Genomic DNA, 115,451 nt, shown 5'->3' on the forward strand with positions numbered 1-115,451 from the left:
TCCAACGTTTCCACTCTGATCCTGCGAAGTTACATTGACCGTAGTGTTGTCGACAGCAAACAGAGTTCCTGATTCGGGAATAGACTGAGGCTCTGAGTAAAAGGCTGAGTTATCTACCACCACCGGGTCTGACCACGTCACGTTCAGAAAAGCAGAGTTCGGCATTTGTTGCACCGTAATGTCATCGGGACAGGTGATATTAGGAGATTCACGGTCTACAACAAGAGATGATTATTTCAGCATGATTTATAAAATAGATAATGGACGTAAAGCAGACTACACATCGATTTACTTCGAAGAGTTGAAGTTTTTATGCTCTTATATGTAATCATCAAGACCGCCGCGTTTTCCACAGCCAATGACCCTCCTCTTAGGGTTGAATTAAACATGGATTCTCTTTTTGATGTGGTCATCACATAAAGTTCTGAGCAGGCATGGCTTCCACCTAGATTGTTCAAGTGACTATTACGTCGCCGTCACCACTCTATCCACTCACCTAACACGTTGATTTCAAACTGGCAAGTAACAGCGTTGCCAGCCCAGTCTGTCGCAGTGTAGCTGACGTTGTATTCTCCAATGTCGAATCGAAAGCCATTCCCGCGTGGTCCGTTGAACACAAGAGACACGTAGCCAGATGAATCTGATGCACTTGGTTCAGTCCAGGAAACAATCGCGTAAGACAATCCAGGGAGTGTGGAGACCGACTGAGAATCTGGACATCCAGTGATGTTTGGAAGTGTCAAATCTGTGAAGAGATGTTATTGTCATGTCAGTCTACAAGTAAAACCCCAATTGTGTTAAAAATCCTGCTGCTCATGGATCTTACATCGAGAATTTGTTTTTCCAAACCCTAACAACAGCTGTTGGACACATTTACACAGTCGTCAAGATTTCATTACATGAGGTCGAGAGTTTTATTTCATTTTTTAAAGTCATAATTAAAAGTTCATTGAATGCACAACTATTCTCAAAGCAACGACAAATGGAACATCATCGCAGAAGACTGATAGGCCCTATAAAATGATCTGATGGAATAAAATGGATAAAGTATTAAGGCATGACGTACAAAATGATGAGATCACTGTTACGTGTCTCTATTTCTTGAAGAAATGGCTTTCATTATATTCACAGTAAATTATGCTCTCAACACCAAGTATTAATATGTTAATGGCTAAAGATATCGATCAGAGAAGACCGTTATGTGCAAATCTACATCTCGAAACAAAGTATTTGTCATATCCTAGTATACGTGGGAAGAAGCCGCCAACCGTGATCAAAAATATGCAAGACGAAATGAAATGTTACCATATTTAATTATGTCAGTATGTTACCAGTAATGGATTAAACGGTATACCAGTGAGCTCCGAGGCAAGTAGCAACTTTGAAATTCTCACCTTCACAACTTCTACCTGGGTAGGCAATATTCTGGTCATCAAAACCTTCATTGCACTCACAAGTAAAATTACCATAGGTGTTTATGCAGGTAGCGTTGGCGTGGCAATCAGAGAATGAAATACATTCGTCAATGTCTGTTAGCCAGAACAGATGGGAAAAGAATTATATTTCTATGTTTTCTATATGTGTGGGGTGTGAGTGTGAGTGTGTATGTGTGATTATCCGTAATGGGTTTTGGATAGATAAGAATCATTTTCTTTTTCTTTCATAATATTTTTTCAGTTAAAAATAGAGGTTTGACAAGTACATTGAAGTAAGGTGAAAAGAAATACAAGCAGGCCTACATGAAAGAAATGTGACAGCGAACAAAGAAGAAGGTCTGTCCTTTGCGTAAGAAGCGTAAAGGGAAACTGGTATTGACATAATGTACTGCTATCCACAAAAATATTACCCCTCATTAAATAGCACAAGCGCACATTTGCTGATATTTCGAGAGAGGATATTACCCTGTTCCCTTTAAACCCTTGACCTCTCTGAATTTGGCGCAGGTTGAAAAGAAAAAAAAAAAATCTCTTTCTCCAGAAGAATGAACCGGACTCATTAAAGTCATTCGACACTACGGAAGATCTCAGTCCGCTGCGCCATTGACCTCTTAAGTAGCTCAGAAATTTACTCAAAATGCTAAACATGCTAAATTACAAACGTTACAAGCGAGCTCTCCTTTGGTAACAATATGACAAGAGGTAAATATTTCGTACACACTTTGATGACTAACGGAATAATGATACAGTCGTCTTTATCTAGGGTTGAATCTTCAGTGTTGCCACTGCTCTACCTTTACCTGAAGGTTGAAAAGTGTGAGACATCAGAGACAGCAGAAACAGAATGGGCGGACAACCCGAAAATGCATTGCTTCTGGCAAGCTTTGGAGGTATAAGAGAGGGTTAGTGATCAGTTCTATGGAAATTCGAGGGGTCCCTACACGTCTTACCAAGTACCGTGATGATGAACTGACAGCTTCCAACGTTTCCACTAGGATCCTGCGAAGTTACATTCACGGTAGTGTTGCCAATACCAAACAGCGATCCTGACGCAGGAATAGACTGAGGCTCTGAGTATAAGCCCGAGTTATCTACCACCACCGGGTCTGACCACGTCACGTTCAGAAAAGCAGAGTACGGCATTTGTTGCATCGTAATGTCATCGGGACAGGTGATGTTAGGAGATTCACTGTCTACAACAAGAGATGATTAATTCAGCATGATTTATACAGTATATGGGCGTAAATCATACCATGCGTCGATTTACTTCATAACGTAGTCATTTTTATGTTTACCCACCGTTTCCCACCCTATCTTGATTCTCCTATAAGGAATGAATTCAACATTGAATCTGTTTTATGTGCATATCCTCTTCGTTCTTGTGAGATTTCGACTTAGGACATTTGTAGGAACTCCGGCTTTAAGCCACTATCACACCGCTGTCACCACTCTCTCAACTCACCCATCACGCTGATTACAAACTGGCAAGTGGCATCATTGCCAGCCCAGTCTGTCGCAGTATAGCTGACATTGTATTCTCCAATGTTGTAGGCATCGCCATTATTGCCCGGTCCGTTGAACATAAGAGACACATAACCAGATGAATCTGATGCTCTTGGTTCAATCCAGGAAACTATCGCGTAAGACAATCCCGGGAGTGTGGGCACTGACTGCGAAGCTGGACATCCAGTGATGTTTGGAAGTGTCACATCTGTGAAGAGACGTTATTGTCATGTCAGTCTACAAGTGAGACCCCAATTATATGGTTACAAATATCGCTGTCAGGAAACATTTCTACAAATGTGATGATTTGGTGACACGAGGTCTAGAGTTTAATTTCACTTTCTTTTTCAAAGTACCATTCAAATCTTTACTGAATATTAAACGATTCTCTGAGGACAAATAAGGCATTTTGTACATGACCCATATAGATTGTGTAATGAAATAAAGTGGGTTAAGTATCAAGGTATGACAAATTATCAGAACACTGCAAATGTGTCTTTCATTTTAAAGAAGGTTTTCATTACATTCACACTAAGCTTTATGGTTTCACGTTAAGTAGGAATTGTAACAGTTGGCAATACCAATCACAAAGAACAGGGACTTTTGGCATCTATTTGATTCCAAGACAAAGACGTTTTCTCTCTCTCTCTCTTCCTTCGATCTTTAAAATAACAACAACAACGTTTTCAAATGGGACAACGAAATCAATTGTAAGGACGTTGAGAGTTGTGATACCAAGGTAAAGGTATTGTTCATCACAGTCATTTGTCATTGATGCCATTATTTTGAAATCATTCAGGATTATCGATCTAAAAGTTTTCCGACAAGAAATGCGATGTATACCTTCAGTAATGCAATAACAGAGAGCAATAGATGGAAGACATTTGTACATCGAAATATGTAGATGTTAAAACGTATATTTCTTCTATGTGCTTATATGTCCATAGTATTTTATGAGTCAGATAGGATACCTTGTTTTGTATTAATTTGTACAAGAAGACACATAGAACAGACTGACACTATGGCAGACGAAAGGGAATGTCAGCATATTCATGTTATTTTTTGCAACAATTGTTTAAAAGTTCTATCCATAATATTTCGAAAAGCAGAAAATTAGAAATACTCACCTTCACAATTTCTACCTGGATAGGCGATATTCTGGTCATCAAAACCTTCATTGCACTCACAAGTAAAATTGCCGTCCGTGTTGATGCAGGTAGCGTTGGCATGGCAATAAATACATTCGTCAATATCTAGTTACCAGAACAGATAGGGAAAAAAGTGCATTTTTGTGATTTCTTTTTGCAGAACAAAAAAAAAAGTGCTAAAAACTACTTGTCCTATAGTGGCGAGTCAGTGGATTAAAATTGAATCAAAAGGGACCTGAGCTTTCGATCCTAGCATAATCTGCGTCAGAGGCAAAATGGCAAACATGGAGGATACACATACGGACTACACACGACATGCATAGTCTAGGAAGAACTAGGGACGTACACAACAGACAAAACCATAGAGGTAGGTTAGAGAGCAAATTCAATGAGCCAAACAGGTATGAAGGAGGGGAATTTAAGAGTAAAGGGGGGATACGTCAAACAAAAAGGGAGAGGAGTAGACAGGCAGCATTAAAGAAGATCAGGAACAATACAAGGGTAAAGAAATGGAAAACAGTGAAAAGAGGACATCGTGAGTGGCGTTAGTTGAAATGCACAGGATGAGAAATAACTGTGAATATAGTCATTTCCCTCCTGGATTCATGTTAAATTGATTCTATGGGGTTGGATTGTGCAAAGTTGTCTCATCCAGAGCTTCTCTCTGCTGGTTCGGACTGTGTCTGGAGGAGAACCCAAAGATTCGATGCCCTGTGGAATGATGTCTGTGATAGAGTGGTTCAGAGAGGTTAAATGGTGGCCAAATGGAGTGTCAAGCTTGACTGTGTTGACAGATGATCTGTGCCCATAGATGCGTTCTCCAGAGCGTGGTCTTACAAACTCTTCAAGTGATGAGATACACAACATTAGTGGTGATGCAAGGTAGATTACCCTTGGTAGGCGAGAGGAGCCGGTAGATTTACTGGCGAAAGTGTCACCCTCATGGATGTGTATATCACAAACACCTGTTGGCTGTGAATTTGAAGGTGCCATGCTCATGGGAGAAGAATTATCAGCAAGCATGGCGAGAGAGGGTGCTTCAGCATGAACGAAAAGACCTCTTGAGGTTACAGTACATCATTATAGGAGTATCATTCGATTCATTTTTATCTATTTATTTATCTATTTCCATAAAAAAGAAATACATAATACAAGGTGATACATTTATCATACATGTACTGTTAACAAATTTGAAAGGAAAAATCATTGAGTATAATACAAAATATGAATACGAATTGCAATGCAGAGAAAAAATGAACAATGTACTCATTGCAATGTTAACGAAACTGATTAATAATATGGCCATGAAACGGCCTGTAAAATGCAATCAGAAGTGTACAGAATATGGTAATTGTCATGAAGGATATGGATGCAGATTGAGATGGAAGATGGTCACAAGGGGTATTCTGTCGATAGCGTCTTGTTTGTTAGTTTTTGGTTTGAGAACTTCAGATCTGGGGAGAGAGTGATCTTTATCAATGGCTTGTTGAACTCTCCTGGTATCATAGCTCCTAGGCTCCTGGCTACGAAGCGTCTCTTCAAGTGGCTGGCATGGAAGGAAAAGTCAGAACTGAACTCCGGACAGACGTCATCTCCACTAGACCACCGAGCTTCCACACGATAGTTTTTGTCATTGTCGCTTTTGGATTTATACTTTTCGTAACATCTGAAATGAAATAATTCCATATCCCACCTGTTGTAGCTGTAGGCCTTCTTGTTTCAGGTGTCGTTTGCTCGGTTGTGTCGACTTGAAGTTACAACTGGAGTAGTGTCATGTAGGTCTTATTTTAGAATTGGATTTACAATACCAAATATTTACCGATACACCGTGAAACTTCGACTTCTGTTACTGAATGTTGAATCTTGTAGTCATTTAATTTAATCTTATCTAATCCATTCCATTTCTCTTACCCGTTGTCATTGAACTTGTCAAAGCTGTTGTCAATTCAGTTGGCGTGGACTGCGTTGTTGCAACTGCTGTAGAATCTTCCAATGCTATGATAGGAGTTACAAAGTACAAATAGATAACATTGCTATGCGAAATTTCGAATTCTCTTAGTGAATGCTCAGACATAGCTACCCACAGTTATAGTCTTCTTACCATTAATATTTGTCTTTGAATATAATCTATAGATCCTGACGTAATGGACAATCTTTTAAAGTAAAAAGTTTGTAAAAATAATTGAAAACAATTTTCGTTGGAAACATGAACATGCTGATAAACTGTTGCTACTATATAATTGAATTTTATTATCAACAAATTGTTGGCGGGAGGGAATGGCAAGAAAGATATTAGTAGAAATCCTGGAGGGAATCTTGAAGACCACTTTAGATTTCAAAAACTATGTGTAATGCTATTTATTCCCTGTACTTTTTTTGTAACATCTCATATAAAGGAGTGTACCAGTCCTACCTGTTATGATTGTACTTCTTTCAACTGTTGCTAACTCGGTTGTTGTCGACTGCGTTGTTGCATCTGGAGTAGTGCCATCTGATGTTGGAATAGTGTTGTAGTTACAATACCAAACAGTTGCTGTGCTAAGTACTACATATGCTTTTGCTGACTATTCCATCATAGTAACACACCTTTTTGTCTTCTTACAATCGATTTTCGACATTGTGATATATGGTATCACCATCATTTCATTTCATTTCATTTCATTCCATTAAAAAAAAAGTTTTCACTTTCATCCTTGACACTGTTGAATGTGAGAATTCTGGTTAAAATCGCACTTAGTTAATCAATTGTAAACTGTTGTCATTCGATTTCCTGCTTTGTCATAGTTTTCGAGAGCGTTTCAAAGTCGTCCGTTACGGAAGCTGAGCTAGACACTGCAAACTCAGCATTCATATTGTCAAAGGTTCACTTTGCTGTAATCAATGCCTTAATCGAATGAGTAGGGCCTAGTTTAACCATTCCCCAATGTTTTTTAACGTGTTTACCCTCACTTTTTCGAGGATGCTTTATCTGAATCTGGATGATGCCATCTTGAATCCTTCAGGGTTTTAAGATAATTGTTATTCAAGATGATGGCCAAAGCGATCGCTAAAATTGCATTATCATCTTATGAAAATGGAAACAAAAATGAAGTTAAATCCGAATCTGAATGATGCAACTTTTGCATTCGTCAGGATTGTGAGATGTTGAAGATGGTCGCCACAAATAGAAATTCCCATATATTTCTTTTGAAATGGTTAAAAGTTTTAAAATTTTGATGGTTTCAACCTATATCGAGCATGCTGAATCCAAATCTGGATGAAGGAATTCTTGCACCCCCGAAGTATTTGAGATGTCCAAAAATGGCCGCAAAAAAAGAAAAAAAATAAATCTTAATAAAAGTATTTCCTTATGAAAATGTGAATTAATTGGCAGCAAGTTGGTTGTTTTGTTCTATTTCGAGGTTTCTGAATCTGGTTGATGCAAGTCTTGTACCATTGAGATTTTGAAGATGGCGGCTAAAACGAATTTTAAAAATCTTGAATATCTCAAAACCTCAAGTATTTAGTACCCTCGAAATAGGGTAAAACCATCATTTTCCCATTGATTAATTCACCATTTATAAAGAATACTTAAATTGAAATTTCAATTTTTGGCTGCAATCTTGGATATGAAAATACAGAATCTTTATTTCTATAAGAGTCGGATCATCCAGATTGGGATTCAGCCTCCTCGAAATAGGGTAATATCATTAAAAAATGGACTGACCGGTAAACAAGGTTAGGCCCTGTATCCGGAATCAGGCATACAAACACACTTTCCTTTACGCATTTAGTTACACCTATCCACAAAGAAAATGTCTTCATACATGCCATATAGGCCTTTGAATGCATCGACACGGAATTATACAGTGCATGTATATGATGCAATCTGGTATTGTATAAATGCAACTCCCGAATTTGATGCCAGCATTCCTAACTCGCTAAGCTACAAAAACAGATTGTAGTGACATATTGACGCATTGGAATGCTTAATTTCTGAATCTGATTGCTAAAAACTAATATGAATGACATTTCAACAGAATTAAACCTAAAATTCAACGCATTTAGGTTCTCAAAGCGAAGTTGAACTGAAAATTGATGAAAGAAAATGAAGATGTGACGAAAATGGGCGGGAAAGCCTGTACTGCTTAAATAAGGAGAACACTTTTTGTCGAAAAGATGATTTATAATAGGACCTATAGGCATACCATTATCAACAGGGCTAATAGGAATTCACCCGACATTATTATTATTATTATTATTATTATTATATATATATATATATATATATATATATATACATATTAAGCAAAGCTTTATCATTATAGATTCTATAAATTCCATATTGAAATGATACATATCCAATTCACTCACAACTTTCTAATAATGTGACCTGGCAAAAAAAAGAGGAAAAAATAAGAAAGAGAAAGTATGCATCAATTGTTTCCAAACTCACATGTATGTGGAATGAAGAAGATAGTAGATAAACATCCGTAAAAGAGCACTTTCGAGACCACGAGACATCTCCAGTTCTTAGAATCCATTTTTCTGAGTGAATCATGTGATATCCGGTTGTCGGTTGCTCTTCTGTGATGGCGTCTCCTTGAAACAACGCAAATTACAAGGGCAATGATATGGTCGCATTTATGTTAGCCATTAATGTAAGTAAGCTTGTTGCACAGGAGTATGTTATGTACATGTTTGAACAGGTACCCCCATATTTTTTTTTTTTTTTTTTGTGAGTGTGGTGAGTGCACCTAGCAGCTGCCTCCCACAGCTCTCTCTACTTTTGCTCTGCTCATTAGTTTCAGCTGGAATTTCTTTATAAGGCTGTTGCCAGTCTGATTGCACTATTTTGCTGACACTGCTAGACAACTTTGGTGCCTGGATTTTGCATCTGAACGTGATATTTTGGAAATCAACTTTTCTGGCTTCAGGCTGTATTGGTCACAGCACTGCAGGGACCTGGAGCCATTACTTCTGTGCAGTAGGCCCTACATTGTTGTTCACTCAACTGTACACTCAAGACAGCAATGCCTTGCACCATTACCCTCCTTTCACTGGTTCTTTTGTGTTTGTCCATCAACCTGAATGTGGACTTTGCTTCTTCATCTATTCATGGCAGGACAGTGAATAGGAGCCATGACCATCACCGCCATCACTATGCAGGGAAAAGGATTCTATACTACGGCAACTCCACCAGCACATTTCGCACTGAGTTGACAAAAGCTGGTGATGTACATCCCAATCCGGGCCCTGGTGAAAACGCTAAGGATCATGGGCTTTCTTCAGCATTTTCTGCACAGGCCATTGTACCTAGGATACAGAGTCTGGATCGAAGAGTATCCTACAGCAGACACTTGGCAGATCTGAACTCTGGGTACTTGGGATACCATTAAAACACTAGGGATCTCAAGAAGGTCACAAAGGTCCCACCACCAGGCTACGGACGTTGTCAGATGGTTCTCTGGAATGCCAGATCTCTTAATAACAAGATGCATATGGTGTCAGACATGGTAATCTCGCAACATGTGGATATCTTGGCACTCACTGAGACATGGCTCACAGGAGACGCACGTGATGATCGAGCCCTGTCTGATTTTTCCACTGACCTCCCTTCCCATCAGTTTATTCACTCACCTCGAAAGGAGAGATCAGGTGGTGGTGTCGGTATATGCCTTCATCGAAGCTACACTATCCTCGGAAAGGATGTGGGTACACTTGAATCTTTCGAATACATCAATGTTTTGATCTCTGCCAAATGTCAAAAGCCTCTTCGTCTGGTTGTAGTTTACAGGCCACAGAGAACAAAGTACCGAAGATTAACTTCATCCATAGTTTTGGATGAATTTGCAGTATTTCGTGAACAACTGGCATCTGAATCCGACCATCTTGTAATCCGTGGCATTTTAATTTTCACGTCAATGATGATAAAGATCGAGAAGCTCTTCTGTTTCTGGACTTGATATCATCAGCCAATTTTACACAGCACGTTGACTTTCCTACCCATCAGAAGGGCCATACGTTGGACTTAATTCTTACCAGAGCCTCCGATGATGTCATTTCCCAAGTTCAATCATCGCAGTTTCTTCCATCTGACCACTCATCTGTCAGCTGTTATGTTAACATCAGAAGCCGGATCTATCGAAAATTGATATTAGTTTTCGAAAAATTGATATCCATGCTTTCCGGGCAGATATTCTTGAGTCCGAACTTTATGAGTCACCCGCCTCAGATCTTGAACAGCTTGTTCTCCAGTACAACAGGGTACTTCAAGATCTTCTAGAGAACTATGCCCCTCGATCACTAGACATATAACTGCAAGACCGCATTCCCCTTGGTTCAGTGATGATCTTCGCCATATTAAGCAGAGGGTAAGACAACTGGAGAGAGGATATCGTCACTCCCGAACTGAAATCAATCGCCAGATCCTTAAGAATGAATGTCATTTCTACAGCAAGCAACTTGCCAAGGCAAAGCGAAAGTTCTACTCCGAGCAGCTGGACGACTGTGACATTCATCAACTTTTCCAGAGAGTTGATCGTCTGACTTCAGCCGGTGCCAAGAAGGTCCTCCCATCTGATAACAACCCAAACGAATCTCTTGCCGATCGGATTTCTGATTTTTTCATCGACAAGATCGATGTCCTCGTCCAGTTATTTCAGAAATTACCCTCGGATAATCTATCTCACATCACTTTTCAAAGCACTTGGCACTGTTTTCATGCATTTTCTCCGATACTGCAGAGACAAGTTCAGAAAGTTATGAGAGAGTCTCGATCAACCTCCAGTCGACTTGATCCAATTCCTACTTGGCTGCTAAAGAACTGTGTCAATGAATCAACTCCGGTTATTACATCCATTGTCAACGCTTCCCTCAAGGATGGTCATTTCCCTGATTCTCTGAAGCATGCTCATTATAACTCCGATCCTGAAGTCATCTAAACTTAGTCCGGATGAAATTAAGAGCTATAGACCAGTCTCTAATCTTCAGTTCCTCGGAAAGATTATTGAGAGACTCGTGTTGTCTCAATTTCAAGATAAACTGTCTGAGCACAATCTTTACTCTGAGATGCAATCAGGCTACCGGCCACACCACAGTTGTGAAACTGCCCTGCTAAAAGTCACAAACGATATTCTTCTCTCTCTAGACAAAGGTGAAGAAGCAATTCTGCTGCTATTGGATTATTCGGCTGCCTTTGACACAGTGAGTCATGATGCCCTGCTTAGCCGTTTGCACGATAGATTTGGACTTAGTGACACTGCCCTAGAATGGTTCCGTTCCTACCTTACTAATAATAGAATACAGTCTGTCGTCGTTGGTGGTTCTGAGTCACAAGTCACCTCCTCTAGCTTCGGAGTTCCCCAAGGGTCTGTGATTGGCCCACTGGCCTTTAAACTCTTCTCATCTCCATTAGAGGATGTCATCAAGCACCACGACATGAGGTGTATGACCTATGCAGCCATACTCAAATTTACCTTGTCTTCAAGAAGCAGCATCCGTCTACTGCTATAGTATACAAAGACTTAGTGCATGTGTCTCGGATATCAAGAGCTGGTCAATACAGAACGGTTTGAAGCTGAATAAAAGCAAAACAGAATATATACATTTCACAAGCAGGCACAGGATTTCAAGACCGATTAGCACGATTTCTTTAGATGATACTACTATACAATGCTGCACAGATGCAAGAAACTTGGGTGTCATATTTGATCACAATCTGTCTTTGAAGACTCATGTGAACAATGTGTGCAGATCAGCCTCATTTGCCCTACACAAAATTGGCAGCATCCGCCAATTTCTAACGAAAAAGACAACCCAGAGACTCGCTCAGGCACTGGTATTGTCTGGCATTGACTTTTGCAACAGTCTCTTGTATGGTCTGCCTGATGCGCAAATCAACAAACTGCATGCAGAGAGTTCAAAATCCAGTTGCCAGGCTTATTGCTAAACGTCGTTCACGTGAGTCGGTTACCCCATTCACTACTGAGAGAACTGCATATGTTAAGAATCCGCGAACGATTCTTTTGTTAACTTTTAAATGTTTGCGAAATATTGCATCGGTTTATCTTCAACAGTTGATAACTGTATACCTACCCTTCCGGAACTTGCGGTCTAACAACAAATCACTTTTAATACCTCATCCTGTCAAGACACAATGTTATGGTTCTAGAGCTTTTCAGTCAGCGTCACCTCAACTCTTGAACAGTTTACCTGAATGCTTGAAACAAACATACTCAGTATATAGACAAATTTAAATCCATGTTAAAAACGTATTTGTTCATTGAGTAGTATTATGACTGTATCTCATGTCTTATACCGTTTCTGAAACTGTGCCTTCTTCTTCTTTCTCTCTTTTCTTTTCTCTTCTTCCCTTTCTATTGTTTTCTTTTCCCATAGCGCTTTATAATAGAGACATTTTATGTAATAACGCGCTATATAAATGTTGTGAACTATTATTATTATTATTATTATTATTATTATTATTATTATGCCAAATAGGATGACTTGACTTGATTTTTATTGTAATTCACCCAACCCCGCACCCCCCCCCCAAAAAAAAAAAGAACCAACCAAACAAACAAAGTCATTAGGAAGAAAGATTTGCGGTGACACCATGTGTATGTAGTCCTTAACCGGATCGTAGTTTGGAAGAAGAGCTTAGAAAGAGGAGAAACGAAGAGGGAAGCGACATAACTCTTCCCCCACCTCTTCACAACAGCGCCCACGACGTCAACCGCGCCTTCCACTCACGACCACACCTATCGCTGGTTCCAGAAGACGCCCTCACCGACACAATTCATTCACACCACCGGCGTCCACCCCATCTAACCCGGACTCCAATCTCCGGCCACGACCTACTAACAGCCAAGTTAGCTCTCACAGATGTACTCCGCTACTAACACACTCCAAGAACAATAGAACGCATCAACGACCACAACACTCCACCAACAGCCGACGCTCAGCCCGCCTGCGAGCCCGCCTCGACCGACCTCTTCCATCTAGGTCCGCATTCTCCATATATAGCCCGCCTCCCCTCAGATCACGCTTCACTTCTGACGAAGGACAGTCAACCTGCCCGAAACGTCAAGTTCCTCGGTTCTCCTAGTTATTCTTATAACTAGACTTCTTGTTCTACTTTCACTAGCTGTGTACCTTTACTCAGTGTTTCATTTCTCTTTCCTCTCTCTCTCTCTCTTACACTTTTGTCTGTTTCTACACTACTTATCTTTTCTTTTCTTTCTGTTCTGTTCTCTTCTTTCTTTTCTTTTTATTTCTTCCTTCCATACAACCCAACGGTCCTTTTCAGGACCACTAGTTTTAATTTACACATTTCCTTACAGGTTATTTCTCTTGTCTTCTCTCCTCAGGTCTACACTTTAACCTTATTTTAATTTCTCATTTTTGCATTTCTCCCACAGGAACCTTTTCAGGATTTAACTGTCATCAATTTCCTCTCCATTTATTTTTCTTTTCCGCAGCAGCATTTAATTCTAGGATCTACACTAGCTCCCTCTAATTTACGTCTTGAATTTCAATTTTGTTCTTTTCTTCTTCTTTTCATTGCCCCCCCCCCCTCTCTCTCTCTCTCTCCCTTCTCTCCGCATATTCTCACCTCTCCTCTACTTACCCCTCCTTATTTCTGTTAATCCTCCTTTCTCCATTCATTCGCATTCCATAGCCACACTGTTCTCCGACTTCGTTCTCCTTTTGGTTTCACGAATCTTCACTGCTCTCCCCTATCTCCATGATTCTCCAACATTCAACTCCTTCCTCTTCCTCTTCCCTTCTATTTCATCTTTCCCCTTCTAACGATGTCCGAACATCTTACTTGATTCTCACACTATTCTTCCTTACCACTCTCTGTGTTCCTTTCTCTACTGTGTCCACTAGTGCAACTTCAACTTCCAGCCCATTACTGTCTCCCACTCTTCACTTTTTGCCCTCCTCACAACCCCCATATGTCGCTTCCCTCTTCGTTTCTCCTCTTTCTAAGCTCTTCTTCCAAACTACGATCCGGTTAAGGACTACATACACATGGTGTCACCGCAAATCTTTCTTCCTAATTAACTTCACCATGCAAACCTTCAAACAACACAAAACAAAGTCATGTAAAGCAAAACAAAACACAGATTATGACACCCTGGATGCGATGCACTTGACACAATTATTTTGGGGCAAATACTCACCAGATGTGTTTGAAATATAAATCGACCATCTCTGCTTCAAATTTCTAAAGGGTTACCATGCAATCAATACGGATGAACATAATTTTTGAGACATACTTCTCACAAAGGTTAGTACAGGAGTGTATGAGAGTCAGACCACATATGAAAATTATTCAGTTTTCGCACACACACTAAAATACATAATAGGTCTGCTCTATCAATCTGATTGATAACTTTGTAAGTGTTCCTTGGACTTTGTTCATAGATGTAGATTTCATGATTTTTGTGGAGCAGGTAGAAAGGTACAACCACTATACCCACATATGAAGTGGGTTCTTTTTTTTTCAATCTAACGTTTGTAGGATTTGAACATATTCAACTTTCTGTTCCTCATTCATTAAGACTTAAATCCAAAGGTGCGCAGCGCAATGAAGACGGCTACGAGCCAAAAACTGTTGGACACACGCCGTTTTCATGTATAACGATCTGCAACACAACTGCATTGAAAGTCATTATGGGTCAGCTTTTTAGTAGGCGTGAAAATATGGGGTTTTTTGACAGTAATTTAGAAAGAAAATGAGCTAGTTGTCGTCAAAAAGGCACATAACCTGTGCTCGAGGTAACAAAATAATTCACGAATCTCTGAAAATAAAAGAACTGGCTCTCTTTAAAAACCTTTTCTTACAAAAGTTAAATCTTGTACAATGTAATAATGAGTTAGAAATTATCTCAAAGCTACGAATCACGTTTACTTCAATGTCCCATCTGATCTCAAACCTAAATTTTAGCGCGGCCAATTTTGTTGGTTTTGCAGTGAAAGGTCAGATGGTAGTTGCAATCGTATGTGGGTACTACTACTGTCTATATGAAGCCCCACTGGTGACCTGCATAGGGAGGGACACAATGTGACGAACATGTACAGATTACATTTACAAAATGATGAATTATGGTCCAGCCCCGGCTGACAAACACATTTTCATTCTTGGTGCAAACATTGCACTTAGCATAATTGGATGGAACTTTTTTTTTCTCTTTTCTTTTTTGTCAAAAATACTGCCAATCATAAGCTACCCGTTAATTGGAGACATGAATTCAGGAAGCACATCTAAGTAGATCTATCTCTAGATTCCTTTTGTATCACAAAGATGTATTTCTATACGGTCCGATGATGATGGACAATACCCTGGGTCCTCGCTTGCATTTGGGAGGATATTGTTTTCCCAGAGCTAACAATAAGATTAAAATGATAAAGGCACCTTTGTATAGAAGGGGAATCCACCTTTTTCGGAGAGTTGGCTGTAAACCACTTGCTTTAGCAATGAACGAAATGAGGCTACATATTTTCATTATAATTGTGACTGAATGAGGAGCCAGTGGGAACTATAGGCCTATAGTGGCATCGTTCCTTTTTTTTTTCTTTTCTGTCCTTTTTTCTTTTCCTTTTTTTTTTTTTGGCCTTCACTCGCCAAATCTTGCCCTTTTACTGGTCTCCTTGCATTGATACACAACAACAACGACAAAAACAACAACAACAACAACAACAACAACAACAACAGACCCGGGGGTCCGTTTCATGAAAGTCTTAAGAGAGACTTTCTCTCTCCTAAGTCACACTTAGGAGAGACTTTGCTAAAAACCGTTTCATGAAAAAGCTATCGCATAAAGCTATCACATAAACTCAGACTTAGGAGAGACTTTTTCTACAAACCATTTCATGAACGAAGCTAGCACATAAAGTCTCTCCTAACTTGGCAAAGCTATCACATAAATCTAGGAGTGGTCAGGAGCACTCCTAAGTTTATGTGATAGCTTTTTGAGAGTCATTGTATCAAACTTTTTTCTCATTTTTGGAGTAATTGACCCCAAATTTGGCATGTGTGACCACTGTCAAAGGTAGATGTGCAAGACATCTTTTTCGTTAATATCGCGTAATGCTTTGCCATGGCAACGACATATTTTCATAAAAATCATACAAATTATTGTGGATTACACTACTACACTCAGTTTTAAAGCAATGCAGTTGAAATTCAGCATAGAATCAGATCAATGTAATGTGTAGTTGTGCAAGACGCTTTTTTCCCTGTGTGGATGTGAAGAAATCTGTTGCCATGGCAACAACAGTTTTTTCTATACCAATCATACAAAGAAATATGTGGATTGATCTAACTTCGTATAGTTTTTTAGCATTTGACCTAAATTTTGGCACATGTGACCGCTACAGTATGTAGATGTGCAAAACTAATCTTTTGTTGATGTTGAACAATGCGTTGCCATGGTAACATCATTTTTTTTTCACTTAAAAGCATCTAAAATATTGTGAATTCAGATAAATTTGTCAGTCTTTGAGCAATGGCTTGAAATTTGGCACATGTGACCGGTATAGTACGTAGATGTGCAAACTTCATTTTTCGTCATTGTTGAACAATGCGTTGCCATGGTAACAACAGACTTTGAATAAAAAGCATACAAAACTATTGTGGATTCAGCCATCTCCCTCAGCTTTTGAGCATTTGGCTTGAAATTTGGCACATGTGACCACTATGATATGCAGTTGTGCAAACTTCAATCTTTCATATATAGATATGGAACATTGTGTTGCCATGGTAACAGCATTTTCAATGAATATAATACAAAAAATTTGTGGATTCAGTTTACTCCTTCAGTATTTGAGCATTTTACTTGAAATTTGGCACATAAGACTGCTAAAGTACATTGACTGATGTGCGAATTTCTTCTTTGATCGTTGTCAATGTGTTGCCATGGTAACAGAGTATTTTGAATGAAAATCATATAAAAATACTGTGGATTCAGCTAACTTCCTCAGCTTTTGAGCATTTGACTTGATATTTGACACATGTGACAGTCATAATATGTATTTGTGCAAACCTTTCTTTCAAATTTTCTTCCATTAATATTGGACAGTGTGTTGCCATGGTAACATCATTTTTTAATGAAAATCATAGGACTTACCAGTTTATTCATCCAACTCCCTCAGTTTTTGAGCACTTGATTTGCGATACGTAATTATGACACATAATTTAATGACGAACAGATTTTTTTAATAAACAAAACATGACTTTATTCTATGTTGAACAATGCGTTCCCATGGTAACAACTTTTTATAAAAAATAAAACCGTATAAAGTTAGTGCTGGTTGAACGAACTCCCTCAGTTGGAGGTGGGGGTAAAAATCACAATGAGTGATAGTTCAAGTTTCTGCAGGTATTCATGGTTTCATACTTGGATTTGATTTTACTCATCAATTGCCACAATTGAAACACATTTCATTTAAAGATGCATAATGATAAGCGCCGATAATGATTCAATTATTTAATTCATTCACCACTATCAATTTCATACTCATTAACCCTATTAAGCCCAAGCTATTTTGACCCTTCCCAGGCCCAAGGGGGGGGGGGGGCACATTGTGCCCCCCTATATAACTTTGTTATTGTTTGATGTCTCATCGTCATATCTAGCACATGGGTAGAGCAACTCATACTCTACATGACCGCATACTTGAGTTGTTTCAAGGTCACCCATAGAGGGCGCTATTTATCAAAATATAAAGAAATACATAGGAAATATGCTAAAAACATGATTTTTTTGGTATAATTTCTTTATCCCCAGTAAATATGTCTTATCATAGACCAATATTTTTCATATTTGCCACAAATGATGTGCAAGTCAAAGCTGATTATTTGTTATGGTTGAAATTTCTCAAGGTCACCACATGGGGGCGCTATTCATAACAAAATAAAGAAATACATTATGAGACCTATGATGTATTGTTTGGGATAGGTACATGCATAGTAATCATATTTCATATTCCCATAATATTGGAATTTTAAGTTTGCAGATTGATAATGTGATAAACAAATGATATTAGAGGTATAACTTGGGTGAAGGAATCAAAATGACACAAAATAGAACGTCAATCTTTGGAAAATACTGTTATTTTCAAGCATCTCTATTATATCTATTGTTTTATGCTGTTGGCACAGAAAAACAAAGGAAATAATAGGAAAAACATTTCAAGGCCATAATAACTTCACATTCTGCTTCTTCAGCAAATTTCAGCCAAGAAACGCCCATTTCATACATTATAATATTGTAAATTTGAATTGGAATAGAAAAATACGCAAAAATCTGACTGAGATGGTTGTCAGTTTATGGTTGCCATGGCAACCAGCAATATCAAATATAGCTAAATTATATATCAAAACGTTCGGAATAAGATTTTAGGAAAAGTCACCAAATTTGGTTAAAATTGGATAAAGGGCGAAGGAGTGGCGAATGAAAATCTGGTAGGGGGGGCACAATGTGCCCCCCCCCCCTTGGGCTTTATAGGGTTAATATTAGTTCTACACAATTTAACTACATGTTATGTGACAGATTATGTAACTGCAGAAACTATTGAAACAGTTGTTGCTGTCAAATTTTCATATTCTGGTTGCCTGATTCATTGGAAAATCTGATCTTGAAAACATGTATTTCATTATTCAATATCGTCATAATCACAGCACAATTATCATAACCACAATGATGATACTGGTAAGAGTCTTTGTGAAATTATTATCACTCACAGTATTTTCTGGTATTACACTCTACTTCATTTCTACATAATAAGTTATTCTTAATTATATCTTTCTGATCAAATTATAATTGCCCGCATAGATATAATTTTCTAACTTGGTTACATAAAGTTTGCCGTCACACGCCTGGAAACAATAACAAAAATAATGCACTGCAACGTTCACTGATGTATTTATGTTTGGATCACTTATACCTCAACACATCTTTCATAATCATTTGAAATATTTTCATGGTTTATTAATCAAATTGTGAAAGCAGCTGAACTTCAAGCAATTCTATCATTGCAAATATTTGGTAAGCATACAATGATATGTGTTGCAATCCACTGTTTTTGCACTCTGAGGTTCCCTACATCAGAATACTAATTATGATAATAGTACTAATAATAATGACCTTGTCTGCTACACAATAGCTTTTATTCATCAAAGCAATCAGAAATCAGACTGTTATGTGCTGACAGAGATTTGCATTTGTCCATTCTAAAATGGTTTCTTCCACTTTACTATAAATCTTCTTTTCGGTTTTTTTTTTTAATCTTTTTTTATTTATTTATTTATTTTTTTTAGTGTGCTTCGATTCACCCGTTTGCTTTTCACCGACTTTTTTGCATGCTTAGCTGTTCTGTTTTGTTTTGCAATGCATTTGTTTCTCTTTTCTTCTAAGGGGGATTTGTCTCATTTCTGGTTTTGGTTAATGCCTGGCAAAGCAATTATGCCATCACCAATGGACTCATCTATGACAAAACTCTGAGTGAAGTTCAGCAGTCAAACTGCAATAGTCTGATTGTAGCTTCATATCTAACACTGCAATTGTGACTCTGCATCACAAAACCCCCAAAAAGTCACAAAAAGTCACCAAACATGGATTTCTGGTTAAAGGGATGGTGTAGTTTTGGTTGAGACCTGGTTTCAGATTTTTTTTTGTGTGTGTGATATAATGAGAAACCTCTTCTGAAATATGAAAGGGCACATAATTCCAAGAAGAATTCAATGTTTACTTGATGAAATTGGTTTTGAAATGGCTGAAATATGCAAAATAAAGCGATTCCTAATAAAAGGTGGAACCAACCTTTCATTAGAATCGCTTTTACTTTGTTTTACTTTGTTTTCGGATGTCTCAGCCATTTAAAAATCGATTTTCATCAAATGAACTTTGAATTCCTCTGAGAATGGTATGCTCTGTAGCACTTCATTAGTGGTTTCTTAGTATCTTCCAAAAAGTTAAAAGCTCAATCCTCTTTCTGAAAGAGCAGACTCTAAGATTTAAAATGATGTACAACTCAATTCAGATGGACTCTCCTAACCTATTTGTATATTAGAAAAGCACAACCTCTGCAAAATCATAATCCTTTCCATGTTAGTTCCGACTTCCAGTTGTTTTGCTGGTTGTGAAACATTGATGTGTATACTACGTAAAAGATTACAGCCGAAATAATTAATGAAATCATCGTGATGTTCATATTATTTCACACTGTATTTTACAAATGAATAATTTCATTCTTTCAGAATGGTCCGTTATAATGAGGAAGAGATAGTCGTAAAAAGGATCACGAATTCAACCATGTCGTGTACCTTTCAAGGACACATGTACAAAATGCGAAGAGATTTTGGGGAGAAAAATACAAAATGCATTTTCAACCCCTGCTGGTGCAAACATCATGGAATACAGCCTAAATAATTAATAATGTAATCATCGCGATCCCGCTGGGCGCACACAGCGTAAAATAAGTTTAATAATGCATGTTACTCTGCTTGCACCCATGTTCAGAAAAAAAGTAACACATGTTTTTAATACAATGTGATTTTGTTTATTAAAATTTTATACTGTGTTTCACAAATGATATTTTCATTCTTTCAGAATGGTTCAATACACGAGGAAGAGATACGTGTAGAAAGGATTACGAATTCAACCCTGCCGTGCACTTTTCGAGAAGGCATGCACAACACACGCGAAGAGATTTTTCAGAAGAAAAACAAAGAACGCGTTTTCAACCCCTTCTTTTTTTTTTTATTCTTTTGGTATCAACTCACAAATGATTCCTTTTTATCCTTTCTCAATAATAATGATCCATTTACTTGTGTAATAACAACACAAAGACTGCTCATAAGTTTGATTGCTTGGTATATGTGACTCCATGCTTATGTTTTCTTTGTTTTTAGTGCGTACGGTTATAACGAGGAACCGGTTATAACGAGGCAATATTGGCGGTCCCACGGACCTCATTATAACGGGGTTTCACTGTATATACATTGATTTTGAAAGATTAAATTCATATATATATATATATATATATATTTACAGCCGTAAAAACTATCATATGTTGCATTCAACCTGTCTGCATCACCCTCGGCAAGCTCCATGCCTTGAGAATCTATATGAAAGAAAAAAGAAATGCAAATATGGAAAAACAAATATTGGTTACATACTGAAATTTTATGACACGCCATTCATCCCCTCTGCCTGACATTATACAGAGTGTTAAATATGTGGGCTTACAGCTGAATGAATACACACACGACTGGCACACATATCATTACACAGAACTACTTTTCAGCAATTTCTTATACAGTATATTAGAAACAGTTTAACAGCATCTACAAAAAAAAAAACTAAGAAAATCGTCTGGGATGTCATACACAAGAATTAGTGTAGCAGATTCTTCCTGATAACAAAAAAGGTGTGACACGGACTCAAAATGAGAATGTGATTGTGACTTTAAACACTCGTCTGACAGAACGTTATACATTCATGACTTTTTAAAAAGGATTGTAACTTATGTCAGGCAAGCTGGGGGTTCCAAAATAAACAGAAAGATGATTCAATGGGTTATGCAATAAATCAGCTGCATTGCTATGTCAGTGCGTTAATCAACTAATGTAAGCCGTACTGAATTCCCAATTGTGGCTGATATAGACATAAACATTAAATCAACTCCCAACTGGGGTGTATAAATGCACTAATTTCTTCATTTCTCGTATGGAACAGTTCACATATAGAGGTGACATTGTTTGTCCACCAAGTCTACAATAATTGCTAAAATAAGAAAGACCGAATTACCTGTAACTGATATGTCATCAACAGAGGTTGCCCTTTTTCAACTGTTATTCAAGTTGTTTATTTTGTAAAATCTTTATACTTTCAAGTTTAATTTGAGAAAAGCATACCTGTGTTCTGTCGTAGATAAGATGCTGCTATACAGTTTGTAGTCCAATTGTAGTCTGACTCTGACCTGGGTGAAGTTCAGCTGCAGTTGTCTGTCCCAAGGCTTGGTGAGGTTCAGCTCTCTTCAGGCCTTTGGGTGTGCAAATTTAAGAACAGTTAAATACCATACAAACAGAAACATCGGATGCACAAATGGGATAGTTGGAAAATATTTGAGATGAGTGTACATCTTTATTAAAACAAGCAATAATAACAAAATGTTCATTAATGATTATCAATTTTGTAAGATATATTATGTGAACAACAAGTTGTAATTGCCAGTTTTCAAAGTTTGAATCACTATGTAATGAGCCCCTGTTAGCAAATTGTAAGAGTATGAGGTAATTTTAGTAATGAATGAGAGGGTAAATTAATAACAAGCATTCACTTTATTCAGTTGGCAGCAGAATTATTCACCCCCCTTGCATTATGGACACTATAGCAAAATAAATAACATTACAATTACTAAATCATATACAAGTGGTGAACAGATAGTTTATGACAAATGCCTACCTGATCAATAGTCTTTGATTTGCATATAGTTAGAAACTTTGATCATTCATGCATGAAGAGATAAGGTCCAGTGAGCACATTATGGTCATTTCAGACCTTTCTGTGATCACTGAAGCATGACGTGTTATGGTCTGATGATAACGATTAATTTCTTTTGTTTTTATGGAATTTTAAATAGTATCTTGCCATTCTATGCACAACTCTTAGCATTTCATTGGGTTATATTCATTTTGACATGACTTAAACTTTGAATTATTAATATCACGGCTAAACCTCTGTACAAACTCTATGGTGGCAACTTTCACTAGAAATGAGTTCATTTAGATATTTTTGTACAACGAAAAATGCCAATTGAAATATTAAGAATCCTACATCAAATTCCATCATATTGTGTCACCTATCAAAACATTGAGTGAACAAACCATATTCAACGAAGCATTTCAGTGATCACTGAAAGGACTGAAAATGACCATAAATGTGCTCATTGGACCATATCTCTTTATACATGAATGATCAAAGTTTGTAACTATATGCAAATCAAAGGCTACTGATCTGTTATTTACTTGTAGCAAACTATCTGATCACCACTTGTATGATTTAGAAATGATCTCAGTTATAATGTAATTCATTATGCCAGAGTGTCCAACATGCAAGAGAGGGGCTGAATAATTTTGCTGCCAACTGTAGATGATCAAGATAACATGATTTCTCAACTTGCTTCAATAGCTAAAAATAATCATTTAACACACCAAATGAAGATGGTGGAATATCCATGACACTGTCACTTGACTTTTCCATTTGCATCTTGCCCCCAGTCCTTAACTCTGAAGTGGATGAAGTTCACATGTTGTCTGGTCCTTGGCTGTTTGGAGTTTATTCAATATACAAGAACAGTTAATATCTTACAAACAAAACAATAGTGCAGGACATGGGACATTAGAAAGTATGTTAGAGATGGTTGCTTTGCCTTTGCTATAACAAGCTATAGCAATCAAATTGAAAAGCCCTACCATTGATTTTGAAAGAATGAATTCACTAGTATCTACTGATCCATAAGCTATAAATAGGACTTTTCACAGTTTAAAATGATTAGCTATGTCAAATATTCTTGTTTCAAACATTGTAAGAGCATAAGGTGGTTTTGATACTAGAAAAGGGAGAGGGTAAATAAACAATCATAGTAGGGCCTACATTATTAAGATAACGTGACTGCTAAAGTTTGTTTCAGGAGCTTGATACATGTAGACATGCAGGTACCCCCCCCCCCCCTTCCATGAATTATCTCTTTTCAATTGGATCAGTATGTAATATTCTACAGATAGTGAAATAAAAAATGCAAAAAACAGTTGTTTCTAGAAGGGTCACTATTCACTGGATAACAATGTTTGTTTTCAATTACCAAGATGGACATTACAGCAAACATTGTTTTCAATATTTCCTGTCTAACACTATTCAACTAAAAATCCAGAGACAATTTGATGTCCAAATGTAAATAATGTTGCAATTGTAGTATTTGAAAATATACAGATATGATGTCTGCTAAAATAGTATTATAAGCTAAAATACTTGCATTCTGTTGAAGGTGACCATGCTGGTAGATACATCGTAAGTCTCGACGAAGTTCAGTAGCAGTCTAGCTGTGGAGAAGATGGAAGTTCAGCAGTTTGGTTCTGTGTTCAGTGAAGTTCAGCAACTGACTCTGGGCTTTATTAGATGAAGAAGTCTGATTGTAGCAGTCTGACTGATGTTCCATATCTAACATTATAATTAAAAATGTGAATACAAAATAGAAAATGTGTTTTCAAACTGTTGTTTGATTATACAAGATTTTACACACAATATCTAGAATCTGCATGAAATTTGAAATCAGTTCACATGTTTTTGCAGTTTAAATATATAAAGGATCTTATATTATTATTTTTTTTTGGGGGGGGGGATGATTAAAAGACATAATACTAGTATTTGAGTTGTCTCAATTCAACATGTGTAAGCCTATAGTTTAGGGTATTATGACTTCTTGAGGTTCTAGATCTTGTCGCTAGGCATCCATGTTGCAAGGTCTACATCTACCTAAGATCTGGTAGGACCAGCTGTACTGTGGCTTCACATTCGGGTTGATCACAGTTACAGCCTGAGATGCAGCCACAGTCTGACTCTGATCATCAACTGTTGTTATGTCATCATCATCAGTTAAATTGCTAAAAGAAGTTGTGTAAGCGGTATTAGCATCGGAGTATGGACCTATAGAATCTACTAACTGCCTAGATAGATAGCACTATTAAGAAGACCTATTAACTTCCTTACTGATGAGTGATAGGCCTACTTATGTTAATGATAATATGTTTAAGAATATCAAGGCAAAGGGTCTAGTCTGGTTATACTTTTGGTATACACTGGTTAAGTAGTATCTAGGTCAGTAGGTGCTACTCAGGATCACTATACCACTGGATTCTAGATCTATAGACATCTGGTAGTATAGCAGTAGAATTCTAGAGGTTCCATGCCAATGAATTTAGGTAAACATCATTCTCTATCTTATTGTGACACATGCATTGCGATTACAGTGCTGTATGCACTTAGAATTGTTGAAGATAGCTTTCAAGTCTGAACCAAGATCTGAACCATGGTTTCCAATTCATATTCTGTGTAGACCTGGATCTACGTACTACTACTAGGCCCTACTATTACTACCGTACTTGATCTAGTTAGTCTAACCACTGTCGGACTCTCCAGATAGTACTACCGGCCCTAACCCCAGGGCACTCCCTGTTAGTTGTACCAGTACACAGTGCTTCGCGTTCGGGCTGGTCGCAGTTATAACCCCTAACCCCTAGTATTTTACAAGTTTTTGTTGTAGACCTATATTAGTAACGTTAGATAGTAACATTAGGACTTGTAAACGTAACAATGACACAGGTAACGTACAGCTGGTTCTCTGTAGTGTAAATGCTAACGCTATAAGTTCACGTTAGGGCCTAAACTAAAAAACATTAGGCTTAGGCTAGGCCCATAATTCTGTTGGACAAAATAACCTGAGATTTTCTAGACTGAAAAAAAAAACCCAGATCTTTCCTGTCGATTTGACACAAAACAGAAAATTTGTATCACTTCTGAATACTATCCACACAGCTAGTGACAGTGTAATTATTCAATGTTAGACACGTCTTCAAAAATATAATATTAATAATATGAAAATGCAGACCAATTCTTTTCTTATGAAATTTCCGGTTTCTTCTTCGATCCCTTCACTATTCACGCCTTAAGTTACCTGCAATTCACCCATACATGAACAAATCGGGCAATTGCTCTCATGAAATATCTGCACGCTAAAAATCAACCCACAAACATTTCACTATTACTTGCAGAAGTTGTAGTAGCCCTAGACCCTACCATGCTAACATTAATGATTAACAAACTACCTAACTCAGCTGGCCATTTGGTCATTCAAACAAACGGCGATGTGCCTACGTGGGACTATTGTGATAACGCTACTACCGTTAAGATTAGATCTACATCTAGCTAGCCCTTGGAGAATTGTAGAAGATTCGAACAAAAATATATCCAAATAATATCACATTATGAATCCACATGCATTACTTTTTAATTGCAGACAGCTTTAAATATACTCACTAATAGAAATATGTACTGGTAGCGGTGTAGAATGCAACTTAGCCTTCAGGATCTTGCCTCCGTCGTAGATCTGTTACCTCAAGTCTCTCCTAGCTTAAGAGCGGCTTGGCCATTTTAAGATTTATGTGATAGCTTTTATGTGATTTTTATAGCTTCATGAAACGGACCCCCGGGCGTCTCGCGCGCTTTTGATATACAACAACAACAACAGCAGCAGCAGCAGCAGCAGTAGCAACAGCAGCAGCAACAACAACAACAACAAGACACCATAACAACAGACCCGGGCGTCTCGCGCTCACCTGAGTATCGGAAGTTCACCTTCCACGCATTCTTGAAGACTATTACCTTTCAAGCATAGCAAACTTGAGGGGGGCTGCTCTGACGACCTCTAGGGGGTATTGTGTACGTTGGTATGTCCTGTCACACTGGCATTTCTACCATGTCTACCTGCCAAGCATGTAGAAACTTTCACTATACATTTAATTTGTAAAAAGAAGATGAAAATGTTAAAACCTGATCCCCCATTCGGTTCTGGGCAGATGGGGTCACCCCGGATCATTCACAAGTAACTTTACAGGTACACTCCTTGATCTATTCACTCATTTCTGATTTTATAGAAGTATTTCTGATTCTATAGAAGGGTTTGTGAGTGTTGTTGTTCTCATTGTTGTTTGCTTTGCTTTGTTTTGCTTTGTTTTGTTTTGTTTTTGTTTTGCTTGTTTAAAATGCCTTTTAAATTTAGTAACAGATCTGACCATGTGTTGCCAAAAAAAAAAAAAAAAGATGACAATGTGAAAATAAATTAGACCTCTTGTTGGTGCCCCCACAACGCCCATCCCGGGATCTGCCATGGACACCCAATTTATTTGATCATAACACTAATTTGGTTCATTACTTCTGGTTCTAGAGAAGATTTGTCAAGTTTCCTTAATTTCATTTGTGCCCCCCCCCCCCACACACACACACACGTACACACTTTCGGGACTTTGTTGCCCCTGAGACTCCCTGAGTAGGGAGTGGTAAACATGATTTTTTGCAGAAATGCATATACTACGATCAAGCGATAAAACATACCTGCGAAAATGTGAAAACTGGGCCGCAATTTTATTCCCCCGTCCACTCCATGATCTGCCATCCACAAATTTTCTAATACCATCTGCTTCTAGCGAAGATTTCTTAAGATTCCTTAATTTGGGACTTTACTTGTCATCACCCCCACCCCCACCCCCACCCCCACCCCCGGGAAATTGTTCCCCTGGGGCTCCCAAGGAGAAGATAATGTCAACACTGATGTAAGAATTGTATTCATGTATTCAAGTACTCTAATAATGATAGGCCTAAATGACAAGTTTGATTGAATTTGACCATGCATCTTCAAGAAAATGATATTGTAAAATTTGGCCCCAATATGAACCCCATAGGATCCCAAGGGGGCACTCCCTTTAAAAAAGTTTACCACGACGCAAGACAGACTACGAACACGAAGGCGTTTAACAAGGTAACGTATATCTAACGTTTACCATTTTAGTACTGAAATTCTGCAAAGTATGCGCTCAAAAGGTACTCTCGAACTTTCGGGCAAAAGCTTGTTTTCAAACCTTCCCCAAACGGAATATGATCGCATGCTTACTTTAATACTAGCGTACAAAGTAACGAGGAAAGAATATGCGTATAACGTTCATCCAACGGATGCTGAGCGGATCAAACGAATGACCAGCGAATACCCATCGTATGCATAACATAATGACTTTATTTATAAGGGCATTCCTGTCTGTACGCTTCCTTGTTTACCAAAATATTCCACAATATCCTTACAACTCCATCCTCAAAGTCTCTTTCGTAGTGTTATTAAAAAGGAGAAGGCCCTTCAGCAGAGTTATTGAAAAGAATTATTTTCGATATATTTGGGTGTTTCCAAAACTATTTCATTGGCGTTTGTTTCCAAGAATTTTCGTAAAGTGCACACGAAAGCAAATAACCGAATTCATCACCTACCTGGCTTTAAATGAATGATATTTTCACAGATTCTTTTCCCTCATTAATAATGGGTATGTTTGAATACCGTCAAGGTATAGCTTCAGGGAACTATCAAGCACAATCTTCTATCAGTAAGAATAAAGTAGATCAAAGGTTTCTGAATTCAAGTATGTATTTGGTGCTGATCGAGCTGAAATTTTATACTCGAATTTTCAATGACAACACCATTACTACATTATGCATGATGCACTTGTTATTCTATCGGTAGACCAGCATCAGGCTCATCACATGAACTTCTTGAGAACGCTGAAGTAGTTTTGAATATGCTGTGTATTCGTTGCCCATTAGAAAGTGTAAAATTTATACTTCGTGCATTCGTTTCGGCAAATGTGGATATGGTCGCTACGAACAGCGGACGATTAAAAAACGAGCATCAAGCGGACAAAATGAATACATAGCGCATTGATTGATACGTTGTTACCTTCTCAGTATTAAACGTGTCCAATTTTTTTGAAAAAAAAAATCGGCTCCAGCTTATCTCTGCATGCGGAACCTTATGAACAGCTAATGAATGCAACGACCAAAATTTTACTAAAGCCATGGTTATAGCAGCGGATGCGCACGTATCTTCAAATTTTCGAATTCGTTGGTTTGATACGCTCTATAGTGTAACGCGGCCTTTACAAGGAAATTTGAATATAATCAAGGTGAAATGAAAACAGAAATATTACTTGACTTAACATTAAAAAATGACGTCATTTGCAATACGTTAACAATAGTAAAGCAAATGAATTATGAAGCAGGTCTCTATATCAAAACAAACTGAGTTAGGCCTGCCTTGATTTCTGGCGTTGGGAGGCGGTATAGTGTTTTGCATCTCTTGAGTGAATGGGCGTTTTGTGTGCAGACGGGGAAGGACTGTGGCGTGTGGAAGTGGGGGATAGTATAAGGTCAAACGTTGATGACGCGAAGGATCTGGTGGTGGTACAACAGCTCCATCGTCAAAAAAAAAAAAAAACCCTAAACAGCTAGTCTACAATAAGAAAGAAATGAAGTATCCTGAATATATACCCTTAGGGTACAAGCATACCTTGGAATACCTTTTCTATCAATCTAAAATTTTGTGAATCACATTCTCTTGATAAACAGGCTACTTCTTTTTGTTGTTGAATGAACGTCTTTCCAAGAGATTGGAGGGGGAAGCAGTTCAAGCATATCGATTGTGTGCACAGACCGGCCGGCCGGGGTATAGCCCTCTGTAACTGGCTGCCTAATATGGAACTCGTCGAGTTTCGTGCAGGAATTTCAGAATCGCGTAGAATAGGGGCTAACACAAGGGAAACAAAGCTGACACTGGCTTTTTTGCTAAAGAAAAAAAAAATGATCAACACGTTTAGGAAACATTAGCACAGGCTTGAAAAAGCCGCACATGTTGCGTATTTGCTGTTGATCAGTCTCCTGCCTGGTTTATTATGAGAGATCTTTCGTTGAATACAGACATGTTGAGAAGTCCTTACATTGTTACAGTTCTCCTCTTCTTCTCGTGTATGGTATGCACTATTTCAAACCTCTTATACAATTTAGAGGAAAAAGCGTGAGTTCAGCACATCAGTATGATTCACATCTGCCTACAATCAAACAAATAACAGAAAGGTTCGCCTGGGTTGCCCAATCATTGTAGTGGCCAGGATTACCAAACTTATTCTTTGACTTTGTCTGACTTTGCTGATTTTTAATAAACTAAATAAAAGAATTAATTTTGGCCAATCACAAGCTCATCTGGACCTTCTACTACTGAGATATGTATAATCTATTGTCTTATAAGCATTTGCTACTGACCACTATTAAGTCACTAATATAACAATTTGATCAGATAGCTCTCTGCTAGTCGACGCAGAATGGTAGCTACCTCCTTCACTGGGGAGCTGACATTAGATAAGCCAGGTTATCTTGTCATGTGGAGTTCAGATGGGGAATTGAGGCGGTGAGTTGGCTCAGTCGGTAGCGCGTCTGTCCCACGATCCTAAGGACCCGGGTTCGAACCCGAGTCTGGACTGAGCAATGTTGTGTGTAATCACACCGTCTCCTCTAGTAAGAGGCAAAACACTCTGTCCCTCGGACAGTGTCGGATAGCACATAAAATGGAGGTCCCGTACATGTGTGAGAGAGTCACAACTCATGCACGTAAAAGATCCCGTTTCATTCATTCATCGCAATAGCAGGATGTTTAACCCGGTGAAGTGGTTCTGCATTACATCACATGGAAGACCAGGTAGTATAATAGCTGAATATGGGATATCCAGCTATCTCCTCAGATGGAAATGAACAAACAAACAAACAAACAAACAAACCCGACTCTTAGGCTTTTGATGTAAATTGGCTCTTTCTTTAGCATTTTAAGTGAGTTGTGGGTATTATTATGTGATAATGAATGTGTCTTTTATGTTCATATTTCTTGTTCAGATCAGGGCCCTTAGATTAGAAAATAGTGAATAGAAAGAAAAAAAAGATGAAAAGCAACATGCTCTCATGATTAAACATTAATACAGTGATAACACTCTTTTTTTTCGATGAATGAATGCACTTATATTGTTTATGGTTGTCGGGTAAAATAAAAAAATTCAGATATCCGGGCCATGATAATTCACACCAGACTTCTTAATTTATCATTTTTTAAGCGATCAGAGGTATTTCTACCATCAACATGATGTCGCCAGTGCATCAATTGAAATGCACCAAATGCTTGACAGAAAGACATGAAAATGCTGAAGTGTTGGTGTATCTATTACACTATGCTACAGTGTCTCCTGAACGAATCACAGTCGATGGTGTCTCGCCTCCATTCACTAGTTACGCGAGATCATTATGGGTGAACCCTATTTCGCAGAGCGTGACTGTGAGTATAGGAGAACGACGTGCGCGGCTTGCTGCTAATACGAGAAGGCGGTGTGTGCAACTCCTCGTGACGCCTTGTTTGGGTTAAAAAATAAAACATAAAAAGCATGAAGGCGACTCGAACAAAGGCAATTCCAGAGAGACGATCTTTTTAGTTCACGTAAACCACAGAGAAACTTTGGCTATTTCCTTGTTTAAAGCTGCTATCAGTTCTATAATTAATACAATTTTTGCGTCGAGTTGTTTTTATTGCAAGTGACTGGCAAATTGCCTTAATTCGACCTAAAAAAGCACCGAATAGGTAGCGACAATGTCGATGTAGGGCAATTTGTCAATAAGCACAAATCAGTGTTTCAAAGTTCTCATGGGAGTTGAAAATATTAGAGTCATCAGCAAAAGTCTAAATTTGAAAGTTATGGAGGAATTGTTATATCATTAATATGTTCAAAGAACGACATATGCCCAAGATTGATCCCTGGGTAACGATACATACAATGTCAAATATCCTATTTTTAGAAGATTTAAATGAAATATATTGCTTTCTACTAGATAAATAATCAATCCTAATCCATCCGGTCTAATCCATGAAAGTGTTAACCCCAGAACATCATATCTTTTTGATTTGTATAAATCAAATAACGTGACGTACTGTGTGAAATGCTTTCAAAAGATTCCTTACTAATTATTCGAATTAGGGCCAACGAGTTTGATATAAGGTGAAAACGGCCCACGAGATCGACATTACATTACTGGGATTAGTGTGTCAGTCTCGTAGCTTTGTTTGTTTAGTGTTGAACTCGTGGGCCTTAAATTGCTTATTTCGTGTCGAACTCGTGGGCCTTCTTTGCTTCGTGTCAAACTCATGTGCCTTGTTTGCCGAGTGTCGGACTCATGGACCCTATATGCTTATCAGTGTTGAACTCATGGGCTGTATGAATCGTGGGCTGTGTGATTCGTGATTGTCGAACTCATGACGTGCATCCAAAACATTAGTGAACTTGAATACATCATTAAAGGGATAGTTTAGTATTGGTGGAGATGAGAATTTGACTTTTAATTTTTTTTGAGATACCAGGAAACCACTTATGAAATAGTACAGAGGATACCATTCTAGGAGGAATTCAAAGTTTATTTGATGAAAATCGGTTTTGATATGGCTGAGGCACCCAAAAACAAAGTAAAACAAACGATCGTAATAAAAGCTGGGTCCCACCTTCTATGAGGATCGCTCTTTTTTGGATATCTCAGCCATTTCAAAACCAATTTTCATCAAATAAACGCTGAATTCCTCTTAAAATTACATGCTCTTTCATATTTCATTAAAAGTTTTTTTTTTATTATCTTACCAAAACATGTTAGAAATCTGAAGTTAGGTCTCAACTGAAACTGTACAATCCCTTTAGTCTTTCTTGTAGATTAGCTTACGAGATTGACCCACACTTGAAAAACAAGAAAAAAGTAGAACACGCAGGTGTAAAGCCAGCATAATTATGATTAACCGTTATCTGATTTACTACACGTTGGGTAAAAAAAGCAACAACATTGATGGTGACAAGAACTATCACGAGTGCAAACTTGGGGAAATATATTGGGCTGTTTGTGTCTTTATTGCAAATATTATCCATGCTCCTTTCTATCATATTAAAAGATGTTAAGTTAGGAACCGATCTAATAAATTATCATAATACGACGTGATTGCATTAATATTGACTAATATATATATATATATATATATATATATATATATATATGTAATATATTTGTTTTCATGAGAAACAGAGGATCATATCCCATTTGAGTATGACATAAGAATCCTTAATCAACAAAAGTGGTATAGGCGAATGGATGGAATACAAATTCATATGCAATGAAATCACACCAAACATAATTCTTATAGGGAAATTTCAGTTAAACATTTTTTTTTCATAAAGTATCATTAATTTAAATCGATTTCAAATCAATGAAGTCGTGGGATTTCAGAAATTAAGTGTTAGTCAGTGGAAACGTTTGTGCATTGTAACACATTAGAGAAAGAATACACCGCTTTAAGGGGGGAAAATAATATGTATTAACAAAAGACGACACAAAGAATGTTTTGCTTTTCTTTTTGCGTCATCAATGCGACAGGGGCACTCTCGTGAAAGCGAAATTATTAATTCATACGTATAAGTATAAGATAAGAAATCTTCGATGAAAATCAATAGCATTAGTCTGAAATCAACAGCATTAGTCTGAAATGATAGACGGAACAAGAGATTTTAGAAATATTGATTAAAAAACTAGCATAGAATAAGCATGTGGTGGTGATGATTTGCCATTGCGTGAACTTATACCTATTTATATAAACCTTCAATTTCGTTTTCAACACACTTGATAAAAGTTTGGATGCACTAGTGACGGAAACACGACAATTTGTCTCTTTGTACCTCCTTCAATTTGTCCACACAATAGTTATTTCCTTCAATAAAAAGGAGAGTTTTCATTTCGCAAGATCACAGTAATTTTGATGATTCTTTTTAAAATACATATTAGATGAAATAAAAAGGAATTCGTAGGTTACAGTCTCCAGTTTTGTAGGTATAAGACATGCCTAGGTATAAAACATACAAACTCATGAAATCATGGAACCGACTGGTATACTGGAGGCCGATACATTCTTGTCTTATTATTGAGGAAATACTTTATGAATAGAATGTAACTATTCCCACAAAACAACGCAGTCCCCTCAGGTTCCCTCTTTTGTGGCTGTAATCGATGTCGTTCATTGTATAGAGATAATGAACTATCTTTGCGGTAATGTAATACCGTATCCCAGCCAAATTATGGGCAATATGAACTCTCAAACCTGAATTCTACATTATTCAGTGTGTACAGTTTTTACAACTCTTTGTCATCGTCATCTTCGCAGTTAGAAAACACAATACAATCGTATTCGCGGGTGACAATCTTACGGTACGTAGGCCTATAGGCCTTATACTTGTCCTGAGGAAGGTGCTCAAAGATAATCTCTTTCGACCTGCATTTCTATATAGGCCTAGACTTCATAATAATGATGTAGGTGTGATGACTGACTTACTTGACGGTTTCCGTCGTCGAGTGGCTTACTGACTACATGTATGTAGATCCAAACGCAATAAATAACGCAACACCAATGGACATTGACGGTGCGACAGTAGAAGTACAGCTGTAATCAGTTAATCACGCATGGGTGATAAAAAAGTGGTCCGATTAAACTTTTAATCGTAAAGCCAACTGACGTCATCACTTTGAAGTTTTCGAGAGTATATTATTTTAATTCAACAAGGTTTTATCATTACGTCCATTCTGAGTCTAATTCCTTTTGCGTATACTAAATATTCTTGGGTAAAATTTGCGTACCTTTTCTTGCTCCCGTAATATCCAAGAGAACGCCGTTCCCCTTCTCCGGGACTTTGACCTGCAGAAGATAACCTCGGTCTGTGTAGCAAAACCACAACTTCCAGATTTCTTTTCCAATTACGGTTGGGCAACTCTTTCTTTTCTGGTGTCCTCCCACTGGGCCTCCTATTTGATATTAATTTGAAATTGGTGTTTGGTGGACGTGCGTGCCCCTGCTGCAGGGAGGCACATGCGACTAGCGTCTGCCCTTTTTGTCTGCGGAGGATTTGGAGCTATAATAGGGATATCGCATGAGCTCATTGTTATATATTGCTCGTTAACATGATCGGTGAAGATCTATTCTTTTTCTTTTCATCCAAGCGTGGATGCTCCATTATTTGTGTGCCCTCTGCCTGCTATTGCCTTATGTCCTGTCAGTTTAGGGTCTTTTTCTCTTGAAAATGTACTCCAAGGTCGAAAAAAGTATATTAATCATTGGGGAACGCCTTCTCGCTTACCTTCTTCCTAGAAATAGTTCCAGGATGAATACAATTTCCATGCAAAGTGAATCATTTCTGGTTCCCTACAAATTAAAGTTAACTCCAAAATGGCAATTTTATTGACACAAATTACATGCTTGCATTCAAAAAACGGACGTATTAATGCGTTCTTAAACAAATGTCTGAGAACTTCATGGAGAATTAAATAGCGACCATAATATTGCACTATACCGCAGGACATCAGACAATAGACGGTTATTTACTTTTTCCCCTTTCATCATTTCCATCCCTAATCCGTGTATATTTTCATCTCACTACTGTAGGTCAGCGAAATTCAATATAATCATGTTTTGAATGCCGTTCCTTTCACAGTAAAGGTAATGTCAGAAGACTTGTTTTGATGTTTTGTTTGTTCATGAGATTATTTCCGTATTTTTCCATCTCTCTCTCCCTTTCCCGTCTTTCTCCCGTCTCTCTCTCCTCCTCCCCCCCCCCCCGCCTCTCTCTCTCTCTCTCTTTCTCATCTGTCTGTTTCTATCACAGCCCAAATGAATAAACACACAATTGGTTGTGTTTTTTTTTTATTGACATTACATAGCATTCTTTATAATGTAAACACGGGTTGATAGATAATTTCGGGTTTGTCTGTTTAGTTGTATTCTTTTCTTCGCAAAGAGGAAGTTAATGTATCAATAAGGTCAAATCGTGGTCATGTGTTGATTTGTGCGTATGTTGTGTGCGTATGTGGGAGTGAACGCCAGAATACCACATCTCTATCATACATCTTACGATAAAGCATATTTGTTTTGCATATTAGGCCCAGCAAGAATATGAAAAATTCTGCATTAAAGACATTGTCAAAACTGAATCTGAACGGTGTATTTTTTTAGACAGTACATGACACTCACTATGTTATCTCTCCTTCAAAGCCAGGGGCAGAATGCATACTTAATTTCCCCGAATACAAGAGAAAAGGGGACAGGAAAACTATGTGCAATCAATGATTTTGTCTCCGGTAATTCTTTCTATAAGAGTTCGACCCTTCCCCTGAAACATACATGCGTAATTTCAACAGGATAGACACCATAAGCGCTCAGTCAATTTTCACTCTTTTCACGCTTCCTTGCACCTCCTCTGTTCGCAGATCCCTCGAGTACAGCCAGTTATGTTTCATCTATTCAACATTTGATTTATGGACTTAAGTCATCTGTCGAATCGCCCATTGTTCAATCTTGCATACAGTGTACAACCATTCACTATTCATCCTCGTATATGTTCAGGGTAAACATACTTGATTTCTTCGTTAAGGAAATAGATATTCAAGCTCCGATAACCATCTTATGAGAATAATGTACTGTGACAGACTTCAGGAAACGAAAGGAAAATTCCATGTCATTTAACTCATTAAAAAACAATGGTAAAAAAGCAAACAAACTTGTTGACATTATGACAAAAAGAAAATCAGGAAGGAATGTGTAAACGTTATTACTAATTCAGAGATTTCAGTTGTCCTGATTAAACTTAAACAACACACCTGGTGGAATGGGACAGTGATAAGCGAATGGCTGATTGGATCATGACACTGCAGTGCACGATTATCTTTGGTTTACGACGGAATATCAATTCCTGTAAACGAGTACAATGTACACGTATGTTGTACAGGACATATCACTGCGCATACGACACTTTTACAACAGTGAAAAAATGCCAAGATTGTCATCTCTCTTTCTCATCTTTGAAACAGGAAGAAGCATCAAGGAATCATAGAGTAAACTTGTAAACTCCATGCTATAATCCAATACTCCAGATTTATTAAGACTATTTATAAAGGTTGTAAACACTTCAATACAGTAACGAATAATCATGATTATTCGAGCAATTGCACATATAAAATTTTCTAACAGCCCTGCTCAAGTTCTTTTTATGATTATTAGAGAGTGACTGCAATGTTGTTACATTTTAACCAACTGAGGTGAATAGCTACAGCAATGAACAATAAAAAAAGTGGGATTACAAGTCACTGTGTTTATTGTAATATAAGTTTCTACATAGAGAATAAAGTCTAACATGGTTCACATAACACATTACATTTAAAGGTTATAAGAGCATCACATATCTGTCAGATGCCTTAGAAATTCTAAGTTCAAAAACTATGTAGGCCTGCCGGAAAATGGTAGTGAACACTAGCAAAGAATCATTTGAAAATACTCTGAACGCTGATATAGTAATTATACCTGTAAAGTTGTAAAAGTTGTAACATTTCTTAAATGCTTTTCTATATGTCTCTGTTCGTCTCTACTAAAGCATACCAATTTTCTCTAAAATGGACTGTATAATTTTAAGATTAATGAAATCCCTCAGTGATTAGATTATGAAAGGTTTATAACTGTACTCGAGAAAATTTTGATTTTCAAAAGCATATACAATCGTAAATCATCATGTCTGGACAGAAATTCTGATTTTCAAAAACATATACAATCGTAAATCATCATGTCTGGACAGAAATACTATTACATGTACAAAAATGGATTCCCTCATCCTTTCAGTGGTTAACCCATTCACCAAGAAAACCTGATTAGATAGAAGTCCTACCATATCTTGACAACCACATTGCAATATCAGGTTTCTTCCTTTATCAGTGAATAAAACAGTGATAGAAAGATTTAGGACCTGCAGAACCACTTGCTTATAAGATGGTTTGTTATAATAGTTGACCTCTTTTTAATGAGGTTCCTCTGTACTTCCAACAAAAACTGAAGTGAATTCTTTATCCAGAACTAGCCCTACATAAAATAGGTCAATAGAGTTAGAGGGTATTCATATGTCTTACCCAGGAGTTGCTTTATACAGATGTATTCCATTTGAATGATAATCAGATATAAGAGGTGGCAAAAACTGAGACTGTCGTTAATATAAATTTAATGGCACTGACACTAGGGGGTACTTTTTATTTATTTATTCATTTATTTGTTTTTGTTTTTGTTTTTGTTGTTTTGGGGTTTGTTTGTTTGTTTGTTGTTTGTTTGTTTTTTGGGGGGGGGAGTTACTTCAGTTCCTCATCAAATACCATCAGCCTACTGGATTTACATGTTGGAGTGACGAAAGAGTAGAGGTCTATCTTTCTGCAGTCTCGCCCACAGAAACTCTGAAGCTGAAGACAAAAAAAAAAGAAGAAAAGACAATTGAGCTGCCATCAATGTCTTTTGCAGTTGAAGAGAAATCAAAATCGAATGCAGCAGATTTAATTAGACAATGTTAATTCACATTTACATTTCATTTGCCTTTTCTTTTCATATCACCTTTTTTATTTTTCCCAGTTTGTTGTGGATATTATCATTTCAATAACTTGGATACCTCTTCATTTGGTTGTGGTGGATAAGAAATAACAGCTAACATTTTCTTGGTTGGCTCGGAAATGGAAATAAGCAAACCATGAAAAAGAGAAAGACTACCTATGTATGCATCTAGGCATTAATCACATATTCCATCTCTGTTATTCTAAAGGTAACTGTCACTTGCATTCACTTTCCACAAAATCTCAACTTGCATTCATTTTCATTACAATTTAAATTTCATTTCAATCTCATCAAATGATTTACGGTTTTATCAACATCAAACTATATATTATACATATTTTTTGAAGATATTTCTTCTATAGTACAAAACAGTATGTAGTGAATGGAAAACACCATCAACTTCAGTGCAAATTCTCCAAAAGAGAACTTCACCTGTATTGGTTATATCGTTATAATGCCTTGGTAATAAGAATATACATGAGAACAAAGTCAAATGACTGATCTGTAAAGAGATCAAGTTACTGATATCACTCTAAGATGGCACATGTGTTGAATGATTTAATGAAAAACCAGGACAACTTACTTCGTAGATCCATTCCAGTGGCATAAATAAACAACAAATAAAGATAACAATAATAATAAAACAGAAAGAAAAAAAAAATTCCGGCCCCAAAATGCCTCATTACAACAAGAATTCAGTCAAACGTGTTAAATGATGAAAGATGTTCTACGGACAACTAAAACTGATAGGCAAGCTTTCTCTCCTCACCAGATAGGTATGTACGTGTGTTGCTAATGTGATATACAGTCAAGAAAATCAACCTGTGATTATCACACATAATGTGGACCATGCTAAATATTTCTTTTTGATATTTCTACTTGTCAGTCTAAACAGCATCAGTATAAATGTTTCTTGCAAGTAGAACTGTATCTGCATGTGGTGCTTTTATAGCAGTTGTACATTAAAGTTTCACATGCTTCGTAAACAGGGGTGGATTAGTGTCACTTGTGATGAAGCGGAATTCACCATCTACTGGTTGCATTAATGACACTCCATTACTGTGCTATTACCCTTTTGAGAGTTAATACGATGGTCAATTACAGCAGCCATATTCAATCAGGATCTCTCCTTCACTATTCTCCCACAGAAACCCCTGCCATAAATCATTACACCATCACTATTGAGGATCTCTCTATAAATCTCGGTCAAGGGGAACAGAGAGGGTAGAGCATCTTGTCAAATACAGGAGAACCTCGTTATAATGACCTAAAAACAGGACCCTGTTTTATGAAGAGTTAAAATTGATTATAAAGTTGATTTCAACTTTAAGTCTATGGCAGTCTGTGTGGTAAGGAAATTAAAAATCGATTTTCTCTTTTGATAAAATGCTAACATTCCCATATCCAGATTTTAATATTCTCTTATTCAGTCATGAACAGATTTTGACGTTTTCAGAGAGACTCCTGCAGAATCAGGTAGACTTGGCAGCTCTGTAAAAATCATGGCAATTACCTTGTTATGTCAAGCTACTCTCTATATCAGGGTAAGAAAAACAAGAACAAAGAAATAGAAAGAGATGGGACCTGCAAAATTATCCAGCCATAAGAGGGTTTTGTTATATCCAATCACTTTACAATGCAGTTCCACTTTAAAGTACACACCAGGCATGATTCAAAGCAATGTTTTAAAAGACTAAACGAACACACAAAAAAACAATCAAAAAGTCACAATCAAGGCTTATGGCACTATCACATAAGCCTTTAGGGCTTCAGAATAACATGGCGATAAATGACTCCTTCCGGGTTTTTTTTTTGTTCTGTCTGTTCCATTTGAGTGCTCCATCCTTGCACATCTAGTCTCGGTCCAAGACCCTTGGGTTCCTCAGATTGTTGGTTCTAACCACCTTCAGATTGGGGCACTGGGTTAAGGAGTTGGCACATGTTGCAGACACACAGGTGTAGTCAAGATTCAAGAGTTCCAGATACTTGAAGGACAGCAATGAGATGCCTTGGGAGGGGAAAGAGAGCGTATGAATAACAGAGCTGAATACAGGATTGGACATGTGTGAAAAGCATGCATCACTATGATGTTTTGTGTCTTGTTTGTTGCTGGTGTGTGTGTGTGTGTGTGTGTGTGTGTTTTGGGGTTTTTCTTTTTTTGTGGGGGGGGGGATAGCAGCAATTTGCATCACCTTGCACTCCTTGCTGATTTCAGCTACACCCTGGGGCACATACATTTTTCATCGCACAGAATTTAAACTGAGCAAAAAATTTATAGAGACCAAAGACTTACTGGAACTACATACAAACTCAGTAAAAGATACTTACAAAATTTTCACACACTGCAACCCCTGCCCCCAATAAGCATTTACATAAGAAAGTTTGCTAGCGGCTTGTGTTAAGCCAACTCTTGTCAACGGATTTCTGTGGTGAAAAATGAAGATTTCTCACACATACATGTAGTTTCCAGCTTTAATTTGAATGCACAAGGCATCCACTGAATGAAACCAAAAATGAGTTGTAGTCTGTGGAGAAAGTGCTAACACTGCACCTAAAATCAGCTTCTTGAGCTGCCATTTTTAGTAGTGATAATTACTCATTCCCTTTGGAGGTTATGATGATCACCAATAAAACTTATTCATTTAATTTGACAATAATGTAACTTAATGGTGAATGACTGTACATTACCAAATAGTGTCGGAAACACATTCTCTGTATTTTGACTAAAACAAAGCTTGGAGATGGAAAGGGCTTCCCAAACATCTGAAAAACAATAGCAACTGTGAAATCTAAGTAACCAGAATACAAATGGAGTGCACTTTGCACACTGTTTGTTTGTTTGTTTGTTTGTAAGTGAATGTTTTGAAAACTTGTCATATGGATGGTAAATCCAAGTTCCACTTAACAGGATAACTTACCTCTGTCTGTGAGGTCAGTTCTGCTGAGGTTTAATTTAGACAAGAGAGCACAACCATTGAGGGCGCCAGATAGTAAGAGCTTGTCAGTGATCCTACGATGAGAAAGCAAGTAACAACAATGACAAAGTGAGTGAAGGAGAGATGGGGGGGGGGAGGTGGTGGGGTTGGGGGAGACAGATAACTACAATATCATGCAGTTAATGAATTAGTCTGGTATCTCGAGCTGCGGGAAATTCATCAGTAGGCCTACTTCTACATGCATACACACATAATACTACCCTATGGGCACCTATGTCAGCAGCTGAAGACTGTGTCAGTTTGGAGCACGTATGTACCTACACAGATGCTGTATATTTTAATATATCAATGAACTTTAACTTCCTCGCATAATCCTCAGAGAGATCAAGAGCCAGCTTACCAAACATCACATATGAAATCGGCAAAGGTAGTATCTTGCTCATCAGAAGTCAACACATACACTCTTTTAAGTATTCTTTCACCATACAGTATCAAAAGATGAAACATTATAGAAAACTGTTTTGTATGCAGTTTGTTAATATTAGAACAATTCATACTGAATTTTGCATTGAGGGCATAGTTTACCTTACACTTTGACCCGAATTAACGAAGGTGGTACCAGGTACAAATGAAACTATGATTTAAACCATGGACAAAAACCATGGAGCGCCAAGTGTCGCATGGAATATTTCGCTACGAAATCAGTCATTTCATCGATAATGACTGATTTTTGTAACGAAATGACAACATTTTGTAACTAAATGAACATTTCGTCCACGAAATGATAATTTCGTTAACGAAACAGTCATTTTGTCGACGAAATAACCAATTTTGTAACAAAATATTCTGTGCGACACTTGGCGCTCCATGGTTTTTGTTCATGGTTTAAACCATGGCTTCATTTGTACCACCTTCGTGAATTCGGGCCATAGAGATGTCAGCATTTGTGGCATGGGGAGCAGAAAGGCTCTGTGTACACATTTCTATTAGAGATTTTGTTTTAACATATCTGTTCTATGAGCCTTGCTCCTAACATCATCTAAAGTAGAAAGCAGCATCCACACAACCGGCTGAATTCAACTTCACTATCGTCCTTGCGTACAGCAGAAACTTGAATACGGTAGTTTTTGAAGAGTCACAACCAAATCTTGGTGTTGAGGCAGTACCTTTAACTCAAATAATCTAATTACAGATGAGGCATCCACATTCATTTCTTCAAAGGCAAGTGTGTACTATTCTGCCCTAGTAATTCTCCCACCCACTTGAGTGTAATGTTTTGTTCCTCACCACATTATTGTCTGATACTCTCTCTTTTCAATTCAACCTACGTACCTCTCATTCTTATCTCTCTTTGGACGGATGCTCCTTCTTTTCTCATTCTCAATCCTTCTTCCTGTCTTTAGATGCACATGAATGACCTACACTTTGTGTTTGACATGGATATTCAGTACACATCCAGAGACTTCCTCTAGGCTAAAGCCAGAGATGCAAATGAAATTAAGTGAGCTGCTACTACCATCTTGTCATCCCTGTCATGCTTGTTGTTTGTTTATTTTTATTTCCAAAACAATAAAATCATATACAAAATATACAGTGTTGAACATGACATAATTGAAACATGAATCAAGGTTGAAGTATCAAAGCACATGCTTGCTGGAGATTTCTTTTCCCTGCATTAATTCCAAATTCCTTTTTCTTTTGTTTTTGTCTGTTTATTTGTTTGATGTGTTTTTTTTTTGTTTTGTTTTTTTTTTTTGGTGGTGGTGTGGGGGGTTGTTGTTACATGACATTGTTTAACCCGTTTAGGACGTGTCCCGAGTATACTCGGGCTGACGTTTTCCAGGCTGTGGACTGGTCCCGAGTATACTCGGGCTGAGAGAGTGAAATGAACACGCATTTTTAAACTTAGAATTTCACCAACAATACGATGCCTATGTTGAAAATGATTTATATTTTGTAGGACTACATACATCAAAGTTGCCATCTGTGAACATTTTGTGATGATTGGTCATATCTTATGTCTATAAACAAGCAAAATATTGACAAACATGAGACAGTGCAATTTTCACGACATTCAGACCTTCGCAACGGTCGGGAAACTGACCAATGACGAGCGACCAGCCGCACGCTCTGGCGATCTCATTTGCATCGGTATGCAAATTGTCACACTCAAGTGAAAAGCGTGCGTGCGGCGGTCAAGACCGTTGCGTGCACGCACCTACCTTATTAGCACACATTTACATGATAAAGTATTGTAGCATACTACTTCGTGTTATATCAGGAATCCAATGTCGTACTTATGGATCTTCTATGAAAGCCATCTCGGCATGACAACCTGCTTACCATTATAGACCTTATGCATTGACGTCATCACTCGCTTGACAACCTCTCGCGACGCCATCTTAGAGGGCAAGCGAAGTCCTTGACATCGCAGAGGCGTGCAGCTAGTTATGTGCTTTTCCTATGCGCGCTAGCGGCGATCGCCTCACTCGCCGCCAGTCCCCAGGCTAGTGGCAGGTTTTTTTTACCATCAAACAAGTTTGACATGACATGACACATTATGCAGCAATATTTGGGTAATTTTCTCACATTGTGCAATCGAAATACTCACAGTAACTACAGAATTCATAGGTTATATCGCAGAAATTTGTATCCATAGCGCAACATCGCCGTTCGCTGAATGTGTGTCGCCATTTTGAATTTCATTAGCCAATCACATGCGAGGTACGTGTTTTAGTAAAAAACACGTAGAAATCTACCTCGCATGTGATTGGCTAACGGATTCGTAGGTTGATGAGCTGTTACGACCGCTGGTAGTTGCATCTTTTTTCATGAAAATTGTGCCAAAATGTTGGATATATCATTAACCTGGTGAGTGCAATGCATACATCAAATGTCGATTTTGCTATACAAGCTTGAATTTCCCGATCTAGGGCTGTAGATTACATGCAATAGAAAAGACAGTAAAAGAAACACCGATGTTGTGTGTAAATGCCCATTGCCTCGCGTGTAAAAGCACGCTCTAGCAACGCATCGCTTGCCCTCTGAGGGAGGGCGCCCTTCAGTTAGTAAGACCGTGTGACGTCATATGCATAAGGTCTATTGGCATGAAATGTTGGCCTTCTTCTTCCGCTGCCGAGTCCACCAAAACTCGGCGAATTGAATAAATTCAAAAGTAAATCTTTTGCGTGTCCCTGCATGCATGTGATGTGTGTGAATGTTTTTGTGTCTGTTTGTTATCATGACAGCGATGTTACTTGTAGTTGTTTGAAGAGTTTTACCGTCATGAATAATATTCTGATTATGTTATAAAATCGTTTAAAAAAAAGAAACCACTTGGCCAAGAACAAACCGAGTAGGGGATGTACTGCATACAAACAACGCAGTCGATTGCGCTACTTCATCGAAGTCGTAAATTCATATAAATTGAATAGACCAGGTGGCCAGAGTATCAGGCTACACAATTTGTACCTCCTTGAATAGACAGGATGTTGATACAAAAACATTCCTAAGACGCACTCGTAGACGCCATCTGAAAAGTCGGGGATTATGAGCATAATAGAGAAGTTCAAAGGCCGATTACAGACAGTCTCTTTTTTCTGCACCGGTCCATAGAATGCATTATAGTGATGTGCTTCGTATGTATTACGTAACCGCTTTTACGGACCCCAATGATTTTATGGTTGTTGGGAAGCGAATGTGCAAGTTCTCATGTGGTTGTAACCAACATATATGTATAGAATTTAAACTTCGACAACGAAATACGCTGCAATAAAGCGAGTAAACAAGACATATGGCATTTTTTTTTTCTCTCATACGCTTAGCATTCGCCAAAAAATTGTAGATATAATTATGATGTTCGGTATTTGATGTTTGCAGCATTTCAAAGAAGCAGTCAAAATAAAATAATATCCCATATTTCGATGATACCGACGATGGTGATGTCGACTGTTTAGTCTTTTTTGTTCTAGTTCTGTATGAATTCCTCATAATATGCTAATATTCGGCTATAGTCGCTCTGTCAATTACTTACACATTTAGAAGTCTGAGGTGTTTTCAGTCCACTTCTTTCGTAAGTTCACGAGTCAATTTTTTTTCGATCATTGAGTTCAATCCATTTATAATCAGTCAAATATGACAACTTATACCGAAAAAAAAAAACGATTTTTCTTCTTTTTTCTTTGTAGAAAGCACTCCAAATTTGCGAAGTGGTTATTCAATTTTGCGAGAGACGGAGATGTGATAACCACATCGCTTCAATTGAACACTTTGTTTAGGAGCAATGTATTTCGGGCAATAAAAACATGAAATTAATGTTCTTGTCTTATCTCATGTTTATCGATGTAATCAATTTTTTTTTCATGTTGCTATTGAAGTAATTTATGCACTTATCGTGCCTGTGTATTTTTTTATGTCTACGTATATCTCTGCATTTAGGTATGCCTACATTCATTCATTCCATTAGACTTCGTGAAATCGCATTGAAGCATTTTCATATTCATAAACGATTGCAGTAAATGCTCGTTTCCTTTATACATTATGCTTATTGAATGAGATTGTTAGTACTTCAGTTTTGTTTTTGTCTTTTATCGGGGGATGACTGGTATACACAATAAAAAAAAAAATATTGATTTACACTCATGACATAAGAGAAGATCATTTCAGCAAAATTAGCCGTCTGTTATGAGATATCAAAGAATGCCGGGAGAAATGTCGTTTATTTCAACAAAACTTTCGTATTTTCCTTATTTTCTGAAGTGATGTAATAATTGTAGGTCTTCAAGCCTGTGTGGCTTGTGCTTGCCATACTTCCATGATCATGTCGGCTTCTTCTACAGCTGCCGGATGGCCAACCTTTTTTTGTTGCTAAATTGAATGAATTTCTCCGTCGAACTCGGGAATGCTCACCTGCGACCCTGTTTGAAAAGACGCTCTCTCATATTGAGACGAATTTGAATTCTCAATGGACATTCTAATTTAAATTGTGTTAAGGCTACGTAATTTGAAGTGATAGGATATAGTGAAAGGAAACTGAGATTGAATGTACATCTTCATTGCGCGATCTTTTTTTTAAGGCGATTTTGAATTACCTAACTGTGAAATTAGAAGACAAACGTACACACACACACACACACACAAATGACTGCAAAATCTTTGCATAATGTTGAACAATTTTGAACACTCGAATATGCCGTTTTGCTCTTCCTTTGTAATACATTTGCCTCGATTAGTGCTGCTTCGATTTATCTCATTGCATCTCATTACTTTCCTTTCCAGCTATCCACTTCTTCATTCCCATCATCTACAATTAATCGTTTAGATTGAATATCCCCATTGATGGTGGCGATCACCTTTCCAAGATACTTTGCCCGTATTATTATATATAATCTCATAAGATATCACCATAACACAGATTATAGGCAAACCTAGCCGTGTGTAATATTTCATTTCGTTTGCAAAAGTGTGTTCAGATTACCGTCCATGGAACTAAATTTAGAAGACCAGCCTATTTTTTTATCTCTTTATCTCTCCATCTTTCTTCTTATCGCATAGACTCCGATGTTTCGTTTGCAGACCGGAAGAGCTCATAAATGCTCCATCAACTGACTTGAATAGGTGTTATATAATATATAAAACAATAATCTATCCCGTTTGCTGATGATTATCATATCACTGTGTGACATTTAATTTCCAGTGATGTGCAGTGAACAATACCTTCCCGCCATTACGGTATAGAGTTGTAAGGGAATCATGATTGCACATAAAATTTGCAACATACAACCCGACAGTAAACTAACAAATGCGCTCGTTGATCTCCTTTATTCATCTCATGGAAACCTAAGTCATATAATCATTGTCGAAATCTGGAGGCAGTCATGATGGATAATTTCACAAAGCAAACGTCTTTATACAAAAATGCATGGAGTTCGCAGGTTTAGTCACCATTAGCTGTCAAAGATTGCAAGAAAGATGCAACGATTTATCTGATTATTGAACATCCCATCAGGCTCTTGTCAACATTATGAAAATTGTTGAAACAAAACCAAGAAACAAACTCAAATGGAAGATTGGTTTGAGAAACTCAATTTCGATGTTGCTTGAAGCTTTTTTTTTTCTCTCTCTCTCTCATACTTATGAATGACAGCGTGATTATGTTATAAGATCGTTCAAAAAATCTACTCGGCCAACGAACCAAATAGAGGATATACTGTATATAGTCATCATTTTCATACAATGCAAGAGCCGATATTGCCACTATGGGGTCTTACAATTATATTCATCATGGTGAAACACAGCGTAACATGTGCGCGTGTTATAGGCAAGAACACTTTGAATAGACCAGGTGGCCAGAGTATCAGGTTACATTGTACCTCCTTGAATAGACAGGATGTTGATACAAAAACATTCCTAAGACGCACTCGTAGACGCCATCCGAAAAGTCGGGGATTATGAGCATAATAGAGAAGTTCAAAGGCCGATTACAGACAGTCTCTTTATTCTGCACCGGTCCATAGAATGCATTATAGTGATGTGCTTTGTATGTATTACGTAACCGCTTTTACGGACCCCAATGATTTTATGGTTGTTGAAAATCCAATGTGCAAGTTCTCATGTACTTGTTACGAACATGTATTACAGAATTTAAACTTCGACAATGACATACGCTGCAATAAAGCGAAAAACAAGACATACGGCAGAAGTTGTCTTTTTTTTTTCTCTCTCTCTCTCTCTCATACGCTTAGAATTCACAAATAAAGATTATGATGTTCAGTATTTGATGTTTGCAGCATTTCAAAGAGGCAGTCAAAATAAAATTACATCCCATATTACGACGATACCGACAATGGTGATGTTGACTGTTTAGTCTTTTTTGGTTCTATTTTTGTATGAATTCTTCATAATATGCTAATTTTCGGCTATAGTCGCTCTGTCAATTATTCATACGTTTAGAAGTCTGGGTTTTTCAGTCCATCTCTTTCGGAAGTTCACAAGTCAAATGATTTCGCGATCATTGAGTTATAATGGTTTTAGCAACACACTACCGTTTTGTAGCTCAATCGATTTATAATCAGTAGAATATGGTAACTCATGCCCAAAAAAAATAAACTTTTTTATGTAAATTTGTAGAAAGCACTCCAAATTTGCGAAGTGATGATTCAGTTTTGCGAGAGACGGAGATGTGATAACCCGTCGCTTCAATTGAACACTCTACTTTGTTTAGGAGCAAGGAATTTCGAGCAATAAAAGCATGAAATGTTCTTGTCCATCTCATATATTGATGTGATCAAATGTTTTCATGCTGCTATTGAAGTGGTTTATGCACTTATCGTGGCTGCGTATTTTTTATAATAATTGCATTATACATGTGTGTATTTGCGTAGACCTACTTGTATTCATTCCTTTAGACTTCGTGAAATCGCATTGAAGCATTTTCATATTCATAAATGATTGCAGCAAATGCTCGTTTCCTTTATACATTATGCTTATTGAATGAGAATAGTACTTCATTTTCTGTCTTTTACCGGGCGATGACTGGTATACACAATAAAACAAAATAATATTGATTTACACTCATGACATAAGAGAAGATCATTTCAGCAAAATTAACCGTCTGTTATGAGAGATCGAAGAATGTCGGGAGAAATGTCGTTTATTTCAACAAACATATCATCTTTTCGTTATTTTCTGAAGTGATGTAATGATTTTAGACCTTCAAGCTTGTGTGACATGTGCTCGCCGTTCTCCCATGGTCATGTCGTCTTCTTCTATCAGCTGGCGGGTGGTCAACCTTTTGTTTCTAATATGAATGAACTTCTCCGACGAACTCGGAAATGCTCACCTGCGACCCTGTCTGAAAAGATACTCTCTCACATTGATGCGAATCTGAATTCTCGATGGGAATTCTAATCTGAATTGTGCTAATGCTACATTTTTTGAAGTGATAGGACATAGTGAAAGGCAAACGAGGTTGAATGAACATCTTCATGGCACTATCTTTTTTTCCTTTTTTTTTGTTGGCTATTTTGAATTACGTAACTACGAAATTGGAAGGCAAACGTACACAAAAAATGACTGCAAAATCTTTGCATAATGTTGTACCCTTTTGCCCTTTTTTGCCATTTTGCTCTTCCTTTGTAATACATTTGTCTCAATAAGTGTTCCTTCATTTTATCTCATTACATCTCATCACGTTCCTTTCCAGCAGCTATCCCCTTCTTCATTCCCATATACAAACGTGTAGATTGAATATTATCATTGATGGTGATGATCGCTTCTCCAAGATACTCTGCCCATAAAATTTATGTATGTATATATATATATATATATATATATATATATATATATATATTGTATAAAACGTAGAAAGATATTACCAAAACACAGGTTGTAGGCAAACCTCATCTTGTATGATTTTACATTACGTTTGAAAAATCTTTTCAGATTATCTACCGTCAATCAAACAAAATTTAGATGACCAGCCTATTTTTCTCTCCTTTTTCTCTTCTCATCGTATAGACTCCCCTGTTTCATCTAAAGAGCTCATACATGTTCTGTCAACTGGCTTAAACAGGACCGGTGTTTTATTCTTAGTTTTTTTTTTTCTATGTAAGAAATAATGATACTCATTTAGGTTGGTGATTACTTTTTATAATAATTAAATATATGTCTTGTATCACTGTGTGAAATCTCATTTCACTTGATACATAGTGAATAATCATTATCTTCTCGACATTACGTCGAAGTTGTAAAGGAATTGTAAGATCGCACAGAAAAATAGCAGCATCAAACCCCGATAATAAACTCACAAATCCACTCGGTGATATCTTGTATGCATCCCATGAAAACCTATTATAAGTCGCATGATCGAAATTTGTACGTAGTCACGATTGATAATTTCAGGAAGCAAACTTCTTTATACAGACTCCTTCAGGGGATGGCAGGTATCGCGCAAGCGTGGATTATGCATTTTCATTCGTCTCAAAGAAAGTTAGAAAGATGCAAAGATTTGTTTGAATATTGAACATATTCCAGGCTCTTGTCAATTTTATGGGAATTACTGAAACAGAACCAAGAAATAAACTCAAGTGGACGTTATTCTATTACGAAATTCGACTTTGATAAATCAGTATCACCAATTCTACTTGTAATATTACATCGTTGATGGTTTGCCTAGTGTTGAAATAAAGCCACGTGCTTCTGTTACAGACACGCGAGCTTTGTATTTGGATACAAGTAGCGGGGACAAACAAGGTGTAACAGATTTTCAAATGTTGTATACAATGAATAAACTTCCTTCTGTTTCCAAAATTCATTGACTAGCTATGGTAAGGAATTTTGTGAACAACAGGAAGTCAAGAGTGGGTTCGTGTGCCTTTGATATCGCCACAATACGAGATTTACTTGGCGTGTCTTACAGTCGTGTAAATGGAAATACGCAAGCCTGTACACAATCCTCCGATCGATCGCTTTTCATTCAAAGACTTTGAAGGCTTTTGATCAACGGATTACAGTTTCCATAAAAGATTGCCTCCATGAATCAGTAAATTCAAGACAATTATGTAGTAGAAATTTGCGACACCCTCGACATAGCCTGGTGCCCAATAATAAAAGACGCTATTCATTTGAGTTGACGAGGGAACGTAAATTGACGATCGTACAGTACGTGAAGTTCAAACCGCGCGCGCGAACCCAGATAGCGAAGGGAAGCGACATTATTATTCATGAGCGGTCGTTATTCATCCAATCAAAAAGCGGATTCTTACACTGCATACACGGCAATTTGATGATTGGGTAAAGCGGGACTGTAAGTCACACCCCCTTAGTAACCCTCGGTCCGGGCTCGATTTTGGAAAACCTGTCCGTCTGTGGGGGTGTTCGCTCGCCAAAGCAAACCGTCCTAAACGGGTTAATGATGGCTGCCTTGACAGAAAACTCACTTGGTTGCTGCCATACTAAGGACTAGAAGCATTTTCAGCTTTCCAATTTCTTTGGCTCCTTCGTCATCGACATCTGTCCTGTCCAAATGAAGCTCTCCTAACATTTTTAACCCTGTTATTGACCAAAATGGGGAAAATATAGTAATATTATTTATATTATATATACATGTAGATGTATTAAATGCATCTATGAACTAGAGAAAACATCATGGACAGATTCACAAGCATGGCGTAAAAAAAAGAAAGAAGTGAAGAATGAATGTGTTTGAGGGGAAAGCAAAAGAAACAGTGAGGGTTATTACACAAAATGTAAACAAAACAATGAAGTTTTTGTCACTTTCAGTGATCATACTTAACATTGTATACTGTCTGTCAGAGATTTCAGAAATATGTGACACAATGACTACTAATATAGTTTTACAGTAGAGAAGGCATACCTACGTTGCTATGTGTATTACTACGTACTGTACTACTATCAGGTCTAAACTACAGATTCGTTAAATTCTTTGCCAGGTCCTGGGCACAGTTTCATGAAAGTTGTCAGTCTCTGACGATCACCATCGTAACAGTCATTGACCAGAGCTTCTCGGCCAATCAAAGCTAAGGATTTTAATGAAATATTGCCAGAGACTGACAACTTGTCAGAGCTAACAACTTTTATGAAAAGGTACCAATGGGGGCATTTCACGGAGCGTTTTGTCAAATATTTTTTTCTGACAAGCTGTTGGTTATAAGAAAGATACTAACATCCTTGCATCTAATTGGCTGAGAGCAAATAGTTGTCCAACAAATTTGCCGAAAAAACAGCAAAACGGGTTCATGAGCGGCTTCATTAAATGCCCCCAGATCTCTCCATTACCCATTGGCTTGCTATTTCATTGTATAAAAGGTTTGCAAACTTTGTGAAAAATATGTCCCTTTTTGCCGATGTCTCGTCCATTAAAGTATGATGTATAAGATTCATGTGGACATGATATTGTCCCATAACAGCCCTGTTCTCTTTTATCCGAGTCCATATCATGCGTATTTGGAATTCAAACATCAAAATCACACACAAGTGCTAGATTCCAATGAATTCTAGGTCAAACTACAGATATTTGCTCTATTAAAAAAAAAAAATGAAACTTAATTTATCACAATGTGATGAATAAGGTCATTGCTCAAGAAGATTAAGGGCACCTTTCTTTCAGCAACAAGAAGATTTGTACAATACCCATCACTGATAGGCACCCTCCATCGAAATATATCACCTTTCATCTGACAACATTACCACATCCACATCACCAAACAGACATCATGACACACTGCAGGTTTTAAGCACTCCAAGGTCACTTCTTACCAGTCAAATGGGTCATGCCGGCACCAGTAACCTTGGTATTCGACAGATTCAGGATCTGCAACCTGGTGTAAAGATTGGCCCAATAATGCACAGTGTCAGTGATTTTCAATATCCTTTCTGTAATATCCTGCATGTTTCCATTTTAGTACAGAAAATAACAGGATTTCAGATTCTCCCTAAGAATTTCTTTTTCCTATAAGTTTTGCACAAATAATAATCTTTTATATATGATTATCTAATTTACTCGTAGTTCATTACATCACATCATGTACTCTAGTACCTGAACAACATGATAATGATTGATGTGAAAACAGTTCCAAACATGCCTGGCATGTTTTCTCTCAAAAGCAGTGAATGAATGTAGATACACCTGCACAATAATCTTAGATAGTAACTGTTCAATTATATAGCAGATTTTCCAGCATAAAAATGTAAATAATTCAAAACATCAGACGATGGCAAACATAAACATGACAGAACAATAATTAATGGCAATTGATTTTAAATCAAGTTTCAGGTTTTCTGCAATGTTCAAAATTTTATTTGTGCAGTGCTGTTGAAATAGTGCAAATGCTCCACTTCTTTGGAAGTAATGTCTTGGAAGGGACTTTAAAAAAAAAATCCCCCGTTTAACAAAATGAGTTTCTGTATGTTTTCTATGCCTAGTCGAGGCCAGAGAGTGCAACGCATGTCATGAGGGCCTATGATGTTCATATTCAAAGTTGTTGGAGTGACTGCAGATGCTGTTAAGTTTGCATGACAATTTGAAAGTACATGCATAAAAGTATTGTGACAAATCCATGCCGGGCCGGATCCACGAATTCCATAAAGGGGGGGCGCCTTTACAAAATTAAAGGGGGGTGCAAGCGCCCCCATTTTTTTCTTTTTATTTCTTTTGTATTAACAAAAAAAATAAAGAGGGGGTGCATGCCCGGTACGCCCCCCTCTGGATTCGCAACTGCCATGTAACATCACACATATCGTCTGTTGAGAATGAGAAGGGCGTTAAGTGATCTTGAACACTATGGGTTTTGTGGCAACTTAACGCCCTTATCATTCTCAACCGACGATATGATGACATTAAATGTCAGAAACATGGAGAATATTCCAATCTCAGGGATTAAAATGTTTTTTGTGGGATGTCCAGAGACAAGGGTAAGGGACATAAAGTCGCCTCCCTCAATAGCATACAATTGTATCAACCACACTGGATCCCCCCCATCCCGGTTAGGTGTTAACTGGACAGTCATTCTTACGTGGTCATGTCTGCCAGGTGATGTATCCCTTCATCTGTTACATGGATGAAGTCTGCCAAATCCAACTGGGTGAGCTGCATGCCTGCATTGAAATGTAATGAATCATGAGTAAAAAAAAAAAAAAAAAATGATATAAAATAATTAATAGTAATGTCTTCTTTATCCAGGGTAGCCTCTTCAGTGTTGCCAAGCTGCTCTATGTGTCCAGAGGGCCCTGCCATTATTATTACCCTAGCATTACCAGGTGCCCATTTATACACCTGGGTTGAGAGGGACCTAGTGGGTAAAAACATCTTGTCCAAGGATGTAAGCACTGGGTGAAATCGAACTTGGGTCCTCTAACTGGGAGTCAGGAGTCATATCCACTATGCCACAGCGCCCCACAATGGAACAAGACAACACAGTCTGACCATATGGCTAGGTTTTGGCAGGCCATCACATAGTCTCTCAGCCACAAATCAGTGGCTAAAAAAACAATTTTGCACCGGTTTCTTCTGGACTTGATTCAGTGTCACTGGATTCAATCCAACCTGAATCTGGATTTCTAGGACCTACAGAACAGCACATGAAACAAATCAACTGTCTTATTTCCACTGCCACTGATTTTATTTCATTGCAGAGTATATTTCATTTTCAATAGATGAGGTTTAGAATACAATCAATGCATATATGAAATATATATTCCCAAAGAGTTCACATGGAACAATGAAATGTTGAATGACTTGATTAATCAATTAATGTGGGTCCCTGTAGGAGATGTAGTATCACATTTCTCCACATCTTACCAGCAATGCTCTTCAGACCAACGTCTGTGACTGTGTGGCGGTCAGGAAGCGAGAGTCTAACCAACTGCAAACCTGAAATCAGGACCATCCAAAACAAAACTGATCACGTCAGGGTTTGCAAACAGCAATTTGATCTTTTCTTAACCCTTTGAGGACAGTTTGATTTTGCTACAAAACGCATTTCCCATAGACACCTGCCTAAGTATACTCGGGCCTCATCCTCAACGGGTTAAAAATAAACTAAACAAAATAAAAAAAAAAAAACACAGAACAAAATGCTTCTGCTACGATTTCTCTGTCAAAGGAAAGAAACAAAAAACAAAAACAAGAAGAAAAAAAAAAAAAAAAAACCAAGTCACACCAAAAGGTGACACCAGAGATACTGGTCTGATAAATGAGCAGCAGAGGTAACTTGTGGTGTCTGGAACCCTGAAATTCTAACAACCCATTGAAGATTTAATCTCTGTTCCATAAATTACCTGCATACTGTTGTATACATGAATAAATTGTATCAAAAGTTGTTACAAACATTGTGATCAGCCTTCCATGTCATACAATCTACTTGACCACACAGAGACAGTACTGATTATGCATGACTTGGTCCAGCCACACTTGCCTTCCTTCAAGAACAAATGCAAATAGCCACATTTAATGTATGAGCATAATACTTTGCGAATCAGGGCCGGTAGGACAATTTCCTATATGGGGGAATTTGCAGTGAAGAATAAAAGTGAGGGAATGAAAAGTCATAAACATCATCTCACTCAAGAAAATTTAGCAATTTTCTAACCTGAAATTCATACTGTATAACTTGCACTTTTTTGTATGGGAGACATTAAAAATGCACTGAGTTGTTCATTTTGCGATATTAAGTTGATTCACAAAATTCATGAAAATACAGAAACTGCAAACATATGACATGTACAGTGAGTGAAAAATTAAAAATAAGTCAAGCATTTGCTCCTATTTTCAAACACAAGAAACATCAGAAATAATTTTCATGCAATTTTTGTCCAACACACCTTGCTTCTGTCTTTTCACAGAGTCAGTGAAATTTTTAACAAGCGTCACTTTGACCAAAGTATGACACTACCATGATGGAACTTTTATAGAACATTAGCACCATCATATCTGCATACCTGCCAACATTTCAAGATGAAATATCTTACTCGTGGATTGCAAAAATCTTATTTTATATGCAAACTGAAGTTAAAAATTTTTACTTTCGGTCAAATCTTCAGAAAATACACATGAAAGGTACATGTATATCTAAATATTTTTTTAGAAATCTGATTTCTCTGACAGAAAATCTGATTTGGCTATTTTTCACGTAAAAAATCTTACTGAATCTGATAAAATCTTACTAGTTGGCAAGTATGTATCTGCTTTGCAGGCAAAGATGAAATGCATGAGTAACAAGAATCCAAAATATTCTTCCTCCTTTCCCTACCTGATGTGCCAAGGATATGCATTTGACTATACATACTGTACGTCTTATGACTATCATACACTAAACTTCCACCAAATGTACTGTCCTTGTTTTGGGACAGAGTTTTTCATTTCCAAACAAAGAAGCTGATATTTGTATGCTTACGCACGCACACACACACAAGAAAACAAGCAACAAACACATATTAAACAAGACATGGCCAAGGTTGCTAACATCCAAGCATCAGAGTCCATGGAGGTTTCACAGATCAATCATGAAATACATGCTAACTAGATGAATCTAGGTACAGCCAAAATGATTCTCAAAGTAGAGAGGCTTTGAAAATCTCTTGTCAGGACATGGCAAAAGAGTTTCAGGGAACATTCGTAGAATTAAAGGACACTCAAGAGTCACTCAGCTTGTCCCTATGGGGCCTCAAATCATATATCTCTCAATAAACGGGCAGACCTGCCACAGACTGAGCCAGAAGGCTGCTCTCCATCTGAAGCAATAACATACCTTGGAGGCAGGCGAGGGCTTCGTCCCCCATCGGACTCTCGATGCTGGCGATAGAGAGTGCCTTGAGGTTTGGCAGCCGGTGCAGGTTCAACAAGGCCTCCTTGGTCAAACGGTTCCTCGCCACGTTGAGGAACACGAGGTGAGTCAGGTTACCCACATGTTCCAGAGTCTTCACCTGGTTTGACCAAGGAATACAGTGACATTTACCTGGCACACAGTAAAGAGAAAACTGATAAATGAGAAGACTGCACTCTGTAAAGCCCTGTGGACTACAAGCAGTTAAGACTATGAATGAAGCTGAAAGTTTCACAACACCTTTTCATACAGCACCTTTCAACTATGTCATGGTACCCATAGAATTTTCAAGCATACGTACATCCAAACAACTAGAAGAAGGTCTTCAACAGTATTGCACACACTCTATTCTCTAGGGAGCATTCCAGCTATTTAGATTCTTTTGGTAATCAAAAACAAACCCCATATACCGTAATGTTGGACTTTCTTCTGGATTCTTGTAATCCACACAAATATGTAAAGTGTATTGATGACAAAAACAAAAACAAAAACACTAGCCTAGAAATCCTACAATCCACTACCTATTGTCTGAGAGCATAGCACATACTGCAAATGCAGATATTTTACATGGTACAATGTACATTGATTTTCATGTATTTCGCGCTACTTCTGGCTAGCGCGAATTCTGATACAGTATTTATCGCATAATCGGGCATCTGATAATCGGGAACATCGCTTAAATGACATACGCTTCCCAGAAACATTTCCAATGCATGTTATTTTCACTGGATAATCGGACGGGGACCTCTGATAAACGGGACAATTTTTCTTCAAGCGATCTTTGATTTTGTTGATATTTTACACAAAAAATCTACCAAAATACCACAACAATATTTCAAAGATTACCTATCAGTTGTCGTTTACATCGAACTTACAAAGCAAGCTTCGGACTGGTGTGTTTTGACCTCCGTCCATCCAGTACACGTACATGCATAGCCACGAAAGCGACGTGTATAAGTATCCATGCCATTGCGAAACACATATATGCTTTCGCGAACATTCTTCTCCCCTACATATATAAGCAAAGCCACGTGCAGGGAGAGCTAGAGGGTCACGCCGAGGGGTAGCGTGGTTGTGTATTCATGTACATGTACAGTACGTCAGTACGCATGTGTGTGTGTGTGTGTACACTACATGTACATGTCGTATGCCGTTAGTGTATGGTGAGTGCTCATCGCGAAATCGGGCACCCCGCTTAAAGGGGCCGTGTTTGCTACTTCCAACCTGTCCCGATTATGCGATGAATACTGTACCAACAAAAAAAAAAAATCCCCACAATTTTCTCTGCACACCTTTATTAGGTTGACAATTGTGCAACGCAAATTCAAGAACCTGCTAATGTCAGCGGTATATTTCATAACTGCTTGGCACGAAAAGTTAATCATGCAAAATTACAGAGTACATTTACAGTAATCCAATAGCCCACTACCTATCTATATTACTTCATGAATATGATGAAGAATTCATTGTTAGCACACAACCTCATAGGCAGCCCAACATTAATTTGGTGTAAAAGATATAAGTTTGTCTTATAGTTCTGACTGAATTTCAAACAAGTAGCCAAAGAAGGCTTGAAAGGCGATGACATCATCATCCTCATTGATTTGCATACTTTATGTGCTATATGTTTTGTGAAAACTATATTTTTGTGAATTTTGCCAGTAGAGTGCACACCACAAATTTAAAGGGATGGTACAGTACTGGTGGAGATGAGAATTGGGCTTTTAACTTTTTGCGAGATACCAAGAAAACACTCACGAAATAGTACAGAGCACACCATTCTAAGAGAAATTCAAAGTTTATTTGATGAAAATCGGGTTTGGTATGACCGAAACATCCAAAAACAAAGTGAAACAAAGCAATCGTAAAAAAGCGTGGGTTCCACACTTTCTAGAATCGCTCTGTTTTAGATATCTCAGCCATTTCAAAACCAATTTTCATCAAATAAACATTGAATTCCTAATGGAATTACATGCTCTTTCATATTTCATAAGAGGTTTCTCATTATCTCACCCAAAAATGTTAGAAACCTGATCCAACCAAAACTATATGATCCCTTTAAGAACACACAAAAATATTATTCAATCTGATCACAACATGAATGTGATAAGCATGCATACATGGGTTTGTACTCAGTACATTGTACATGGACATGGTTTGTGATAAAACTGTACTTGGCAATCTCAAATCAGACAACTTGGGAATTTGCCAGAGTCCCTTCAGTCAAACCTGCCTTAGCGGCCACCTGTCTATAGTGGTCACCTGCCGTATTTGGCCACTATCAAAGGCAATTCCCTCCGAGAGAAAAAGCATGTAATAGAGCCTGTCTATAGCGACCACCTGTCTGTAACAGCCATATTTTCATCTCCCATGTGTGGCCGCTATAGGCAGGTTTGACAGTATTGGCAAAAAAATAAACTTGCTAAATGTATGACATATACAGCAATTTATACGGGTGGGATTAACATCATTCATTCATGATATGATGCAAAATCTCGCAATCTTCTCATTCATCAAGTAACTAATATCGGTGACTCCTAGTATAACCAAGTCCTCCTGACTGGTAGTTTTCTTTTGTTATTCCGAAATGTCGTTATAGCCTAACAAATGAAATGTACAAAGATATCTAGATAATAACTTGGGGTTCTGAATTTTTACTTTGTCATAACGAAATTTTTTTTAACTGTGTTTACAATATAATTTTCATCGGAATGCACTGTACTGCCTTCGTTTGATTTTATCCTATTCCCATCAAACATAGAGTGTTTGCAATGGCAATTTTCAATCCTACTGAGTAATTGGCTTGATAAGTAGGGATTGTCTCTGTTGGAGAAGCTTTCAAATTTTACAATACTGCATGCTGTTCTCATGCAGAAATTGTCTGACTGAATAATAAAATGGCTCAAACTTTGACTGAAGAGACTGGATACCCTGTGGGCATTAATCATTTCAATAAATGCATCCTGTGTGGCACTAGCTTACATTAGCCAGTGATCTTACCTGAGTGTATTCTACTGTCAGATTCACAATGGGAAGTCCTGCATAGAATAAAAAAGTACAAGGAAGACTAAAAATGAGATGAAGTATGTTTACCCTGATTTGTAGTCACCAAACATTACATTACAACTTACAATTTATATAAAAATAACATGTAACATGCTGTTAACATCTTCAAGGGCAACCCCAAGATGTTGCACAACACACACACACACACACTTTATGTAGGAACAGATAGAAATTAGTACCTGTCATGTTAGCTTAGTGGCATTCTATTCTACCTCCTGATATACATTTTTGTTCCATTCCACACCAGAATCAGTCTCTTCATGGCCATTTTTTCCCCTCTCTCTTTTTGGCATACATACCACATCACGCAAAAGGCTTTAGGTCCCAGTCACAAATAAACAAGGATCCCCTAGGATCTACACGATGATCTGGGGAGGTCCGGGATAGTTTCGCCCAAGAGTTGATGACTGTGCACACGGTATCATCACGGCATCTACACGGAGCTTACACGGACCATGCCAGACCCACCAAGCAACTGCACGGTCCATGCCGAAAGAGCACAACGTTTACACCGACCAACACCGCAGCTACACGACAGCCACACAGACCGTCCCGGGTTGCCTGGCCTACATGGCAGGCCCCGGATGATGCCGGATGTTTTTGACCAGGGATGCCGAAGACGTCAACATGGATCTCTCCCCGGATCATCCCGGATCAGATCCGGGGTGATCCAGCATGTCTATGTGACTGGGGCTTTATTCAATGCAAGTATACAGTTGGAGGAAAATGTTGCACAATTCTGTGAGATATACCTATATTTTTGTGAATAGCCGCAGACATGTTGTAGGGCTAAAGAACTTACTGGCAAGATACAGCAAAGCAGTGTCTGTAATTTTGGTCTCGTTGAGGTTGAGAGAAGACAGCCCTGGAGGCGGGTCTGCCGTAAGAGTCTCAATGCCATCATCAGTCACTGACGTGCCCCCAAGCAGCAGCACATTCAGCATCGGGAACTCTGGAAGAATGAAATGTCCACAAGGATGAGCACAAACCACCCCAAACAAACTAATGTGGATAAAAAGTTTGATAATGGTTCCTAAAACATTGATCCTAATCCATGCTGACCCACTGAGACCTGAGAGACTTTGCTGCAGAAACTATAATCAAGTAATGACTAAATTGGCAGTTCTTAATTCTACTGCATATCTTACATGAGAGAAAGATTTGGTGGCTCTGGTTGAATTCACTAAGTATGCACAAAATCAGAAAGCCAGAGTTTTTTGGGGTTTTTTTGTTTTTGTTTTTTTACAAAAGTGTTGCCAATTTAAGTACCCTTTACAAATTTAGCGATTAAGAGGTGTTTGAATATTCAGTGGCAAAAAAACAAAACTATATGTGAATACCAAAGGACTCAGATGAGAGTGATTTATTACTGTACTCCACAATACAGTAGTAGTAAATAGTATACAAATATTGACTGCTTCAAGGGGCACGGTTACAACTATTTGCTCAGAAGTGATTTCCCAACATTGCTATGCCCCTCAGCTTATCTCAGGGCAGAGTACTGTTGAGAAATTATTGAGGGCAAATAGTTTTAGCAGGGACCTCAAAAGAAGCAGTTGATATTTGTTTTATATATCACATCCCACATAATTTCACATATTTATGAGAAAAAAAGGCATTGAAATGAAATTGTGCTCTCAGAGAAACTACATAAAGTATAATTTCAAAACGTGCAAATATAGATATGCGCGCAAGATTTGCTTATGTACAACTTGAAAAACTGCTAGCTGACTGCCGGGCAGTGCAATGAAAACTAGAGAATGCACATTTGACCACTCAGAATCAAGGATTCATCGCATGAGGTAGATGATAACAATTATAATAAAGAGAGACAGCACCAAACAATCAAGATATGGTTTCTTGGACTTGATGTGTTATAAGTTAGAACAAAGAGTTCAGTGATACAGCTTAGAGTATACGTGAATGATTAAGACTTGGTAGTGTAATACAATACAGAAACCACTCACTCTTTGGTATTACATGCACCACAGAGTCTGAAATACTCTAGCAGCATTTCATCATGGTACCATATAGGGCAGACTATTTGGTATTAAGTTGTCCCTTCTTAATGTTGGCTGCTCTTAGTTGTACTTCTATTTGGCCTTTACATGAAAAACAAAATCAACTTGATACATGTACATTTCAGTGTTCTCAAATCTGATTTATATATCATTAACAATTTTAGTGTCTATTTCAATGATATCCAAAAATTGCTGTTTTCCTCTGGTCAAAACTCCTGTCAAAGAATACCTTCACAAATTCACAGAATATCAGAAACTGATAGGGAACATAGTGTGTCCAGACATTAGTCATATAATATTTCATGATTTTGACTGTACTCAGAATATGCTCTTTCAAACTTTTGGTTTGATGATCAAAATCAACACATACCACATACCGGTATTCTTTTTCCCCCATTGTCAAGCTATATGTGGATGTCAAAAGAGACAAAGCATATAAGTGATACATGATCATAACTATCCCTTAGTATGACTAAATCCATCAATTTTATGAGTTATAATGCAATGCATAATGAGAGCTTGATTTCATTCAAACATTTGTAGTTGATATTCCATCATGTGAGGTGCACTTTCACAGGAGATCTGGTTTGACAGTAATGTGTACTCATTATTTTGGGACCAGCAGGACCAGTAGGAGAACAACAACAACAATCAATACCTTTTACCACATTGAAGATTTTGTCTGTGAGATTCTTGTTATTGCACAAGTTGAGCTGCTGAAGTTTTTTCAGACCTGTAAAAATAAAGATGACATGCACAAGTTCGGCATAGCAATCAGCAAAGTTTGATTAACAAAGAAAATTAATTTCTTATCTGATAAATTTCTTTTCAACAAAGAACTGAGAACAAAATGTATTTACCAGAACCATAAAGATTGAGAATTGATAATTGCAATTGAGGAAAGATCATTCCAGAAAAGGATTACAAAGACACGATGTACAGGCGTATGCACATTGTGGCCATATGGAGTAGATAAGACTTTACAGGAAATCATCACAAGTTGTCCTCAATATATAATCAGATTTATCACACATATTCCTTCCCATAGCAACAGTTATGGGAGATCTCCTTGAGACTTGCCTGACACTGCACCAAACAGCATGTACAATACTGTAAAAGTGGTTTCTTTCGCGGTGGTTTTATTTTCGCGCTTTTCGCACGTTGAGGATGAACTGCGAATTTAACATCACGCGAAAATGTTTTGAAAAGTCAAAATTAACCACGCAAGGAAATGTTTTGAACTCGCTGCTTGTTACAACGCTATTGCGCACATGCACACATGAAGATTCCGCGCATTGAGTGTATTGATGGTCAACACACACACACAGCGATACCGCGCAATGTAGGTACAAGCATGTTATAAAGTACTCGAGAGACAAGATTTCAGGTAGGCCTGCATTTAATTTTAATTTCTATTTGATAAATAAAAGAATAATTGGATTATAGTTTGGGTTTTCATGTCCGAAATAAAACAGTTTTTGCCGACTGTGAATTCACCAACTGTGCCGACCGCGAATTTAAACACACACGAAAAAGTCGGCACCGATGGAAACCGCGAAAGTATCTGTACACGAAAGAAACCACTTTTACAGTACATGCACTCTACATTCATTTTAACGACATGCAAAGACTCTCACGCTTCATGTGGTTTGCACACTACTTTGTGCTCAGGAGGGAAAAAAATAAACCTGAGAAAATAAGTACATATTAATAAAGACTGGCTCATTCACTTTACATACTGCTTCTTCCAATGCTGCAAATTTTGGGTGCAAACACACATATCAACACACAAATACACAGCTGTACTAACACCACATACAGTGTACAGAAAATACAGTGAACAAACACTGTAAGTGCACGCATACACTCGCACACTCTTCTGAAAGTAGATGTGTACAACAAACACTGTCGGTGCACACATACATTCGCACACTCTTCTGAAAGTATTTTTTACGAAATAATATACACTTCAAAAGCTTTGTAACATTCAAACTAACTTGTGATGTGCTGCAGCCCTTGGTCGGTGATGAATGTACAGGATGCCAAGCTAAGATGGGAAAGGTTGACGTGGGGGCGCACTGTCTGCATCAAATCATTGGTGGCATACTTATAGCAATCCAAGTTGAGACGTTGGAGGTGGCTGCACAGATGGAGAGGAGGAAAGATTCAGGAATTACATCATATTTAAATTGGGTCTAGGGCAATTACTCCCTGGGCAATTACCCCAGACCCTTCCCCTGATGCTAATCCTAATCCTGAACCTAATCCTAACCCTAATCCAAACTCTCATCGTAAACCTAACCCTAACCCTAATCTTCATTCTAACCTTATCACTAACCAGTATTTAGCGGGGGTTATTGTCCTCAGGGGGTAATTGCCCTGATATGATATAAATTCATATTAGATGGTCTACATAAATACTGGTCGGTGATTGGTCATAATGCAATCACATGACTAATGCAGTGAGGATCAAATTTGTTATACTGCCAGCAGTGGCATCATAGCAGGTATTAAATATAATTCAACAAATTTGACTGGCTGCTGATGAGTTACAATGAAATGATGTGTATTTACGTAGACCATTCAGTAGAACAAATATTGCCTTGCTTATTGTTGTAATAAAACACTTGACAGTCCCTTGGGAGTTATATTGTCCCTTTAAACAATATTTCCCTCACTGCTGTCTGCTTTGGGAAAATACAACTTCCAAAGGGATGTCAAATGTCATATTACACATCTAAAATGGCAACATCTGTCTTATAGATATTTTCAACTGCCAGCATTCAAGTCAACTTTGCATATTCTGTGCTTGTTCTGTGTGATGAAGAGTACCTTGTGAGAAATCATTTTGATGGATTTAACACCAATAAATGAACTACATTCGATTATTTTTGTATAGCTATGCAATACCTTGACACTAAGATGAAAACTTGCACTTGAAATCATTCTTATTTGACAGATATATCAGTTTTGACAAATATTTCACAATGTTAGGTCACATTTATTCTTCAATGCAGTATGTACAGCACAAAGCTAAGACAATCACATCAAAGTTGCATCACAATGAGTCTTTGTGTACAAATTATAAATTGACAGAAATTTCTTTAATACACTCATTATCTCCTAAAAGAGCAAAAGGCGATATCGTCGGGGGATTTTTGTTTTGTCTTGTTTTTGCTTTTCATTTGGGGGGTGGGGGAAGGAGGGGTTCAGTTATTGGTATCACATTGTAGAGCTTGATCTCCTCTACATTAAAGTGTTAATTTCAAACTATTTTTATATCAGTAAAATGTTAAATATCAAAACCACACAGTCACTATCTTACCTGATGTTTAGAACAATACTTTTGATTTAGTAAACTTTTTAATTCATGAACATTGATTGTTCCATTTTTATTTAAGCTCAAATCTTAGAATGCCATAGTGCCCTTCTGGTTCTCAGCTAACAATATAAATAAAGGTTTGTGACATGAAAGAACAAAAAATTCATAAAACACTGTTTAGAAATGTATGGTATGAGTATGAGTTAGTGTCCCAAATCTCCCCAGTGGGAAAACCTACCAAGGAGTAAACATCATCAGTGTCTTGGGTCTAAGGTGACCCGTTGTCTTGAGTTCTTTTAACAGCTTCTCTGCGAGGTTGGGCGGGACTGCCTCCAGCTTGGTGACTCCACTCTGGGGGTTCTCCAACCGTTTGCAGGAGCACTTGATGCACAGGTCAAGCAGACTTGGCACCGGCTTCTCTGTTAGGGGAGACGTTCGTGCAGCAACAGGGGTGGGGCCAGTATTGTCCAGTCGCTGCAAGGCTGCTGCAGCTGTATATGGGGGGGGGGGGGGGAGGCATTGATAGGTGAGTACGAGAGAAATAGACATATTAGACAATCAACAACAGACACAGGATGATGATATGGCTAATAAACTACAAAACTTAATAACATGCTATCCACTCCTCAGATAGACTTCCATGTACAGTCAAACTTGTCTTTGTGACCATCTGTCTATAGCGGTCATCTGCCTTGTAAGACCACAAAAAAAAAAAAAAAAAATTCCCCGAGAGACAAAGCATGTTAAAGAACCCGTGTATAAATGTAACCTGTCTATAATGGCCACTTTTTTTGTCTCCCTTGGGTGGCTACTATAGACAGGTTTGTCTGTACTACATTCTAGACATAGAAGTTTTGTGATCACTTTATCTGTGTAGATTTGATTTGATCTACAATGTGTTTCCTGCATTTTGATTGTCAAAATTGTGCTTTGACACTGTTCCAGTCTAACACATAATCTTGACAATATCTGCCCTCAACCGAAGGCTTGACAAAGCTAATGAATAAGCTTGCCATGTTTCATGAATGGCCTGGTCAATAACCTCAGTGTCATATTCCATGCAGAGCTTGTTTTGGTATCTCCACCATGGTCCCATCCATTCACTTTCTGGTCACACTTCCTTATGTTCCCACACTCCATCTGATACTGTATACACAACATATATTTCGCGAGTCTAAATTTTCGCGAATCGGGAATTCCTGACGATTTCGCGAGTGGTTAAATTCGCGATCGTAGAGTCCTGTACTGAACGGAGAAGTGTACACACGTACATCACATTCACATTGGGATCAGAGTCAACATTTTCGCGTGTCTTTAATTTCACGAATACCAGCTGACTCATAAAATTCGCAAAAATAAAAACCTCCTGAAATATTCGGTGTTTACAGTAATTTAACATCCACTCAATAGTCCTGCCTGTGTTTCTCCATCAAAACAATGCCTTACATAATTTTCTATGTATAGTCAAACCTGTCTATAGCGACCACCCAAGGGAGGAAAAAAAGAGTGACCTTTATAGACAGGTGGTCACTATGGCAGGTTTGACTGCATATCATTTACACTTATTACCACTACACTACTGGTAGACATAGCATCATAGATTTGACTGGGGAAAAAACCAGAACACTCTCCCACCAGAAAACAACAAACGAACTTGAGAAGCACTCTGAGAGTGCAGACCACTGCCAATCAATCAGCTACTTTTCACCAGTAATCTTGTTTTCCATAGAGATCAGTGATTTCCATCCATAAGTATGCATGTTGAAAGTCACCCGATTTCCCAATATAGAAGCCTTTTGGTATGTCATCAACCTCAAGCTGCTCCGTGCACCTCACCCCAGCAGAAACTAAAGCATGCACTTTAGTGCACATATGAAAACCTCAAAAACGCACAGCTTGAACTCCCAAGTTCATTGACCCTACCTGCCAAAATATCGAAAATCCTTCATAAACTCCACAAAAAATCCCGGATCACTTCCAAAACTTAATCATCTGTTTAATTATGTGCTGTTCTCAATCTTTCCTGTAAGTTTCATTCAAATCTGTTGACTACTTTTTCTGTTATTTTGCACACAGACAAACATCCAACAAATGCCAAAGAATACATAACCTCCTCCCTTGGTGGAGGAAACAAAGAAAACAAAGCAAACATGAAATTTGGGCTCACCTATCCGGGCGGGGCTTGGAGCCAATTCCACCTCCTCTTCATCCTCTCCCTCCTCATTCCCGTGCGGCCGTGCAAAGCCATAGTCAAACCTCCTACCCTCGCCATCGTTCAGACGTCTTCCCTCGCCCCACGCATGCTGACCACGGCCTGCAGGTGGACAGGTGTATTAAAGTGAGTGAATAAAGTCTTTACAGGAATATCACCAAATTGTTGACAAAAACTACATAAAGATACACAGGTAAAGATTAAAGGAGTAAACACATGGTGCAAATCTGTACACAACAGAAATAGATATAAAAATTAAATTCACTGTCTAATGAATGAGAATCAGTGAAATATATACAGAGCAAATCATCTTTATATTAGTGTTATAAAACATGCCAGCCTTTCTTTTTTAAAGGCATTATTTGCCATTTGCAGATTAAACAAACCCCCAACTTTACTGCTTAAAAATAGTTACAAAATGTGAGTTAGCGATAGAAACAACCAATGTTAAAATTTCAGTCAGTCTAATCATTGTTAAGTATTGTTAATAACATATAGAATATGAATGATAGTTATAATTTAAAAAAAAAAATTCTAGAAGAAACCATCTACAGTGTATGGTTTATTGAGAAAAATAGTGATATTCCCTTATATTTTAGGCCTTACTGCCAATTTTTATATGGTAGGATGATTTGTGATACAACTGAACTACGCATATATGCATCAAATGTGATAACTTTAACATTTTTTAAATTCACTGCTCCCAATGGTAAACAAAACCTTTAACACCTGGAGCATCCACTGACCATATCACTGACCACTCAGTGGCTCCATAGATGTGCATGTAGGTGTGAGGTGTGTGAAATGTTTGTGTTTCTTTGTCTACTTCAAGTCATCCCTGCAGTACATTCATCTGCAAATTACCCTCCATGAATATATGATCAATATGTCTTAAACCCATGTGAAACAATGTGAAATCCTCTGCTACCTTTAGCAAGTACCATTAAACACTATCAAAAATCTTTCAGAAGCTAAAGAGTCAGATTTGCAAAATGCATACCTCTTCCTCCTGGCCATTGTCCTCTTCCTGCACCCAACAGGTCTGCAAAATCATCCAGCTCAGGTGGTTCCTCATCAAACATGTCTGCCTCCTGTGGTATTTCTTCCTCCTCTTCCTCAACGAAAGCTCGCTCTCTTCTTCCAAGTCCGGCCTCATCAAATGCCATCCCCTCTGCCCCACCGCCACCACCACCGAAACCCTGATCCTCTTCTCTCATGGGTTCCTCAGGGGTCTCCAAGTTTGCTTCATCAACTGCCACTCTGTTGCTAGTCTCCCCTTCCCCTGACTCTGATCCCCCGCCTACTGCCTGACCCCGGCCCCACTGGTGGGGCAGTGGTATGGAAGCGGAGGCTGGGGGTGGGGGCATTAGCTCTACCCTACCCCCGGCCCTAAACTCTGGGAGAGGTACTGATGGAGGCTGACCGGTGTTCAGCTCTACAGGAAGGCTAGGTGCTTGGGCTGTTGTGTGAAGAGAAATACAAACTTCTGAGGCCCATTCCCCATGTGAAATTATTACATTTTGTACAAAAAGGCTAATATCAGCATACCAGTGTTAAATTACTAGTGTTTTAAATATCAGTATTAAAGGAACGTTAACTGCAGATGTTCACATCACAGTCATTATCATCTGAGCACTCCTGTGATCAAAAGATGCACTTAAGCAGTTGTTTAGGTGTAAACACAATAACTTTTTCTGTTCCAACTAAGAAAATAACTTTAAAAAGGTGCACAAAAATGCAATGACCAATATCAGAATTACTGCCAGCCTCTTTAATGTATCATAACAGTTTTAAGGATGAGATAAATGATTGGTGCAACAGGTACATTGGACAACAAAAATAAAAGACGCTTTTATGCCAATGGCTCACGCTTCAAATGAAATCTTTAAGACCCATCTCTACTGTACATATATAGCAAATATTAATTCTCAGCTCATATAGTATATTCCCATAGCAAAATATGCACAAGTCAAGTTTAATATTGAACAGTGATGTCAAAAAGTGATCACACCTCCCACAAGATGGGTAGAATCACACCAACAGCTGTAGGCATTTCCACCAGTATCTTTACATGTATCTGTTGCATACTACTCTTTTTGGGACATACACCAATATACTTCACCCTGTCTACACCTTCTCCTTGAAAGATGTAACAGCATAGACCACCCTTTATAACACAGGTATGCATTATATATTTTCTTGCAGTGTTGATATCCACTGTGCTTCACCAGTTACCTTGTGATGGGCTTCCTGAGCGAACCACTAGTGTTCCACTTGGTGTCAGGCCGAGCTGGTGCAAGCTTGAAGACAGTTCTTCAATGGAAAACACCTTACGGGGAAACGGCTGAGGGAACACAAAACACCATTTCATTGTATTCAGTAGCTCTCATAGCAGCAAACCATATCTGAACATCCCTTCGTCATGTTGATGTACCACACAGCAGCATCTAACAAGCAACTCATAAGTCTCAATTCAAAATATTGTGTTATCACAATTACTCCCTAATTTTGATTGTTAGGTCTGAAAGAAAATACTGTAAAATCAAAATGTTAAAATTTGTGTGCTTGAATCTTGTATTCACAGATATTTCTGGTTTCACAGCACATCTTATGGCTCCAGAAAGATTTGTAAATCAAGAGGGGTGTCTTGAGATTGTTGAGGAACAAAGGCTAGAAAACCCTTCTTTACAGATAGAGGTAAAGACTGACCAAAAACAACAACCGCTAATAATATTGATAGGGAGTGAAATGGTGTGATGCTTGGCTATTAAAGAAGGGTCACTTACCTGCAAGAGTTCTATGTTGTCTCCCAGACTAGGATGTTGTTCCCTGAGTCTTGTTATGACATCGTTTAGAGAAGAATTGCCAACAAATTGCTCTCTTGTATGCTGTCCTGATGGAAGACGAATCTTTGTAGGGAAAAGAAGACACATGGTAGACATTACGACCAAATCAATGATAAGACATACATACACCATGGGCATACACAATTAACCCATTCCTTCCGGGAACCTCGTATATTAGGTTCCCATAGCATCAACTGATATACGTAGACAAGAGTGCCTGCATTTGTGGCCTAAATTCATGTTTATTTGCGTTATAACTGCCCAGAAAAAATAGCTTTGATAAAAAGATTAGAGTTTCTCTTATCAGCATTTGTTCTCTTTCTCTAGGAAAACTGCATTTATCACAGTATTATATATCTTTATTTCCAATGTAGTCTGAGCTTGTTTTGTTATAAAACTCGTATGAAGATGTACATAGCAATCAAGGCTGAGTTCCATACATTTATGTGTTCGCTGACCCCATTCAGGAGAGCCTCATTTTGAATAACAAAAACGTCTGTGAGCCCATCAGCACATGCTCTATACCTTGGGCCCAAGCGATATTTTCATTGTTCGATGGCACATGCAGTTGACCATGGGAAGGGGATATATGAACCGCTTGACTGCTTTCGAACTTGTGGATTACCAACCTCTCCATTCTCTGTCCATGGGCAAAAAGAATCTCTTTTGGGGGCATTGGGGCCTCTCAGAGAATTGCTTGATGAACGGGTTAAGAGATACATAAATGATTCTATTGTTTGTAACTAAGATTACACAACCAGAAACAGTCTTGTGTGATTTTAAAAGTAAGAGTATAATTCCCCTGTGACGCCATGTCTAAAATGTATGTGGAACAAATTACACACTGTTGTATCTGACTGTTCTCTATAATGCAGCTTTCCTCTACCTTTCCCTTCCATTGCTGTTCCATAATTTGCACACAATTTTGTTACCATAACACCCACTCCCCAGAACATTACCTGCAGGGTGCACGGAGTGACAGATTTTGGCGTGTCCGATCCAGATTTGGTATCTCCTGCCTGTGCCTCCTGTGTGTCCATTCTATCTTCGGCACCCTCCTCCTTGAGTGACCCTGAAGATGCCGTACCAGCTGATGCTGATGAGGAAAGAGCAGGTGGAGATGCCACAGAGGGCGCTGTGCTGGTAGAAGGCACATCCTTCGGTGTTTTGAGTTGTTTGGCTTTACGATCCTCCTCTATCTCTCTGAGGACCTGTGTGTGAGCCTATTATTCCAAAAACCAAAAAGATTACGAACATTACTTGATTCAATGACCATTAGGCTTGTTGAATCATAAGTTCAGTCCATGTGGCCTCTTAACCCTATAAAGCCCAAGCTATTTTGACCCCTTCCAGGCCCAAGGGGGGGGCACATCCCCCCCCTTATATAACTTCTTTATTATATGATGTATGACCGTCATATTTGGCACATGGGTAGATCAACTCATACTCTACATGACCCAACATTTGAAATTTCTCAATGTCATCCACTGAGGGCGCTATTTACCAAAATATACAGAAATACATAGGAAATATGCTAAAATCATGTTTTTTCTTTTTATTTCTTTATCCCCAGTATATATGTTTTTATTTCATATCAATCATTTTCATATTTACCAAAAAGGAAAAGCAAGTCAACCTTCACTATTTGTTATGGTTGAAATTTCTCAAGGTCAACACGTGGGGGCGCTACTCGTTACAATATTTCTTCTCCTTCTTCTTCTTCTTCTTCTTCTATGCAAAATAATTTAAATCATCCTGCACAAGACATCAGAGTTGTGTGACTACATGGGGTACATATACAAGAGGCTATGTTACAAGAGTTGATGGCATTTAAAAAGCTTAATCTTCGTGTCATTTCATATGCAATAGTTTTCTTGATGTATAGTATACCTTTTATGTAAATTGCTTTTCCTTTAATAGGATGCCTTTCCTTATCACCTAAACTCTTGTTCAATAGAGAGCAAGAAGTTTTAAGAACTGACCTTCTTTTTCCTCATCCTCTCCTCCTTGTACTTGGCAGACAATTCCTGCCTTTGTTCTCTCTCCCACCGATTCTTGTCCTCTCGCTTTTTGTCATCTAGGCTGTACCTACTCACGACCTTGACATCTTCACTGCTTTTTCCAGAGGGAGGTTGTTGAGATGAAGAGTCCGTTGGTGACGCACCAGAAGAGGAGGTGCTTGGTATGCTGACTGGTGGCAAGCTAAAAGGGAGGTAGTCCTGGGGTTGGGAAGAGCCCTGAATTGGAATTCCAATGAATGAATCCTTCTTGGTCGTGATTTTCCAGATACATAATTAGGCCACACAGGAAGGTGGAAAGAGGTTTCCACCTCCCTGGGCCACACAATCATGCAGTGCTAAAGAAACTTTTACAGTAGGTCTGTCACATACAATGCATCCACAAACATCAATTTCATGGGGCATTGTATTGGCTTGAAAGGAAATTTCATTGTAAGAGCTCAAATGCACATGAAATTGGAAACACAACAAAGTTTCAGGATGAGTAAACACAACTATAAACTGTTGCAAGTGACAATGCTTCAATTCACTCTGTGTATTTGTAATTGATACCCAAATGATACACATCAATACTTGTTTCACACTTTGTACATTTGTTGAGCTAAAAATGGATTATATTCCATACCTGTGAGGGCCTCAGTGATAATGTTGGTGTGGATCTTGATGGAATTTCTTGCAGTTTATCTCCACCTTGCAAGAGCCTTGAATAAAAAAAAAAGAAAAGAAAAGAAAAAGAAAATACTGTCTGGAAAGATATCTTCACATTACAGTTCTACACTAGAGAGCTGAATAGTTCTATAAAAATAACATGGTGGAACAATGATCTACAGTACTGTAATGTGATACAAACGAAGAAGATCTGGGAAAAGTGAAAAATTAAATCCAAGAGTAACTATCACACAGCAAAAGAATACAAAATCATAAAAGAAGATATAGACATCATTTGGTAAACATGTAATTTGCCCTGTTTAAGCCCTGAATACATAGCATGCATTAAAAGATGCATGTAGGTTAGTCGTTGTCTAACGTGAGCAAACATATCCACGTGAGAAAAACTCTGGACAAATGACATCATACGAAGGGACTACACATTGTATGTAAGGGCATGACAACTCACACATACTATATACCTGACTTCATCAGTTGCTGCCCCAGATAGATGAAAAGCAACAGTCATCAGACAGTAGGTACTTTTTGCCATGTAGGAAAAATATTAGAACAAGGTTTGGTCATTACGTTGAAAATATAGTGTTTTACTTTGGAAGAAAATTTGTCATATTTGTAGTTTTACTCACCACTCAACTGCTTCATGAACACTAAGCTTGCCAGCTCGAATAGCAGCTTGTCCTCGGTCTAGATCAAAGCCCATGCTAGCCAGAGTGACAAGCAAGGTGTCAATGGTCTGAAGAAGAAGAAAAAAAAAATGTAATTATGCTACAGCTCGAGATCCAAATTCGTCTAGGCAAGGTTCCCTTACAACAGCCACCAAAAATGGAAAAAAAGTTCTCTATAATTATCAATACATTTGAATTGTGAATACTTAAGTTTGTGTATTTAATTTTGTTTTCGTTTTGTGTTTCTTATAACTAGGTCTATGGTTGATATTTTTTCCCCTTTTTTTTGTGTGTGAATACATTGTATTCCTTGCTTGGGTATGCAGTCTCCAAAGGAATTTAGGGTAAGGATATGGATTTGGGTTAATTGAATAAAGGTTAGGAAGATGATGGGTGGCTGTCTCTCATCTTAAAGACTACATATCTGGCTTGGGATGACTCTGATTGCAAATCAGAGGTGCCAAGTTCAAAAAAATTTTATGAGTGAGATTATCACGACTCGGCGCCCGTGCGCGCGAGTGAGGGAGTGAAGCGACCGAGCAGGGGGATGGTATGGGAAGGGGATGTCTTCCCTCCGATGGTAGGGAGCTATTTCAATTCTTAGCTCTTAATGGTGCGATCTGGTGCATACTTAGTGACTATTTTTTACTTATTTTGAAAGACAAAAGGGAAATATACCTTCAATTGCAACTATCACTTTAATCCTTTGAGCTATGCTCCTTATTATAGGCATCTGATCAGTGGTCCTGACACGTGAGAAAAATGGGTGCCATGCGTGAGATCAAGAGACGGACCCTACATGCGCGAGTCTCACGCAGAATGCGCGAGACTTGGTAGCTCTGGCAAATGAACGCAAGGATTGTGAATGGGGAAAGAGAAGAGCAAGAGCTAGAGATAAATCTGTTAGCCCGATCCCATTATGACTTGATAATTTCACTTTGAAATGAAGACGGATATTCATACTCTCACTGCACTCTATGAAGGTGAATGCAATCAAATGAACCCCCCCCCCCCCAAAAAAAAAAAAAAAGACATTAAAATTCTAGTGAGATCATAAAAAGCATAAAAAAGTAGACCCTAATCCCTTGGTCAAAATTTCAAACATACATCTCACAACTAGTAGTAGTCTAGAAAAGCACTTGGTGGAGAGCGCAGACCGCCACAATGCACCAAGCAGCTTTAAGTTTAATATTTCCATCCATATACACGCATGCTGACATCACCCAAAGGTTACACTTTTATTTCCCAATGATAAAGAAGTTTTCCTGTTGTATCTCGGGCAGAGTCTACCTCACCAACAGCTAACTGTACGCTGCGCCTTGAGTGTGCACTCAGTTCACTTATTAAGTATCATGCACATGCACACCTCAATTGCCTAATACAATGACAATAATGTAAACAGTTTGAACTCCCTCATTTATTTGTTGGCACTACTAGGGTATCTAGTACTTGCCAATGTCAATGATAATCCTTCCAAAAAGTTTTAAAAGATATCCTGAATCAACGCGGTTACCCGAATGCTACAAAAATTTAATCTGTTCTTTCAGATTATTAGTTTGAACAACTTCCTTTTCGTGTCATTAACTTTTCTTGTAAGTCTCATCCAAATGCATTCACAACTTGTTGAGTTAAATTAATCAAATTTATTTTGCAAACACTGAAACAGACAAACAAATAAACGCTGACAAAAACATTAACACTACCCCCTTGCCAATTTGGCCTTGCCTTGCCGTATGGCGGAGGTAAAAGTCATTACATTAGCTGCTTTAGATAGAGAACTAGACTAGTCCGCAGATCAAGCTAAACTGTCTATTAAACGTTAGTCGTTTCTCAGAAACTAGGACATGTACAGGTTCTCCTAGCTCCTGGCCTTCTACCACTAGGCCCTAGATCTATGGCCTAGTAGAAGTAGAACTAATCCACTGTAGCTGAAACCACTAACGTTATCCTTATATGCTTACTAACATGAAATGAAACACTTGGGACTAAAGTAACACACCAGGAAGAATTGAAGTTATCGTAACTCCCACATCAGCACTATATCCATCAAGAAAGTATGTAAATTTGTGACAACTACTTGCCTCATTTGGTGAACTCATACTGATGGCACTAGAATCTGAAAAAGAATTGCTTGAAGAAGAATTAAAAGTGTGCGTATTTTGTCGCTACCCACACCTCGCATCTACGTGATATGTACACAATAATGTACAAAGCGCACGGCAGCTGATTACTATTTTTTTTTCTTTTGTTGGTTTGGGTCAAAGAGGTTCTATATCTCTTTGGTTTGGGTCGAGTACGTACGTACGCACGGGGAGCTAGCTGGGGGGGGGGGGGGGTAACTGGGCTGTACACAGCCCATCCCCATTGATACTTTTTTGTCGATCTTTTATTTTTCAAACAATACTGAGTATACAATTTTCGTTATAACAAGATAACACAAATTTCATTATAACAACATAAATTCCACATTGTCAATACATTGCGAATGAAAAAGTAAGAATTCTGTATAACTATAAAACGAAGGAAAAAAACAAACACAAAATAAGGCCTAAGGGAACAAGACACCCCCACCCAATCCGGCCCATAACCGGTGAACCCACTCACTTTTACTCAAATGCTTAAATTACAAATCGACTTACAGTGCTGATGCTGTCACTATATAGTGACGCATTAATTAAGGGTAGGAAAAACAAACCACACAAACAACAAAAACCCAAACAACTGACATCCTACAGTCTGCTAAGGAAAATAGTAAGAAAAAAAGTTCAATAATAATAAAGTAGGCCCTATACTACACTTAGATTCCCTAAATATTCCTCCCATTTCAATAAATGTAGCCCTTTTTTTTTCAAGTTTTAATCTCTAATTCCTTTTCCTGATCTTTACGATCTATAATCATCATTAAGATTTCATTCCTTAAAACGGAAGCACTCCTTTTGATCTGGAAAAATAGGTAGGCCTAGGCCTAATATCAAGAAAATAATGGAACTGCACAGTTTGATTCGATGAGATTGTCCTTGGATCCTCAGAAAAATCAAAGTCTAGTCACTGATGTCTATTTCCCGCAAATCTAATCTGTCTGTTATATTCTTCTTCTTCCAGGTAGAGTGCAGCTTCAAGTTTTGAAGATTATCGCAGCCAAATTCTTTGAAATTGTTCACAAAACAGAAATAGGGGCCTATGTTTGAAGGCCAATGTGGATTCGTCTCTTTCCTGCTTTTTACAAAAGGAACATAATTTATCAGATACAATTAATCCAAATGTATTTAAGTGTTCTTCATATACAAAGGTCCTAATAAGGCACCATGATAGTGACTTGTCTTGGAATTCCCTGTTTTGCAAATACATGTAGTCTTGTTCTTGTTGTTTCTAACATGAACCGGTAGGGTTTTTTTAAGGGTTTAATTTACTTTCTATCAACCTTATACCATAATGGTGAAACTGAAATACTGTGCATATCAATAGATTCCAAACGTGCATAGTGTTATCGAACAGCTATCTTTGAAGGCCTGCCTACGGCAGCACGCCCAACGCACTGTCGATATTGTGGTTTTTATTGACTTCACGTATTCTTACGTCACAAATTTCCCGAGAATCGCAGGGCGCCATCTTAGGTCAACTTGTAACATAAAAGGCAAAAGTAATGTTTTGGTTTTTACTGGAGAGGGAAGAAGAACACTTGGTGGGATTTTATTGGGCAAATTCTTGTTGTATAATCCCCTTCTGGATACCCATTTATGGGTAAACATTTCATAATATGACTATCCTACCGAAAAAGAAGGTTCAGCAGGAGAAACGAGGGGCGGAAAGTGGAGAAAATCATCAACATCACGGACACAATCCTCATCACCATCATGGACATAACTTAGGCCATTCTGTAGCGCATTCTACAGGCGAATCAAGGGGAGGAGCTCGGCCGAAATCCCGAAATTCTCCTCCACGCTGGAACACAAGTAACCCAAGAGACGATAGACTAAGTAATCATGATACAAGGACTAGCTATGATTCTCAAGAAAGGAGAGAAAATGCCCACGGTGGACATTCAAGTAACAAAAGGGCGAGGCACCGGTCATCGCCTCAACACGAATATGGCGAATTCGATTACGAACACGCAGGAGTGTCGTGGAACCAAGCTAATTCTGCGAGCTCTCAAGCGGAGATCCACGGTACAAGCCCAAGGGACAACGGGCAAGATCAAGAAGCAGATACCGTAAATAGCGGTGACGAGCATGAGGATAATGGAGAGGAAGCTGCAGAAAACATTGAAGAGGTAGCCAGCTGCCAGATAAAAGAAACTGTATTAGCCAACTTTTCCTTTGATTTTCAGTCATACTTATTCTGAAATACTGTTATTAACACTCATGTCTTTTCTCCTTTTTTCCTTCAAACTCTAGCTCACTCACACTCCATGGCACTAGCTAATTTTTGCAGTAAATTCTAGACCCCGTCTATATGTGCTGTACTGTAGTCGTAGGACTTAGGAGAACTACAGTGTACTGTAGTAGCTGCACAAGAACAACCGTACTACTGTTACATGTAGATCTATATTTCAATGACTTGACCTCTCCACATGCTTGATATGCTAGACACAACAGTGTATAAAACATGTTAACTTAGACAATCTAACACATGTCACTGGTTCTAGATGTCTAAACTATTAAACAATTGTTGACATTTTTATTTCCCCCCCCCCCCAAAAAAAAAAAAGAATCTGTGAATCTTCCAACAGCAACAGCAAAAAAAAAAGAAAAAGATGTTATTATTACTAGATGCTAGCATTCCATTGAAAAACTCACAGCAACCAATCAGCAGAATGCTGTGTAAGGAGATGCTAATGTCTGTATGCGTTTCGCATTATGCAAGCCATTTAAATGTTATTGTTTTGTTTTACAGCTGTTTTTCTTGATTTGTCGACAATGTCATTTGTTGTACAATTTCATTAATTATACATCTACAGTGTATATTTCCCTTTTTTGTTGGCCTCTTTAGTCTTACCTTCAAGTGGTTGACCCAGCTCTCCAGTTCTTATCCATTCAGTAAGAATGGAGCACAGGCTACAATTGTACATGTATGTGTAGGCTTTCTCCCAGTCTAGAATAATAATTATCACAATCACAGATCTGGAAAGGCTCACTGAAGCGCTCGCCTTTGGATGTCTGACTCTTTACTTGCGACCGTCAAAGCTAACAACTGTGTAGGGGCCTTTAAAAAAAGGCTGGGCACATTGTAGACTCTGTCAGAAAAAAAAAATGACAAAAATATATTTTTGGACAAATATCAGTACTTCACAAGTGTGATCTTGGAAAAATCAAATAATTGCAGGGAGATGATTGTTAAACGTCACTACCTCAAGAAATGGACTTTGTTGTCATATTACTTGTACAGTAATGAGGGTTCTCTTGCATACCTGTCTTGAACCTCAAAAATTAGCATGGCAATGTTAATCTGTCTAGGGACTTGTACACCTGTAGCATTTCATGGCTAAGAACACAGTGGATTAGAAACTATTGAAATATGGCCAATGAGGAGGTAGGAAGTCATTCACAAGACTGGAGTTGTTTTAAGGTTCCATGATTTCATTTCAAACTATATACTGTAGACTTGTTGGCATTCACATAGTGGTTACTTTGGCCTTATCCAATGTTGTTTTTAAAACATTGTGCTAGTAATGTTTTCCTTGCATCAATTTTCATTCAAACTAGATGTTTTCCTCTTTCATATTGAAAGAGTTGTCAAGGGCGAATGTCTTCTTTTATTTCTAAATTAAAAATTACAATGTACATTTGTACGTGTACATGCATACCTTGTGTTCTGCAATAGAAAATCATATTTCAAAATTGTCACAGATGCTTACTAGTATCCCAGCAAATTTAAAAACGAAGATGACTGTTGGTACGAATAACCTTTTTCTTTTTCTGCTCATGCGCAAAGTGGAACTCCGAACTGACTCATTGGTTTCTCCTGCCCAATCATTGCCTTTCCTTTGCCAATGAGAGTTACCACTTTCCAAAGAGCCTAACATCTGTAATTTACATTGTACCCGGCAAGACAGTCTGAGGCTAACCTGTTTTTTAATGTATATTGAACACTTTTGTGCTTACAATGTATTTTAAAAATCATTAACCCTTTTATTGTTTGTATGTATGTTGTTGTTTTTGTTTTTGTTTTTTTCATGTTTGTTTGTGTGTACCAGTACAGTGTACAATGTATGTGTTTGTGTAAATTTGTTGTGATACATACATGTACACTGTACATGTAGAACGTACAAGTAGAAGGCATTGAAAAATCAGTGCAAAGCACCTTCATCCATGTTATTTGTGGAATTGTATGTCTGGCAGTGAATGCATCTTATTTTGTTATTGAGCCATTGATGAAATCATGATTCAACGATGCCTTTGTTGAAAACCATCCATGCCTAGCACATGAAACAACAGATGATTTGTGACTAGTATTTTGTCGAACTACTCCATTTTTGTCGACAACTTCGTCACCATCTGTGTACACATTGTACATGTAGCTGTTGGTAGGTATGTAGTGTAGTAAATCACAGCTCACCCAAAGAATCAATGGAGTTCATGTGATGTGACATCTTGATTCAAAGCTGTACCATTAGTAAAATTCTGACCATGTGCAGTTTGTCGAAACTTGTTGCTTACAGAGCAAGTACAACTTTTGTACGATCTGGATAGGGAGAGCATAATAAATTAGATGTGTAACAACTTTGTAATTTTTAATACAAGACTGAGAATGTCATTCATTATTGCTATGTAAGGAGCCTGTGTTGTATTCCCTTGCCTTCAGCTCACTGTGAAACCAAGCCTCTCAGTGATTATTCAATTCATGATATTCTATCTTCTCTGTTTGGTTTTACTCTGCTTTTCAAGATTGAAGAGCGATTTTCCAGAGCCCTGAAGGAGAAGAAAGGTTTCATCATCAAGACAATGGTTCCAGATGGTGCATGCCTCTTCAGATCAGTTGGTGAGGCTCTATCTTGTACAAGTATATTGTATGTTTTGAGATATCAAAATTCTATTCGGCACAAATTTATTTGTTATTTGTTTTGTTTCTTTTAGTTATTGTGCACCTGTTGTGCAACAGTATTTGAACCAATTGCATTTTGTTCATGTCATTACAATGTTGTGTGCATGTACATGTACTCCATAGTGGAGCTTGAGATACAATTGTAGTTGTGTTAATAGGGATGGTGGTATTTTGATGTCTGTTGACGATATCAAGAAGGGCATTCATACTGTACATTGTACCATACAAGCACAATGATAGTTGCCTGTTTGGTTCTCAAAAGACTAAGCTTGTAACTAGTGTACTGGTACTAAGGTAATGAATGATACAATGTCCCAAATTACTGAGTAATGCTATCTTTACATTGACCTTAATTTCTGTATGAATTGAGTAAATGCAGCAATATTACTAAAACATCAGTGACAGGTTGAGGAAAATTGGACAATCTGTTCAAAAATTATGAATTGCAAATTTTCTGCAGAGTCACTGCTTGATAAGAAGACTATAGTTTATGATTTCACATGCCTAGAAAGGTATACCAGTAAGGAAAATTTAAAGAGAACTCCACAAAAGTTGTTGTTGTTGTTGTTGTTGACAAAAGTACACCTTCTCTTGACTTGTCGGGTACTGACATACAAGTTTGTATCGGGGGTGATATTATCCACTTACATGTACCTTCTGGAAGAGGCAAGTCAAGAGCTATATTATCATGAGAGAAAACTGAAAATGTGTTGAATTTTCTTGATATTTCCATTATCATTCTGTGCATGTACAGCTGTAACATTACAAGCTTTAGTCTTTTCATCCAGCAATCGGCTATGGGGGGCACTGAAGCTTCAAAAAGTCATACAATGAACTTGTAGCTTTTGAACGGATTGCCGATTTTTCCTCAAACTTTCACCGATGTGTTCTACTGATATTGCTTCATTCACTCACACATGTCTCTGTTGTTGCCAGAGTTTGTTTTGTGCATGTAGTCATCCCAAATTCTGCATTGGGCATTAACGGAGGCAAGTCTTGTAAAATACGTGTAGCGTGTAACACGTCAAATCCACCATACATGTTGTTCAGATGCACAATTCACTGTATCACATGGATGTTGAAATAAGTGAAAACAGAGACTGGTGTGGCCTTGCCTGGGGCTGAGATATTTTGCTGTGAATCACATCCACTGGGAGCATGATTTGATGAATAACCATGAAAACTAGCAATGAAAATGCAGAATTATGTCTACAAGCATGGCTTTCTCAAGAGATTATTGTACATTGTAACTATGGTACTGCTCCTGTCTGTGTATCCCTGCGATTGTGTAGTTTGTACATGTCAGTGACAACCAAAACTATTGCATGAGATTTGTGAGATTGATGTACATGTAAATAGGCACTTTCCTATTGCATTTCCTACCGCAGCTGTGAAGAAATAGATATAAACAATGGAGAAGATATAACAGGAGGGAAAAGAAAAGTGCCCTCTTGGCTTAAAACGGCATGAATCATGAGGGTGTAATCCATTCCAAGAAGGCAGAATGACCCAGCAGTCCAAACTGCTCAAAGCTGAGAGTGACTGTTGAGGAACTGCTTATTTCCCGTTTGATTGGAAGCCAATCACAGAGCTCTGTGCTGTACCACTCTGCATACCAGAAAATGTTCCAGCACTCTCAATGTTAGTTCAAACATTCATTACACTGGATGATATTCCCACTGGATGGCATGTTCTAGCATTGTGCTTAGTGTGCATTATTAAAGCTACAAGCTTAGTTCCACATTGTAATTGCCCACAAGTACCAGTACAGTGTACAATGGTGTACCATCTGATGCTGTATACATGTGATGTATTGTACATCTTTCAGTAGGGTGTTTGGAAAGTCAATGATATTTGAGGATCTTGATCTGTAGCTCAAAGAGAAAATCAAGGGACATTGATTCACAGCAGTCAGCAACTAGATGCGTTATACACTGAATACAATATGTTAATACATGATGTACAGTTGTACAGCTGTATATGTACATGTACAACACTTTAATTTCATGCTGTACAATTTCATGCATTTTTAGCTCACCTGAGCCAAAGGCTCAAGTGAGCTATTGCGATCGCCCTTCGTCCGGTGTCCGTCGTGCGTCGTGCGTAAACTTTTTACATTTTCATCTTCTTCTTGAAAACCCCAGGACCGATTTTCATCAAACTTGGCAGGTAGCATCCCTAGGGGGTTAGGAACTCAATTTGTTAAAATGGGCACCATGCCCCACCCAGGGGGCCCCCAGGGGGGCCCAAACCCCCCAAAATTAAGGAATCTTTAAAAATCTTCTTCTCTAGAACCAGAAGTGATGGAGCTAAGTTAATACTATGAGTAAGTACATTGATGACTGTAGTTTCAAGTTTGTTCATGGCAGGATCAGGGGTGCCCCCCCTTGGGACCCAGGGGAGGGGGTGGGGAGGGGTTCTAATGGGGCCTAAATTGTACATTTTCATCTTCTTCTTGAGAACCCCATGACCCATTTTCACCAAACTTGGCAGGTAGCATCCCTAGGGGGTTAGGAGCTCAATTTGTTAAAATGGGCACCATGCCCCACCCAGGGGGCCCCCAGGGGGGCAAACCCCCCCCCCCCAAAAATTAAGGAATCTTTAAAAATTTTCTTCTCTAGAACCAGAAGTGATGGAGCTAAGTTAATACTATGAGTTAGTACATTGATGACTGTAGTTTCAAGTTTGTTCATGGCAGAATCAGGGGTGCCCCCCTTGGGACCCAGGGGAGGGGGGTGAGGTGGGGTCCTAATGGGGCCTAAATTGTACATTTTTATCTGCTTCTTTAGAACCCCATGACCCATTTTCACCAAACTTGGCAGGTAGCATCCCTAAGGGGTTAGGATCTCAATTTGTTAAAATGGGCTCCATGCCTCACCCAGGGGGCCCCCAGGGGGGCCCAAACCCCCAAAATGAAGGAATCTTTAAAAATCTTCTCAAGAATCGGAAGTTATAGAGCTAAGATAATACTATGAGTGAGTACATTAAATGACTGTAGTTTTGAGTTTGTTCATAGGAGATCCAGGGGTGCCCCTCTTGGGGGCAGGGGTGGGGGGGGGGGTGGTTGGGAAGGTCCAAATGGGGGCCTGAATATTTTTCATCTTCTTCCTGAAAACCTCATGATGGATTTTCATCAAACTTGGCAGGTAGCATCCCTAGGGGGTCAGGATCTAAATTTGTCAAAATGGGCACCATGCCCCACCCAGAGGGCCCCAGGGGACCCCAATCCCAAATAATTAAGGAATCTTAAAGAATTTGGGCCCTTATTGTACATTTTCATCTTCTACTTGAGAATGCCTGGTCAAATTTTGATAGAGCTGTGAATAATTTAGTATTAGTGACTGCGTGAAAGGTGAACTTGCGATACTCAGGTGAGCGCTAGACCCGCGGGTCTCTTGTTTTTTTCAAGATAGTACAGCATACATGGCATGCAACACGAGCAAACTTAAATGCATAATATAACCTTTATTCTGATTGAATATCAACTTCTAAAAGAAAGTGAACTCCAATGTAGCATGTATCCATGTACTCACACAACAAGCTGTGAACCCTGGGTGAAATGAGAAAATGAAACTGATCAAGTGCAAAAGTGTTCATAGTAAAATAGTACCGGGCTTGTGTGATGTAATGTAAAAATGTGCACTCACATCCTTCATGGATTGGTCTGTCCCTCATCATCAGTGTTTCTTCCTTGTAGAACATAAAGAGCAACAATACGATTGGCAGTCACTACACACCACCATTCTTCATTTTAATGATGAAAGTAATGAACATAAATGTCAGCATCATGCGTACCTTGTACATCTGGCTCAGAGAAAGTCACTGCCCTTGAGAACATTAAAGGCCCTTTACAATGTGTGAAGGAATTTGCCAATCTTATTAAGAATGGGTCACGTCGGGGGGGGGGGGGGGAAATGGGTGATTGATAGATGGATAAATGTGTGCATGCAATACTGTCCTTCAAAGGATATTGGTTTTTCACTGGATTACACAATTAAATTGCAATAAAAATTCATACCATTCATCAGTATTCAAGTTTCAAAGATATTATCACTCTTTGAAGGCCTGTATGAACTGCAAAGTTACTTTTTGTAATAGGACAGAATACTCTACAAGTGTAAGCTGTAGGCCCTCTTAGTTGTGTCATGAACTTTCCTGATGCGTTTGTTCCTTGTCGCAAAGTCTGATATTACAGCATTTTATGGACAAACAGTGTTCCTATAACCACACTTGTGCCTGTACCAGTGAGTAAGTTTGTTAATTTTGTCTTTTTTATATCACACTGAAGAATACATATTGTACACCTTTGTACTTATATTGTAATACAAATTTAGTGTATGGCATATAATACAATTTACTTTCTATTCTAATTATTCTTTACTAGGTTTGAGCAAGAAATACAGTGTAGACAAGGTTTGGAATTTCAGACCAAGTTTGTATTTGTTAATATTTTTCATGATCCAAATTTTTAGCAGATAGTATTACATTTACTTTTTTTTAAAGAAAATAATTGCACCTGCCCTACAATTGTACATGGCTGTAAGGTAAAATGTAGAGTTATGTGGTATCAGTGGACATAATACGAGTGTATCTACCAGTTTCCACAAATGTTTGTTCATTTTATTTTGTGATGATTACAATGTACGTATACTACATGTAGTCCACAGCAGCAATTTACAATGTACAATTGTTGTAGGCCAAGCAAATCTGAACAGCCCACTAAATGTAGCAAGCCCATGTCTTTATAAAAAACAATGTTATGAGCAAATGATAATATGCAATGTACAAGTCACTCTGTATGTTACATACACATATTATATGAATGGACATCAACACCAGTGATCGGCAGTAAGGGCCCATGAAAAAAATTTGTAATTTAAATGTAATCCTGTGTATGCATTTCGGGTACCATACAATGGTTTTGCGCTTCTCAAATGGTACCCACTGTACTCTGTAACATTTACAGTACAGTATGTACACTATACACTGACTAGATAGCAGTAGTGCAACTGTATGGTTCAGGGCTGCCAACTCTCACTCACTGAGAGTGAGACTCACTCATTTTGGTCCTTTCTCACTCTAAAACTTTACTTCATTTGCATGCAGTTCTATTGATCTCACTCATTTTGACTCCTAAATTATAGCATTGGCCTATGGGAGTCTCACTCTCAACTAGTTTCCAATGTTGGCAGCCCTGCTGTATGCTTAAGATACTGAAAGAGATTTCATGGATTTATTTAATGGTTCACCTCATGTGTGTACCAGGATACACAAGCACCACTTCTGCTAACTTGTATACTTGTTGCTATGTATCATGTATTCTCACACCAGGATATTTAAAGGTGTCTGTTTCAATTTGACCACCAAGTGAAATGATCAGGGGATTTTAGCTTAGCCTTGGTCATATGACCCATGCATTGTTTCCTGCCTTCTCCAGGGCTTTGTACTCGTATGGCTGTGCTGCCTACATTGTACGTGTACATCTATGTGATTCTTGAAACCTGAAAGCTGTGATCATTCACATAGGATTGTGTCTGTTGATGGTACATTCATGTGTAAGAAGTGAAATTCCACTTGCAAAGCACTTCCAGTAATACATAAATTCATGCTATTAAAGCTACAGATGTACAATGTAAATGTCTATAGAATTACAAAACATGACATCACTACTCTAAAAAAATGCATTACTTAGCACAAAAATATTGTAGTTTGTAGCTATTTAGTTCAGGAAAACAGGATAACCTTCACAATATGCATACAGTATAATGCGTTGCCAAAAATGGCATCAACTACCGGTACTGCATGTTGTAGATGCAATCTTGTTTGGTTGAAGAGGCTGCAGTACAACAGACATGCATGGAATATTCACTAGTATTAAACATGCATAGGTTTCTTGAAAAAAGTGAGTGGATTTTGTATGCATGTGTATAAAGCCTTGAATGTAATACAAATATGATTGAGCACAGTATTTTTAAATGGCCACGCATAATTCTCAATTAAGTTAATTATTATTAGGATTATTATTTATTCAGCTTTCAGTCACAAATATCAATATTACATAATTATTCAAAATCAGAACATTAATGGAGAGGTATATGGGTGCACCAGGTTAGGCAGCCCAGGTCTTTGATAATAAGCATACATCGTACAGCATTCAAAATTTTCTGATATTGTTATTGTCATACAGTAAATATCAAAATGCAGTACGGTATTGAATACACTACATGTACATGTAACCTACGTGTGTACAAATGTATTACCAGGGGTATGTTTAACAGTGCAATGATGTATATATATGAAGACAAACACTTGAAAATGCTCATACTGCAAGAATGCAACATGAAGATGATGGCATCCTGTATTACATTATACATTTGTAATAACAAGTGACAGTTATATACAGGTTTTCCTTTGTTGTTGATATTGTGTATATGGTCAGAATATTGTTGATTATTGATGTTTATGTGTTTGTCTTTGTATCTATAGCTGACCAGGTCTATGGTGACCAGGAGTGGCATGCCATTGTGAGGGGACATTGCATGGATTATATGGTAAGTTTCAGATACATACGTAATATACATCACTTTCCAACCAGCAGGTTACCTTCAAGAAATGAGGAGCTAGTGTTTCAACTATCCTAGTGACAAGGACATTTTTCGTGCTGTACACAATTTTTTTTTTTTTTTTTTTTTTGGTTGCTTGCGTTCATTTGGTATTATGAGAAGCCTGTAGATTTAGGTCAGTTGATGAGAATCATGTATTTGCTTGTCCTGAAAGGTAGAATGTCTAGTTTTATATCATCACTGTAATAAAGGATTGATTATGTTAGTGCAAACTTGTGGTTTTTGTTCTGTTTACAATTTGCGTATGACTGAAATATCAAAATGTGCAGTGATGATCAAATTTCTGTCTACCTTGGTACTGAGTGTAGTGTATACCAACATGGAAACAGTAAAATATGAAATACCTGGTACCGGTATTGAATTGTACACTTATTGTAAAATTTCTGTCTGCCTTGGTACTGAATGTAATGTACCAACATGCAAACACTAATTAATATTTACTTGTTGACATAATTCATGGGAACAAAATGGACACTGATTGATGTTACTGTGTGACCCTGTAGTGAAATAAAAATCATTACCAAACTCGGGCTATGTATTTTGCTTTTTTGTTGTTATTTGAAATCTGAACATTCTGCATGTATTTGTGCATCACAGACAAAGAATGCAGACTACTTCTCACAGTTTGTCACTGAAGACTTTGCCACGTACGTCGCACGTAAACGCCTGGACAGTTGCCACGGTAACCATGTGGAAATGCAAGCCCTGTCTGAGATGTACAATCGCAACATTGAGGTCTACATGTACAGTACAGGTAAAGAATTTTTTTATGCCTCCGCCACAAAGTGTCGCTGGAGACATAAATGTTTTCGGGTTGTCCATCCGTCTGTCCGTCCATCCTAATGAATTTTGTGGACAGCGTAACTGAAAAACCGTTTAAGATATCCTAATGAGACTTGGTATGTATATGCATGAGTGGACGAAGTTGTGCCTATCAACTTTTGAGCGCGCATTCTCACGGTCAAAGGTCAAAAGGTCAAGGTCAAATGCCAAAAATTTCTTTATTTCCCCCATATCTATGTAATGCCTGGAGGTTTTTTCTTGAAACTTAGGGAATACATGTAATACCAAATAAAGATTCTCCATGAGGGTCTGATCCAAAAATAGTGTTCACTTGGACTAAATTTTCATATTGACACTTGTATTTCATGTTATATATCATATAAAAGCTGAGAATCTGCAGTTTTCAGAAAAGTACGTGTCTAATATATTTGACGTCAGACTTTTCCGTAAATTAGCAGTAAAACATGAAAAGCGCCCTCTTTGCGCGACGGGACGGACTTTACATTTTCAAGTAATTTGCACAAAAACTACAAAAGTAGGGGAAACATCAATTCTTATAATAGAGTACCCTTCCTAGGAGCAATTCATATCTGTTATTCATTTTTCTCATTATAGTTAAATTTTGGGGCAAAATCTTCATTTTTTCTTGAAAAAACATGTTTTTCAGTACTTTGACACAAAATTATTATTTTTTCTGTATGATAGACTTGAGTTTGGTCACTCATATTCCATAATGTATCAATGAATTAGTGGGGCTCTATATCCATGACACTAAATTAAATAATTCTCTATTCATAAGAAAATTATAATTGTCCAACATAATGTCCGTCCCGTCGCGTGACGGGACGGACTTTACATAATGGTAGGCGCGACGGGACGGACTGCACATGTAAACAATGGTAGGTGCGACGGGACGGAATTTTTATACCATAATGGGCTAGAAAAAGAGTGTCCCTAACTTGGAACAGAATAAAAAGACTACAATGTAATTGGCAAACTTGTGAAAAGAGTAACCATTGTATGTGGTCAAAGGAAGGTATCAGTGTAAAAGCTCAATCTTCATCTCAACCAATACTGTACTCTCCCTTGATGTTCTGCTGATTTGTAGTTGCATTCATTTTACATGTACATGAATAGACTTTTACTGTTTGGAGTAATGTACTAAGATCTATGCTTACTTTTTGTTTCATATTTGTCCATGATGTAATTCACCAACTTATTTTTAGTAAGGCAATTCCCATTTAGACATAGAAAAAAAATGATTGTAAATTACAAATGCACAGTCTACTCTGCTAGTCAATACTGCATTAGATAAACCTGAGTCTCTTGTTCATGTGTTCTAACTGTATTTTTTTTTTTAAATTGAGATTAATATTTACATATGTATCAACATGCACATTCTTACCATGTCGGAGAAATGGGGAAGAAAAATTGCCACAAAAAGTTTATGAGAAAAACGGGAAAAAAGCATTCTTAGACAATTGTTTGCATTTCAACACTGAAACATTGATTTTGAGCATCCCCATGTTGGAATGCACATGGGGAATTGACAATTCAAAATTCTTTATCTAAAAAATACATAAACCTGTTTCAATTCTTAGACACTTCTGACATACAAGTTTAAAAATACAATTTATGTAAAAAAGAAATGTCCACAATATTACTGCAACTCAAAAAAGAGGTGAAGTTTTAAAACTGAAAAACTACAGCATGGTTGTCAAAAACTGTGATCCTAATAATGCTCAACCCCTTGTGGATGGAAATTGAAAAAAAAAAAACAGCATCTGGATACTAAGATTATCACAAAATTACTTCCCCAAAATGATTTGCCACTACTCTGAGTGGCGTTGTTGCTGCTGAAAACTTGTATAGACTTTATAGCAGTCAGTCAAATCGTGGAGGTACAAGTAGAATCAAAGCTTGTGCAAATGACGTGCAACGTATGAGTCTCATTTTCACGCATAACAAAAAATAATTATATGTTTCTGGGAAAAATGTAATCAAGGATTACTATACCATATTAGTGTAAGGGTTTTTGTGTGATGAAAATCTTTAACTATAATAGTGATAACTGTTACTGAAATTTTCCATCATTTCTCAGTAGTTTAAATCTTGGTACTCTACACTAAAATGTTATAAAACTGTGTTAACCACAGGTTTGAACACATTTTGATGAAAATTAGTCAGTGTTGAAAATTTCCCATTTGTTTGTACATAGTGCATATCGTTACGTCCCGTTGCGCTATGGGACGGAATTCAACACCTTTCGAGGAAATTACTCATAAACTGTAATATATTAGATCTGTATGTTAGCTCTTTTGTTGAAGTAATGTAGGGAATAGTAGCAAACAATGCCACATAGCATGGCAAGTCTGGCTCATCAACGTTGATACAATTCTCCTTTGAATTTTGTTTAAAAAAACAGTGATTTTTTTTAATTCCGTCCCGTCACGCCAGTAAAATTTTTGGTTCCATGGAAACAAAACAAATGTGTGCCTTGTTTATAGTGCACTTTCATGCTGTCATGTAAGCTTGATACATATGGCTGCTATAATGCTAACATTTCTTTTTGTGAGCAAAAAATTCTCTTAAATTCCATCTCATCGCTGTCCCTTGATTTTTTGGATCAGACTCAGAGGCACATGTTTGTTTTTCTCGCTGGAAATTGGAAAAAAAAAATGGAAGAGAAAATGAAGAGTATCCACAGTTGTCAAGATCGTCATTAAAGACAGCCTTTGCATTGGTGATCAAATCTTGGTGGAAAGATTCAATCTTTGGGCAAATGAAATGCCATTGCAACATTATCATTCATGAAAAGTAATTTTCCTCGAGAAAGAAAATCAAGGATTACCATACCAATAGTGTAAGAATTCTTGTAAAATGAGAATTTTTGGCCTTTTGATAATAATTGTTGATCAAATTTTTCAGCATTCATTAGCAGTTTGAATCTTGGTGTGCTTAATCTACACTAAGATGTTATAAAACTGTGTTTTCCAAAGTTTAAATACATTTTGATGAAAATTAGCCGATTCTCTAGAATTTCCCATTCGTTTTGTACATAGTTCATTTTTGTCCGTCCCGTCGCGCGACAGGACGGACTTCAACAGCTTTTGAGAAAATTACCTTAAAAAAAAAATCTATTAGATCTAGATGTTTCTCTATTTGTGGAAGTAATGTTTGGAACATTGACAAACAAACACCACATGACATGGTCTGTATTGCTCATTAACTTTGAATTAGTTCTCCTTTGAATTTTCTTCACAAAAACCAGTGATTTTTTCAGTCCGTCCCGTCGCGCTTATAAAATTTGTTGTTGCCATGGAAACAAAACAGATGCAGATCTTGTCCATAGTGCAGTGTGATGTCTTCATGTAAGCTTAACACATTTGTAGTAATAAATGGCTGCTAACACTTAAACTTTTTTTGTTTTAAATAAAAAACCCATTCAAATTCCGTCCCGTCGCACTCCCTTGATTTTTGGATCAGACCCATAGAGAGTTTTGAGTCATGAAGTCAAATGTCAGAGGTCAAGTGAAAATGTTAAAATTTCACTTTTTTCTCCGTATCGTGGAAATGGTTCAAGCTACATGTATCTTCATGGAACTTAGTACATATGCATGTACTGACCAGCAGTGATTATGTAGGGAATGTGGGGGTCATGGGTCAAAGGTCATGGGTTAAAGGTCAAGGTCAACTCCTCATAATTTCACTTTTTTCCCTCATATTTAAGTGCAATGCTTGCCGGATTTTTCTTGAAACTTGATAATATACACTGTACATGTCTGTATAGCCCATAGAGATTCTTTGGGAAGTTTCTTGCCCAAAGGTCAAAGATATGCATGTTCTACCTGACAGTGATTCTCTTGGGAATATTAGGAATGTAGGGTTAAAGGTCCAAAAAATACGATTTGATAGTAAAATTACACTTTTTCTCCATACCTTCAAAGTTAAGCAATGCATAGACTTAAAAAAAAAAAAGAAGTCAAATGTGAAGTAAAAATCCTCAAATCCCCAAATACCTGCGCTCTTAGGCAGTATAGCCATCCATCCAATGAAACCTAGTTCAAGGAAAGAGAACATTCAACACATTTGTGACAAGCCTGTCAATTTGATATTTTGCCAATTATGTGAAACTCATCACACATTGTCAAGACATTGTAGTATAGACTTATTAGGAGATCCATGTATTAAGGCGGAGGCATACCAGTCACCATAGCGACATTTCTAGTTTCTTGTGAAAAACTTCAAAAAAGAAAATGTGTAGCAGGTTTTAGTTTATGCAACCAACATTATACCTTGTGTAAGTGCCATAGCAGAGATATGCAGTGTAAAAGCCTAGAGATTTCAAAAATTCAAACACTTGGTGATGAAAACCCAATTGAGATTGTAAAATCCCAGGACTAGATGTATAATGGGAGATGTATTGATTAATATTTCTTCATTTTGTACTTTATTTCCAGAACCTATCAATACTTTTCATACAATCAACAAGACAGACAATGATCCTATACGTGTGAGCTACCATCGCAATGTCCACTACAACTCGGTCGTCGACCCTCACAAAGCTACCATTGGTGTTGGTCTAGGAATGCCATCTTTTGTTCCTGGGGTGAGTTGATGACGAAAAAAGCAAAATGTGAACATGGTTCCCTTTCACTGGTGTACATGTACATGTACCTTTGTACAGTGGACTCCTGTCATAACAAAGTCCTCCAAAGTCGGGACTGGCAATTTTCTTTCATTTTATTTTATTTTATTTTCATTTTATCGAAATTTCAGTATAACCGAACAAATAAACAATAACAAAACATAAAATAGCATTAGTCACGTATCACACGCGTACGAACGGAAGTGACTTTGCTACCAGACTATCCTATAATGCACCGTAAATGACGCTTAAATCAACATCCGGGTACTTTTTACGTCATTGGCGACAGTGAGAATTGTAAATAGCCATGAAAATCAATGTCAGTGAGTAACATGTTATGACTGCCCTGCCCCCCGGCCCCCCCCCCCCCCCCTTCCAATCCAATGTTTGGCAGTCAAGATCATATCTGTAATGGGTTCTGTCCTATGGGTTATTGTACTCCACTGCAGCTTGCAGACAAGATGATGATGCGGGACGCAATTCATATATCAGAGAAGTCTGCCATTGAGCAGGCTATGCTACAGGACAAGCTCATTGCTACAGACTGGGAGGCCACCAATGAAGCCATCGAGGAGCAGGTTGCTAGGGAATCCTTCATCCAGTGGCTGAAAGATAATGAGAAGAGAGCCAAAAGAAAGCAGTAAGTTTGCACTTGAACTGAGATCCTTAGCCCTCTAGTCTAATGAAGCAGTGATTGATTTAGTACTTTCATTCTTTTTATTTTTGGGGTGGGAGATCTCAGATTATAATCATTTATTTCTTTTCAAAAAATGTTTTATCCTTCTTTTCATGTGTTGCATGATAATGGCACATGGGCAAGGCCAGAAAATGACTTATAAACCATTGTGTGTTTCATAGTTTTCATGGACATTTGGAGGTCATGTGTGAAATTCATGGAATTTGTAATCTGGGTAAAGAGAAAATGTTCTGAATGTTATCTGTACATGCACATGCAGTGTTTGTTGTACTTTAAAAGACTACTATACAGTAGTTGCTAGTATTCTGTTTAAAGGGGATGGCTAGTACCTGATCAGTGTGAATCAGTGGGAATGCTGGGATGATTGTTCCAATCCTTTTGGTATTTATTTAAGAGTACATCATTTTGTTGTGTGAAAATTATTTGCTTCAGAATGGTCTCATATTCAAGTAATGTGCAATTTAATGTTTCCAGGTTAGCATGCCTGTACAGTGACGGGGGGGGGGGGGGGGGGGGGGGGGGGGGGTCACTGTACAGGCATGCTAACCTGGAAACATTAAACTGCACATTACTTGAATATGAGACCATCCTGAAGCAAATAATTTTCACACAACAATAGATATATAATGTACTCTTAAAGGATTGGAACAATCATCCCCCAGCATTCCCACTGATTCCCACTGATCAGTTACTAGTCATCCCCTTTAAGGATAAATTTTCTTGAGCATTAGGTACTTCATGTATTGAAGAATTAGATTTAGAATTATGCATACAGGTTTGAAGTATGCTTTTGGGGGGAAAAATTGTGAATGCAAAATGTATATTTTTCACCAGTTTGAACAAGTACTCAGAAGCCGTTTCTTGTCATTACAGCATGTATCACAGAGATTGGATAGATACTGAAACTGAAAGCATTTTGTCTGTGTGAAATGTGCAGCTTCCTGCAACTGCAACGTGCAGTTCTGCCCCTCCTGACTCTCCCCCTGGCTGGTGGGCCGAAGGGGCCCAGAATCTGCTTGCAGCCAAGGTTCCCACCACCCTTCTGGTCACCACCCCTCCACCCAGCATGCTGGGGGGAAGCACTCCAGTGACAAGCACTCTGGGGGTAAGCACTCCAGTGCCCATCACCAGTCATCTCACCACTCTGGCGGGCATCACTCCGGCGGGCATCACTCCGCGGGCATCACTCCGGCGGGCATCACTCCGGCGGGCATCACTCCGGCCACCACCCTGCAAGTCATCTGGCTGCTGCACACTACCCCACCAACCACCTGGCGCCCAGGAGCAGAGGGCCCAGCAACAGCTCGGGGCCCAACAGTCCAGAGCGGCTAGACGCAGCAAGACTAAGGCCACTGTCACCAGGTGTGCTCAGGGGGAGGAATGCAGATAAAGTGAAGACTCAGCAGCATGTGTCCAATGCAGGTTGGTGATCAGCAGATCAAACATTGGTTACGTTCAGGCAGTGATCCTTAACCTCGAGAATAGCTATCTTCGAGGATAAGCTCATAGTTAAAGGGATGGTAAGTATTGGTGGAGATGAGAATTGGGCGTTTCACTTTTTGCGAGATACCAAGAAAACACTTATGAAATACTGTATGCGCTATAATTTTCGCGTACATAAATTTTCGCGAATTGCTGCTGTCACACATTTACGCGAGTGGTTAAATTCGCGATTGGGGGACCAGAGAAAATATGAAGTGGCAAAGAAAGTGTGAAATTTCAACTTACTAGCAAATAAGAATGAAACTAGTTATACATTGCATGAAAAAAAACTTACCAAACTCTCCAAACTAGTAAGTTAGAATTCAACATTTTTGAAGTGGTTAAGATTTGTGACGAGTGGTCCCCTTGCGATAATGGATTGGCTCTCTACAGTATTCGTAAGTAGACGTGGACGTGCTATATGTACGTAAACAAGCTTAGCCAGTATGGTCTGTTCGGAAAGCCGTGACATGGTATGCTAGTACTGAAATGTTCGTATCATCAAGGCAAGGGATTCATTTTGGAAGGTGATATTTTCGCGTGTTGTTAATTTCGCGAATAGCTCCCGACTCGCGAAATTCGCAAAAATAAAACCCCCACAAATATATAGCGTATACAGTAGTACAGAGCATACCATTTTAAGAAGAATTCAAAGTTTATTTGATGAAAATCGGGTTTGGAATGACTGAAACATCCAAAAACAAAGTAAAACAAAGCGATCATAATAAAGTGTAGGTCCCACACTCTGTTTTGGATATCTCAGCCATTTCAAACCAATTTTCATCAAATAAACGTTGAATTCTTCATGGAATTACATGCTCTTTCATATTTCATGAGAGGTTTCTCATTATATCACACAAACAAAAATGTTAGAAACCTTAATTAAATTATGTCTCAACCAAAACTATACGATCCTTTAAGCACCTTGTAGACGCACATAGCTAACTTGCAATTAACTTGAAGATGGCTATCCAGGAGATATCTCGGGTTTAGCACTCTATCAAGGTGCTGCGGTGATCCCCACTCGTAGGAACTGTGAGCCTATCCTTGAGGATAGCTACTTTCAAGGATAATCATTGTCATGTGAACGTAACTATTACAACTTGTTCTCAAAGTAAAATGAATGTTGATATCCTCTTCAGATTCTTGTTCTTTAAATGAATCCAGCATATACTTACAGCGTAGCTTAATATTGTAAGGACTCATGCATGTTATGTAGACCATTGCTTTAATCGGAATCTATCACATGCTGTAGATCAGTTCTAGAATTTTGGTAGTCTTGTTTATCATCTGAAAAGAAAAAATAATACCATATTTATATTGCTTACAAATCCAATCTGTGCCTGAACGTCATTGTGTTTTTCACCCTAACCTACACCTAGAATGTAAACAGTTTCATTGTGTCATTCCTCTCCAGACCGCCCCACAACCAGTGGTCACATCTCAAACCCAGCATCTCCTCAGGGGGCCCATGCCCGAGACACAGCCAGCCCGCAGGCAGGGCCTAGTGGCTACAGCCCCCTGTGACTCAGCGGCCTCCAGCCATTAGCATGGAGGATATTCCACCTGAAGAGTTTGGTGAGAGCTAGTTTTTAAGTACACACACACTCACACACACACATACACACACACACACACACACACACACACACACACACACACACCATGTTTACAAAGTGAGTAGCAAGTGCTGTATCTAAATTTTAGATCAGATTGCTTTCATGTCAAAGATTAAAAGTCCTTTAATTTCCCCTTTTATCTATTTATTTTTATTTTTTTTTTTTGGGGGGGGGGGGATTAATTCCATTTTCTGAAAGCATTATCCAGCTGTGAACATTATTATCTTGAGATTAAATTCAGTGCCCCATTTTACCATATAATACCCATATACACTGAAGCTAGTGCCACATTTTATCAGATTAGTACCCATATACACCAAAGCTGCAAGGACATGATCTTTCTGCCATTGCTTTTGTAATTGAGGGCTGTAACCTCAAGGAGAAAGGAGTCCCCACTATACACACCTCTCATTTCAGCCAAAACTCCAAACAAAACAAGGCTACATCACTGTGATGTTTATGAGGAATCATCAAATCAATTTTAGTTCCCCAAGCGCCATGTGCGTCTCTCAAAACTCGAATGTTGCACCACGTGGTTCCGCATACGTACGTAATTTGCATAAATTTATGCATTTTCATGACAGAGGACTTATGTTACATGTTATCTAAACTGCATGGTCTGCTGTGCTTCTCCAACCCACAGGTATTCAGAGTGGGAGTCTGAGGATGCGATTCTTGCTTCCATTCTTGCCCAGTCTCACCAGGAGTATGTGGACACTCTAATACGCAGCGCTCAAAGGGATACCGATTCAGACAGTTGACCTGCAGGAACTGGCTTCAACCATTAATTCACAATTCTTTTTTTCCACGAAAAAAAAAAAAGAAACAAAATCATGCAAACAGTTGCCTTTTTTGTTGTTGTTTCTTTTTTAATGTTTTCTTTGAAGTGATGTTCACTTCGGGGTAACAAGAGTCTTTGAATGTATCAAGATGCAGTGGAAATTTCTCTGTTTTGGTCAGTACAGGAAAGTAAACATTTGTCAAATGTTTTGTGAGATAAAGAATATGAAACAAGCTTACAACTTACTGTTGATGCATAGTTATTTTCAGAGTTGATATTTATTATCTGATAATAGCAGATTATGTGGACCAAGTTAGAAGCAATATGTCCGGCACTTTTTTGGTGTTGCCCAGGAGAAAGTAGGTATTTAGTATTTAGAAACCAAATAAAATATATGCAATGTTAGCAGCATCTTTCTTTGTTTCGTTCACCTAAATGCCTGCTGATATTACTCCTAACTGTGAAATGATAGGAAAGGAAAAGAAGTAAAATGAAATAAGTTATTAACTGCCACATTCATTTTTACACTCTGCACAATACTGCAGAATTTGTCTTGGAAAGATGCATCCACAGCAAAGGTTGTCACTATTACTATTTGTAGGAATGCAAGTAAGTCCTATTTTCTGTTCCAAATATATTCTTTGATCAGTGCGAGAAATAAAAAGTTGGCAGTTTGTACAATTGTAACCATTCCTTTAGCAACGTATTTCTCAATCTTGTCCAGAAAAAAAGGAAACAATATGACCAGCAGTTTTTTATCACTACAGCGTATGAAGTGAGTCCAGAAATATAGTGAAAGAATTAACTGTAGGATGTATATCTCAACCCCCCCCCCCCTGTTTAAAATGTTTGTGTACTAAAACTGGATGGTATCAAAAAAGTACCCATGTGTTTGATTTGATGGGTAGGAATCAACTGCTGCTGAATGTAATGCTTCTGATTACTGACACAACAGGTGATAAAATTGCATGCAGAGTGAATTGCTGGTGAACTAGTGAGTTTTGTTTAATCAAAGCTATAGTAGCACAGGAAATTGTCAGGAACAAATGTTAAAATTGGAAGCTGTAGACTCTCTTAGAATGTTTGGACCATTTAAACCTCTATTTATGAGAACGATGAATGTGATTACAGAGACACAGTTGTGCATTATTTGTTGTATAGACAGGTATATAGCTCCCTGTCACATGCTTCATGAGTTTGTATTGAGACAGCTTCAATCATTGTAAAGAAGACATAGTTGGGTGCTTTAAGACCTGGCCATTTTGAATGAGAATTATAAATGAACATACTATACTGGTACTGGTTACTGGTACTGGCTACTATACGGTACTGGTGACTGTTCAGGCAAGAGCACAGTGATGGATTGATGTGTTTTGAGATACATTTTTTGTACTTCAAAACTAATTGATTTCTTGAGAGTAAATCATTCGTTGAGGAATGAGCACAGTTTTGTTTTGCTGCAGTTGGATTAAACAGTCATTTCTATAATTAAAGGGAGAATAATTGGCTTCAAGAAGACTGTATCCAGAAAGTCTGTGTTACTGTTTATGTAAGAGCCACGCTCTCCCTACATCAAGTCAAGTTACATTGGGACTCTGAAATTTTCTTTAGATATGTCCTTCATGGCAAAATACTACAAATTATGTGGCACTTGTGCGGTCTGCACTGCTGTTTCTTTTAAGTTTGGTTATCTGTGCATTGCCTGGACAGTATTGTCCGTTTGTCAATGGCCTTTGTGATGAAGTATCGAGCAATTTAATACAATACTCTGCTAGTTAGAGTGTAGCTATAGTGGATACAAAAGCATGATGATCACATTGTCTTTCTTCCCCTTGATAGAACGAAACTGGGCATTGAAATGCTGTGCACATAAATTCTATACAATCTTAATTGACAGATTGAGATATGTAATGGAGGATTAGTCTATTAGTGCCGTGCATTTGTTAAACACGAGTTGGCAAACTTTGTGAACCCTTGCTCTATTGTGAAAATTCCGGGTAGAGAAATTTACAGAAAGGCAAAGAGTGAAATGAAGTTGTTGATTCTTTTGTAGTAACTTTTTTTTTTAAGTTTCCCCAGTTTGTGGAAGTCAGTCGTAAGCCCAGGGTGAATTCTCGTCAAACTGTCATGCATGAAATTGTAGTTCTGCTGCTGCATAAATTTTCACTGAGGCTTACCTTTTATTAGGGTAACAAAGGGGATTTTCAGTTGAAGTCAAGCCGTTACTCTTGATGATGTGAATACGCATCGATATGTGGGAACCCTCATTCTGTGTTTTTTCTGAATTGTCTTTCATCTTGCTCCGAGCTGTGACACTGCTTTTAATTATGTACTTGTGAACCCATGCTTTGTTAGTTTGCATGAGCAAATGGGAAAGTTTCATGTATATTGTTTTAGTGATCACTGCATTATCTTCCATATCTAGCATATATGAAATCCATTAACGTAACAAACTGGACGTGTATATTAACCAGTTAACTGGGACTTTATGGGATGTATTAACAAACCTTTTTATAATTGATTATTTCCCCACATACTGAAAATGTATGGATTATCCTATGCAGGTTGCTGTGACTATTCCTGCCCTGTCAGTGGACCTTGGATGTAGTCTGGTCAGACATGAGAATAGATTGTCCCGTGTTGTGATGTTGCTGCCTGATCAACATTGTTACATCATTTCAGCTGATTAAAGTATTTCTTGCATCTTTGGGCAGTGAAATGGTGTTTAGTCTATTTGAGAGAGCCGTTTGTCATCAGTATTTAAGCCCATCAGCAGTTTAATAGCCAGCATAACCCCTCTACAGACACTTATGTTTCATATTGTGACCCGAGTTTACCACGCTCTGCCCAATATTTTTTTACCCAATCTCCAAGGGGTGGATGTTCCTTCTTGAGCTGTAGGATAACCCATGAAAAGCAAATACATGATTCATGCAGTCTGCAAACTACTAGTGTATCTCTTTAGACATCACTTCAACATTTTCTTGTTGGCAAGTAGCAACCCATTACTTAGAGAGGTGGCTGGTCCTTGGGCTTTAGGGAAAACCATGAAAAGGAAACAAGTCGTGCATTCTGAAAGTTCTTGCTTTGAAGCTTCTTACCTGCTGTGAGAGAGACTGCTGTACAGATGATAGGTACGGCATCAAAATGCAGAAGTACAGCTTGTCTCGTTTTCATTTCACATACACACATTATCAGTGCATAAATGATTCTATGCTAAAGATGTAATTTAACATGTATGGTAGTCAGCAAAGAGTGACTTTCTCCTACTTTGTAGAATCAAGGTTTGCTATAACTGAGTTTGGAAAGAAATCCATATGTCTGATGTGCCTGAAGTTCAGACCTAAATACATGTATACATGTATCCTGTATTAAGATGACAATGATGATAAACAATAGATTTAAGAAAAAGTGGTTTTAGTTGTGCTGAGGTTTAAAGATATTTTCTTGGCAATGTATTTACATGGAGGTGAGTGGACAAGCCGAAGCCCTGTGATATCATTGATCCCTTTTCTTATAAAGTTGTTGACTTATAACACTAAACAGCTGAATATGTGACTCTGAGAATAACCTGGATGTTATGCTATACTGTCGAGAAGTTCATTACACATGAAAAACATCATACCAGTAGAGGATTTTCTTTTGATTTTCTCTCTTTAAAGCCACAGTATTACAGTAAGCTGAGTAGAATACCTGGTATGTTGGACTGTCTCATCAATTTCCACCATATTTTGTCTGAAGATTGCATCTAATAGCCTGTGAGCCTGTGTCAAATAACAGTCTCAAAATACCAAGATTCAGCAGTTATAAATGAAAGTGTTGCTTTTTCTATAAATGCTTTATGCATCTTTCTGTTATCTTCAAAGAAAAGAATATCATTTACCAAGTAAATCTTATAACATGAACACATGTTTAATGTTATTATATGCCAATCATGTTTTTAATTTAAAGCTACTATAGCCTTCTTTTTTTTTTCCAGTGACATTTTACAAACAACGACTACTACATTGTCTAATTAGTGAATTTTGTATTTCTTAAGCATGTACAAAATTGTATCTGTTGGGGAACATTGTAATACACCTAGATAATCTTCCTTCAAATGGTTTCCTGATGTACCAACTGTTGCCACAATCCAGAAGATAATTGTAGTTTTGTTCCTTCGTATCTAAGGTCTTGAAACCAGCTTGAGGTTTTCATGAAAATTTCATGAATCCATGTCATTTCTCTGACCATAGTAATGTGATTAAATCTGTTACAGTACATTGTACATATTGTCAGAACAGCTCAACTCCCCAAGTTCAAGGTCATTTTAAGGTGTTTTGCTCTATACCATCTATCATTTCTTCACATGGAACTTTTAAATTTTAACCCTTTAAAAGCACAAATTGAAAGTAAAGTGGTATTACTATAATCTGATATTGTTCATTCAGTAACATCGAGATAAGTGTGGTGAACTGTTTTAGACTTTAGCAATCCTGGTCAATAGTAAGGTTTATAGTTTCGTGGTGCATTTATAACAGCATTTATCTTCTCTTCTTACAGTGATTGAAATGGAACAAAGAACAATTTCTGTTTCCAGTAAAGTTGCAGAACAAAAGCACTTTCTTGCTACCTTTTGTAAAATTACTTACTGTGTTGCATTTTCCTACACTGCTATTTGAAAAGAAAAAAAAATGACAAACATATCTGTGTGAAAACTTTGTTTTAATCTGATGTGAAAGTCGGGAATATAGTCATTGATTTTTGAGCATGATTTATAAACATCAATAAACATACTGAAAAGATACGATATTCTTTAGGGTAGTGCAGCCCTAATGTTTGTCAGTGTTGTATTTCTGTCACAACCCCATGGTGAGAATTTCATGCTGGAAATGAAACTTCTATCAAATATCAGCTCCGTACATCTACACATCCATCTCCAATAGAGATCAGAGATACATCAACATTGCTCAGAGAAATTAATCCACATGGAAGAGAGAGTTATGATGCATCATCACATTACCCAAGGCTCGACACGAACGGTGGCCCGGTGGCCCGGGGCCATCAAAAAGGAAAGTCGGGCCACCAAATTTCAAAAAAGGGCAAATTTGGTGGCCCGCCTTGGGCCACCAAATTTTTTTGAAAAGTATGTCAATAGATTCGTAACTTTTTGCGCCGGAAATTAGCAGTTAAATTTGTTTAAAGGATGGATGAAAAGGACTGAATGAGTGCCTGAGAGTGAGTGTTGCGAGTTTGTTAAGGTTTATTTATGAGTAAATATGTCCAACTTACAATTCTTACTATGATAAAACTTAAATATTTGACTCATTAAAAAAACAGGACTTTTAATGTTTTTTATTCTGGTTTTTTTGGGGGACCACCAAATTTTTTTCTCGGGCCACCAAAAATATGAAATTGAGGATTTTGGTGGCCCCATCGGGCCACCAAACAAAAAAGTTAGTGTTGGAGCCCTGCATTACCTATATAAATCTGAGATCATAAAAGGGAGAAAAATGCGTGTTAAACCAACTTTGGCAAAGTAAACTTTACACTTTTCTAACTTTAGATTATTTTTGAAATTATTTTCTGTGTAATGAAGAAGGGTATATTATTAAGTTAAAGCTTAGCATCTTACGAAGTCAGATCTGCCAAAGACCAAAAACACAAAAGAACAAAAACAAAACTATTTCCCCGGGACATTATATGGCTTTCGTTATGATGCATCACATTCATTTTACCCAAGATCTAATATAAAAGTAGTTCACTGTAAAAAAAAAAAAAAAAAAAAAAAAAAAAAAAAAAAAAAAAAAAAAAAAAAAAATGATATAGAAACCAGTAACAAAAACGTAGCCAAATAAAAACGTTTTTATACCCCCGCCACACTTAGTGTGAAGGGGGGGGGGGGGGTATATAGGAATCACCGTGATGTTGGTCGGGCGGGTGCGGGCGGTCGGTCGGTCGGTCTGTTGCAAAATCTTGCGTCGCGAACTCCTCCTACAGTTTTGAAGCAATTTAAATGAAACTTTGGGTAAATGATGATATTGAGGTATAGATGTGCAAGACATATTTTTGTGTTTGTCGGACAATGCGTTGCCATGGTAACCATAATTTTACCAAAACCTTGTGGATTGAATAACTTCCATAGTATTTAAGCAATCAATTCCAAAATTGGTATCTATGATGATATATAGGTGTAGTTATGCAAGACACTCTTTGTGTTTGTACTTGACAAAGCGTTGCCATGGTAACCGCATGTTTTCTTCGAAATCTTGTGGAGTGAACAACTTCCACAGTTTTGAAGCAATTGAAATCAAATTTGGTAGACCTAATGGCCTTGAGGCATAGATGTGGAACACATAATTTTTGTGTTTGTCGGACAAAGCGTTGCCATGGTAACCATAATTTTACCAAAACCTTGTGGATTGAATAACTTCCTCATCATTCAAGCAATTAAGGTCAAATTTAGTATGTATGATGATCGGGAGGTGTAGTTATGCAAGACACCAATGTGTTAATATAAGAAAAATGTGTTGCCATGGTAACCACTCATTTTTGTATCAAATTGAACCATTTAATCTATGAAGGTGAAATTTGGTGTGTTTGATGCTAGTTTTGCGAAATGTCCTTTGTATTTGTATCGGACAATTCGTTGCCATGGTAACCGCTTTTTTTTTTTTTTTATTCCTGTGGAGTGAACTTCTTCCACAGTTTTCAAGCAATTGAAACTAAATTTGGTAGGCATTATAGCCCTGAGGTATAGATGTGGAACACATAATTTTTGTGTTTGTCACACAAACCGTTGCCATGGTAACCACAATTTTACCAAAACCTTGCAGATCGAATAACTTTTCCATCATTCAAGCAATTCAAGTCAAATTTAGTATGTATCATGATCTAGAAGTGTAGTTTTGCAAGACACCAATATGGAAAATGTTGCCATGGTAACCACTCATTTTTGTATCAAAATAAACCATTCAAGCTATGAAGGTCAAATTTGGTGTGAATGATGGTCTTTAAGTGTAGTTATGCAAAATGTCCCTTGTGTTTGTATCAGACAATGCGTTGCCATGGTAACCACACTTTTTACCAAAACCTTGTGGAACCAACTGTTACCATAGCACTCAAGCAACTGTGGTCACATTTTGTTTGTATGATTGCCCTCATGACATCACATGCTATAAAGCAGCATTATATAGGGGCGGGGGTATTAATCACCTTAAGTGATAATTCTAGTTTAAGTCCAAACTTTGACGTTGTATGTACGTTTTAAAAACGTCCGTTTTAGACGAAGACGTACGGAATCTTAAAGCAAAACAAAACAAAACAAAAACGTTGCGGGAACGTTCTGAAAACATGTTTTCGGGTTTTTTCTGGGATGCTGGGAAGTGATCTAAACGTAACACCACAGAAAACTTCATTCAGTGCAAGTTGAATATAAATGAAAAGGGGCAGTCAAACAACAACAAAAAAAAAACAGATCTGAAATGCTTATCGAGGTAGAATCTGACAATTTATTGCATAAGATATAACGTTTTGAAATTTCCCCAAACGGTCATGTATCGCAAAGCTTACAAGGCTCTACAAGTCTATGTTTTTCTTGTAAGGAAATTCCAAAATTTCTTTGCGACAAGCAAGACTTTTTTCGACAATGAAAACTGTTAGCGAATTTGATGGCAATTGTTTACGAAATTGATTGCAACTTTAACGAACCCTGACGAGACCTAAAATTCCCTGTAGAATTCGCTACGAAACATTCGGCGCTTGGCTCAGCGAGATACCCCCATGGAGGACAAGTCAAGCTTCGTAGACATTTACCCACTAACTAGAACACATCAGTGAAAGTTCGGGGGAAATCAGACAATCCTTTCAAAAGTTATGATTTATATATATATATATATATATATATATATACATATATATATATATATATATATATATATATATATATCTGCTCACTGCCAGATGAGAAGATTGCTACAGCCTACTATTGTGTATAACGACATAGAGAAAATAGTTTCCTTATAGCTTTCTACGCTTATGTGACCTCATACACTGAAGTATACGGTCTTCTCATCCAGCAGTGACTGCGCAGATACTTTAAAAATTCATAACTTTTGATCGGATTGTCCGATTTTCCCGAAACTTTCACTGATGTGTTCTATTACTACATTATATTGTTACATTCATTCAATTCACATGTATATGAAGGTGGACTTGTCCTTTGAGACTTTGGTACAGTCTTGATGCGACCCGATGTGCGGTTAGTAATTACTTCTTTATTTTGAATAAACTCTGAAGAGGAGCAATTAAACTAAAACACATATATTAGAAACTCAACTCCACTAAAGTCTACAGAGTACAGATGCGCCAGTGGTTACAATTCACATTTCACGAAGTTGGTGGAAGGAGTGCTGAGAAAAAGCAAACATTTATCCCCTCACTGTTAGCATTTTAATAGCAACATGTAGGGGAAGGCGGCAGTATGTTGAGCTAGTTTTTGCTTTTGTCTTGATACAACAGAAATGACTGGTTTTCTTGCAAAAATTAATATCTTGCCATCTTATTTAACCAGTTGCAAACATGGTGTAGCTAGTTCTTACTTGCTATCCCTACACAGAGGTCAGTATAACCTTTGAAAAAAAAAAAAAAAAACACACACACACACAGAGGTCAAATGGCTCAACTTACCCCGCCTTCGGGGTAAGTTAATCCAACAAGACGGTGGTAATATATTGTGCAGACTGGGGTAAGTCGAGCATTGATCTAGATTGATAAATCAATTGCAACATTATTCTGCTTGATTTTTTTTATGTAATAAAGTTCAACAACACCCGACAAAATGATTACCTTCTGTTCATATACATGGTTAAACATATACAATGTATACATATACATATAATTATCACTCGCAAACAAATTGAGTCACTTTCATACTATAGATTAACCAAACAACGATTGTAAGCTTGGTATGAAAAGTCACCTCCATCCATTTGTCAGAGTTTTTAAGCAAATCATGTCCCAAGTAGTGTTGACCATAATTAGCTGAATCATGCAAACTTTAAATATTGTCAATGTTGCTGTCACACGCAGTGAATTAATGAAATATTTCAAACACTTCCGGTACTTGCTGTTCCTATTTCAATAAAACAAATTAGTGTCTCATGTATAGTACACCATTGTCCCGATAATCATAAGACTAAAGTCCAACCCACTGTTTTGTCTGAAGAAAAACAAAATCTGGTTACTACAAAATTTACGAAATATTATCGCTGTACAGAGTTACAAACAAATTGATTCCAATGAAAATCAAAATTGGAAAATATGGAAAGGAAAATTAGTATAATCCAGCAGCCAGTTTTAAGTGACATGTTTGTGTCTATAGTTTGACGGTGGACTCTCGTTATGACTGGGGTTATGACAAAATCCTCAGACCCAGTAAAAATACCTTTGTATTATGGAGCATACAAAGATTTCGTGAAATAAGAGGAAAATCTAAATGTTTGGACCTGAGAAAAGTGTTGTGTTACGTCAAACTTTTATCATTCGAGTATGTTATATAACAATTAATTGAAACAAGAGTCCACTTGGTAATCAGTTTCAATTAAGAATTAAAAACGTGATCATCAATACTGAACTATTCTCTCATTTCTCGTGTGCTTTCGAAAGAGAGAAATGGATATCAAGTTATTATAGTATGACAATGATATTCTACCTGTAATAGCTTCAATGCAATGACTGACTCTATAGGTTAGTGTCTTGACCCAAATATAAAGAACATTAAAGTTTTTCACCAAGATCAAAATGATTGACTTCCAGCTATTTGTGCAAAAGGCCTATTTATATCAAACAGAACTGTTGTCTTTGACTACGACTCAACATTTTTAAGAAGAAAAAATCAATGTTTGTCAATCTTTTCTTCCTACCTTCGAACATAAATTATCTTAAATCTTTGCTTGCTAGTTTGCTATCTAAAATATCAAAATACCTCTTGTTATAGATTTAGCAAGATGGAGCGGGCATTGTGGGGCTCAACTTGCCCCATAAATAGGGTCTTGCTCGACTTACCCCAGTCCCAACATTCAGAAATACACAAATTCTGTGCATCTATTAATTTCAAAGGCTATGACAGAGGAAAGACCCACTGGACTTCACAATCATGATCTAATATCCATAATTATAGCTGTGATGCTATGGAAAATACACTTCCGTGTTTCACACCTGTTTCACACCTTTTTACTTTTATGGCAGGAAATTGCATATTTCATTTAATCTGCAACATAAGCTTCACTTTCAATCTAGAAAATAATATGGTGGGGTCAGGGGTTATGACAGTGGTCATCAACAAAAAATTATGGCACCACTGGAGTGTCTTTAGAACTCCTTTATATTTGGGCTAGTGTATGGTGGTGGCTCAACTTACCCCTTATGCTCAACTTTGCCCGCCTTCGCATCCCCTACTATACCTCACTGTATTGTAAATCAGGGAGTCCCTGCTACAATCATCCATGCTGTAACCACCAAAACTACTTCTCTATGATATCATAACCCTGATCACTCTCTGATTCGCTCAACCATGCCGTATTAATACAGTACATGCCTGAGTGCTGAAAGAAAAAGAGAGGAGAATAAAGCAATCCAGACACAAGACTCAGACAACTCATGCATCGTCGATCAGCTGTAGGCCTACACGTGTGAATTTGTCACAGCGTGTGTGTTACATTCTTGGTGACAGTGTACACGTATTCACAATGCGCAGCAAATAACGTTGCTCGACTTCACTGCTCGTATTAGAAGAGGTTCTTCATCTTCTAAGCCAAGTGAGCGTCGTTGATCGTGGAGGCTGTGTGCAGCTCTTCGATGTAGACGGCACAACAGCAGTATACTGCTCACGGTAAGGCTGTGGAAGCACACTTACTGTACAATATAAGTAATTATAAATGTAGCGATCGTACACCGGCTGAACTGGACATGACAATATGATCTCTATGCGTTATGTACAATATGGCATACATTGTATAATTATACATTACTCGATAGATACTTTTGTCAGATATTGCGCAACAGCCAACGTCGCCTCAGTGGCATAGGAGGTACACTAAGTATACGATCAGCCATTATACTGAGTATGTCCCTCGCAATGTCCAGTGCGTGTGTGTTTTGTTTTGTCTTTGTTTTGTGTGCGAGTATTGGATAACCACTTTCTCTGTGACGACTGCTCCTCATTCGCTATCTCAGGATGTCTGAAATGATACAGACTATTATCACCTGCAATTACCTGTCTTGCTTTTGCTGAAATCAAAACCCTTCGATCCGCTCCGAGGTAACCATGCATCAGCAACTCACTCCAACTTCCAACTACCCCCCCCCCATCATTCCAGCTGATCGAATGAAACGTTTCTGCTAGTTTCTTTGTTTTAATTGTTAATTTGTTTTGTTGTTGTTGTTGAAGGTTTGTTTGTTGTTGTTGTTGTTGTTGTTTTTTTTGCCGATGAAGCCATGTTGCGATCTGTTGCATGTACACACATCGATCGTTGGCCTATTCTGTCTCATTATACGCTATATCCTATGCACGTGCATATTGTAATCCCGACTTTTCAATGAAAGCGCCTCTTCAAGCTCCCCCTCGGATCCTCCCCCCCCCCCCCCGGCCCCGTCCATCATTATAGTCTTGGTATGTCCTGTTATTTCCCCGTTTTCTCTTGCCTTCTTTTTTTTTCTTACCTGGTAACTAGTATGAGAACCGAATCGGATAACACTTGCACGATCGAATCATGGCTGCCTTTGAGGAGCAGTCACGATAACAGAAAGTTTTGGAACGATCGCCACAGCCTGTTGCGTCCAGCTTAGCGGATACTGTTTCCCCATAAATTTGGAAACTACGGGATCCGACCAAAGGAAGTGCTCTTGCCACGTGTATTATACATGTGTGCTCGGAGGAGAAGTTTTTTTTTTTTTTTTTTTTTTTTTATCTTGGATGGAGGTCACAATGTCAAACCGGTAGATCGGGTCTCAATGTCAACCGGTAGATCGGTCTTTCGTTACTCGTCCCGCTAGATGTGAGACACTCTCGCTTACAGCTGCTTTCCCAGAGCAGAAGTTCAGGGGTACACCGGCGACGCGTAGCCAACTAATCGAATTGGTAGGGACGTTCACGTACGTTATTTTGGTTGCATGAAGAAAGAATGAGGTTTGCCCAGGATCTTTTCGCATGATTTTTGTGTGGTTAGGGGAGCTTGGTTTGTACATTGAGTCATTCATGAGATGGTTTCGGAATAACACATAGCAGTGTAAACGTATATAGTGATTGTGGTTATATTGCGCTGTACATAGTGTAGGTGATACGTTTCTGTCCTCCATATGTTGGTGTCTGTCGAAGTCCTGTCCATGATCATGTTTTCCATCCGCATCTATCTTGAAAATCACCGTCTGCACAAAATGAATTTAACATCATTATCCTAAGAGAGAGGGCCTGATTATAAAGCCTTTTCTGCGTTGATATTTGAAGCTCCGCGACTTGTATTTATAATCGCTGTATATTGTCATAACCTAGCTAAATCTAAACCACGCAAGGAGCTAGGTACTAATGTTTCTAATTAATGTAGCCTGATTCCTAACTCAATGTAACCAAGCACCTCATTGGACCATGGACCATGATTGGACTGCCTCTCAACGAGCAAAATCAGAATGACTATGATACCATGATACAGTAAATATATATATATATATATTATATATATATATATATATATATATATATATATATATATATACTGTATCATGGTATCATTCTGATTTTATATGTTATATATATATCAACACTTGAGAAAGGGCGGCGAGACGCTCGAAAATTTGTGTGAATAAATAAACCGTTGTGAATACAGCATGAACTTTGTTGCAGCTTTGTTACTTATTATATATATATATATATATATATATATATATACACGCATATAATCTAATAATTTTGCTTTTTATGTGGTTCCGGTTATAGAGATTCGGCTATCATGGAACTACTGTGCTGCAATTTGATACACGTGCACAGGTTGCATGCAGGTCTCCGTGGTTTTTCACAAACGTTATTACATGTACATGTACATGTATAGTGTATTGTTCTCTTTCTCCTCCCCCCCCCCCTCTCTCTCTCTCTCTCTCTCTCTCTCTCATCTCTCTTTTTGTACCATGAATACGTCCTGGATATGTCACGCTTGCTAGAAAGAGAATTATATGCAAAGACACTATTCTTTTCCACGCACGAATGGCGACCCTTGCATGGTAGAAGAATACAATTGCACTTATACAAAACAAACGGTCCATTATAAGGAGTCAAGTTTTTGTTCATTTGTGTGTGTATGCATGTGTGTGGGTGTATTACATATACGTTGTATACGTTGCCATGTACTCCTCTTTCCTACATTGTATACATCAACAGAAATGCCGGCTTTTCTTTTATTTTTGTTTGCTTCTTGTTTTGTTGTTGTTCGGGTCTTTTTTTCTTCTTTTTTTTTGGGGGGGGGGGCGGTATCATAGGGGTACTGCTAAGCTGACGCGTTTAAAAAGTGTGCGTGGATATACGCGTGTATGTGTGATACCGTAAGGGTATCGTTTTGAAAGGTGCTCTACGGCTTAGCATGCTGGAGTCGGCGGCGTATTATTATTCAGCATGTTTAGAGTCATAATTATTTTTCATCTTTCGCAATCCTGAAAGCACATTCTAAGCCAGCAGATATAAATGATATAAACGATAAATGTGAGAACACAATCGAGTCTATGATAGCATTATATACGACCCCAAACATGTACAATGTATTTTACGTTAGATATAAGTTTGTAGTATGTTATATTATTAATTATGCATAATTTCAGAATAATTTCAAAATAAAGAGCCAATTTAGGATCGTTTTTTAATTCACGGAGTAGTTGTTTTTCCCTAGTATAATCGTGCTTTAAAATTGTAGTATACAAGCAATATGCAAGTTTAAATTACACCATGTTCAAGTTAATTTTCCATCTTAGTATGGTTTCCATATCTCAGTTTCTTTTGTATATTTCCGCTTTTTTTTTTGTTTTAAACAGTACTTACTATTGTACATATCAATCGTATTTAGGTTTGTATTACGTCGTGTGGGGGAATGCACTCTACAAAGCACTGCTTTGTTGCATTCCTCCCATTTCCAGCATTTCCGTAATATTCTGTAAACTTATCTTTTATTATGTATTGTGATGTAGTTTATGTAGGCCTATTCAATTTCTGTAAATATTATGTTTCTGTTGGAAATGGAAAAAACAAATGAATGATTGAAAAATGAATTTCATGATAATGTACAGAACAGAAATGTTGATTATACCTTCTGATGGTTTCATCAGACTTTGAGTTAAAGTGAGAGTTTTTTTTAAGTTTGACATGCTTTCATAAATAGTGATACAGTATTGGCAAGCACGAAGTCGCTTTGCGGTGGATGATGCCAAGTCTCCCCTCAACCCGTATTTATAGAAACCATTACTGACTTTCCCTTATTGCTGTATTTTTTAATTATTATGAAATCCTAAAGAAAGGTATTACTGTGGAAACTCTGTATAACGAGATCTTTGAGACCAAGACAATTTCTTCTTCATATCAGATATTTTGTTACGTATATCAGTACCGTTGTCAATAAACAATTTAAAACAAAGAAACAATTTCATCGGGACCCAGAAATTAGCTTGTTAATAAGGTATTTTGTTACATCAGGTCTCTTTATATCCAGTTTCCACTGTATTGCATCATGCGTGGTTATGATATTAGCTAACCATTTGCAACAATGACTGGTTTCAGGATTAAAGTACAAATATAGATGGACCAAAACAAAAACAACTAGAAATGTACGTCGCTACGGCGACTGGTATGCTCCGCCATAATGCATGGTTCTCCTAATAGGTCTATAGTACAATGTCTTGACAATGTGTGATGACAGTTTCACATACAATTTTGTAATTGGCAAAATATCAAAATGACAGGTTTGTCACAAATGTGCTGAATGTTTAACAGGATGAATGACTGAATTGTCAGAGTGCAGGTATTTGGGAGTCGAGGATTTTTACTCGACTTTTGACGATTTTATAAGTTTATGCATTGAGTAATTTTCAAGGTATGGTCGAGAAAAAATGTAATTTCAGTATTTAATGGTAAAATATTGGTATTTACACCTGGCCGTTGACCCTTGACCTTTGACCTTCAAGTTTCAAAGAGAATCACTGTCAGGCAGAACATGCATAAATATTTAATAAGTTTCATGATGATACCTTGAGTTACTTTTGAGATATGGAGGAAGAAATGACATTTAGCACTTTTCACTTGACCTTTTGACTTTTGACCTTTTGGCAAGAAACTTCCTACAGAATATCTATTGTGTAATACATGTATATACATATATCAAGTTTCAAGAAAAATCCTACAGGCATTGCATAAGTATGAGGGAAGAAGTGACAGTTTGAGGAGTTGACCTTTGACCCATGACCCCCGAAAACATAATGCCTCCGGCACCATTTCGTAGCGAAGGCATAAAAACCAAGGAGGTATGAGTAGTTCTCTCATACCTCCTTGATAAAAACAAACAAAAACGCATACACAAACCACGCCGGATCGAGTTGTAACCTCTAAAATAGTCAATACGTACTACTTTCAATCTCCGTTATACACAGACGCAGAACCTCAAAGTGGGTATACGATCCACATTCAATTTCTGGCGGAATGGAGGCCAGGGCGAAAGAACGAAAATATAAAACCCGTCAGCGTTGGATTCAGATGGACAAAGAAACTGGGAGACACACCGAGATGAACGCCGACAATAAAGGCAAGTTTGAAGACACGTTTTCCAACCAACAAAAAAAAAAAAGAATTATGAAACTTTGTGATTTTTAGGTGGTTAGATGATACAAGGTCACATACGTACACACCAGGGAGTTGAGAACACCTCCCAGGGGCCGCGGAACATTTTCCAGGGTAGAGGAGCTCCGGGAAGCAGGACGGGGGGGGGGGGGGGGGGGGGGGCGCACAAGGTCGATGGTACACCCCACCCCATTCCGTTGGGTTGTGCAATAATCTCACCAACAGTTTGCAAAAACGGTGAAGCTAGCTATTGCAAATTTGGTGAACTTTTTCACCGCCATTTTGAGCATGTAGCAAGAACAGAAACAAAAGCCCAGCTCATACGCGTTTTTCATGTAGGCCTACACGTATTTCTCTTTCATTGACCAGAGCCTGTCTTTGCCCGATCCAGCACCGCCTTTGCTATTACATATCATGAATAAGCACATACTTCCATACAAGTTAACCCTAATCCCACCGGTTTTTTTGAGGGGCTTCAAACCACTGGGGGGGGGGGGGGCGCCTTCTTGCCCCCCCCCCCTTTCAGAACTCGGTCGTGGATTGCGCGATCCTCGCGAAAACTTGCACTAAGGTAGAGGCCAATGTAATCTACAAGACTGTATAATTAGATTTTTCAAATTTTAATTTCATTTATGCTAATTCATGCAATTTTTTTTCTTTTTGGCCTTTATGAATAAAAAAAATAAAGCTCCAAGACTTCTAATTTTTGGTGACTATATTCTTTTCAATATTCTCAACAATAATTTTTGTTTTTTACTTTTTGTTTTTGTTGGGTTTTTTTTTCGTCAAAATCCCTCCCCCCCCCCCCCACGTGGGAATAGGGTTAATGTGGGAAGTGATGGTATAATGAGTCATGTGAAACTGTAGTACTGTAACTGATGGGATCAAATTGTGGGTTATTCTAATGTTTCAAACAGGTCTAGTAAATATCTAGCAAAGAAGATTGCACAAAATACATGTACATGTATTGTGTGCATGTAAGGAATTTCATCCATGTTGCTTCACTGGCAAAGAGTTGTAAAGTGTATCCATGTTCAGAGTGATCAAATGAAAACAAATTTCATCTCATATACAACTGTACAATATACCATGATTTCTGAATGCACACCATCAGTTTTTATTCATGAAGAAAATGAAAATGTTCTGAAATCACAACCAAGGTAGTTGTCGCCTCAAAAAGGGCTAACACCAGATCACTACACAGACAATATACTGACAGACAGTGATTATGTCATCTACACACAGGATATCACTGTAGGGTACATTCATTATTATTCGATATCTTCCATGACTGTAAGTAGGTGTACTTGCAATTAAGACCAGAGAGACTGGTACAACAAGCTTCAAGTGGTACACCTTGCTTGACATGTCTCTCAGCCATCAATTTGCAAACAGGATGGTTCTTTCTTTTTCTGGTGTGTCATTTCACATTCCAAGAAAGGGAATGAAAGCCAAGCCTCAACACTTCTTGATTGACTTTTACTTTGTTCTCTCCCTTAAAAAAAAAAAAAAAAATGTCAACTCTAGTGAGTGGAGTACTTGGCAAAACACATATCAAAGTTGACCCAACTCCTTGGTTTACCTAAAAATTGCATATTATTTCACATAATTTATGCTTAGCTAAAGCTCCATACAAGATCCAGCTAAGCTCTCACACAATACAGGTGTTATACGTATGGGCAGGAAAACACTGCGAATAAGGACATTTTTTGAAGGGGACTGCCACATGGTTGCCAAGAACTTCTGAAGAATAATTCTACTTCAAAAAGAAAAGCCAAAACTGTGATTAGTCAAAATGCTGGCAGTTTCAGATCCTTGTCAGAATAGACAACCCAAGTGCAACAGTAATCTCACTTACAGCTTGGAAACATAATTTCATGTGCTGAAAAAGACGACTTTTTATCAGTACTGCTAGCTCTTTGTCAGGTCCAAACCTACAGTCCTCATACAAAAACATACTGCTGTGGGTTATTTCACAAACCTGCCTCACTAACACGTATATGTGCCATTTCCTTTCTGTGCAAATAACTACGTAAGATACACTTCTAAAAATGGAGCAACTGACGTTAATTAAATCAGAATAATAGAGTATTGTCTTTCCTTTTCATGGCCACAGTATACACTGGAACCTTGTTTAAAAGAGGTTGGATAAAATAAACAAAACCCTCTTATTACTGTACAGGTTGCAGTTTTTCATATTTCTTTGCTCTTATATTGATAAACTGGATATCTAACAAGGTAATTGTCATGGTTTTCACATCCTTTTCATAACAAGGTCAACCTCAGAGCATGATTTGGAATGAACAACAAGTGTACCTTTGTATGCTTTGATGTACACGTCTATCTCCCTCATGTACACAGTGGTGCAACATTATGTCTTCACAGTCCTTGGGTTAATCTCGTCATTCACACTTTGTATACTTGAAAGAAATACTTTCTCTATAACTCTGCTTATACATAATATCATAGCAGACCATTTTGGTAATGTATTCAAATTTTGAGCATGCTTTGTTCACACAAGTTTCCCTTTACCACAAGGCTTGCTGGAGGCTTGCCCTACCTAGCTAAACCTGAAACTGGTGAATTCCTTGCCAAAGAAACTGAAACAACATCCATGAATGATAATACATTACAAAA

General features: G+C 37.9%; 1 protein-coding gene, 1 long non-coding RNA gene and 1 pseudogene across 2 annotated transcripts; 1 reads left to right on the forward strand and 2 right to left on the reverse strand.

The window, feature by feature from the left end:
* Positions 1–17,079: 17,079 nt before the first annotated feature.
* LOC140246136 (uncharacterized) lies at positions 17,080–26,259 on the reverse strand. The gene is made up of 5 exons (XR_011902436.1): positions 26,176–26,259; positions 24,116–24,300; positions 23,295–23,407; positions 21,996–22,123; positions 17,080–21,202 (listed from the first exon to the last, which is right to left on the reverse strand). It is a non-coding gene; the product is annotated as an uncharacterized lncRNA (long non-coding RNA).
* A 13,728-nt stretch (positions 26,260–39,987) lies between these two features.
* LOC140246137 (uncharacterized) lies at positions 39,988–75,495 on the reverse strand. Its single transcript, XM_072325575.1, has 21 exons — positions 75,378–75,495; positions 73,258–73,364; positions 72,588–72,663; positions 71,927–72,181; positions 70,904–71,167; positions 69,885–70,007; positions 69,334–69,442; positions 68,099–68,557; positions 67,054–67,200; positions 65,125–65,377; positions 63,562–63,704; positions 62,223–62,297; positions 60,346–60,495; positions 59,478–59,515; positions 56,403–56,577; positions 54,455–54,526; positions 53,670–53,751; positions 52,414–52,475; positions 51,075–51,186; positions 41,119–41,210; positions 39,988–40,208 (listed from the first exon to the last, which is right to left on the reverse strand). Exons 1-21 carry the CDS (start codon positions 75,393–75,395, stop codon positions 40,054–40,056), a joined length of 2,967 nt encoding a protein of 988 aa, XP_072181676.1. The 5' UTR covers positions 75,396–75,495; the 3' UTR covers positions 39,988–40,053.
* Positions 75,496–76,947: 1,452 nt separating this feature from the next.
* LOC140246138 (uncharacterized) lies at positions 76,948–101,759 on the forward strand (annotated as a pseudogene).
* The last annotated feature ends 13,692 nt before the right edge of the window (positions 101,760–115,451 follow it).

Source organism: Diadema setosum, chromosome 2, assembly GCF_964275005.1.
Source record: "Diadema setosum chromosome 2, eeDiaSeto1, whole genome shotgun sequence".
Taxonomy (NCBI): Eukaryota; Metazoa; Echinodermata; class Echinoidea; order Diadematoida; family Diadematidae; genus Diadema; species Diadema setosum.

Bases quoted from the DNA above. Each gene is read 5' to 3' on its own strand.
- LOC140246137 (XM_072325575.1), bottom strand. The intron at 71,168-71,926 runs GTCAGTTCTTAA...TTGGAATAATAG, and splicing joins AGAGGATGAGGAAAAAGAAG to GCTCACACACAGGTCCTCAG. The intron at 54,527-56,402 runs GTATGTTATTGC...TCCTGATTTCAG, and splicing joins AGCCCTCGCCTGCCTCCAAG to GTTTGCAGTTGGTTAGACTC.